Source organism: Bactrocera neohumeralis, chromosome 4, assembly GCF_024586455.1.
Source record: "Bactrocera neohumeralis isolate Rockhampton chromosome 4, APGP_CSIRO_Bneo_wtdbg2-racon-allhic-juicebox.fasta_v2, whole genome shotgun sequence".
In the NCBI taxonomy this organism is placed as follows: domain Eukaryota; kingdom Metazoa; phylum Arthropoda; class Insecta; order Diptera; family Tephritidae; genus Bactrocera; species Bactrocera neohumeralis.
Window position 1 is genome coordinate 83,611,067 of NC_065921.1, and position 119,606 is coordinate 83,730,672.

The following is a 119,606-nucleotide window of genomic DNA, read 5'->3' on the forward strand; positions in this document are numbered from 1 at the left end:
GTGGACCAGCGTTTGCACCGGTTCACCTGTTTCACCATAGCTACTTATAAAGAAAAAGTTGCAGATTTCGAAAATGACTTCCTCAAATTATTTCTTGACGGTTAAAATGTAGGCTACAATGACTCTCAAATGCTTCCCATACAAACAGTTTGAGCGCCTTCGGTGTTAGTGAGTGCATCGATTTACCCATAGATGTCGCCAAAGTATAGGAAGTGTATGTCTGTCTAATATTTGACCACTAGATGGCGCGCTCAGTTACTTTGATTGGCAACACTTCATCACAGCTGTCAAATTCCGCGCTTCAAATAGTTTGTGAAAAAATTATTTCCGCATTCAGTCGTGTTAAATTTCATTAAATTCAAGTGTCTACGAGAATTTTTTTTAAATAATCGTTTTATAAATTAACAGTGTTGCCAGCTTTTGCATATTATTGAGAATATTGTAATTTATGCTCAAAACTGTTCAAATGTTGTGAAGTGTGCGTGGCCCGTGGTCGGTTCATAGACGTATCACGAGCATCCGGGAACGTGCATCCGTCCGAGAGGTCGCTTTACACCATTAGTGGTTTATTAATATTACTACAACAACAATTCTAAGCGACAAGCGCTTAATAATATTACAGCAACACCAAACCCAAACGATAAAACAGTTGGAAGGATCTCGTAAGTGCTGGTAAGTGTACTAAGCCGACATTTTTTACGAGAAAACTAGTTCCTTGAGCCAGTATTAGCACAACCAGGTATTCTTTCTTCAATTCAAGCTCTTTATTTTAAATTAACAGTTCCAATTACTCAATTATAGACAAAGAATTCACTCTTTCATTACTTGTTGTTATTTTTTTTTGGTGGAAACGTAAGCAATGTGTAGTAATTATGTGTTGAAGCAAAACTAAAAATATTGTTAAGAAATCTTTGCAGCAGCCTCTCTGTGTACAGTCTTTTCGTTTCTACTCCAAATCGATACCTTCGCCGTTCACCTGAATCGTGATAGCCACATCGAGCGGCGGCGTTGACTCACGACTACCAGCCGGAGTGCCAGCTTGGCTAGTCAGCGGCGAACGATAGGGCAACTCATGCAGCTGTATGGCTCGTTCGCTGCTGCGTCTTAACGAACGGCGACGCGCATTTGACGCGGCATACTCCAGCTCAGCGTGTGGCAGCGCACAATTGTTCACTTGCTGTTGGCGCTGGCGCGACTCCGCATAAACAGCATCGGTCAAGTCCAAAATAGTGGCATTCGGGCGCAACTTGGCAACTTCATCTGGCTTAACGCACTCTGCTGCTTCCGCGCCGCCACCATAACCGCACTCCAGTTCGCCCTGCAATTGCATGGCCTGCTGACGCGCATAAAAGCTGCTCGAGTAGCGTCCATCGGCGGAGCGTGAACGACGCTTCTTAACCGCCTCCGCGCAGACCGTCAATAAATTCTGAAAATATTTCAAAAGTTTTCATCAAATTTAATTTATCGTACTTGAGTTCAAGCGCAAACCTCATCCATGCCGTCGCGCGCCACACCACGCCGCAAGCGTCGCAGGCCGTGCTGCTCGTCCAGCTTGTTGGTCATCGCGGACATCCAATCCTTGGCATTGGCCAGCGACAGCGAGGACTGTGAGCGCTCCGGCAAACGTGCGGGAAACAAGGATTCGTGTGTGCCGGTGACGGCGCCAGCTTCAAGCACGAAAATGCGCGGAAAGTCAATCACAAAATCGCGGCTGCGCATGAGTTCGCCGAGCGCTCCGTTGCGTTGTGCGCCAGCCGCCAATGTAGCGCTGAGATTTCCGTTACCAGCTGCTGCACCTGCAGCACTGGTGGCGTCTACCGGCGGGCGATCGGGTTCATATTCCAAAATGCTTTCCTCGCTGCCAAGGAACTGATGGAATATAGAAATATATACTCGATTAAATCGTATATACGTGTTCTAAACGATCAGCGCCATGTAGATGTAGTTGTGTTGGCATGACATGTGTTAACCGTTATATACAGTTATATGCTGTAGAGATCGATTTACCGTAAGCGGAGCTTTCCTTTAGTTTTAAAAGCCATTTCTCAAGCATTTTCTTTTATGATAATTTATTTTGTGAAAAGTTGAAGCAGCTATATTCCAAAACTATATTTCGAAAACAGGTTTTGAAATCTGATGTATTTTGAAATGAGTGGTTATGGAAATTGTAATTGATATTTTACATTGAAATCACATTTCTGCAAGCTTTGAAAGCGTTCTGGACACTAGCACCATGAAAGCAGCCAGAAAAGCCCAAAGCAAGCATTTTTAAGCATTCAAAAGCATAGTGGAACTAATAAAAATTCGGCAGCGTTTTTAGAATTCTCCATCTTAGTTTCGTTTATTTCATAAATTTTAGCGATTTTTTATTAACTATTTTCCGTAACTCTTGAATAGCGCACTTAACTAACTTAGCTTAATACATATACATATGGTTCGGTTATACATGTATGCCTGTATGCATGTATGTACAAAATTTCAGTTATAGTTGAGTTTTATGAATTGAAAAACTGCTGTGGATATTGCAACGATATTCAATCAAATGTATTAATTATAGCATTTGAAAGAAAAATTATAGCGTTGAAGAGAAAAATAAAATAAAATTTAAAGGTGAAAAATGGTTCTAGCGATTCTTCTAAATCAGCGAATTTACCTGTATGAACACATATTTATGCATATTTAAAATGAAAATTTATTGACATTGATAATTTCTAACTGTAATTTGAAGGCTTATTATTGTGTTCCCTATACTTTTTTAAGCTTTACTTTTAACAAAAGTGTAAAAATTTTGTACAGATTTAATTATATCTTTTTTCCAATAATAACTGTCTTTTGTTTGAAAAAATTAAACTGAAAATATTTTCGTTTTTTGTGATCAATTAATTTAAGAGTTTTAACTAAATAAAATATGTTCAATAAAACACTAAATTAATTTGAAAATAATTAAATTTTGTTAAAAATAACAATAATTAAAAATAGTTAATAAATAAAAAAAAATTTCAAATAATTTTTAACAAAAAAATATATTTTTTGAGTTATATAACAAATCTAAATTTAATTTAAAACAGAATTTTCAATCATTTTTAACAAAAAATAGTTTCTACTAATTATTTAAAAAAAAATAAATTAAATAAAAATATTAAAAAAATTAATTAAAAAAAATATACAAAAACTCTTAATTTAATTGAAAACAGAATTTGCAATATTTTTTAACAAAAAATAATTCTACCGAATTATTATTAAAAAAAAATTAAATTAATTAAAAATATTAAAAAATTAAATTAATTAAAAAAAATATACAAAAAATCTAAATTTAATTAAAAACAGAATTTGCAATAATTTTTTACAAAAAATAATTTTACCGAATTATTATTAAAAAAAATTAAATTAATTTAAAAAAAATATACAAAAACCCTTAATTTAATTGAAAACAGAATTTGCAATATTTCTTAACAAAGAGTAAAAAAACTAGATAGAGAAAAAAAAAATTTAAAAAATAACTAAAAACATTAAATTAAAAAAAAATTAAATAAATTAAATAAAAAAAATTATTAATATTAAAAATACTATAATTAAAAAAAAATTGTCTAAAATTAAAAAAAAAATTATTTAAATCGAAGTCAAGTTGAAAATAGTACTTTCAATATCTTTTGATAAAAACTAATTTAACTTAAAAAGACAAATAAAAAAATTAATTAATAATCATTAAATGAAAAAATTAATTTGAAACAAAAAAGTTTAATATTTTAAAAATAAAAAATCTGTCAACATTTTTAACATAAATCTGTTTGATCCAATCAATATTATTAAAACAATTAAATTTAATTAGAAAAGCTTTAATTTAATTTATAAAATAATTAAAAATGTTAACAATATTTTCAAAACAATTTCTTCGAGTAGAAATATTTTTATATGTAAAACTGTATTAAATTTAAAAAATTAAAAAAAAATTAATCAAATAATAAATTATATTAAAAATTTAAAATATTATCAGTATTTTTTAAAACAATTTCTTTGAGTTCAATATTTTTTAAAAATTAATTTAAAAAAAATTAAATTAAATTCATAAAATAATTAAATTATATTAAAAATTTAAAAATATTAACAACATTTTTTAAAACAATTTCTTCGAGTTCAATATTTTTTAATGTAAAACTGTATTAAATTTAAAAAAATTAAAAAAAAATTAATTAAATAGTAAATTTAAAATATTATCAATATTTTTGAAAACAGTTTTTTCGTGGTAATATTTTACAAGAAAATTTTACAATATTATCAATATTTTTTTTAACAATTTCTTTGAGTTCAATATTTTTTAAAAATAAATTTAAAAAATTAAATTAAATGCATAAAATAATTAAATTATATTAAAATTTAAAAATATTATTAACATTTTTTTAAACAATTCCTCGAGTTCAATATTTTTTGATGTAAAACGGTATTAAATTTAAAAAAATTAAAAAAAAATTAATTGAATAGTAAATTAAATTAAAAATTTAAAATTTTATCAATATTTTTGAAAACAGTTTTTTCGGGTTAATATTTTACAAGAAAATTTTACAATATTATCAATATTTTTTTAAACAATTTCTTTAAGTTCAACATTTTTTAAAAATTAATTTAAAAAAATTAAATTAAATTCATAAAATAATTAAATTATATTAAAAATTTAAAAATATTATCAACATTTTTTAAAACAATTTCTTTAAGTTCAATACTTTATAATGTAAAGCTGATTTAAATTTAAAAAAATAAAACTTTTAAAATAAATTAAATTAATAAAATATTTAAATTAACATTTTTTACAAAAATTGTTTCGGTTTAATATTTTTCATGTAAATAATACAAACATTGATAACTAATTTATAAATATAAATTGAATTAAAATTTTTAATTTTATAGGAATTTACTTTTCAATTCAAAAATTTAAATAATTTAATTAAAATAATTATATTTTTAATTTTTTTGAGTTGGAATTATAATAATTGAACTAAATTTAATTAAATCTTTAATTTGATAAAAAAATTTATTCAAAAATTTAATTTAATTAATTACCTCATATAAATTATATTAATTTGCACTGTTTTTTTAGAAAAAAAAATTAAGTTATAGAAATTCTCAGGATCATAATTAGGTGGAAAATATATTTCAATTATTACACTTTCTTGTCGCAAGAAGAAATTTGCGCAAGTTTTGATTTAGATGAACATCGAAAAATATGCACTCAATATAATTCCAACGACATTTTCAATATTAAAGTATACACGCCTGATAAGCCAAATATTTTTACATTTCATAACGAGTTTCGATCAAAAAGTTAGGCAATTTGCTAAAAATATTTTGTAAAAGAATCGATTTGTAGCAATAATAATTTTTTCTACTACATGCCGAATAAAATTTCGAAGCATACCTACAGGGACTATTATGAAACTGTTGGTGTTGGGTTAAATGAGTGGCTATCACATGTGTATATTTCATGGAAAAATAAAAAAAAATATTAATTCTAAAAAAATTAAAAAAAGTCAAAATTGCTGAAAAATCCTGAAAAGTTCTAAATATGATTATATGTATGTATATCAAAACCAATGCTTTCGTATTATCAGCCTTCAGCCATCTGTTGTAATGTGAATAATAAAATCGTAGCATACCCTTAGGGGCTGCTATGGAATTGTAAGAGTGACTGCAATATGCATTTATAAACAGAAAAATTAAGAAACTACTACTAAATTTTAACTTTAGCTATTTCGAGAGTAAAAAAATGGCAAATTGTTGAAAATTATATGTGAATGTGATAAAGGTACGAGGAACTTAATATTTTTTCTTGTTTTTGAGAGAATATTTTTAGTAAAACTGGTTCAAAGATATATAAGCTGCGCATACCTCCATAGTGTTGCAAGTAACCTATTACAAAAATAAAATATCAACATTCCTAAAAACCAGCAAATAAATAATAATAATTGTTACTTTGTGTAAAAAAATAATAAAATAAAAAAATGTTTTTTCGTTTTTATGAAAATTATTTGTTTATATTTAATTTTTGAAATACTTTGTTAACTACGCTTACGCTACTACATATGTTTCTTTGTATGTATGTATGTAATTTGAAGAAAAAAGTTTCAAATCTGCACATTATTGTTTTGCGCATAATTGTTTCGCTTTGACTTAATTTCTACGTTTTAACTGCATGTTAAGTAACACATATCTGCTGTTCTATATTTCTTTTAGATATCATATCATATACTCGCGTAATATATACTAGATATATTTTATATATATATGTATATGTATGGTATATATTTTCATTAATATTTAATTATTAAATGACTAGTCAATAGTCACCACGACTTTAGCGTTGTGTGTATCGGAACACCTGATTGCTCTTTTATTTAAGACTAAGAATTAACCGTTATTTTTTAAACACTAAAATTATTAAATTACTATTTTTAGTATTGTTTAAGTGTGTATGTATGTGTTTGTTTTTTTTTTAATTTGGTATGTGGGTTGGATTTTTTAGAATTTTTTGAGCAAAATTTTTGTTTTTGAAAACTTAAAAAAAAAATATGAAAAAATTTTCTTTAAAATATTTTTTAAATACTAAAAAAAACATGAAAAATTTAAGGAAAAGTTTACAGAATTTTTTAAAGAAAAAAATTTTTGGAAAACAAAATTAAAAAAAGAAATTAAAATTTTTTACAGATATTTTTTAAATAAAAACAAAACCTAAAAAATTTAGAAAAAATTAAAAAAAATTAAAATTTTTTATCAAAAAAAATTGATAAAAATATTTGAACCTTCTACAATAAAGTACGGAGATAAAAGCAAAATATTTTTTGTTTAATTTAAAAAAAAAATTTCGTTATAGATAATGATTAGGCCACAGTGAAAAAAAAAAAACTTAATATTGGCTTAGAATTAATTTTCTTCTTTTGCGTAAATATTTAATCATTTTATGACAGATTCTAAAAATTACATATTTTTTTTTCCTTAGGCCTTCACTACATATAAAGAATACGAAGTAAAATTTGCGCATTTTTTATAATTCTTCAAAAATTTTATTTATAATATTTTTAAAATCAAAATTTTGTATAAAACAGAAACTTGAAATTTAAAAACGAAACATTTTTAAATACTTAAAATTGTTCTTAAGCAAAATTTTGTAGAATTTTTTAAGTTTTTTATGATTTTTTTTTACAATTTTTCGGGAAAAAAATCGTTAAAAAATATAATAAAATAAGGGAAGACCAACGTTCTTCACGTAAAAGTTTTTTTACAATTTGTTTGTTTTTAATATTTAATTGTTTTCAGAAAAAAATTAATTTAAAATTTTTTACTTTCAAATTTTTTAGAACTGTTTTTTGATTTTTTAGAACTTAAAAAAAAATTAGAGAAATATTGTATTTAAAAACCAAAAATTAGAAATATTTACATTTCTTTAGAAAATAAATGAAATACTTTAAATAATTTTTTTAAAAATACTTAAAATTTTTTAAATGTAAAATAAAAAAAATTGAAAGTTTTAGAAAATTGTTTAACATTTTTAACAAATTTTTAGAAAAAAATTTAAATAAAAAAAATTTATTTTTTAAACTTCAAAAAGTTTATAATAAACAAGGTAAGACCGACTTCTTCAAATAAAAATTAAAAAAAAAATTTTAATTACTTTAAATTGTTTTTAAGAAAAAATTTTTGGAAAATTTGTTGTAGAACTTTTTTAAGTTTTTTATAAATATTTTTACAATTTTTCGGAAAAAAAAATCATTAAAAATTTATAATAAAATAAGGGAAAACCAATGTTCTTCAAATAAAAATTTTCAGAAAATTTTTTTAATTTAAAAACCACAATTTTTTTTAATATTTAATTATTTTCGGAAAAAAATTAATTTTAAATTTTTTTTTTTTAGTTTTAGATTTTTTAGAATTATTTTTTAAATTTTTTAGAATTAAAAAAATGTTGTTTAAACAGCAAAAAATTAAAAATATTTACATTTTGTTAGGAACAAAATTAAATTTTTAAAATTTTTTAGAAATACTTAAAAAAATTGAAACTTATAAGGAAATCTTTTATAGAAAAAATTTTAAATAAAATGAGTTTCCAATTTTTTAGATTTTTTTTTAAATAAAAAAAGAAATTATTTTTTACAGTTCCCAAAAAAAAGTAAAGAAAAAATATATTTGAAATATTTTTAAATTTTTTAAAATTTGTTCTTCAAAAAACCCGTTTAAAAAAATAAAATAAAAAAAGTAAGACGGACCCTCTCGAAAAAAAAAAAACAAATTAAAAAAAAATAAAATTTAGAAACAGAAAACAAACTTTGATATAAATATTGCTCTCCAACCTACAAATATCTACACACATACACATATACATATATATGTATGTATGTATATTCATATATGTGTCTCATATACAATCATTAATCGTAACCGTTAAGTCTTAAAAAGTCTCAAAATGTTTTTCTCGCTTATACACTTAAGAATTACTTGCGTTCTCTACAAACTACTCTCTATATCATACAGACGATATCGTTTAGCGCTTAGCATAGTAAAGACAACACAAAAATACAAACATACAAGTAAGAACTAAAACTTAAAAATAATTTGAAAAAAATTCACAAAAAAATAGATTTTACTTTTGCACAAAAATAGCAAAAAAATTATTTACAGTTTACTTGTAGTGATGTGAGTAGCATAAGTGCAATAATGTGTGTGTGTGTGTGTGTGGTTTGATGAGTTGCATTGCAGCGTGGCGTCAAAGAAATCCAATTTCTCGCATTCACTCCACTTTGCCGCGCTGCTATTTGGCGTTTAGTGTTGTTATTGTTGTTTTTGTTGCAGTACGCCTAAACGTCGGTCACTTGGTGACTGGCGGTGGATACTTGCAACACCAAAGGCGCCGAGTTGCGGCGCATAATATGGGTGCTGGCGGTGTTGCTGCTGTTGTTGTTGTTGGGCGCGCCACTAGGGTGCGCATAGGCGCAGTTGTGCTGACAGCAGTTGCTGTTGTTGTTGTTGCCGCCGTTGCTGCGCTGTTGGCAGCACGCGCTATCACTTGGCGTGTTGTTGCAACAATTGCAATGACTATGATTACCACTAACGCTACTACCGCTAATGCCACTACTACTACTATTGCTGCTGCTAGCACAATTACAGTTATGTGCGTGTGCTTGCGCATGCGTCACTGCGCTCGCTGGCAGCTGTGTCTGTGTTGCACCAGGCGCACTCGTCGGTGTTTGGTGTGAATGCGATTGATGTGCGAGTTGTTGTTGTTGTGTTTGTGTTTGTGATGTCTGCTGTGCCGCGGAGAAGGGCGGCGCTAGCGCAACTACAATGACCTCCACATCGTTGCTGCCGCCCATTGTTTGTGCGGGGGGCGGCACGTGTTGTGGACTCGGTGTCGTGTGTATTTGATCACCCACCACAAATCCGTAGAATTTCAGCACGTCCAGCTTGCACATGGGGCAGGTGCGGTGCTCGATTAGCCACGGATCGATGCAGTTCTTGTGAAATTCATGCCTGAGTGGAAGAGACAAGTGGCAGATAAGAGCGGTGTTTGGGGTTGTAAATATTAGAAAATTCGGAATTTCTATAGAGTCTCCAACTACTCACTTGCAGGGTAATACGCGTATGCAGTCGGATGGTTTGTAGGCCTCAATGCAGATGGCGCAACAATCGCTGTCCATATCCTTGTCATCGCTGCTCTTGCCCGTCTTTGTGGGTATTTTCATGATGGCCTTCTTAGTGACCGAACACAGTTGGCGCTGTGAGGGAGAGGAGAGAGGGGAAAGAGTGTATAACTGATGCTACTAAAAAATTATTGAAAATTTTGAAAGTTGTAAATTTCGATATAAATTGCTATTGAGATATTTATCGATAATTTATATATATCGATAATTATCACATATAGCTCATGACATTGATCAAAAGAACTACTAGCTATCCATAACTATCAATATTTTATGCGACATTAACGATTATTTGTATATCATTTGTAGATACCGATAATTATCGAAAAGAAAACGTCGTTCAGAAGCTTGCCGCAAAATAACCACAAATTATTGATAATTATCGTCTTCTTAGGAAATGTTATCGATAATTTTTATAATTATCGCTTACCGTTCATGGCATTGATCAAAATAAATACCAGTTATCGATAACTATCGAACGTTTAAGCAATAATTAATGAACTTTTATAGAAACAATTTGAAGATATCGATAATTATCGAAAAGAAAACGTCGTTAACAACTTTGCGCGAAATAACTGCTAATGATCGATATTTATCGACAGCTGTTGAAATATTTATCGATAGTTTCTATATTTCGCTCATTTTCGCATATTGCTCACCGCTGTGCTCCTATAAGTACTAGTTATCGATAATTATCAATTGATTATGCAATAATTAACAAACAGTTTTATATTATTTGTATAATTATAGAAAGTCATTCGAAATTTTGCGCGATTTAACTATAAGTTATCGATAATTATCGACTATTTATGAAACATTTATCGATACATTTGTACATATCGATAATTATCAGATATTTCTCAACGCACTGCTAAAAACAGCTACGAGTTATCGATAATTATCGACTGATGATGCGATAATTATCGATAATTTATTTGAAAATTTTGCGTAAATCAAATATAAATAGTCGATTATTTATAAAAAATTTATCGATAAATTTGTATATATGGATAATTATCACATATTTCTCATCACATTGCTCAAAATAGCTACAAGTTATCGATAATTATCGACTGCTGACGCGATAATTATCGATAATTTATATATATATTTTGAAGATATCGATAATTACAGATAAGTAATAGTTATTTTGAGAAAAGTTTTAGAACGATTTAAAAAGCAAAACCGATTTTCACAAGCTATATGTAAGATCCTATGCTTATGCGACCGTATTTAATCATTAATCTTCGGCACCGCGCGCTCTTAGTGCTTTCTCACTTAATTCATATCGTTTTATTTCGTTTGGTGTGTTTGTTCGTTTAATTATTGATTTACCATAACTAAAAAAACAAATTTTTGCGTTCTTACCGATTGCTGATCCTTCGTCTGCAGATATCTAAAGCGTTGTATGTAGTAGAACAGCAACCACACCAGCGATATCACCATCAGCACAATGAAGGAAACGGACACAAACAGCACGGATGTTCTACGAATATGTAAGAGAGTAGAGAATAATAAAATAATCGATTTTTTTAAGCAGAAATATTTTAGAACTAATTTTTTTAATATTTAAAAATAATTATTTAAAGGAAGTTGAAAGAGAGAAAGTGATTAGAGAGATAAAAACTTGAGAGGTAACATATTTACAGTTATTCAAACGAAAAAGACGAGTATATATCGATAGTATAAAATAATAATCGAGCCACAACGAATACTTCGGTTTTAAATAGATAATATAGTTTTAAATATTTATATATATTTAGATATTTATATACATACATATTTGTATATATATATTTTTTATTTTTAAAATATAAGTAACATTCAAAGCTTAAAACTGTGTTTATTTGTGAAATAAAGGCATAAATTATAAATTTTATGATAAATATATATTTTTGAGTATTTTAATATTGAGGATTATGTTTGTAATATTTTATTATTTATATTAAGTAATTAAAATTTGTAGGTTATGTTGAGTTAACTACGCAATTTTTTTTTTTTAACTTTATTCCATTTTATGAAAAATTTAAACAAAAAGTGCTTCTAAACATATCCATTTAAGTCACTAAAGGATTTGCTCGCTCATATTTCTCCTTCATCAAAAAGCAAAAAAAAGTCACTATTTTCCATTTTAATCCAACTTTTTTTGTGTTTATATTATTTCTAATATTTTTTTAATATGCTATTTCAAATATAATTTTCTTTTGCATTTTTAATATTTAATTTTTTTTTTAATTATATATATATTTTTTTTTTAAATTTAATCTAAAAATTTTTTAATTATTTTTGTTTTTTTATTTCATTTTAATTTTATTATTATACATTTTTTTCTGTTTTTTGTTTAATTTTTTATCCAATTTTTTCCTAATTACATATTTTGTATTTTTTAATATTTAATTTTTTTATATATTTCAATCGATTAATTCATTTTTTATAAATAATTTTTTAAACGAAATAAAAAATTAAATTTAGTTTAGTTTAAAAGCTTAATTATTTTTCTTTTTTATTTTATTTAAATTTTTTTGTTTCATTTTTTATTTAATTTTTCTAATTTTTTCTTAATTACATATTTTGTATTCTTTAATATTTTATATTTTTTTGAATATATTTTAATTATTTAATTTATTAAAAGAAAATGTGTAATTAAATATAAAATAAAATAAATTGATTCATTCATTTATTTTTAAATTTAATTAAAAAAAAATTTAATTAATTTTTTTATTTATTTTTAATTTATTAATTTAAAAAATTAATTTTTTTTATTTTATTTACTCAGGTTTTTTTATTTTTCTAAATCTTTTAATATTTATTAATAATTTAATTTTTTAAATTAATTATTTAATTTAATTTTTTTATGTTATATTATATTAAGATTTTTTTAAATTTTTCTAAATCGTTTTAAAGTTTTTACTTGCGTTTTTTCTAATAGGTATTTTATTTTTTTTTGTATATAATTTAAGATAATTAATCAAAATTAATTGTTTTAAATTAAAATTAAATTATTGTTTTAGTTTTTAATTCAAAGGTAATTTTTTTAATTAAAATTAAATTATTCAAAATTAAAATTAATTTATTTTTTAAATTAGTATTTTTTGATTTAATTTTATTTTTTAAATTTTTTGATTTTTTTTAATTTTAAAAATTTAATTTTTTAAATTATTTTTTATTCTTTTTTTAATTTTAAAATTTAATTTTTTAAATTATTTTTTTTTTAATTTAATTAATTTATTTTTTTATTGAAGTTTTTTCAAATTTTATTTAATTATTATTCTTTATACAATACTCATTTCTGAATTCGATTTTGCTCAAACAATGCATGAACTCGGATATGTTGTAGAACTGTATAAACGCATCGCACTACTACATAACTAATACGTTGTTTTTGTATTAACGAGTATGTATGTACTTTTGTATGTAAATTTGTAAACTTTTTGCAACTCAACAAACGTGAACAATACTACGCACTTACTTTTTTATGATCTACAACATATCCGAATTTCATCCAAAATGTAGTCGGCTACCCTGTACGATTTTCTTGTAGTATCTAAAAATAGCGTAAGGAAAATTCAAATATGTACATACAATTAAATGTTAGATTTTTGTAATTTAATAGGTGCAAAGTGAATTAGAGAAAGAGTTTTTTCATCTTCACATTTTTTTTAGTAAAAGTGAAATAGTTTTTAAGGCCTATAATTTAAGCTTTTATGTGTCATTGTCTCTTTGGTATGTTTTCTGCGTAACCAGCGTGTCGCTATACTCAGTTTTGTAACAGGGAACCAAAAACTTCAGAACCTCCTTAGAAAAGGGTCAAAAAGACACATCCGACGAGCAACTAGAGGTTTAAAGCATTCCACAAAAATGTTCTCTGTTCAATTCTCGAATGTTTTACCAAACACATTGTAGGTCTAAAACATCAGCAACGCTTGTGTTTCGAATCTACACTCCACCGACTGCTAGTAAAGCACTCAAACCACTTAAACCCCGCCACTACAATAATTACCAGAACTAATATTGTAATTGTTGCCATGTAATATAAATGTAATTTAATTCCAATATAAGTATGTATGCACATGTATCTCCACAACAAAGGGCCAACAACAACAAACTACCAGCGCACTCACCTCATATATCATATAAGTATGTATGTATGTTACCTCACCGTGTGTCACTAAATAGCTTAAATGCACAGCTATTTATCTAAGCAAACAACTTGTAATTGTCTTGTAAAGTTTTACGTGGAAATTTGCAAAGACATTAAGTTCCTCTACACACACATCCAAGTATATACACACACATACAAGCGTATACACACATTAGATATGTATGTGGGTAACTGGGCAACTCAGCGTCGTGATTGAACTATGAATTTAGCGGCGGCGCATGATTAGTTCAAGAAACTTCCATTTTTGGCGCAATTTCATGAAAGCAACGAGCAATAATTGCAATAAATTTAGACATGCGAAATTTATGCCTTAGACTGACTTACTGTTTTTGTTATCATCATAATTTTTTATTGTTTTATTATTGCTTTATATGCAACACACATGCTGCAGTGGGTGGGTGGGGCTAATTTTTATTCATTGCCAACGGTAACCTTCCAAAGCAATGAGGCAGCAAATATTTATGACGCACGTGCAGAGTATTTAAAAGTGACGGACAGAAAAATAAATGCAAAAAAAGTAAAAAAAAATTAAAAAAATATATAAAAAAGGAATAAAAGAAAAAAGGAAGAATATATAAAAAAGGAAAAAAGAAAACGAATAAACAATAAAAACAAGTAAAAGCGTTTACTACGTTTGCACGAAACTTATAATACCCTTCACAGGTGAATTTTTTATAGCAGAAAAGGGTATAAAAAGATTTGTAGCTTCATTTTGATCGGCCAGTTTGTATGGCAGCTATATACTATAGTGGTCCAATCTGAACAATTTCTTAGGAGGTTGTAGTGCTGTCTTAGACAATAATCTGTGCCGAATTTCTTGAAGATTTCTTGTCAATTGAAAAAGTTGATTACGATTGTTCAGTTTGTATGGCAGCTATATGCTATAGTGCTCCGATCTGAACAATTTCTTAGGAGGTCGCATAATTACTTTAGACACTAACTGGTGGCGAATGTGGTGAAGATATCTTGTCCATACAAGGACTTGGGTTGAGTCAGTCAGTTTGTATGGTAGTCATATGCTAGAGGTCCGATCAGAACAATTTCTTCAGAATTTATGACAATGGTTTAGATAATAATCCCCGCCAAATTTTATGAAGATACTTTTTGAAGTAAAAAACATTCCCATATAAGGACTTGATTACGATCACTCAGTTTGTATGACAGCTATATGCTGTAGTAATCCAATCAGAACTATTTCTTCGGAGATTGTACAATTGCTACAGGCAATAATTCATGCCAAATTTCGTGAAGATATCTCGTCAACTGAAAAAGTTTTCCATATAAGGCCTTGATTTCGACCGCTCAGTTTGTATGGCAGCAGTATGCTATAGTAGTCCGATCGGCACAATTTCTTTGTAGATTATGGCAATGGCTTAGATAATAATCCCTGCCAAATTTTATGGAGATAGCGCATCAAGTAAAAATGTTGTCCATACAACCACTTGACCCCGATTGTTCATTTAAAAGGCAGCTATACGCTATAGTTGTGCGATATCGACAATTCCGAGAAATAAACAGCTTCTTGGCGAGCAAAGGACGTGTGTGTTATTTCAGAACGATAGCACAAAAAGTGAGGGACTAGTGTGGCCAGTCCCTCTTCCAGTCCCAGACAGCCAGACATGGCTAAATCGACTAAGCTGCTCAGCCTGATCATTTATATGTATATATTTTCTAGGGTCTCCAACGCTTACTGCTTGCTTTTATTACCTCTCGGCATACTATATACCCTCTTTAGGGTATAAAAATTATTTTCCAACAACAATTGAAACACAAAATGGACAAGCCTAAACCACAGTAGCGGAAAATAGACAACAAAAAGCAAATTCCGACGAGAATTTTGCGCATTCTTCAAGTGTTATGCATACAAATGCGTTCGCCGCGCTACGCGAGTGGCTAAAACTGCGCCACGCCACGCTTATACATATATCCATACATACATACATACATGCAATTATCTCCATAGTAGTATGCATGCATGCTTGTATATGTGTGCGTGTGCGACAGGTGTGCCAACACTAAGCTTAAGGTCCATAAAAACTTTTGCGCGCACAATTTGAATTTAGACATGTCTCTTTTCGCAGAGCCAACATGTCTGTATGTAGCCGTGTGTTGGTGTGGCTGTGTGCACGTAAAATATTCCAGATCCCCAACCGTTTGTTAATACAAAACGACTCAATGTTAAGTCTAAACTTAATCTTTATTATGGAGCAGTAAAAATTCAATTTGTTTTTGTTGTGTACACGCTGCGACATGGCTCTTATCACCACAGCAACAATAACAAAAACAATAATAGTAACAACAACAATCAACGTCGAGACAGTTTCGCACGTAGTAAACAATGAAGGAACAAGATAGCACGAAGGGACTACAAAAAATATAAAATAAACAAGGAAGAAGGGCTAAGTTCGGGTGCAGCCGGAGATTTTATAGTCCTTTACTCATTTACTTTCATTTTCATTGGGATAACTCGTATATTGGCCGATATATGCGATATAATGTACCCGGATGTTCGAAAATTTTTGTATTAGGTATATGAGGGCTCAAGGAAGTATTGACCCGATTCAACCTATATTTGATACACAGAGTTACAATTGTCAGGAAAGGATTCTCTCTGAATTTCAACAGCATATCTCATACATTGACCGATAATTTCAGTCAAAAACGAACTATAGATTCTGGAATCCTCTTATTCGGTAGCAAGGGGCTTGAACAGTTTTGGTTGAATTGAAAAGTTTTTCATCAGAATATGGCATACTCGAAGGGCATTATTCGAGAAAAGTTTTATCCCGTTATATTAATTACTTCTTAGTTTGTGGACTGGAAAGTGAAAGAATCTAATGAAATTTAAAATCGTTATATGGGATATTAGGCGTGGTTGTAGTCCGATTGTGGCCATTTTTTTACTATAATTTGCCAAATTACAGTTCTATATCTTAATTTAGTGCTTAAGTATGGCATTTTATAGGTTTTCGGTTAATGACGTTTTGTGGGCGTGGCAGTAGTCCGATTAGCCCTATCTACGTACTTCGTCTTACTTTGCTATGGGGGTGAGGGAGGGGGGTGTGGTCTAAATAATTGAGTTCATATTTCATCGAAATATTTGCTGCTGGGCTCCTAAGTAAATTTTCATGACGTTTTTTCGGCCTTTTATAGCATTCCAAATAAAAAGACCTTGAGTGACCATTGGAGGGTTAACTACTTGAGGAGAAATATTTTTTGAAAGCATTACTAGGACTCTGCCTCGAACAAATTCTCATGTAAAAAACCAGTGGCCCCTTGATTAGATAAGTAAATGAGGATTGGACCTCGATCTAAGGTATATTGTGCCCCTTATTACATATTATTTTAATAGAAAGGTGTTCTCATTGGTTCTCGATATAATATGGTACGATTCCGGGATTATAAATTTGTTACCTGTACTTTTAAGAACGGTTTGATTGTTTGAAAGAATAACTAAGAGTTTCTTCATAAACTCGAGTTTAAGATATTGGGTTTATGGTGTGAGGTTAGTGTTTATTATTTATTTTTCAATGCTTGAGTTTCTATAAATCTAGAAAATTTTTTTTTTTAATTAAAATTTCCCCACAAACTCGAGTTGATGATATAGAGTTTATTGTGCATAGGTAGTGTTTATTGGCGATAATTAAATGATCGAATTTTCATAAAACGAGAAAAACTATTTTCAAAAAATTAATATAAATTTTCCCACAAACTCGAGTTTATGGTAGATGTTGAGTTTATAGTGCATAAGTAGTGTTTACTGTCGATAATTAAAAATTTGAATTTCATGAAACGAAAAAAAAAAAATATAAATTTTCCCACAAACTCGAGTTTATGGTAGATGTTGAGTTTATAGTGTAAAAGTAGTGTTTATTAACGATTTTTCTATGCTAGAATTTTTATAAAACGAGAAAAACCCCTTTTGAAAATTTTCACGTGCTGCCATACACTCAACACACTTAACACTTAACACATTGATAAGTAGTGTTTATAGTAGTGTTAAGAACTGGTAATTTGAAAATATATTTTTGACTCAAAATATTGATAATTTTTCGTGGTAAACACAGTCACAGCATGAAAAGCCCTTCGTCTGTGTTCAATATTCACTACCAATATAACTCTACATTTAAAAGAAACATAATCGCTGTTGGATAATGAATTAATCATATACTTGAGTTTATCCTGTTGATTACCCTAAATTTAATGCAAAGTAGTCATTAAATTTAGGGTCAGCTCTTGAGTGGCTTTACTATATGCTCGCATATCATAAAAATAATTTATGACTTCTTAATTACCAAACTACGCAATTTGTGTTTATATCTGCAAACTTTCGCTGGTTAAGTCTACCACAATGTCTGGTTTTGCGAGATAATGATCGAAGAACATTCTGAAAAGTTAAGACCACATTTCACGTGCCTTCAGTGGATTAAATGATAATCAAGTGTGGTAAGTAGTTAAATTGTTTTATATATAGTTAGGTACTTATATATTTGAAGAAAATAAACGTTTAAGAAATCAAATGATTTCAGGTTTCGTGGTATTAAATTTCTCATGTTTCTAGCTTATTTTAGAATATCAGTTAAATATTCAAAAATGTATCAAATTGTTTATGAAACTCGGATGTTTTAAATGATCTTCTATCAGATTTTTAAAGACGTTCAACCGCACTCAGTCTTTGCAAGGATTCTTTTCTAGATTTTCAAAATAAATACCCTTAAGGAGGGCAATGTTTTACATACGAAATTTAAGCAAACAGAAAAGTAAATAAAAATGTTGCCTACATTTAGGGATATCTGATATTTTTTAGCTAAGTCACCTACCAATTAATTTGTTTACATTCGAAATTCAAAAAAAAAATTAATGAAAATATTGCCTACATTTAGGATTACTTTATATTTTTTAGCTAAGTCACATACCAACTCCATTCGTTTATTTTGCTGACTGATTGTTTAGCTGCTAAAATCACTTGACTCAAGATTTAGTTAACAAAAAAAATGTACAATTAGTCCCTGTAGTGGAAAACGCTAACCAAATCAAATCGGCTGCCCAAAATACAATAAAGTGCTCACAGCTTACTAACTTGAAGACCACCCATTTCAAAAACAAAGCTCAACTGCCGAAATATGGAATTCAATTCTAATTCTCCCCAGGTCATTAGAAAAGGTATTGATCTCTTGGACACCAGTCAACCCAGCTCAGCTATCAGTTAACAAGCGCAAATGCTTGCGCTGCCTATCCATTTCCAAATCTCAAGGCGCTAAGGTGTATACGAGAGAATTTGACTGCTTATTTTAGTTACACATACCAACACATATACACACATACTACAGTTCAGTGGCCCCGCAGAGAGTTGCATATTTATTTTTACAAAGCAAATTTGATCGCCTGAGTATAGGCATGTATGTATATTCAGATTTGCGCATTTTGTTTATATTTTTGTCATACGCTCTCGTTTTAGCCATCGCTCAGCTGTTATATATATACACATATTTATACATATATTTAATACATATTTGCGGGTGTATGTGACCGTCATGTATGCCAATGCACCGCCAGCATCCAGCTCATTACTCGCTGTGTTATTTTTATTATTGGAATGTGCGCCCCGGGCGACTATTACTTAGCCGCTTATCAGTCGACTACGTGAAATCCAAGCGCTAAGCGCAGCGCGTGTGTGTGGGTGTTTCACGTGCTTCATAGCGAGCGACTATTTGTTTAATTTTGTTATTTATTTTGACTTCATTCACTAAATTGCAGTCTAGTACATAAATAAACAGCCAGTCAGTGCTTTGCATAAGTATGGGTTCACTAAAGTCTTAGTGGCAGACAGTTGGCAAGGCGATTGTGTGTCGCTCAAGTGCATTGGCTTTGCAAAATTTGCCAAATTCTTGCAAGTCTAATAAATATGAATATATTATGCGAGTGCATGTCGTCAATGGCGGCATATTTAAATATTTAGTAAATACATATGTATATATTTATATATGTTAATGACAAATATTGTGTTTGAGTTCACACAGCTTCGTGGCCGCGTTTTTGAATTATTTCCAGTAATCTGCAGTAAAGTTCGCTGAACTCGATTATATACTATTTTTATAGGTACATATGTATGTAAGTATGTACAAATATCATTTTTGTATCAAAAAATATTAAACATTAAAAAAAAATTAAATATTAAATTGAAAAAATACAAAAATTATTACAATTTTTTTAAATTAAATATTTTTGTGAAAATTAAATTATAATTTTTAATTTTTTTAAATTATTTTTTTTTAAATAATTAATAAAAAATACTTAATTTTTTTTAAATCATTTAAAATTATTAGCAAATTTTTTTGTTAAACATTGAAAAAGAAAAAAATTGTTAAAAAATTGTTTGATATATACAAAAAACTTAAAATTAAAATAAAAAAGAATTGCATTTTTTTGATAATTATTAAAAATCAAAAAATAGTTTTTCGAAATAGTTATTTTATGAGTATTTAAAAAAGATAATTAGATAGTTTAACATTTTCTTGTTAATAAAAAAAAATGATTTTTTTGAAAATTATTTAAAAGAAAAATTAAATTTTATTAAAAGATATTAATAATTATTTTTGAATATTACACAATTTCTTGATAGTTAGTAAACAAATTTTGAAAATTTTTAAAAAACATTATTTTTTTATAATTATTAAAACATTGAAAATAGCTAAAAAAAAGGTTTGATAATTAATAAAAAAAAAAATATTTAAAAATGTTTGAAAATAGCTAAAAAAGGAAAAATTAGTTTAAATTTTTGGGGAATAATAAGAAGCCAATATTTTTTTTAATTTTTTAAATTTTTTATAAAAAAATAATAATTTTTTTTTGATAACAATAATAAAAAAATATTTAAAAAATTTTGAGAATTAAAAATTTTAAATTTTTTCTTGATTATTTAAATATTTTGTATAAATATTAAAAAGTAAATAAATAATTGCACATTTTCTGATAAATAATAAAAAAATATTAAAAATAAATAATTAACCTTTTTTGATAATTATTCGAAAATATATATATGTAATTGTTTAAGCATTTTTGAAAAAAAAAAAAAAATTCTAATTTTGTTAATTAATTTTTAGTGGTTTTTTGGATAAGTATTAAAAAATAAATAATGATTTTTTTATGATTATAAAAAAAATTTACAAACTTTTTGAAATTTAGTTGTAAACGAAAATAATTTTTTTAATAATTATAAAAAAAATATGGATTATTAGAAAAATATTTAAAAAAAAATTGATAATTATTAAAAAAAAATTAATTAATTGTTTGGATAATTATTAAATTTTAATTTTTTTTTTTTAAATAATCAAAAGACAAAAAATTAGTTAAAAATTGTTTGAGAATTATTAAAAAATAATAAATAAAAAATCTTTTGATAATAAAAAAATTTTAAAAAATTTATTACAATGTTTAAAAAAAATTATTTTACAAATTTTTGACAAATTTTCTTGATAATTATTAAAAAAAATAGTTTAAAAATTTTGAAAATTATGAAAAAAGTTAAATAATTTTTTAAATTAACAAAAACACAAAACTTATTCAATTTTTTTTTTGAAAATTTTTTAGACATAGCATTGGTACTTCATTTATTATGTTATGTTATCGATGAGACATTAGGGCTTTGAGTTTTCAAAGCGCAATCTTTTACATTTCTGACGTCATCTCTACTTTTCTTCTCTTAAAATCGAGTTTTATACTTTATATGAGCCGCTGAGAGTACAAATTATACAGTTCTTGCTGAGTTAGTATTTTCGTCAAGACAAGCATTCAATGAGCTTTGGTTTTATTTTTAAAACAACCTGGTGATCTGAAGATGCATATTTTTAATTCAAAAACTCATATCATATAATTCGTTTTTTATACTCGTCGTTACACAAACTTGGAAAACGTTCGTCTCCTCCCAGATGATAAGCAATGAATTGGGCTTACTTATGTCGAAAAATGGCGTAAAAGCGTAAAAAAAGATCTTTATCTTGATTTTGATCGGTTAGCTTGTAGTATAGCAGTTGTATGTTATGGTGGTCCGATATCGGCCATTGAGACATATCAACAGATTCTTGGGGTGAAAAGAACGTGCGCAAAATTTCATATCAATATCTCAAAAACTAAGGGACTAGTTCGCGTATTTACGACGCAGCTCGTCAGACGGATCATTACATTACTTATTACATATACTATAAAGAGTCTCCGATCCTTCCTTACATCCTTCTGATACCGTGATTAAATACAACTTTCCAGAAAACTCTTCAAGAAATATGAGAAATCCCTCAATACACCGCACCATTCGACATTCATCAAGCACATGCATTATTATTGTTGATAAATATTTAAAAATAAGCACCAACAATTCCACACGGAACTTTTATGAATGAAGATAGCACTTTGTGCAGTGATCGGCTTAAATTTGGACCCGAGTTGAAAAGTACGAATCACTTTCTGCTAGTCATAGTGATCCATACAATTTACGTGTGCTCATGAGTACTTATATAAGTACCTACATATACATATGTATAGTAAAGACATGTTTGCATTTACTAGCACCCGCCATTACTGCTTTCGGTAGTCATCGGGCATTATTAATAAGTGCAATAAATACTTGAGAAAAGTGGTATCATAAAATATTCACACGTACTTGTTTAGCGTATTTAATGGTCGGCTACCGGATCGGCCTTTTATGATGGCGGCATCCATTTGCAATCCTTGATCAACGATTCGTGCTATTTCCAAACCAATCTCAAGATAAGTTATCACAGCTGTTATATCGCCTGAAATGCGCAAGAAAGTAATGAAGTAAAGTCATTTTATTGAGATTAATTGTTGAGTAAGGGTATATAGGCTATTTATGTTATTATTATTTTTGCTTTAATATACATTCATTATTTGAAGCTCTGACCTTGAGTAACTCAACGTAATAATCTGCGCAAATTCCATTATTATTGTTATTATTTGTAATTACTTAATGATTACAATAACTAAAATATCGTTGTTATTGAGTATTTATGTTGTAATGGCAATAAAAAATAAAAATTTTAAGAAAGTGTAATTTTAGTACTGCAAAATATTTTTATAATTACTTTACTCAAGTTTTAATAACTATATAATTACCATTACCAATATCATATAAATACTTTTAGATAAATCTATGGGTTTTAAGAATAACCAATTCCATTTCGGCTAATATAACGTTAAGAGTATATGTAATTGTTATAAAAGTAATGATTACATTTTACATTACATAATAAATTACATAATATTGAGAGTTTAAAGAAATATCTAGTATGTGTAATTGTATCTAAAAGTAATGAAGTCAACAAAGTAATGATTACATTTTAGATTACATAATAAATTACATAATTTTGAGAGTTTAAAGAAATATCTTGCATTTGTAATTGTATATAAAAGTAATGGAGTCAACAAAGTAATGATTACATTTTAGATTACATGCATTTATAGCTAATTATGTATGTTAAAACTGTAAAATGATGAAATACACTGAATTTCTGTTATTTCTATGTATGTATTAAATAATGATTACCATTACTAGTGTTTGCACTAAAACATTTGCTAAATTATAATATCGCAATAGCTGTGTTAATTCAAATAATATTGTCATAACTAGTATTTTTATATAAAAAATCTCAAGCATTAATTTCGTTGATTATAAACTGAGTAATCAATTTAATTGCAAATAATTACTTTCTTACTAACAAGAATTTAATGGTAATTAAATAGTTGACAATTCTGTTTGCTAAGAATCTCATAACAACTCCACTTTCATTTAATTGAAATTGTAGTATATTGAAGCACATGTAATCAATAATTAATTTTGATTACAAATCAGTAATCAGTGTGAAGTTCATGATAACTGTACTTTTATGTTTTAATTTGAAATCGTAAGATACTGAGATAGTTGTAAGCACTTACTTTCAATTTGATTACAAAAGTAATCACTTTTAATTACAACGAATATCTACATATGTAACTATAATTTATAATCGCAAGTTATTGAAATTGATGTAATCATTTATTAATTTTGATTACAAAACAATAATTAGAACTTAATAACAGTTTCACTTTAACTTTTGAATTTCTTTTTATAAATTTTTGATTAATTTTTAATTTGATTACATTTGCTGTAATCATTAATTAATTTTGATTACAAATCATTAATCAGAAGCTCATAACAACTTTAGTTTGACTTTTAAATTTGCTTTTTTTTTTTTCAATTTGATTACATTTAATGTAATCATTATTTTATTTTGATTACAAATCAGTAATCAGAAAGTCATGACAATTTCACTTTAACTTTTTAACGTAATTTTTATTTTTTTATTTATTTTCAGTTTGATTACATTAAATGTAATCATTAATTAATTTTGTTTACAAATCAGTAATCAGCAGCTCATAACAAATGTAATTTAACAGCAATAATAATAATACTATTTTGTAATTAATTGCTTGTTCACATTACTTCCTTAGCTTTTAATTACCCAGTCAGAAGTACAAAAAAAGCTTATCTAAATAGGCTAATAAAAATATCTATAATATAGGGCGAATTCCGTGCAATTTAAATTGATTACTGTGCGTGTAATCGTTGTACTTAGAGTCCAATATAAGCGCTTAAACAACTACAATTACTTTGCATACTTACGCAGTTGATCTCTAATCTGCATTTTCTCCAGATTGTTGACCGCTTTGTCATTGTAGATGATCACACCGATCGCACCACGATCATACACATGTTTCACCTTCTCCTCGAATGTGCAAAAGCCGCGCTTCACCAGCGCAATCCAACCGACACCTTTGGGTGGAAAACTCTCACCATTAGTGCCGGCGATCTTGGACGTACAAGCCGTATCATCGGTTATATTACCGATCGTGCTTATGTGTACGAGTTTACCCTCTCTACTATCCACTTTACCCTCACCGTAACGCGCCTTCTCCTCACTATGCGCCAACTTACGTATTTCACCAAACTCATTCAAGTAGGTGAAATTCAAATAGGCATAATTATAGACATCTATGATGATACGCTCTTCATTGGCGAGCATCTGTGTGGCGTTCGCCGTGCGAAAATAACGATCGAGATCCTGATTCGCTATGGACATGGCCGCCACAAAAGTGGTGGTTGTCGTGGTCGAGGTCAAACGCAGACCGCCGAGCAGGAAGAGGCATGCTAAGAGCAGCAACTCCTTGGAACACATTTTCAGTTGAGTTGCTATGATTGCTTATTTTGGTTGGAGCGACACGAAGCTCCTATTTACACGAAGTGGTTATATGTATATGGGTGTGTAAGTATATATATATATACAAGTATATAGGTTATGTGCACATTCACTTTTGAAACACTTTTTGATTTTTTCTTTTTTTTTGCTAATTTTTCTTGCAACTTTTTTTTACTATTTCTTGTTATTTTTTGCTACGCGGCCAGACGCTGCGCTCTGCTTTCGCACGTCGCCACTTTTCGTTTGCACATTGGATGCGAAATCACTTCTGATATTTAAGCAGACACGTCGCGCTTGTCGCTGGCGTTTCGTACGTTTTCTGCTCGAGTGCTGGGACCGACGTCTTCGACACACCTCTCGTCATCGAGTGCCGCAAGTGTACTGCAATGAAAAAATTAGACACAATTTTAATTTGGGCCGAACACGTATATTGTTTGATGTTGTTAAATAATTTTTGCTTCAATTTTTTTTTTTCGTTTTTTAATTTGTCGTTTTATCATTGAATTCTGTTTACTGTTATGGCAATGTTGCGAACCGTTCGTGCGCAAAGGCGCTGATAAGATTTGAATTTCGCTATATGGCGGTTCGGTTGCGTATCTCAATTGATTCGTAAATGTTTTTGTTGATTAAAGCTCTCAAAACAATGCGAGCGTAATGTGGTGGGAGAGAGAGCGAGCGAGTGTAGGTAGGCAAAGGTGTTCGTATTGATTTAAGTAATTAATTATAAACGTATTTATGTTTTTAAATTTGCGAGAATTTTTGTTTTTAAATAAGAGCTGTTGAATGCCTTATTTTTAAAAGACAAAAATAACAATAACAAAAGTGAGCACTCAAACAAGCAGTCAGCAGAGGCTTGCGGCAAGCGATTGCACTTGTTTTGAAGCCACTATATACATATGTATGTATTAAGATATACATTGTATATAGGATACATATTTCTCTCGCTCAACGTCATCACTTCTCTTATCAATATTTTAAAGATCAGATACTTCATTTAACCGCTGAGTATTGCTTTGCGATTAAGTGTTACGTTATTGTGAGATTTGCATCGATTTCGAATGAGCTAATTTTACACACAAATAAACATATGCACAGCTATATATATGTATGTATGTATATATAGACATACATATGTTCATATGACTCGCGTTTATGGCTTGCATGCCTCGTGCATATTTTTAGAATGATATTGCATATGTTGTAATAAAATCGACAATAAGCTGTCAAGTAATTACAACAAAATGTAAAAATAAGATAATTCTTTGAACACCGCTTAACCACAGCTGTAATACCGCTCACAGTTGCAATTCTTATACCATAAAAGGGTATAAAAAGATACTTATCTTGATTTTAATCGATCAGTTTGTATGGCAGCTATATGCTATGGTCGTTCGATCTGAACAATTTCTTAAGGGATTGTAGCGTTGCTTTGGACAATAATCTGAGGCGAATTTCGTGAAGATATCTTCTTAAACAAAAAAGTTGTTCATACAGGTACTTGAGTTTTATTGTTCAGTTTGTATGACAGCTATGTGCTATGGTGGTCCGATCTGAACAATTTCTTACGAGATTGTAGCTTTGTCTTGAGGAATAATCTGTGCAAAATTTCGTGAAGATATCTTGACATGTAAAAAAGTTGCTCATACAGGGACTTGAGTTTTATCGGTCAGTTTTTATGACAGCTATATGCTATAGTGGTCCGATCTGAACAATTTCTTCGGAGATTATAGATTTTCCATGGAAAATAATTCATGCCAAATTTTGTAAAGATATCTCGTCAAATAAAAAAGTTTTTCATACAAGAACTTGCTTTCGATTGTTCAGCTTGTATGACAGCTTTATGCTATAGTAGACCAATCTGAACAATTTATACGGAGATTATAACTATTTTAAATAATAATCTGTGCCAAATTTCGTGAAGATATCTTGACATGTAAAAAAGTTGCTCATACAGGGACTTGAGTTTTATCGGTCAGTTTAGATGGCAACTTCAACTTAACCAACTATTTTCTGGGAATGATAAATGTAACAACAATTTTTCACAAAATGAGAAATTTGGCCAGACAATTCTTCTTAAAATGAAAAATTTGGAACTGCAGCCTCTGGTAAGATTATTTTTTATATGATACAATCAAGTGAATCATAATTCGGAATTTTTTCAAAGAGCGCACATTATACCGTGTCTTTTATCCATAGAAAGAACTCAACTCAGAATAAATGCTACGTATATGTTCTGCTCTACCTGATCACTTGAGGTTTCTTTGGTGTGAACCTGATCAGACTGACCAATTTTTACAACAAATTACTCTTGTGAGATTTATTCTCAGTCATTTTCTGATTTTTGAAAATTTTCGTTGAATTTAAGAAGTTTCGAAAACAATTCGGTAGCATAAATTGTGCCATCAAATTAGCAACACTGGTGTAAACATTTCGTATTATTTGGGATACCCTTACTTAACCTATATAATATGTCTTAAACAGTGGCGGTTTCAAAATTTATTTGTGGAGGGTTTCTTTCTTTCTAACATATTTTTAGTGTTCATAATACTTCATAAACTTTTCTGAATTTGATTTAAAATTTCTGATTTTTGGTGGCTTTGACTCCCAACAACCCTCTTTGGATCCGCCACTGAATCAAATTCTGGAAGTTGTCTTTCTTTCTAACATATTTTTGCTGAATTTTAATTAAAATCTGCGTTTTTTGGGGTCTTTGACACCCGTACCCCCTTTCGATCCGCCACTGAAATAAATTCTGTGGGATGTCTTTTTTTGTAACATACTTTTTAATGCTAATATTACTTCTTAAATTCTCCTGAATTTCAATTAAAATCTGTGATTTTAGGCGGTGGGGGCTTTGACACCCAAAACCCCTCGAGGATCCGTCACTGCTCTGCACAATTTATTTTTTTTTTTTCATTGGATTTTGAGAGTTATACACATATCCATCAAAATATTATATTTATGTCGTTTATGAAAACATTTTAATCCGAAATCTCAAGGCTTGTCAATCTTTCGAGAGCAAAATGCATAAGCACGCGCTTTTGTGGCGAAGTCATTGTGCTCTTAAATGCTATTGACGTTTTCAAGGCTCTTGACATAATAACATATGAATGCAGGCGAACATACAGCTAAACATATGTTTATAATATATACATATAAAGAATACATACATATATATTATATAATGTGATATATACATATTTACAGCCAGAGGTGACAATGGCTTTGGCTGATGTATTGTATTTTGTGGTAGTATAGTATAAAGGAAAATAATATCTCTTTAGGTAGCTATTTATCCACGGTAAGGCACGTTGCAATAAGCTAATAAGGTTTCATTGTGCCGAATATATATACAAATGAGACCGAAAATGGTTTATTGTCATACAGAAAAATGCATGAATGCAGGCAGAAAATGGCGCGATTTGGCGCTGAACTGAAGTGAGATGTGAAAATCCGAAAAATTGGGTATTATATGTTGCAAAGATAGATTAGTATGTATGTATGTATATAAATATGTGTCATCCTCAATTATATATAACTAAATATGTATATACACATACACTTTATATATATGAAAAATTGCCAAATCCATGTAAAAAGGGCAACAAATCTGCTGAAATATTGACAAAAGCCATTCACACCTGAAACGCCTGAACCTCTGCCAATTCCATGCGCGAGTCACCAAGAGTCACCGCTCACAATTTATGGCACCTCTGTGTGGCTACACGCGTCTATCGATTGCTGCTTCTGCTGCCAAGCAACAAATATCCGTGAGCCTCGTCGCAGGAAGTGCCATTTTGACACTTGGCATGATTGACGTCCTACCCAGGTTGATTGCCGCGAACCCAAGGTGTGGGCAGTTGCGATACAATTAATATAAAAAATGCAAATTTCCACAAAACAAAGTAATCAAACAAAGAATTTCGCATAATTATAAATTGTGCGTCAGCGCAAAGAATTGTTTTTAACGAATATATGCGCAACGGAAGCGATAAAGCATGTTGAGTCGCAATTTGGCGCCAAAAGGCTGAGCTGGCTGGTTTAGCATAACAAAAGGCGGTGTGGACAAGCTGACAACTCCTTGATGGATGCGCTGTGGGCACATCATATATGTACATATACACATACATATACATATAAATATCAGATATGTGTTCATAAAAGCTATATATCTCTCCAGATAAGTCTCATATGTACGTTAAAATCATATATCTGTCAGTGTAAGCCTCATATGTGCGTTGATGGCTCGCGTCTGCTCATTATGCCTGCGAAGCATGTGCCTGCCGCACGAGCTTTGATTGCGCTGAAATTTTAAGACTTCTTCTAATATAGGCGCACAATGCTTGAACCCAGTTGAAAGGCATATATGGCACATCAGCATACAGAGAATGAAGCCCCAAAAAAAGAGTAGGGGCCTGTCGCCATATAGAAAATGAAAAATCTAAATTCCGTGTAAGTAGCGGCATAATAACAGCCGTTTTATATTTTTCGGGCACGTGGCCATAAGCAATGCATGCAAGTGTGTGGGATTTGTGCTTAGCAACATGTGTGCTTGGTGATTATGCTTAAATATTTAAATTCGTTGAACAAAAAATTTAATTAATCAATTTTTGCTAAAAAAAACATATTTTAAAAAATTGACAAATTTTTTTAAATAAAATTTTATAAAAAATATTTTTCATATTTTTTATTTTTTTTAACAAAAAAACTTTTTAGCAAAAAACACTTTCTATAAATATTTTTTTTAAATTAAAAATAAATAATTAAATTTTTCTAAAAAAATTATCTTTAAAAAAATTTCCGTTAATAAAATAGTTTTTAATAAAATTAAAAAAAAAATATTTTTCCAGATAAAATTAATTTCTAAAAAAAAATTTTTTAAATAAAATTAACAAAATTGTTTTTAATAAAAAATACTTTTAATAAATATTTTTTTTAAATAAAATTCATGAATATTTTTATCAATATTTAAATCAAACAAGTTCAGCTATTTTAAATGGATTTTTTTATAATATATAATTAAAATATACAATTTATTTCTTAAAATTTTAATAAAATAAAATTTTTTAAATAAAGTTAAAAATAAATTTTTTTTCTTTCTATTTCTTTGCACAACAACTTTAAACTTAATTTTTAAATAATAGAACATTTTTAAATTTAAATTTTGAATATTAAAAAAAGTAATTTAATTAAAAAAGTTAAATGTTTCAAAACTTTTTTCACAAATTCAAAGAAAATTTCCGTAAAAATATAATTTAATTTCGAAAACTGACAACTTTTTAAATTTTTGAAAATAAAAATTAACTATTTCCGCTAAAATAAATAATTTGCTTAAAATTAATTAAAATTTGAAAAAAAAGTTTAAAAAATTTTTAAAAAAAAAACTATTTGAAAAAATTAATTATTTTTTTTTAAAAATTTTCTTTCATTTTAAAAAATTTTAAAAAGTTTGAAATTTTAAATATTTTTTGTTCAATCGTGCAGAAAATACTTAAACAAAACTAAAATAAAAAATTTTTTAAAAAATTTTTTAAAATTTTCAAAAACAAAAAGAAAAATTTTAAAATAAAAAATTTTTTTTAAAAAACCAAACAATTAAAAAAATCTTTCAAACCGAAAATTTAACTTATTTCTTTGAATATTAAATTCAAGAAAAAATTAATATAAAAAAACTAAAAAATTTTAAAACCGAATATTTTTTAAATTTTTCGAAACTAAAAATTAACTAGTTTTTTTTTAAATTTAACAATCAATGTATTTCTTTTTAAAGCATTTTTGGTTTTTAGTTTACTTTTTTAAAAATTGTCTTATAACTTTAATAACAATTTAAAAAAATATTTTGAACACAGATTTTTCTTTTTAATTTTCAGCTAATAACTAATTTTTTTAAATTAAAAGTAATAATTATTTGAGATTTTTTTTTGAAAACCGAAATTTTTTTAAATATTCGAAATTAAAAATTAAGTAATTTTTTTTAATTAAAAAAATAAATATTCATTTTAAAAAGATTCAAAAATAACTAAAAAAATCAGAAGGATTTTAAAACCGAATTTTTTTAAAATTTTTCGAAACTAAAAATTAATTAGTTTTTTTTAATTCAAAAATCAATGTATTTATTTTTAAAACATTTCTGTTTTTTAATTTAGTTTTTCAAAATTTCTCTAAAGAAGTTTAATAATAATTTGAAAATCAATTTAAAAAATCGAAAATTTAAAAAATTTCGACTTCTAACTAATTTTTTGAAAAATTAAAAAATTATATAAATATTTGAAAACATTCAAAAACAAAAAAGTAATATAAAAAAAATTAGAAGAATTTTAAAATCGAAACATTTTTAAACTTTCAAAACTAAAAATTAACAATTTTTTTTATTTAAAAAATTATATATTTACTTGAAAACAATTTGTTTTTAAATTCTCTAATACATTTTAATAATAATAATTTGCAAACTAATTTTAAAACGCATTTTTTTTTTTTCAAATATATAAAATATGTGAAAAAATAATCTAAATTGCCGGTGGAATTGTACACTAAATTTTGGTTTCTGTTGTTTTGACTTTTTCTGCTGCAGATATGAACCACAACATGTATGTGTTATGTTTCTTTGTACGCATGATTGTATTTATTTATTTATATGCGCAAACCAAAACCAAAAAAGGAAAATAAACAAAAACAAATCGTAGCCATGAGACAAAGCCAACTAAACGACGACACATAAATATGTATGAGCAACTAAAACGTGAATGTAAATTATGGAAAACGTGATTCAAATGCTAAATAGACATTAACACCTTATATGGGAAGATATCGTTTGGGCGGCCGCCACAAACGCGCGAACAAAAATACATCGCACATACGCATGCACATCTGCAAATGTGTGTGTGCGGTTGGGAGAAATCTGATACATGGATTATGTTTATATTCATGTGATAAAGCCGCAGCTCAAGCGGTCTAACAAATTTATGATAGCAAATATGCATTTGTTATTGTTGTTAGATTTATCGAAGAAGGCTAATCGGTTGGCAGTGACGACGGTTGACGGTTTGAGGCGGAAGAAAAGTAGCAATAAGTGAAATAAAAATAATAATGAAAGAGCTGCAACAGGGTTAAGCTGCCTTCTAATTGGAGCCACGTGTTGAAGTGAGCGCATCTGAAAAGTCTAGCCGAAAATATGCTGGCCATATTTACCGTTTGAGTTTTCAAATTTCGAACTTTTGCATAAGGCATTACATATGCATTTAGGTGTGTGTGTACTATTTGACGAAAATATTTTTCTCCATTTAATTACTTTGAAAATTTAACAAACTAAAAAACTACTTTTAAAATTTTTATTTGAAAATTATGCGCAAAAATTTGCTAACGGTTTCCTATATAGAAATGTTGAAGTGTACTTTTTTGCATATTAAATGGTTTTTTTTTATTTTTTGTTTCCTTTTATTTTTATTTTTTGTTTCGCTAAAAATTCAGACATTTAATGAAATTGCATGAAAGCCGCCCATTTATTTTGGCAAAATTAGATTTTTTATGAACGTTGAAACTAATGAATGCACTAAAAAGTAAAATCCGTTAGCAGCGTATGCGAAACGAGATTTTAATTAATTTTAGTATGCAGAAATTTAATTAACACAAAATTTGTTGTCTTGACATAACATCTGTCTTTGGCTTCTGGCTTTCAGCACTTATTCAGCACATTATTTTGATAGCTGAATAAGGCGCTGAATGTCATAGCGCTTTAAAAACTTGAAATGCAGTTGGAGATTAGGATTTTTGTGAGAAAAATATTTCTTTAAATCAATCATTTCCAAAATTTCTAAAAACAATTTTAACTTATTTTTAATATTTTATTAAAAAAATATTTCTAAAAGGTTTAAAAAAATTGTATAATGAAAAATATTTCTAAAATTTATTAAAAAATATTATATAAAAATTAATTTGTGTAAATTAAAAAAAAAAATTATCTAAAAATATTTAAAACTTTTTTTAGAAATTTTAGAAATATTTTTTTTTCAATAAAAAATCACACAAAACCGTTTTAAGTGAAACAAATTCCGTAAGCCACAACCCAGCTCGGAGACGAGAGAATAAAATGGTCAAACGCCTTTTGAAGAGGAGATGGGAACCCAAAGTTCTAGAAGAGCGAAACATAACACCTCTGCAAAGGACTGACTGAATGGGACCAGTTACCGGAGTTACCGGTCTCCGAAATTGATGGTCCAGTAATGAAGCTGAGGAAAAAAGCAGGTCTTACACAGAGGCAAACCGCTTCAACTATGCCATAATCAACACTGGTAGATACGGAGGGAGCATGTTGACGACTTCTGTTTGAGCTGGCGTTCAGCGATGCTTTCATGGACCTAACTCTGTCTTCAATCTCAAACAGGTCGGTGTTTAAAATCGACCTGGCAGTAGGGCTCACCTATTATTGTCCACTGTTCAGTTCAGGGCTTATCACCGCCAGATCGCGACGACAGAGTTGCCTTCCTGAAGTTTCCAATAATGGAAAGGCGAGTGTGAGAAGGCAGTTGGAACCGCCATCGGCCATGACGTCTACCTGAGAACACCAGGGAGCCCAGTCGACAAGTGCGAAGTTGGAGAGATGTAACGATTTTCATCCAACCCAGCTTCCGCGTCGAGACAGGAATTTGAGTCCGACGCCGAAATGGCTGCTGGTTGTGGAGACTCTTTCTATAGCTGAAAGACTCCTGAAAAGTCCAGAATAAAATAAATGTTAATCACACAGATTAACTGCCACCGAAGTAGCGTGGCATCCATAAGTTTACAAGCCAAGGAAAAACGATATAATAGAAACCACTCAAATTGAAACAAAATTTGAGTTTTGGTTATAAAACGGTTAAATATTGGTTATTATATCCGACAGCATTTTTCGATTTTTTTTAGGATACGCTGCAAATACACCATTTAATTGCTTCAGCGGTTGAACACCACCACAGCATAATGAAATGACGAGTTTATTGCTGACTTTTTCAATAAACAAATGAATATTTTACAACAAATTACACACATTCATTATCTCGCTGTGACATTTGACATTGAAAATGCTGCAAAAAGGCGCAAGAAAAGTGCGTTTAAATGGCCGAACGGCCTACATACCGGCGTCAAATTAATATAATATATGCATATACATACATACATATATATATATATATACATGTTGTAAAAATTGCAACTACACCATAACATATTTACACGCACACTCTCATACATTTGCGCATTAAGCACACAAACCGTCGCGCATTGGCGCAGCCTTGTCGCATCGAATTCATTTTTAATGCGCCTATTGTCCAGCTGCAACAAAAAAAATATGAAAACAAGAAAAACGTTAACTTCGGCTGCATCGAAGCTAATATACCCTTCACAGGTGTATTTCTTATTGCCAAAAAATGTACAAAAACCTTTCTTGATTTTGAACGATCAGTTTGTATGGCAGCTATATGCTATAGTACTCCGATCGGAACAATTTCTTCGGAGGTTGCAACGTTGTCTAAAATAATAATCCGTGCCAAATTTGATGAAGATATCTTGCCAAATAAACAAGTCTTTCATAGAAATTCCTGATTTTGATCGTTCAGTTTGTATGACAGCTACATGCTATAGTGATCCGATCTAGACAGTATCTTCGGAGATTTTAGTGCTGTCTTGGTTAATAACCTGTACCAAATTTCGTGATGATGTCTTGCCAAATAAATAAGTTTTCTATAGAAAGACCTGATTTTGATCGTTCAGTTTGTATGACAGCTATGTACTATAATGGTCCGATCTGAATAATTTCTTAGGACATTGCACCGTTGCCCAAAATAATAATACATACCAAATTTCCTGAAGATATCTTGTCAAATAAAAAAGTTTTCCATACAAAAACTTGGTCTTGAACGAGCCGTTTGTATGGCAACTATACCTTAAAGTGGTCCAATATCAACCATTCCTGAACTCCTACTTCACAAAAAAATGAGTATACGAAATTTCAGCTTGATATCTCAAAAACTGGGAACCTAGTATCGTATATTTTGATGGACAGACAGACGTGTCTAAATCCATTTAGCTCCTCACACTGCTCACTTACACCGCGTCAATTCTCCGACGTTTTCTTCTGTCTATTATAAACTTCGTGACAAACTTAATACTCCGTAAAGGGTATAAAACCAACAAACCAAACTACAAGAGGCAGCGTGCACAATCACAAAGCCGCAATAATAATGAAATGAATATAAAAGTGAAAATAAAAATAAATTTTATAATAATAAAGCGAAGTTTACCGGCCGCAAGGCAATGCCTGCTTAAATGTTTAACTGTATGTATGTACTATATATGTTATATATGCATTTTTTAGTCGGTTGGTGCGTTGGCGCGCTCGCTGACCCACCACAAGTCGCCTGCTGGGCAATTTAAGCAGCCTCATAATTCAATAAGTGTCCACAACGCATGAATGCGCACGCAAACACACATACAGACACATGCACAAAAAGCATGCGCTTGTATGCGTATGCATTTAAATACTATAAAAAGCATTTAAAGTTAACTTAAATAACAACGAAAACGAAAATGAAAAAGAAGAAGAAGAAGAGAGGATAAACGTATGCCGCATGCAGTCGTCATAAATTTATGGCCCACACTCGCGAGCGTTGGCGCGTTTTTTAACCTTCTTACAACCACACACACAAACACTTGCATGTAAAAAATGTGCAATAAAGAATGCGAAAAGTGAACATAAAATTGAAATGATTACATTTCATATTCGCTTTGTAATCGCATTGAGCTGTCAACATTTCGGTATATCATCCATGAAACTTTTGTGCGCAGGCATACGCGCCGCGCACCTCTCCCACAACGCGCTGGCTGCGCCGCGCATGGCGCTGTTGGCGCGCGCCAACTCACACCGTTTACTATGGCGCGGCACGTATAGCAACTGCCACGAGGCATTAAAATTGAGAAAAACAGCATTTTGCTTTAAATAAAATAGCTCATAACAATGGTGATGCGCGGCGTGGTTGGTAGAGTCGAGCGCGAGCGCAGCGCTAGTGCGATTAACGTTGCCCGAGCGCAGCGCTAGTATGGCTTGCGTCGCGCGAACGCAGAACCGCCGCGCGCTACACTTTATGCCATGTATTAAGCGCCCGTTAGCCGTGAGTGGCACGCCCGATTAACGCGCTGCCGTCGCCGCCAGCACACGGCCAAGCCAATTGGCTTATTACCCTGCCGCATTGTTGCCGCTCGTCGTTTGACTCACAGCTTGGTTGTCTGTCTAAGTACGCGCCTTAGGCTGCTTGCTTATGCACAACTACCCTGTAGTTCTGCATTTTGGCTGACGGCATTTGGCCACATAAAGCCATCGTCATCGACATCAACGGCAAGCGCTCCGCACCCACTAACCGGACGTTGTGGCGGCTACTTAGTCTGTACGCTTTAGAATTGACTGCGCCTTCAACTAACTGATCCGGTATTATTGTATTTTCTTGTAGCATATTGCTGCATGTGCCGACTCATCGGCCGCATACACGTAAGTTGTAGGTGGGATTATTGGTAGAGTTCATTGAGTTCGCGGCGCGCATATGCAAACAGTGCTAGCGCGTTGCCGTAATGGTGTAATGACCCTGATTGCTTACAGCAGACACTGAGGTGTAAATATATGCACGCGTTTGTGTGTACTAAGCGCTGACTGGTGTAGACTGGTTCTATGTAAGCGCTTTCTGGAACAGTGGTGGTTTTTTTGGCATTAGTTGTAACTTGAAGTTTAGAGGTTAGAGGGTACTCATATATTATTTTCTCATATTCTTAGGTATTTTGGAAAAAATTATAAATTTTTATACATTTCTAGACTCTTATAATGCTAGCTCAGAGATATAACCTTAGTCTAAAGAGACTACCCTGTAACTAGTCTCTTTTGGAAAACTTTATATATATTTTTTACCACTGGGTTCACACATACACTACAACATACTATACAGACATTTGTATTTATTCAGTGTAAATGATTTTAGTTTACATTCGAGTTCACTGCATTTCATTCGCAACAGAACTTAAATTCCATTTAGCGCCTAAATGTTTGTGAGAGCAAAAGCCGTGTAATGATCTTTCGACAAGCTATGCGAAAAATTTTAATCCAATTAAATTTGCGGCAGCGCAAATAAATTCGATAATATTTTTACTCTTTTTTGAATATCTAAACTGAGTGCAGCCGGATGTGCGCGGTGAACTAATCTGACTAGTTTAGCAGAATTTCCGAAATAAAATGAAATTTATGGGCACACAGTACCGTAAGTCAGAATATTTTTATGCAAATTCAGAGCTGTAGTTGAATAAACTTCGCGCTTCACTTCAGTCGATAATATCTAAGCGTTTTTGAAACCAGTTGCAGCCGATTTTTAAACTAATGCAAACTTGTTTTTGAGACGCTGTTGCTTTTATGACTACTCGAAAGCGGGTTTTTATTGAAGCAACTTGTGGAAAATTAATTAGTGCTTAAAAGCAATGCTTTATTTGAAAAAAAAAGCAGTTTTGAGTCATAAAAATTTAAATTATAAACTTATAAAATATTCTTATATGGTAACACTATTTAAAAAAAATTGCAAGAAATTAAAAAAAATGATTACTATGAGTAAATAAAAAAATGGTTTAACTAAATTTATTTAATTTTTTAATTCAATTAATATATAAATAATTAATAATATTTAGTTTAGAAATATTCAAAAAAGTAATTAAATTTAATATATTTAAAAATTAATTAATTAAATTAGTTATTTTTTTAATTTAGTTAATTAAACTATTTTTTATTTTATTTTATATAACTAAGTTTTAATTATTATTAATTATCAATCGATCAATTAAATTAAAAAATCAATAAAAAATAATTAATATTTTTTTTTTGTTTATTAAAATTTAATTATTATTAAATAATTTTAATATAATAAATTAAAAAATTAATTAGAAATAATTAATTATAATTAAAATTTAGTTATACAAAATTAAAAAAAAATTAATTTAATTTAAAAGATTAATTTAATTAATTAAAATAGAAAAAAATTAATTTTAGTTAATGGTTAAAAAAAAAATTTAATACATTAAAAAATGTAGTTAAAATTAATTAATAATAATTGAATTTAGTTATAAAAATTAAAAGGCAAATAATTTATATATTAAATTTAATTAATCTATTAAATTAAATTAATTCTTTTTCATAGTATTAAAAAGATAAAATTTGTCGTTTATTATATAAAAAGAATTTGTAAAAAATATAGTTTTTATTAATTTAGTAAAATATAAATAATTAGAATTTAGTTTAAAAAAAAATATATAAAACTTTTTAGAATTAAATTTAATTATTTGAATAATATGAAAAAAATTAAATATACATATTTAAGAAAAAAATTTGAAAAAATTTTTAATTTAATTTTTTTTCTAATTTTGTTAATAATGTTTTTTTTTTGGTTATTTCCTTTTTATTAAGAGTCTTTTTATGTTTTTGAGCGTTTTCTAATTTAATTATTTTTTAATTTTACTTTTTTTCTGTTTTGCTTGAATATGCACTTGAAAAGTCAAAAACATTCCTTAATTTAAAAAGTCAATTGAAAAAAAACATGTGGCAACTCTAAATATGATTCAGAAAAATGTATTAGAATTCCCAGCTAACAATGTTCAAGAAGTTCGCTAAAACTTAATATTTAATTATTGAAATTTTTATATTTAAAAAATGTCAGTGGCAACCCTATGCAATAAACGTTTCCCAAAAAATTGTAAACACAATTTTGCACTAAAAAGTCAAGTAATTTCTTGAATATAAGCCAAAATAAATTTTTTTATTGTTTAACGAAATTATTAAATATAAAATATATACATATGTATATGTATATGGCAACCACATACAAAAAAACTTTATCCAAAATTTATCGAACACAGTCTTGCGCTTAAAAAGTCAAATGCTTTTATTAATTTGGCAAAAAATCTTAAGAAAAAATAGTTGCCGACTCTGAAAAAAATTACTGAAAGAAAATCAACGTTAAAGTTTATAATATTCAAGGATCCTCCGCAAAAACTACATTAATTATTTAAGCAAAAGAAAATGACTGAGTGAAATAATCAACTTCACAAAGAAATTAAATTATATGTGTATATATACATATATATGTGTACACTGGTTGGATGTAGCGCATACATAGTTTCACATGTAGCATAGTGCCAACAGCAATTTATTTAATTTCACTTTAAGCACTCGTGTCTGCAGACAAAGCGCGTTTTACAATGGAGTTCTGCGAAATTAATGTTGGGCCTGGGGAAAATCGATAAGCGCCGCAAAACGCGCTTATGCTCACATGATATAAGCATATAAGTAGTAAATATGTAGTGCGCTTTTGGGCGCGCAAACGCTGTTGTGTCAATTCGCATAAACTGCTGCCAGGCACGGGACAACGTCAAAAGTAATTAAATGAAAACTTTTGTTCGCCAAATGACAAAAGGGTAAGGACACACACGCGCCGCACTGCATATACTTAATTATAGTTATATAAACATGTATGTATGTATATCCCTACATTATATATGGGCCATATACTATATGAAGAAAAGGCGCTACATCAGAAAAACTAATATAAGTCGTTCACGACTTTGTGAGACTAGTGAAAATGTGAAAATAATTTACTTTTTTAATTTTTTGTTAAAAAATATTAGGTTGAGTTATGTCATTTTACATATTAAGAATAATTTTGAATAAATTTTATTGAAGAAAACGTAATTTGAAAATTTGTTTTCATATATTTTAACTTTTTTCAAGTTTTTGGTAAAAAAATACTAAACTGAGTTATGCCATTTTGCATATTAATAGTCATTTGAAGAAATATTATGAAAGAAAACGTAATTTGAAATTTTTTTTTCAAATATCTTAGCTTTTTTCACATTTTTGGTAAAAAATATTAAGCTGAGTTATGTCACTTTACATATTAGAAGTCATTTTGAAGTAATAATATTAAAGAAAACGTAAATCAAAACAATTTTTCATACAATTTACCATTTTTTCAAAATTTTATTAAAAAATAGTAAGCTGAGTTATGTCATTTTGCATATTAAGAAACACTTAAAAAAATAATATTAAAGAAAATGTTAATTCAAAATCTGCTTCACATAATTCAATTTTTTTTTTACATTTTTTTTATAAAAAATAGCAAGCTGAGTTATGTCATTTTACATATTAAAAATTATTTTGAAGAAATTTTATTGAGTGGAATATAATACATAATAATAATCCATATAATTTAACTCTTTTTTCAAGTTTTTGGTAAAAAACAATAAACTGAGTTATGCCATTTTGTATGTTAAATAGTTTTTATTAAAGAAAATATAATTTAAAAATATGTTTCAATGCTTTTGACAACTTTAAATGAAAAACTTTTATTTTTTCTAGCATTTTTATGCAAAAAAAAAACAATAAAACTCAAAAACTACTTCTATAATAAATTTTTATAATTTTTTATCTAAAATTTTTTTCCAAAAATTGTCACTTGGCAACTAAAAGCAAGCTCAATCTAAGGCAACAGCTCTCTGCTCCAAGTAAAATTCAATTATATTATAAAATTTCATAATATCGACTTGTGCTATTTTCGTATTAAACTACTGTAATTTAACTTTATATAATGTTTTTGTTGTCCACATAACAAAAAAACCGCTAGTAAATGCCTTTGTGCGTACTCTCTCACTGATTATCTCCCGAATATCATTAACAGTTAATTGAGAATTAATTCCCAAGCCATGCACAGCTGAGTGGGTAATATACTGAAATAATCAGTGCCAAAGGCTAACTAAGAAAATTGTAACGCATTTTGGGCGTAGAGACCCTTTTAGCACAGCTACAGGCAAAAGCGAAAACTTTATTATAAACTTTTGTAATTATACCCTAAACTTTGAACCTTTATGCCCCCAACACCTGCCTAAGCGTAACAACAAAAACTTATAGAGCACACTCTAATTCAATATCAGAAAATAAGTAATTAAAGGTAGCTTTGTATGTGTCCACGTATTGTAAAAAGCTTTTACTGATGAAAGCTGCGAATTTGTTCTTAAGTTAATAAATTTTATTGAGAATAGAATTTGGCAAATGAAGACATTTTCTTTTATCAAATTTTTGCTGTTGCGCTCAGCAATTAAATATATTAAAAAATATTCCTCAATATGCCATAATAATAGCAAATTTTTTTTATAAATGGCGCTTATAAAAGCTCGCTGGAACTTACCTATTGACTAAGTTATTAACGAACGTATTAACTAATCTATTAACTAACCTATTAACTAACCAATTACAAAACTCAAATAAAGTTTGGTTATTTTATTTTTGGCCATATGAAAAGTATTTTTCTAAAATCAAAAAAATTTTCTAAAATATTTCTGCTCTTTAAAAAATCCTTTAAAATATATTTTTGTTGTTTTTTTTTTAATGTCTATGTACAAAAACACCTTTTTCAGGGTTCAATGCACGCAAAATTGTTGAAAATTGCTTTCTTCTTTTAGCTAGAGCACTGCTGCCCAAATTGCTAAATAAACTTTCCATCTATTTATACTTATGTCTCAATATTCAGCTCTAATTTCTAAACAAAATATTTATTTTCGCTTAATGCCATTTAACGCTGGAAAGCGTCTATATTAGCATCGAATTCAAGTTCAAGTTCTTCGAAGGTCACTTGTCTATGACAAATTTGTTTTTCCAAACAATAAAAATAAAAGAAATTATCAAATTTCATTTGATTACTAAGTTCATTGCTTTCTTATTTTATTTTTATTTTTATTTTTGCTTTTGGCTTTGCTTTGACATTAGCGTGTGCTAAGAGAGCTGGGAGAGCGCCTAAAGAAATGACTTCGAGCGAAATATGCAAATTGAGTGCACAAATAGAAAAGGCACCGTGTTAGAAAGGTTTATAATATTATTTGCGTGAGTGTGTGTATGTTTTTGAATGAGTCTAGTCTGCTTTTTTTTATTTATTTTTTTTTTTTGGTTTTTTTCTTTTAATTTATATTCATTATTTTTAAACTTAGAAGCAGCTAACATATGTTGAAGTTTTTATAAAAAAAATAAAATTGAAAAAAAAACAACAAAATATTGTGTGCCAAAAAATAGAATGCACTAGTGATAAACAAATCTAAAATTGTCTAAAAGCAAATAAAGTAAATAACACAAAAAGCAATTGAGAGCTGTTTTTATTTATTTTTATTTTTGTGTTTTTGTATCTTTTGGTTTGTTTTTTCTTGTTTTGAGGACAAAAATTTGTTTACAAAATATTGCGAAAATTTAGCTAGAAAGGTGTGGGCCGAATGCATAGAATATGCCATGAAATATGCATGTTATATACATATATGTATATACATACATATATACCATGTATATATGTGTGCCTATATTAGATGTATGTATAATATATATGCTACAATTCTGGTATGATATATCCACATGAACGACAAAATATTGAGGATTGCCAGCATAGATTTTAGATATACCTGTCAGCGACTTATTATATTTTGTAATAATTTTTGGTTGTTTGAAAAAACTTGTTAAAACCATACTTAATAACCATATCTTTAGATTCACTTCTGAAAAAGTTATAGTCAGATACCTGCTTCGCTTCATTAAGTTTACCTGATTTCGAAACCACTCACTCTTTCTCTCTCTTACTCGCTTAAGCTATCACTGATTATCACTAGTCCACTCTCTTGCTCTTCCTCACTAGATCAATTTCTTTCTCTCCCTTACTCGCTCAATCTATCATTGTTTATCACTAGTAAACTCCCTCTTTCACGATCTCACTCGTTCAATCTATCATCTCGGCCAATCTATCATCTCGTGCTAACCGCTTTGAGATATACAAATAACTGCTTAATACCCAACTTGTTTCAAATAATGTCATATACAAAGTAAAAATCCACGAGTTGCGGTTCTTATATTGGAATATTTTATAGGTCTAGAACTGTTTTATTTGATGATCTGCTGCATTGTTGTTAAAAATATCGAAAACCACTTTGAAAGCTAGACTTATTTTGTTCTAATCCCAAAAAACATGTGTACAATTTATAGAAAGCTATTAAGCAGGAAAGAACCGTAACAGCTTTAAAGTAATACAAAAACAAAAAATTATAATAAAAACCTGTAAATTTCATTAACAAAAATACTTGCAACCATAAACATTTCGTTGCTTACAAACATTCTTCTCTGTTTGGTAGTTGAACGCAAAATCGAAACAGGTGACTAACAGTCCTCGATAGTATAGTGGTCAGTATCCCCGCCTGTCACGCGGGAGACCGGGGTTCAATTCCCCGTCGGGGAGTAAATATTAGATGTATTTCTTTTTAAATAATTGTATTTCATTTTTTTTCTAGACATTTTCCATTTTTCATAAACTATGAGTTTAAAAAAAATAATTTACGACAAAAAATTAATTTAATTAATTAAAATTAAATAAATAAAATTTTAATTAGACTAATTATTTTTAATTAATTAAATTTTATTTAACTTAAATCATAATTTTAATTCATCAATTGGTTATAGTTATAATTTTTAATTTAATAAATGTGAAATACAATTTAATAAAATTTTTCTTCTAATTAATTATAACAAATTTAAATTACCATTAATTGTACACATGTTCATTAATTAAGTAGTAATAAATTTAATTAAATACATTTTAATTTTAATTCATGAATTGGTTATACTTATGTATAATTTTAATTCATTTCATTTAAAATAAAATTTAATTAGAATTTTTGGGGTTTAATTCCCTGTGGGGGAGCAAAAATAAAGTCTGTTTTTTAATAATTATAACTAATTTTTGTCTTAAATCATCCATTTCGCATATGATAATAAAAATAATTAACAACTAATAATTAATTAAATTAATTAAAATTACATAAAAATCAATTTCATTTCAAAAGAAATAAATTATAATTTATTTAATTACAATATTGAAAATTTTATAAATTATTATTAATTATTATTATAACTTATAATTTTTACTAATTTAAATAATGTTACATACAATTTAATTAGTTTTTGATGGAGTATATATAAAATCTGATTTTTAATAATTAAATCTAAGTTTTTTATAATAAAAGGAAAATATAATAAAAATAATTAATAACTAATCATTAAATAAATTACTTAAGACTAAAAAAATAGAATTATAATTAGATTAATCAAGTTAAAAATATAAAAATTATCATTAAGTTAATTAATTTTAATTTATATTTATTTTTAATTTTAATTAATCAAAATTAAAACTTTAATTTAATTAATTAGTTAAACTTTAAATTAAAGATTACTTGAAATTCATTAATTATTTAACTTTAATCATTTCAAGTAAATTAAAATTAATTGCATTAATGATAATTTGAATATTTTTATTTTATTTAAACTAATTATAACTTATTTAATTAAAACTTTAATTAATTAATTGGTTATAAATGTAATTTTAATCATCTTAATTAATGTTAATTGCAATTTAATTAAAATTTTTCAAGAAACTACAAATTTTGAAAGCCATGAAGCATACAATTTCATAGGTATTTGTTTATAAGTAATGATTTTTTCCTCCAAAACCATGCTTTTCCAACACCACACCTATTTCTATGACCGCCACTGCACTTGTGCATAACGCGCGTTAGATTGCTTTTGGACCGCGTCCAAGTAAAACACTTTGCATTCAAAATATACTGGCTGTGAGGCAGCAATCTCTACACATCAACGCTATTTTCATACGACAACTATGCCAATGAAAACAAAATACGTATAACGGGAATTCCATAGCAAAATGCCAACGGGCTGTAAATTTAAAAATAACTGAAATTACCGTTAAAACAATTCGCACATAAACAAACACGCACATTTGCACATACATATGTACATTCCTGAGAAAATATGCCATTTTATGAGCAGAGAGGAAAAATTTAAGATTTGCAATTACTTTTCACTTTAAAAACGGTTGAATGACTTGGCGTGTGCCAGAAACATCGGCAGGTGTTTGCTTTCTTGGGTGCTAGGGGTCTATGATTGACAGCGTGAAATAGAAATGAAGAAAATGAAAATATTTGCAGATAATTGGAAAATTTTGTAGTTGGAAATTGTTATTTATTGATTTAAAACTTTTTAAATTAAAAATTAATCAATAAAAAAACAATTAATAAAAAATTATTTTAAAAATGAAATTTAATAAAAAATAATTAAATTTCTTTTAAATTTAAAAACTAATTAAAATAAAAATTAAGTAATCAAAAAATTTAGTTAAAAAATTAATTTTCAATTTAAAATTTTTAATTAAATTAAATAATTAAATAATTAATTTTTTTAATTAATTAATTTTAACTTCAATTTAATTTTTAAGCTTTAAAATATTTTTTAAAATATTTTTTTAGTTGTTTAAATTCAAAATTAGTCAAAAAAAATGTTTTCAATTAATTATTTTTAATTAAACTATATTTAATGTGTATTTATTGATTAAAATTTGTTTTAATTGAAAAATAATCACTAAACAATAGTGGATTATTTTTAAAATTGAAAAATTAATTTAATTAAAAAGTAATTAAAATTTCTTAAAACTTAAAAACTGAATTAAATTAAAAATTAATTAATTAAAGTTTTTTAAATTAAATTAAATAAATAATTTTTTAATTAAATTAATAAATTATTTTTTTAAATTAAATTAAAAAATTAATTTTTTAATTAAACACTATTTTTTAAATTAAAAATTTAATTTAATTAAAAACTAATTAAAATTTCTTAAAACTTAAAAACTAAATTAAATTAAAAATTAAGTAATTAAAATTTTTAATTAAAAAAAAATCATTTTCAATTTTTTAATTTTTAATTAAATTAAATAATTAATTTTTTTAATTTTAATTTAATTTTTTAGCTTTAAAATCATTTTTAGTTGTTTAAGTACAAATTTAATAAAAAAAATTGTTAATTAATTATTTTTAATTAAACTAAAATTAATGCTTATTTATTGATTAAAATTTGTTTTAATTAAAAATTAATGACTAAACAACAGTAAATTAATAATTTTTTTTAAATTGAAAATTTAATTTAATTAAAAACTAATTAAAATTTCTTAAAATTTAAAAACTAAATTAAATTAAAAATTAATTAATTAATTAAATATTTTTATATTAAATTAAATAAATAATTTTTTTTATTAAATTAATTTTTTTTTAATTAAATTAAAAAATTAATTTTTTAAATAAAATTAAAAAATTTAAATTAAAATAAAAAAATTTATTAAAAAATTATTTTTTTTAATAAAATTAAATAATTAATTTTTAATTAAATTATTAAATAATTAATTTAATTTTTAAGTCCTAAACTAATTGTTTTTCTCTTTACTCTTTTAATTTATTTTGATTTATTTTTTGTTTCCACTTCGCCTGAGGAGTCGCCAGCGTATTGCAAAAATTTTCTATTTTGTATTTTCTATTTGTAGGCATAATTCGGCCGTTTAGTTTCGAAACAGTGAAAAGTAAATTTCCATTAATTTTTTAATCTTTTCGAAATTATTATTTTGATTTTTTTTAGTTCCGAAGATTTTATTGGGTCAGCACATTTTTTAAACCAACACAACTGCATATTTAACATTTTGCTTATTTTTGTTTTTTTTTCACAAAACATTCCAAAAAAATTAGTGATATACCGTTTCAAATCATTTTTTATAGTTCTGAGATTTTTCACATTTTATTTATTTGCTTTTTAATTTTTCACACGAAAACCGCACATGTTCAACACTTACACAATGTTTCCATTAGTTACTTCGTTACAAAAAGAAAATCACCCGCCACACACAAACCAACACAAATTTATTAACTTCACCTCATACACACCTCTCACCACACCGCGCCACACCTCTCTCGGCCCACAGGTTAATCGTTAAACTTGCTGCTGGCCATCGATTGCCTCGAGCGCTTGAACGATTGCGCCCAGTGGCGGTAACAACTTTTGATGTAACCAAGCGAACACGCCTGCCGGTGTTGCAGTTGCAACATTAAATCGTAGAAAAATTACAAAATTCAAAATTCACCATAAATCACGTACGAAAATGCGCACGTTTCAAAACCACAACAACACGCACACGCCAGCACCACACGAAACGGCCCTCTGTCTAGGCGTCCAATAACAAAACAACCGGACGACGTCGACAACGATGGATGGATGGACAGGCGAACGAACGGAGCTGCCGGCAGCAAAACACAACGCAACGAGTGCTGCATTTATAAGTTGTGTTTCGGTGTTGCCTTCGCCCTCCCGACGCCCGAAGCAAACATATGTTTTACTTTCCGGGGAAAAACTTGCGAGTTTACAAAATAGCTCATGAAAAGTGTGTGCAGCAAAGTGGAGACAGCAAATAAATTGCGTTGGGGAGCGAAGCGCGGAGTGTGGTGTGCGCTGGTGGCGGTGTGAGGAAAAACTTTGAAAAATATCCGAAGCAGCAAATAATGCAATAAAGCATAAAGCGGAAAGGAATTAAAAGTTAGATGGACTGCTACATGCACAACGCTGGCGGCGACGACGCTGACGGAAGGCGTTGGAGACGACAACGACGGAGAGTCGCAAGTTTTTCTGGACAGTAATGCAGCGCCAAACTTCCGTGCGCTGCGGTTTCGGTTGCACCAAAGCAAAGTAAATTGAGGAAATGTGGATAAGAACGTGATGTTTGCGGCTGCAGCGAAAAGTAACAACCTAACAGCGGAGGTACAAAGCTTGAGGCGAAAACAGAATAAGATTAAGTTATCGACAAAATTAGGCTACATTTGCTAAAACGCTTTTTGTCTGTTGTAAAGGATTGCGGATTTTAAGTCGAAAGCCATAGAGATCATTGCGAATCCACTATCTCATCCGCTACCTCACACGCTGAATCTATCAACCCGTCCTAACTGCTTCGGGAAATACAAATATATTCTTTGTCCTCAATTTCCTTCAAATAACAGATTAAGTTATCGTGAAAATTAGGCTCTATTTGAAAAGACTCTTTATGTCTTTTCAGGAGGATTGTGGATTTTGGGCCGACGGTGATAAAAGCTCAGAGCGTATACTCTTTATTTACTGCCTCCTTAGAAAGATTACACTTGGAAGATCAGCTGAAGGCGATTCTCTGGAATTTTGGATATTGTCTCTAGGAAAATACCATAAAGGTAACTCGATTTTACTGGAGAGTACCAAAGCTATCTACTGCCTTTCCGTATGAGTTTGTTTGGAACCTAATTGTATCGAACGCAGCACGTCCAGTAACTCCAGAACTCACAAGGACTCTTCAATATTTTTCGTATTATTTGGAAGCTCCACGGTAAGAGACGTGCTTGTAATCTGGAGCTCGAAGCTGAATCGTCGCTTCAGCAGGAAATCTTCTTCTATTTCATCTACTCGTCAAAAATTCCAGAATTAGCATACACTACTGCCTTCATAAAGCTTCCTGCATCGTCACAAGCCCTTCACAAACTCAGACTTCCAACACACTACGACACATGCTGACACTTGACCAACCTTTAAGCTCGTCAGTTAGTCCGCTCGTGTGCCTGCCATCCGGTTGTTGTGTGCGGGTAGCATTGCTACTGGCAAAAAACGTGACTTCCGTCAAGGCTGTACTGCACCGCGTCCGGCTCGCGCGCCCAACCAGTCTTTACACACGAGCAGCTCATTTGTTAGTTTTTAGCTCTTGTGTTTACCAACTGGTCCGGCGAGTGATTTAAACTACAAACTTATAAGTCGTCAAGTCGCTAAGTCACTCGACAGCGGCAAGTCATGCTCACTCGTCCGCACACACACAGACACACAACGACTCCCACATGCCACTCAAACTATTCAACCATTGAAGCCGACAGCGCGACTGCTTCATCATCACCATCTTCGTTGGTAGCAGCAACAGCGGTCGCAGCGGTTTGGACGCGATCGTTACGAAGTCGTTGCAAAAATTGCTGAAAATCCTTCCTTATATGTGTGTGCCCCACAGCAACGTACGCGTATGCACATGACGGCCGCTGCGGAGCCAACCGGATTTGCTGTTAGAGGCACGTCTCAGCGGTGCCGGTCTCGGTGGCACGCAAGCCAAAAGCACACAAGCCCATTTACTGCCTTCTACTTTAAAGTTTTTCCTTTCAACTTTTCTTTTCTGCACTTTTTCGCTTTAAGGCATTTAGCAAGTGCGCTTATGGTGGGCGGTGGACCCCGTTCCCCCATCCATATGTATTTCATTAACAACGGAAAGTGTAAAAATGACTTTACTTAAATGGCTTCTCGCCAACTTTGCTGGCACACAAACAGTTGCCGGGTAACTACAGCGCTTGAATGCCAGCCAACAGCTTTGTAGGCGCTGTGGCTTACACGACTCTTTGTTGCCATTTCGCCCGCTTTTGGCCGCAAGCCACCGCGTTGCCACATTGCCAGCAATGAAATGGAATTGATTTTCACTACTTCAGCGGTCGGGGTGCGGCACTAATGCACGGCAGTAACCTAAATATACGAGTTACTTGAGGTTGCAAGCAGCGTGGCGCTTCCGAGCTTTTGACTCCAAAGTTGTGCTTCGTCTATGTATAATCGCTAAGAGATGAATAGGCGATAAGCAAGGAAATGTGCACTAATAATATGGTTAAGTATGGGCATAAGTATAGACTATGTACTGTGAATAGCATGCTGAAGCGAAATCCGCAAAAAGCTCTTTAAAAAGCGGATGGAAAATTTCATTTAAGTGAAAATGATTTTACAAGTCCATTGCGCAATTTTGTGGGTAGTGTACACTGCGAGAAATAATCTTATGAGATATCGTAAACATATTTTTATTTGTTTGTAATTTTACTTATGGTAAGCTTTCTGGAAATATCGCCAAAATTTTTGAAATGAATATCCTTTGAATTTTGCTAGTATTTTGAGAATTATTAATCGGGTAGATATTTGCTCAACACCTGAAACCATCTAAGGAAAGCAAAAATCGCCAATTACTTATAATATTAAATAAGAGTCTTACAAGATCTAGTTGTATAGCTTAAAAGCTTTCATAGAACAACCTCAAGCTTCTTAAAAATATAAAGCGATTATCCTCTTCCTTTTTCTTGGTAAATCTGGTTCTAGTTGTATGTCTTCGAAGCTTTCATAGAAAAACCTCAATTAACTGAAAAAATAAAATGATTATCCTGTTACTTTTTCTTGATAAATCAACATCTAGCTGTATATCTTCAAAACTTTTATAGAACAAATTCAAGCTACGGAAAATGATAAAGCCACTATCCTCTTCTCTGTGAAATTATATTACATTCGGAGTTTTGTCCAAAACCTTGACCATCTAAAGAATGAAAAAACTCCCAAAAAAAGTTACACTACAGTCTTACAAGGTCTAGCTGTATTGCTTCGAAGATATCATAGAACAACCTAAACTTCCGAAAAAGATAAATAAAGATGAATAGGTGGCTTTAACAAAGCTATGTGTGAATTTATCTAAGGTTCAGCGCTTCAGAGATTCCACGATAAATCATAGAAATCATCCGCAGAAAAATGTCTCAAAATACTCAATAGTTTAGGAAATAGAAACCGACTGTCAAGGCTTTGAAAGTTTCAAGGAGGATTTCATACGTAATATAAGAGTTCCACTTCAATTATTAGTATTTTTTTAATTAGACCAGCCATGAGTTGCTTTAAGACCAATTACAGATTGTAAGTAAAAGCTAGGTAGTTGAACCTCGTTGAATGTAGATAAAGGTTTGACTTGGAATTTTGACTGTTCTGAGTTATTTTCAAGATCACTGTTGGTGAGTAATTGAATTGGAATCAATCCTTTCAAACCAATTGCTAAAAGAGATCGTAATAGTAATAAAAGGTTTGAAAAAATTATAAAGTATATATATTGTATAAGTGTCGATTGATAACTGTATCTAGTATAAACCATAACAAGCCAGGTCCTCTCGATCTAACAAAGTCCAAGTCCTTTCTACCAAGTCATTCATCATCCTCGTCCTACTATATGGTGGAGAGGCATGGACGATGACAATATTTGATGACTCGGAGTTACGAGCTTTCGAGAGAAAGGTTCTACGAAAGATTTATGGTCCATTCCGCACTGACAACGGCGAATACCGCAGTCGATGGAATGATGAGCTGCGCGAGACATTTGACGATATTGTTACAGTTTAGCGAATTGAAAGACAGCGGCGACGCTGGCTAAGTCATGTCGTCCGAATGGATGAAAACACTCCAGCTCTGAGAGTATTCAACGGAGTATCCGTCAGAAGGTGAAAAAGAACCTGGCTTCGGTTGGAATCGTCGCCAAACTGCGAAAAGGAAGAACGATTTCTACGCCAATAAAGAAGAAGAAGTTTGTCTATCTGTATGTAGTATACCCGAACTAGTTCCTCTGAAATTTTGCGCTCGTCTTTCTTCCACCAAGAAGCTGATCATTTGTCGGAACGGCCGATATCGAACCATCACAGGATATTGCCATACTGACTTCAGGGCAACCGAAATTAATGACTTTTTAATTTATTTTAAAAGATTTTGCTCAGTGAGTATACTTTTAGAGAGGTTAAGGTTATCAGCTGTTCGAAAAAAAGGGTGCTCAAGTTAAATGGGGCTTTCGCTATGCAACAAAATTGGGTTATTGCGGTGGTGCTGGAAAAAGTCTGGCACTAAACCATTTCCTACTTACAAAACTCATATTCTGATAAAAATTTATACATATACAGCAGTACATAAGGGTATGTACATACATACATATGCAAGTGTACTTTATGGTTGCCCTTTATGCGACAGCAGCGACCGGGAATGCTGTAACATTTGGCAACCAGCCAAAATACCACAATGATTTATTGCCATCCAGACTAAGTGTGGCGGAAAAATAGAAGCAACAACAGAGAGACAAGCACAAGAACATCATGAAAAATGATATGTTTAAAAAGATAAAGCGTGTAACTAGCCCAAATAGAATTGAAGCTGTGACAGAGCAACCGAAAGGAAGTGATAAAACATGTTGCACAATCCACACGAATGGGCGAACAACAGCAAGAACAGCGCACGATTAAACTTGAAGTGTGCTTTTTTACCCCTTTTTCTCATTTTTCATTATTATTTTTTTATTCTTTTTATACTTTTTTATCTTTTTTATGTTTGCTTATTTTATTTATATTTTTTGATATTTTTTGTTCGTTTTTTTAATGTTTTGTTTTTGTTTTTTTTTTTATGTTTGCGCAACTCTGCTACTGCTTAATGCGGCGTGTTGTTTAGCGCGACGGCACAGGCGAGCAAAAAATATATGACAACAAAGCGTGTTTTTTATAGAAAAAATTAGATTACATGCAGCTTGTGATTATCGCCGTTGCCAAAGCTGCTGTCAGTGCAATTTAATATATAAAAATCGATGGCGATTTATTATGCTTGCTTTGTTGTTGCTGCTGTGCGCAACAATGCCACTATTTATGGCATTATTTTTTTCGGAAAAACATTGTGTTTTTTTTTAAGTATATATTTTATTCATAAATTTTCTTATACTTATTTATCTCTGTTTTTATTAATTTTTTGCAAATGAGTTTTAATTTTTTTTTAGTTTCTTTATTATAGATATAAAATATTCCTTAAAATTTTTTAATTTTAATTTTTTGGTGAATTTTATTTTTTTTTATAAGTATATTTCATACATTTTCTTATTATTTTTATATTTTTTTTTTAATTTTTGCATTTAAGTTTTAAATTTTTTTTGTATTTGTTTTTTTTTTGTATGTTTTTATTTTTTTTGAATTCTGAATTTTTTTTTATTATATAAAAATTTAACTTTAAAAAATTTTATTTTTAATTATTTAGAGAATTTTTTTTTATATATTTTATTCATTCATTTTCTTATTTTATTTTATATTTTTTTTTTTTTGCATTTTAGTTATAAATTTTTATTTTTATTTTTTAGTTTTTATTTTTTATATAAAATATTATATTTCAAAATTTTTTTTAATATTTTTTGGAGAATTTTAATTTTTTTAGATAGTTTTTTGCCATACATTTTTTTATTTTGTTTTTAAATATTTTTTTTAAGTTTTTGCATTTTAGTTTTAATTTTTTTTATAAATTTTTATATCTTAAAATTTGTTTTTATTTTTTTTTTAGTAATTTTTCATTGTTTTTATTATATATTTTATATTAAAAATTTTATTTTTTTTTAAATAATTTTTTTTTTTTTATTTTTTTATATTTTTATTTTTTTTATTTTTTTTTTTTTTTTTTTTAATTTTTTTTATTTTATTTTTTTTTTTTTTTAATTTTCTGCTATAATTTTTTATTTTTTAATTTTTAATTGTTTTTGGGACTTTTTATTTTTTTTTAATTGTTTATTTCTATTTGTTTTTTTGTATTTTTTTAAATATTTTTATTATTAATTATTACTTTTTTTTAACTTTTATTCATATTTTGTTTTTTTTTAATATTAACTTATTTACCTTAAAATTTAAAAATTTTTGTATTATACTTTTTATTTTTATTTTTTTTTTAAGTTTCTTATTTCTATTGAATTTGTTTTATGTTTTACTTACTGATATCAATATATGTTTTTTGTATCTATAAATATTTTTGTTATTAATTGTTTTCTATTTTTAATTTTTTTTTTTATATTAATCTTTTTATTTCAATTTAAGTATATATATATATATATCTATATTTAACAGTATGCTTACTATTTTTTTACTTTATTTTTTTCGTTTTTAATACTTACTTCAAGTAATTGTTTTTATATTTTTTTTATTAAAAATTTTTCTACATTTTTATATTTTTTAACTAAAAACTTATTTTATATTTTTTACTGATTTTTTATTTTTATTTTTAATTTTTAATTTAACTACCTTGTTTTTAAATTTATTTTACAATCTTTTTTTATATTCTATATTATTTTCCATTTTTATAGTGTTTTTACAATTATATTATATTTGTATATCTTTTCTTACTAAACATATTTTCCCTTATTCAATTTCGCTTTCATGCACGTATCACTCCTTCGCCGCATTGTTTGCTAAAAAACAGTTGCAGAAATATAAATGTGAGCACATAAACCCCCACTTCTGTATGCCATTATTTATATTGCCGACTTTTACGAGCTGCATTGGTAATTGTTGGCCTTCAGCCAAATGCTGATAAAGCCGCAGCAAAATACGAAACCTCTTTTCAGCAAATAAAATTGAAAACGAATGAACAAAAAATCCGCATAAAGTAAAATGTACGCGAATTCAGTCGCGAAAAGTACGGCTAAAGGGCAAAACGTGTAAACAAAAGTCAGTGAAAACAAAAGTTCGCCATTGATTTTTCCACCGTCGCTCGCGCGCCTCTTCACTGCACTTTTCACTCAGTAATTTTCCTTTTTCATTTTGCTTTCTTTTCAGCAAAGTGCTTTGGCTTTAAAATAGCATTACGGTTTGACCGAGCGAGCACCTGGTTAAGCGTTTGACGTACATAATTTCGCAGCTGCTCTGGCGGAAGAAAGTGTAAATACCAAGTCTGGCATGGTGAGTACACAAGACACAAGTAAAATTATGCATTAGTTGGCTGTGCAGTAAGTATGCACTGAGAAAAAATACATTTTGCTGCAAATATTCCTACGAACTCGAGTTTAGCATTAAACACTAAACATAAGTGCTGTAATCTCGCAATAAACTTTTCTTAACTCGTCTCAACCATTTTTTGTTCAGATATTTGTAGAAATATAATTTTAAAAATTTTCTTCATTCTTCGAAAAATTTTAAACACCAAATTTTTTATTGGAGTTCCAACGATAAACTCAGAGTTTATTAAACAACTCAATAAGTACACTTTAAATATACTTAGAAACACTAAATAACGCTGTTGTATACCTAAGATTTTCGTAAACACCTCAAAGAATCCTCTTTCTGACATATATCCTTAAACTCGAATGACAAAATTAAGCCCAGTTCTTAACAAAGAGCTGAATATGTATAGTTGACAGTTATTTATAAACACATAATCTTTAAAACGAGTTATACAATTAAACTCTAAACGATCTCTTAAACACAAAACCTTCAAAATTAAACTCAAAACTCAATTAGTGCACTTAGCATAAATTTATAAATACAAAATACTAAACTCGAGTTATGAGATAAACTCAGAGCTTCTCAAATCCAAAATAGTGTTGTTTGAAACTCAGAATTTCTTAAATAAACGCAAATAGCACTGTTTTGAAAATCTAAATTACTTAATCAACTCCAAACTATCTCTTAAAAAGTATTCTTAAACCCAAAACCTTAAACTCGAGTTACAAAATTAAACTCAAAATATTAAACGCGAGTTATAAAATAAACTCAGAGCTTCTCAAACACGAAATAGTGCGGTTTTAAAATCAAAGTTTCTTAAACACCGCGAGAAGTACACTTGGCAAGTATTTTCAAACAGAAAACCTTAAACTCGAGTTAAAAAATTAAATTTAGAATCCATTAAAGACCTCAATATGTACACTTGACGAACATTTATAAACACAAAACCTTAAACTCAAGTTATAAAATAAACTCAGAACTCTTCAAACACGAAATAGCATGGTTTTAAATTCAGAGTTTCTTAAACACCGCTTTAAGTATAAAAAACACAAAACCTTATACTCGAGTTAAAGTTAAGTTAAATTAAAGTTTAAGAAACTCTGAAACCCGAAATAACACTGCTTTAAACTCAGCGTTTCTTAAACCCTTTAATGTCTTAAACTCGAATTATAAACACAGAACTCATTAAAGACCGACAGATGACAGATGTTTCTAAACAAATATCCTTAAGCTCAAGTTTACATATTATAACTCTTTTATACCCATATTATACCTACAATATTAACGCATATTAATCGCAGTATTTCAACTATTTTTATTTTTTTTTTCAATTCACAACCCAGCAGCTCTCAATAACCAACCTCTATTTCTATTTTATTTCTATTTGCATAATAATATTATTTCGTAACCCAAATAAATTCGTTTTCGCACACCAGCATTGGCATTTCGAAAATGTTTTAACAATTTCATTTGAATTTGAAAGAATTCTTCAGCAATTTAAATGCTGTAATTTGTTTACTTAAGCAATGACTTACATGCTTGCGCTAAGAGCGCCGCTAACTCAATAAAACGCTTGTGCAAGTGTGAATAGAATTATAAGCGTTTTTCAAATAAACTCACACACTTGCGCCACTGTAAAAGCATATACATACATATGTAAGTACATATACATGTACATATGCATGAATGTGCATATGTAAGCAAGTAATTAAGCATAACTTTTGAAATTTGTTTTCGTTGTTTTCACAATATTTCAAGCAGCAAATGTAATTCTCCGGCCGCTGTTTGTTTGGTTTCCCGGTTCGAGCGCTCTTCGACTTATTTGGATAAACAAATCCAAAAAACCTTAATATTTGGTGTTGCATGGAACACGAGCGGGTTGTTGTTTGTTGTGCTTGCAATTAAACATACTGAGTAATTGCTTTCCGAGTATTTTCGTTATTTTATTGCGTATGCTTTGATTACTCAATCAGTTGATTGCACTTCCTGGTGCTTAACTCAAACTTGAGTGGCGCATGCTGAGAGGAAATCAATAAAAGGTGATACTCTTAGAAATATAACGGCTTATTAATGGATTATTTGGATACAAGTATTATGTAAATTCCTGCTGATTGCAAATGTATCTACAAGTATTTGGTTATTTCAGAAATTAAGGCCACATGTGGTGGATTTCACAAAGCAATATAATGACTCTAATCACAGCAATAATGTCTCAATCACAAAAATAATGTCTCTCAATCACAAAAAAATGTTTCAATAACGAAAACTAATGTCTCAATCACAAAAATAATCTCTCAAATCACAAAAAATAATGTTTCAGAAAAATAATCTCTCAAACACAAAAAATAATATTTTAATCACAAGATATAATGTCTCAATCACAAAAATTCTGTCTCAACCACAAAAAATAATGTCTCAATCACAAAAAATAATGCCTCAATCTGAATTATTAATATCTCAATCACTTAAATAATGTCTCAATCCCAAAAAACATTGTCTCAATCACAAACAATAAAGTCTCAATCCCAAAAAGTAAAGTCTCAATCAACAAAATAATGTCTCAATTAAAAAAAATAATGTGTCAATCACCAAAAATAATGACTCAATCACAGAAATAAGATCTCAATCACCAAAAATATTGTCTCAATCATAAATAATAATGTGCCAATCACAAAAGAATAATTTTTCAATCACAAAAATAATATTGTCCCCACAGCAATAATGTCACAATCACAAAAAATAATGCCTCAACCACAGCAATAAGATCTCAATCCCAAAATATATTGTCTCAATCACAAACAATAAAGTCTCAATCCCAAAAAGCAAAGTCTCAATCAACAAAATAATGTCTCAATCACCAAAAATAATGACTCAATCACAGAAATAAGATCTCAATCACTCAAAATATTGTCTCAATCACAAAAAATAATGACTCAATCACAAAAAATAATGCATCAATCACAAAAATAATAATGTCTCAAGCACAGCAATAATGTCACAGTCTTGAAAATGTCTACAGTTTGATTATTTTCTTAAACTTAGTCTAAAATAAAGCGAAAAAGTTAAGTGAGTAACTCACATGTCATAGCAATTCAAGCATAAGGTTTTATGCATTTGAAGACACCCATGTAGCTCGTTAAACTATGGTTAAGAGCTTCCAGTAGATAATTTTTCTTAAAGAAAACTTCGCTCTAGCACATGCGATCTCAAGTCTCTCTATTGTTCTTAAATGTTTGACAACACTATATAGTCTTTTAAACTGACCAACCATCAGTTTTCGGTTGAAGTTTTGGTTGTATTTTAACCTCAGTGTTTATTAAACACCTGAGTGAGACTAATTAAGAATTAGTGGAAGTTTAGGAGCAGTTTTGAGCCCTGAGGATCGTTCTGATGATAAAAGAGCCATTGTTTTTAATAGAGTGAAACAAGTCGTACAAACATTATTGACATATTTCAGGCACAAACTCGCGTTTAATAACCAGTTTGGCATTAAACATTTTTCTCAAACATTGAGTTTGTTATACAAAAACTTTTCGTTAAGCTTTTAAAAGTTCACCGTTGTATAGTATGTACTAGTGAGTAGACTTCGAGTTTCCTAAACACCATAATGAGAATACTTGGGAGTTAGTGGCTGTTTATAGGTCATGTTGATCCGTACAGGTCAATATGTTTAAAATAAGACCACAACATTAATACAGTGAAGTTCGTTAGATTCTTAACAAGTTTCTTGTTGTTCTTTCATGAGAGAGGAAGAACAATCGAGTTAATGACTTTTTCGGCACGAACTTTTATGCACTTAGATTCACCCTACAGTACAGAGTGCTAACGCAATATATTTTCAACTGACAACGCAATAATCTTTAATATATTTTTTTTATTCTGACTACCGATAAAAATTGATTGCTTCAAGGATAATAAAGCTGTAATCGTAGCAATTTATTGCTATCTTTATGATCCAGCAATACATTGTAAGCAATCTGGTATCTCATATGTATTAAACACTCAAGGTTGGGTAAAGTGTCAAATACAGCTGTCAATTGTATGAGTAATTACTGTTTCGCACTTGATAAGTAAGAGTGTGGCCGATTTAATATAGCAGATATTTCGTAAAAATGAGTCAATCAAATGTAGTTAATTAAATGAGCTGCGACTAAATATGATTGATATGATTGTATATGACTATTTATGTTTGTATTAATCTACAGAATTTTCGAGAACCATCTTCAAAATCAAAAATGCATATTATCTCGCAAAAAAAACATGAAATTGCTTCTGTAGCCATCGTACTTTCGAGATCTGGCCCTCAGCAGCTATTTACTGCTCTCAGATCTCAACAGATTACCCGCTAGCAAGAAATTTTCGTCGAATGGAGATGTGCTCACTGAAACTGAGGCCTATTTTGAAGCAAAGGACAAATGATACTATACAAATGGTATCGAAAAATGTCAGGGTCTCCATAATCAGTGTAAAAAAACCAATTTTGCCGAGGACTTTTCAACTGACCTCTTAGTATACTCTAATTTAAGAAACTTCTTTGAAAAAGTCATCGAAAAGTCAAATAATACTTAGCCTAATTTGCGAAACAATGTCATGTCCATTGTGAGAACAAACGAAGCGTTAAAATTTATATATACATAAGTATGTATGTATATAATTAATGAACACATATTCACAATACGAAGAACATGTCACTCGGCACCAACCAATAAAGCTACGGAAATACAAAACTACAAACAAAAGTACGAATTTGCTGAAGCAAAAGGACATTAATTAGGGGCAATTATACGAGGTGGTCATGGAAATCGGAAGATCGGAAGTTACAGCCACTTGAAATTACAGAGAACTACGCAAGACGAGGCCAATTAAAAAACTGGCAGCATTTGGTGCAAATAAATGAAGGCAAACGGAAGAACAAAAGAAATCAATAGCAAAAAAACAAAGAAAACAAGAAAAAAATCAAGAAAAGAAGCAAAAAAAAAAACGAAGAAAAAAAATCGAAGATGAATACAAAAAGAAAATAAATAAGAAAACAAGAAAAAAAGAAGAAAGAAAAACAAAGTAAATCGAAGAAAAAATCAAGAACAAATATCGAAGACAAACAAAAACAAAACAGAAATGCAAATAAAACAAACGAAATCGTGTAAGCCGTCTCAAGTGATCAAAAAAGTGTTGAAGTGTGAAAAAGAGTCTCTTCTGACAGTTGAGTTTTAGCAAAAAGTCGACAAACGACAAAAGCAAAAACAACATAAGCGTCTAACGAATAACTCTCGTCCAAGGAATAATTACACACAGATGTTGCGAACAGCTTGCGTCCATAATAAACAAGTACCAAAGTGCTTAAAGACAACAAAAGCAAGAACTACAAAGACCATAAGAGGAGCATAAAATGTGTAGTGCCTCCAATGGCATACGCTTGCCGGCCAAGTGGTAGCTGGAAAGCGAAGGCGAAAATTGCTTTGAAATTCTATTTTTATTTTTTTTATTATTTTTCATTTTTCTGCTTTATTTAATTTGCTTTAACAGTACTTTTTCGTATTTGTTTTTCCTTTCTTTAAGCGCACAAAATTCACAACAATCGCCGCAAGCTGTCCAGCGGCTGTGTGTTGTTGCTGCTTGATTATTGTAATGAAATGGAAATTACGAAATAGTGTACTAAATTATTACATAAGCAAATGTCGACGCTTGATAATTTTTGTTCTTGCACATTCCCCTCCATACTTTTTAAGTATTTTAATTTTGTTTTGTTTTCACTAAGCGGCTCGTTTTGGCGGAATTTGCATAATTCTTTGTGGAAAATTGTGAAAATTTGAGAGAGGAAGTGGCGAATTTGGACAAAGTGACTTACAAATTTTAAGTGATTTAAGTAGTGTGAAGTATTTTAAGATGTCTGTAAAAAACAAATATTAAATTTCAGAATTTGTATTCCGAAGCTCAATATTTTTTTGGAAGAATCCGGTTTCTTAGAATGGATCGGCTTTTACATTTCATGAGAGAAAATTTGCTATCAGAAGCAGTTACTTCCTGACTGTTGAACTCGCATTCAATCAGACGAGTAACTCAAAACACCTTTATATTATATAAGATTTGTAGCAGATGAAATTATGGTATGCTTTCATCTATACCTATAGGACATTACACCAATCACACCCACCATATTTTACTGAATTTTGACTAGGGATTTGGAAGATGTGAATATTTTTTCTGCTTTCCAATACCCTTAGAGGTTATGGAAAATGTAAATATTTTACTGAAACTTTGAATTCTATTTTCTGATTCTTGTGTAGATTCGAAAATTAGGAAAAATACTGTGAGAATGTTAGCTGGACGTTGCTGAGATCGGATTTAACTTTGAACTATTTTCTGTTGTAATCGGAATTTTATAACTCTGTGAAAAATATTAACATATTTGACGTTTTGAAAATGTTTTTAATATTTATAATAATAAAATTTTTTATGTTTAAAACAGCTGGCAATCCTAACCATAAACAATTACTATCAAAACCTTTTTATTATTATTTTTATTATTACAGCTTAAAATCTTAAGTCCTTATTCAACAGAATGCTCTTTGAAATATTCTTTTAAATTTTTATAACAGTTGGCAACGCTAATCCTAAATATTATATTTATCAATGAAAACATGATGACGCAACTTAGAGTATTAAAATAGATTTTGGAGTATTCATTCTACATATATTTTTAGTTAAACCAGTTGGCAACTCTAATACAAAAAATTTTACATCCAAAATTTATGTTCACATTTCCGAAGATAACCGAAAACTTTATTCATTACAATATATTTTCAAATAGTCTTTTAACATTGTTTTTGTTAAAACGGTTGGCAACTCTAATTCGAAAAATGTTTCAGTAAATACTTTTATTAATATTGCGCCAGTTAACACACAATTTTATTCAATAAAATATATTTTCAATATTCTTTTAATATTTTTTTGTTAAAACGGTTGGCAACGCTAATATTTAATATTTGACATTCAAAACTATTGTTGCACATAATAAAAAATTTTAGTAAAAAATAAGATTTGAATATAATACTCTACTATTTTTTTTGTTAAGGTTAGTTGGCAACACTGATCGGAAACACTTTATATGTCATTAAAACATTAGTATTACTACACATAAAAATATTGTATTCTACAGAATAGATTTTGAAACATCTTTTAAATTTCTGTTGTAAAAACGGTTGGCAACTCCGATCCGAAAAAAATATTTGTATCATTAAAAAGTTTTGTACGTTTTATTCAACAGCTCAGATTTTTAAATACTATCTCAAAGTATTTTTTGAAAGAAACATTTGGCAACTACAACCCTATAAATTAAATTTAACATTAAAAAAATATTTATTATGTATAAACACACATAACCTAAAGTTTTATTCAACAGAAAAGATTTCCCTTTATAATTTTTTGTTGAAATAGTTGGCAATTCTAATATTAAAAATTTTGCATTTTAAAATATTTTTTAAGATTATCACAAAACCCCTCAAATTGTATAAAACAACAATAATTTTTGTTAAAGTAGTTGGCAATTCAATAATTTTTAATATGTAAACAGTTGGCAACTCTAATCTAAAAAATTATATTAAACATAAAAGCATATTTAGTATTTCAAATATTTATAACCTAAAATCTTTATTCAACATTGATGAAATATTTCTAAAATATATTTTTTTTGTAAAGCCAGTTGGCAACCCTAGTCTCAAATATTTGGCATTAAAGGCAGTTTTTAATTTTAGCACACACATAAAACTTAATTCACCAAAAAGACTTTGAAATATTTCTGAATTTTTAAACGGTTGGCAACTCTAATCGCAAAAATTAGAACAGTTGGCAACTCTTAACCTATCTCCTAAAGCTATTAAACCTTGAGCACATCTTTTGTTGTAAAATATTTATATCATGACTGCTTACACCGCTCTTTGTGCACTTCAAAAGCAATACGAATATGTGGCAACACTGGCGTACATAAAACAAATACATACGTATTTATATGTATTTGTGTTAATGCATATGTGCACACGCACATGCTGAGTGCAATCAAACACATATTGACGCTAACAAATTGATGACACTTTAATTATGTCGGTGACGCTGAGCTACTGCTGTTGCTGCCGTTCATGCTTAGTGGAGTAGTCCACTGGGCGTTGCCATTCGGAGATAATGATGTTGCAGCAACATCCGTTACTCAGCCAGTCAGTCAGTCAGTCAGACTTCGATAGACAGCGCCAGACAGGCAATCAGTTTTGTGATATCAAACGAGTACAAATGCATTCACATGGTTGTTGTTGTATGTGTATACAACGGTTATGTCTCTCATGGGTGTAAATTATGTGGAGATATCACAACGGTTACAATTGCCAGTGCAATAACAGAGTAGCAAGCAGATAAACACTCGAGTCGCGCAGCTTTAATATTTGCTGAAGTTCAACGCACACACATACGCATACATACATATTTATGTACATATACATACATATACATATATTATATATGCATTTATAAACAAATCGCTCGCTGACGACAGGCGAAGTGTTGAAGTGCCAACTGTGGAAATATTGCCGTTCGGTGTGAATTTTTATTCAACTCTTGCAATCTATACGCTGTTTGCTTCTTCAGCCGGTAGTCTGCCTGTTTGTCTCTGTGTGTGTATGTATCTGCAGTCTGTACAGTTGCCACAATGGATGACTTTGCGCGTCAATTTTCACTCTAAAACTCTTGTAATTGAAGTTTAATTGAATTGTGTGCCACAAATTGCAAACACACACACGTATATAAATAAATGTTGCTACACACATTTACATACACATAGATATGTACATACATATGTATGTTGGTATTTATTTCGCATTGCAGCGAACTTTCATTGTGCGTCGGTGTGGTGGCACGCAGCTTGCGGTCGCAATGTTATCGCCGCTTCGTGACAACAACAACTACCATTTACGTTTATCATATTTTCACTCAATTACCGTTAGTTTGTATTGTAATGTAGCTGTTGTTTCTAATAAAAAAAATTAATTGCTGGTGAAAAACCATTGCTGTTGGTCTCTGTGGTGCTGTCGCTGCGGCTGTCACTGTTGGCTCTTCTGTTTATTTATTATTGACGATAATTGCAATTTAGCGTTGGCTATGGAAAAGTGAAAGAGCGCAAGAAATAGTCATTGCATGCGAGTGTTTTAATTAGATGCTATTTTTGGAATTGGAATGGAATGATCTTTAATTGTCCTGAGGAGACTGGAAATTATATATGTACATATGTATGTATGTATTTATGAGTATGTATGTATGTACATATATACATAAGTAATATGATACGACGTAAGGAAGAGGTATACATACATACATACATATGTATATATTTATGTATGAGACTTGGAACGTTGACGCTTTTTAGAAAGAGAACTTTTGGTAAGGAATATGTACATACATAAGTACATATGTACATGTATGTATGTAACTCCACAAAAATTAAAAAAATAATAAACCAGAAAAAGGATTATTTCGCATGTAAACCATATAGAGGGACAGACATGATTAACCAAAACTTAAAAAAATAAAATAATAAATAAAAGTCGTTAGAAGCCTCGAAATTTTTATTTTTTGTGTATAGAGAGACAGTTATGGCAAACAAACTTTTTTTCAATATAAAAAAAATAAAAGTTGTTCGAAGCCTCAAATTTTTTTAGTATATGGCAAACAATTTTTTTTTTTGGTATAGAGAGAGACGAATATGACTTAAAACAATTTTTAAAACATCAAAAACAAATTTAAGTTGTTTGAAGTTTCAAAAAATTTTTTTAATAGAGAAACAGATAATGCTAAGAAAACAACATTTTTAAATATAAAAAAGAATTAAATTAAATTGTTTGAAGCGTGAAAAAAATTTTCAGTATATAGGAAGACAGACATGGCTAAAAAATAATTTTTAAATTAAAAAAATTTAAAAAATGTTTGTAGCCTCAAAGAAATTGTTTAGGGTATACTGACGGACATGAATATGGATAAAAAAATATTTTTTAAATATCAAGAAACAAAATTAAAAATTGCTTGAAGCCTTATAAATTTTTTTTTTTTTAGTATTGTTTATAGAGGTACGGATATGGCTAAAACAAAAATGAAGTATCAAAACAAATTAAAAAAAAAATTTAAGTATCAAAAAAAATTAAAAGTTCTTTGAAGCTTCAAAAGAGTTTTATTTTTGTTTAGAAAATGGAACAAATTTTAAATATAACAAAAAAAAATAAAAATTTTTGAAGCCTCGAAAAAAAAAATGATATACATACATACATAAGTACATATGTATGTAGCTAAGATTTTTTTTTAATATCAAAAACAAATAAAAAACTACTAGAAGTTGGTTGAAGCCTCGAAAACTAATTTTGTCTATATTTTCTCTTTCTATTCTATTTTGTATAGTATGTACATACATACATATACATACATATAGTAGAAAGACGGATATGGGGAAAATTTTTTGTATATAAAAAACTATTAGAAGTTTTTGAAGCCTTGAAAATCAAATCGTGTTATAAGAGAGAGGGATTTTGCTAGAAAAAATTATTAAATATGAAAAAAAAAAAATAAAATTCACTTGAAGCCTCAAAAAAGTTAGCCTTGAAATGTGCTTAGTACGAAAAAAAAATTATTTTATTAATAAATTTTATATTAGCTTTTCACCCGAAATGTGCGTCTTAATCTATTCACGCGTATTACCGCAATACTTTTTTATCATAGATACTTACATACATAGTACATATATGTATCATGTATTTATCTACATAACAGTTGTTTCACAACTAAATAAGTTCAGCACACAAGATAAACAGAAAAAGAAGCACAAAAAACAATTGACGCAATTTAACAAATTATTTTTTTTTTTATAAAAAATAGAGATTACAAGTGTTACATATTTATCTGTGGATAAACCAGAACAATCTCGGTCACATTGTTTATATAATAAGTGTAATTATTGTAGTTTACAGTTGTTAATTGTGTCGCTAACGACAGCGTGTAATCAGCGGACAAGTGTTGGCAACTCATACCATAATATAACTATGTAAGTATGTACATATGTACATACATACATACATATACATACACTTATTTATATTAGCAAACACGCGCGTTCTCATTTTTAAGCTATGTTAGTTTGTTTGTTTAATTTGTGTGATAAAAGTAGTTGAAATAGTGGTAAAAAAATATTATTTATTTACTCTAAAAAAAAAAATAGCTCAACTATTAATTTTTTATGCCCAGTGCAAATTTTAAGTTTGCCACAATATTTGTAACACCCAGAAAGAAACGCCGCTGTCCCATGCCTGTCTGTATATACGCGAACTAGTCCTTCAGTTTTTGAGTTATCAAACTGAAATTTTGCACAAATCCTTTTCTCTTCAAAAAGCTGATAATTTGTCGCAATGGCCTAAATCGGATTACTATAGCATATGGCTGTCATACAAGCTGTGCGTTAGGAATCAAATGCTTGTATGGAAAACTTTTTTATTTGAGAAGATAGCTTCACTATATTTAGCATGGATTATGCTTTAAGAAAATATTATAATCTCCAAAGAAATTAATCAGATCGGATTGCTATAGCATATAGCTGCCATACAAACTCACTGATCAAAATGAAATCTTTGTATGGAAAACTTTTTTATTTGACGAGATATCTTCACGAAATTTGGCACAGCTTATTAAAAAAGACAATGCCACAATCCCTGAAAAAAATGTATCAGATCAGACTACTATAGCATATACCTGTCATACAAACTGAACGACCAAATTCAAGTCCATATATGGAAAACTTTTTTATTTGACGAGATATCTTGACAAAATTTGTTACAGATTATTGTCTAAAGCAACCTTAAAATCTGCGAAAATATTGTTCAGATTGGACCACTATAGCATATACCTCCCATACAAATTGATCGCTAATAAAAATCAAAATTCAAGATAAAGACTTTTATATACGCTTTTTTGCTATATGAAATGCTTCCATGTTTGTTGTTATTGCCAATGTTTTACTGTTGTGCATTATTTTTGAAACATCGTAAACTTGCCTGATCAGATATAACCCACACTTAGCGCACTTTCAATACAAAAAGCCCAGTCAGGCTTTTGTGTGTCTCAGCAATTACACAGACGTACTGTTGGCGCGCTTTTTTTCATAAAAATTAACAAGATAAAGTAATTATAAATGAAATGTGCAGCGAAAAACAAGCTAATAACGCCAGCTCATATTACATAAAAATTGCAGCAGGAAGGCGCGCAGCTAATGCGCTGAATAAAATAACAACAAATAACGCTGGCAATAATTGCCTACGACAAACTAATTTTTTCCAACCGCCAACAATGACTATAAATGCCTAAATGCCTTCACTAAGTCGCCTAACACTCTGGGGCTTATACAAGTATTGTGTGTGCGGTGAATATGTGTGGTTACACACATAGTATATGTATATACATATGTATGCATAAGTATGCAGGCGCTGTGGGCTGCGCGTGTGTGTGTTAATTCATGCATAGCAAACGCCCGGAAATTGCGGTTACCTGCTGTGCAGACCGATCGGTGCAAATGTCCCCACACACGACTTTGAGCACTTACTCTGCTCGCTATGTATGTTGCAGTATGGCTTGTTTGCCGCCGCCGGTGCTTGTGGTTGCGGCGATGCCAGATTGAACATGCGCCAAACACAAAGCGCGTTAATGTCAACTAGAATATCATTCAAGCGTAAATTGCGATAGCGGCAGTAAACGCACGTAGATAACTTTGTAGCTATTCTAAACATAAGGGTGGTACTTAAAAAATTTAAATTCTTGACTTTTTAAAATTCTGTTGACAATTTCATGCTCGCAACTGTCACTGCTTAAATCTAAGCTAACACCCTTAAGATTTAATAATGATTATTTTGGGAAAAGTTTCAAAATGTTTGAAATTACCACCCTAATGCACCGGTACAGTATCATTTCGGTAAACATACAGACTCTCATACACATGCTTATAACTGTATATAAATCATTAGGCAAACCAAATTTTTTTGTTAAGCTGCGATAAGCTCGTGTTACCCAGTAAAGCGAAAGTGCAATGTTGCAAAGCATGGCTTCTTTTTTTTATGACAAATCACAATTCTGAGACGTTAAAAAGAATTTTAAATGAATTTCCGTTAAGCTTAGTTCTCAATTTCATTACACAGAGTAGAGGATGAAATTTCCAAATTCCAAAAGAACATTTTTCAAAATATAACACCTTTTAAAAAGCTCGGATATTTATATTTTTGAACTTCAAAGTAACATTTGAAACGAAAAGAGACCTTTCTATTTATAAGGTCCACCTGTTTTCACTTTTACTCCCCACTACTCTTCAATATAGAGGATATATGTTCTCTCTTTCGTTCTCACATCTCCACTCCTCTCCAATATTGGCGATATTCTAATTTTCTCATTCCCTACCACTCTCAAATATTAACGCTATTTCTACCGTTTTCTTCCCTCCCATTACTCTACTACTTTCCAATATTGTCGATACTTATTGTTATTATATTCTCTCTTTCCTTCCGACTTCTCCACTCCTCTTAAATATAGGTGATATTTCTACTCTTTCTTTCCCTCCTTATTCTCCAATATGGTTGATACTTCCACTCTCTCTCTCCTTCCTTCTTCTCCACTCTTCTCCAATATAGTCGATATTCCTATCTTCTCGTTCTACACCACTCTCCAATATAAACTTAATTTCCGCTCTTTCTTTCCCTCGAAATTATACACTATTCTCCAATATTGTCGATATTTCTACCCTCTCTTTCCTTCCTACTTCTTCAATATTCTCCAATATAATCTATATTCCTGCATAAATACATATCTATAAGCATTATATCACTCTTCTTTTATTTTCGATCTTTCTATATAAACTGAATGATCGCCATAAAGTACTTGTATGGAAAACTTTTTCATTTGACGAGCTATTTTCACGAAATTTGGCACAAATTATTCCATGAGAGCAAGATGTAATCTCAGAAGAAATTGGTAAGATTGGTTCACTATAGCATATAGCTGTCATACAAACTGATCGATCGGCATAAAGTACTTGTACTGAAAACTTTTTTATTTGATGAGGTATCTTCATGAAATTTGACATGGTTTGTTGCCTAGTTCAATAATGCAATCTCCAAAGAAATTGTTCGGATTGAGTCACTATAGCATATAGCTGCCATACAAACTGTACAACCGGAATTAAGTTTCTGTATAGAATATTTTTATGGTGTAACCGAAGCTAACATTTTTTTTTGTTCCTGACTACAGTCTTTACTAGCTTCTTAGAAGGTTACATGAAACTCTACAGTCTCTTATGTTGCCTTGGTGGTCGAAATTCAATTTAAGTTTAAGTTCAAGAAAATGTATTAATTCTACCTTGAGTCAGCGCCACCTGCCATGCCACAAAGAAGGCGGTTTCAGCTCTGCGCGTGATTAATTATTTACATATTTGCTTTGGAAATATAAACTCTGCATGCCTTAAGTACAATGGCTAAAATTAAAGTAAGTCAAGCGTTAGCGAATTGTTGCATATTAAATGGCGTAATACATCATGCATGCGCTGACGCCCACCTGGAGGCAGGCGTTTGATACAAATTGTATATAACAGCAGGATATGCGGGCACTTATTATGCCATGATATCGACTTACATACATTTCTTAACGCCGCTAAGCATAAACAGAAGTCAGCAAGTAACCGCTTGACAGTAGCTGACAGTGAGGCATGACAGCTGTGACAGTATGCTTAAGTGCAATTGACAACTCTGTGATAATGACCAAATAATACATGAGGCAAAGCAAATTTTTGTCAATAAAATATTTATATGGTTAAATATAAATATATATATATTCATTAATCACGGCACGTGAAGAGCTAAATTCGAAAATCACGCACACGCACACACACACAAGCGCGAAACCACAAGCCACATGCTGAAACAATAAACCCACTTCCAAGTCAACAACAAATGAGTACAACAAACAAATGTATGCATATTAGATGCAAGGTAATATGAGTCATTGTTGTTGTTGTAAATTTTAAATAGACAACGTGCAGTTGGCACGTGTTGTCGACATTTGAGCGATTTGCAGAGCAATGACTGGCAATTGTGTACATGCCAGCGCATATATACCTGTGGGCAAGAAATAGTAAGACTTCTTAATTTAAACTTCGCGCGAGAACGATTTCGTCGATAGAGTTTTTTTTGGAGCTGGTATGACTCTCAGTGATCCCTATGGCAACTGACATTGTTCGGAATGCTGAAATGATCAATTAAAACTATTTTTAAAGATTATTTGGGGAAAGTGAAAGCACGATTTGGTCCAAAATCACTAATTTTTTCGAAAATCCTCAACAATTGTTTCGGGAATTGAAAAAAAACGTTGACGCAAGTGTATTGAAACCAAAATTTTAGGGGATGGACATAGTTTTTGAGAAATAAATTAAGAATTTTAAAAATATGAACAGAATCTTACTATTTTCTGCCCATATAGGTACATATGTACATATGTATGTATATATGTATGTATATAAATACACTACAATATGTAAACAACAAAACATTAGTATACATTAAATACTTATTTAAACAGTTGCATGAGTTCATTGCGTTGTCAATTGCGGTACTTTTTCATTTATATTTATATGCGGCTATTTGCTTTGGCGGGTGCGCATGTCGTATGAGTAACTAGAAACAAGCGCAGCACAAACAATTTTGTATGTGCGTGTGTGTAATAGACAGCAAATGCAATGTGCAATGTGTAAGGAAACAAAATAGAAATGCTGATAATGACGTAGGCAAGAAAGTGCTTTCATGTCCTCGTTCCCATTAGCTGCAGGTGTATTCCAACGCATACATACATACATATGTAAATATATGTATATGTATATGTATGCAAGTGTATAGATAGCACAATAGATGTGTGTGTGTGACAGCGCTTATTTGTTATTTTTAACCGTAATTCCACGTTAAATAGCACACATTTCCCAGCGCCTACAATTATTTACACTTGCTGCTGTATTTATAGAGCGTTTTAGCTACGCTTACAGTTTAAGCACATACACATGCGCAAAATGTTGCAGGTAAAAAGCTAAGCTCTGCTATTTTCTAAAAATAAAAACCGTTGTACTTTCCGCAAGAGGGGTGCAAAACACTGCATAACATAGAAAGATATATTTGTATTTTGGCTTGCATATATATGTACATACATACATATGTACATATATATATGTTGTTGAATGTATATGTTTTTGCATTTTATAAAGTTTTAGCAGAGAAATTTGTAATAAAATCTCCCTTTTATGTAAAAGATTTTCTTTTTCGAAAAATGTTTAGAATTTTTATATAAAAAAACAATTTACTATTTAATTTTATTCGAAATAAATTCGAAGGACACAATTTTATTAAAAATTATTTTTGGAAAAATTTAAAAAACAAAAAAAAATTTTAATTATTCAAAATTAATTTCAAAAACATATTTTCATTTCAATACACTTCTAAAAATATTTTTTATTGAATAATCTTCGAAATACATTTAAAAAAAATATGAAATTTTTTTTAAATAAAAATAGTTATAATAGTTATTCGAAAAAATGTGGCAAAAATTATTACGAATTCTTCAAAATAAGTTTCAAAATTTTATGTATTCTAACTTTTTGAAAAAATTTTTTAAATTTTAATAAACCAAAATTTGACAAAAATTTTGGAAATAAAAAATCGCATTAAAATGTTTCCTTAGAAAACCTTATGCGTAATTTATTGAAAAAATAATATTTATTCAAAAAAATTAAAAGCAAATTTTTAAAAATTATTTGAAATAAAATTTCGAAAATATTTTTGCTTGAAAAATTATTAAAAAAAAAAATATTGAATGAAAATTAAAAAAAAAATTATTAAAAATCATTCGAAATAAATTTAAAAACATTTTTTAAAAAAATGTTATTTGAAAAAAATTTTAAAAAATTTTCGAAATAAAATAAAAACCTTTTACTGTACTAAGAGAACAATTATCTGTGCTAAATCTAAAATAAAGTTATTAAAAATTATTTGAATTAAATAGCAAAAGCATTTTTTCTCGAAAAATTATTTTAAAAAATAATTTATTAAAATAAAAATTTTTCAAAAATTTTCGAAATAAATTTAAAAAAGTTTTCGATAAAAATTTAAAAAATGTAAAAAGCTTTTCATAAGAGAACATTTATTGATCAAAAACAAGTTATTAAATTTATTTGAATTGAATATCAAAAACATTTTCTCTTGAAAAATTAGTAAAATAAACATTGTTTTAAAATTAAAAAAACTGTATTAAAAATTATTCGAAATAAATTTCAAAAAAATTACAATTTTTTGCTAAGAGAACATTTATCTGTAGTTTATTAAAAATCGAAATTATTAAAAAAATTTCGAAATAAATTTCAAAAACATTTTTGAAAAAATATTTTAAGAGATATTGCTATTCGAAAAAATTAAATGGGGATTTTTAAAATTTTTTCGAAATAAATTTCAAAACTTTCTTTAAGTTTTATAAAAAAATTGAAAAATATCAAAGCACAAAATTATTGGAAATAAACAAAACACTGTTTTTTAAAATACTATTTGAGGAAATTGTTTTATTAAAAAAAAAATGTTTTCTTTAAATTTAAAAGGCCGCAACAAAAATGTTTCTTAAAAAAAAATTATTTGAAGTTTATTAAAAAGTAGACAAATAAATATTCGAAAAAAAATGTTACAAATTATGCGATGTACATATATATAGGTACATAAATTGCAAAAACCTGTTTTCATTAAAAATTATTTGAAGAACTCTTAATTTGAAAAAAATTTCGAATTAAATTTAAAAAATATTTATTTATTTTAAATATTGTAAAAAAAATCAATAAAAGCGAAAAAGGATATTCGAAATAAATATCAAAAACATTTTTCAATTAAAGATTTTTAAAAAATTATGCGATATACCTGCAAAGCCATTTTTCATTCAAAATTATTTTAAAAATTGTTCATATTAAAAATTTTCGAAATAAATCTAAAAAATACTATGTACTTTAAAATTTGATAAAAAAAAATTTATTCGAAATAAATTTTAAAAACATTTTGCAATTCAAAATTATTAAAACAAAACGTTTTTATTAAAAAATTGTCGAAATAAATGAAAAAACTCAGAAAAAATGTCTTTAAAAGGTTTCTTTTATGAAAAAATAAATATATATTCGAAAATTTAAAAAAAAGTTTGACGATATAAAATTCAAAAACGGTTTTTCATTAATAATTGAAAAAAAGTTTATGAAAATATATTTCAATCCTTAACAATAAATTTTCTAAAAATTAAAAAAAAATTTCGAAAACTATTGATTTGTTATGTATTGTTTGAAAAATAAGAAATGTTAAAAACTTACCACGAACTAAGTTCCCGTTCCCAGTAATGTAGTAGCAAAGTGAAAATTAGCACCTGAAAAGAGAGCAAATAAAAGCTTTTATAATAAAGTTTAAACAGTTTGTCGCTGCTAACCAAATAATCTAATAAATAAATATATATACATATATGTATGTATAGCAAGTAACAGCCTTACACAGCTAATTAACGCAATTAATTATGTCCACAACAAGTGCTGCTAATGTCAATTTTTAAGTGTAAACTAGTTTATCTCTCACACAGTTCATGCGCGCACATTTTGCTTTCGGAATTAAGAGAAGTTTGTGAGATTTAGGGTGTGTAAGCTAATTAACAGTAAGAAAACTGAGAAAATAATAATAAAACATAATACAAAATATAATAATAATGGGATATGGTATAAAAAAAAACTAATAAAAATGTTGACACAAAAAATTTAAACAAATTTTAATAAAAAAAAATAATAAAAATTTAGTAAAAAAAAAAAAAAATAAAATAAAAAAATACAAAATATGTACAAAAAATGTAACAAAAACTACAAACACAACATTGCTGAAATAATTATAACTATTTTTAATTACTTAGCAGAGCAACCCTGGTCTTAAGCTTCACTTTTATTTTATATCTTTCAAGCATAAAAATAATAATAATTATTATATTTAAATGTGTATTTAAAGGCATTTTTAATTTTGCTATAACTTTTCCAAGGTTTTTAAAGTCAACGCTTGAATTTTTAAGGAGCTTGGCTGTTTATATCCAAGCAATTATATATGTACCTTATGCGTTCAAATAAAACACGACATGGCTCAAGCAATCATTAAACGCGCAGGTTGGGCAGCTCGCAATATATATTTAAATATTTTGGTATATGCATGCTCTTTTATTTACTTAAAACATATTTTCTTAATTCTGCTTTGTTGCCTCAAGCAGTTTTTGGTGAGCTCCACGGTTAATAATTGCACGCTTGCCCCTCAATTAGCTTAGGGCTATAATTTACTCAGTAATTATTTCAGAAAATCAAGAAGGTCAGCGACAACATTTGGTTTTTAAATATACGTAAATATGGTAACACTATGCAGCAATGTAAAACAACATTACTTTTTGGATGAAAAAATATTTGAAATAAATTTTAAAAATATTTTTTCATGAAAAAAAAAATTTTGAAAAAAATATTTAATCAATATTAAAAAAAAAATATTTTAAATAAATTTTAAAAACATTTTTTCATGAAAAATTATTTAATCATATGTTAGAAAAATGTTTTTATAAAAAGATGTTTCGAAAAAAATTTAAAAAACTTTATACTTGGAAAAACAAATTAAGAAACATTTTATTTATGTAAAAATTTATTGCAAAAAAAAGTATTTCAAAAATGAAAAAATCGAAAATTTAAAAAAAAATCACAAAAAGTTTTTCATGAAATTTATTTGCAAAATGTCTTTACTAAAAATGTGTTTAAAAAGTTTAAAAATTTATTTTTATTTCGAAAAAGTTTTAAAGTACCTTTAATTAAATTTATTTGAAACATGTCTTTATTAAAAGTTTTTTTTTTAAGTTTAAAAATTTCTTTTTATTTCGAAAAAGTTTTAAAATAACGTTCTTTATTTAAAATGTATTGGAAATATATTATTTAAAAATAAAAGGGATACTAAAAATGTTCTAAAAAATTTCAAAAATTGTTTTTCAAATTTTTAATGAAATTTTATCATGAAACATTATTTGAAAATATGTTTGAAAAATGTTTTTATTAAAAAGTTTTGGAAATACATTTAAAAAACTTTTTATTTCGAAAAACATTTTAAAATAACTTTTTTATTTAAAATTTATTGGAAAATTATTATTTAAAAATAAAATAGATATTAAAAAATTTCTAAAATATTGTCTAAAATAGTTTTTCAAATTTTTAATGAAATTTTTTTATGAAAAATTATTTGAAAATATTTTTGTAAAATGTTTTTATTAAAAAAATTTGAAAATAATTTGAAAAATCTTTTATTTCGAAAACAAATTTAAAAACCTTTTATTTATTTAAAATTTCTTAGAAAAAATATTATTCAAAAAATAAAAGAGAAATTGAAAATTATCAAAAACAAATTCAGAAAAAGTTTTTAATATTTTTAAAGAAGTTTTTTCATGAAATTTATTTGAAAATAGTTTGAAAAATGTCTTTAATAAAATTTTTGGAAAAAAATTTAAAATCTTTTTATCGGGAAAAAAGTTTTAAAATAGCTTTTTTTATTTAAAATGTATTGAAAAAATATTATTCAAAAATAAAAATGGTATTGAAAATTTTCTAAAAAAGTTTCAAAAAGAGTTTTTAAAATTTTTAATGAAATTTTATCAAGAAAAAATATTTGAAAAATATATGTTGAAAAATGCCTTAATTAAAAAATGTTTGAAAAAATTTAAAAAACTTTTTATTTCGAAAATAATTTGAAAATACCTTCCATTTATTTAATATTTATTGGAAAAAATATTATTTGAAAAATAAAAAAATTTGAAATTATTCGAAAAAAAATTTCAAGAATATTTGTTCATTAAAAATTTCTTTCTTTCTAATTTATGTCCATTTCGAAACCAATTACTCTTACTACCCGCACTCATTGAGTGAAAATGACATAAATTCTGCGCGCGCCTGCAATTAACTCAAATACATTTCATTAATGAATTTTGTTCTGCTTGGCCTTTTGGTTAATAGTTTTCTCCGCAATAATTAGCATGAATTTGTGCCATTTTAATTATTGTATTTTTACAAATTGAAACTCGCAATTAAAGTCATCAATCATTTTGCTCTGAGAAATAAATTAATGGCAAAAAATTTAAATTAAATAAATCTAAATAATTGAGTGCTCATAATGTTTGGCCTTTTAACTCTAACATATTTATGCTCCGTTCAGACAGTGAGGCGACGCAGTAACAGTTATTAATTGCTTTTATCTCCTCTAAATGGGCGGTTTTGCTCGTAAATTTTTATAAATTTTTAACAACAGCGATTTATTTTTTATTACCCCAGTATATGTATGTTTGTATATCGAATAAGTAACAAACCAGCTGTTAATACATATATACATATTGTCATATATCATGTGCTCATGGTCGATCGTGCTTATAAATTTGTGCATTGTTTAACCCGTTTGACAAATAAGCAATAAAGCCAGTTCGTAAGTCCACTTATTGATAAGCTACTACTACCGAAAATGATTTATCGTTAATATAGCGAAATTTTTAAGGCAGACTGTGCGCAGTAAATTACTTCATAAATAAAATAATGTGAATAATGACTTTGCATATATGTACATATGTATGTATATTATCAGTCATTAACACTGATTTCTCGGTGGACTTTAAGCTTTTGAACACTTCTGATTTATTTTTGAATTGCACCTTTAACTTAGATATTTCTTTGGCTTGAAGCTAATCTTGTGTTATTATATAAATCTGAAAAAGTGATTTCTAGTACTAGGTTATAGGTAATATTATCTTAATGCCATTTAATTCTCGATGCGTTTGGTTATAAAATATAAATCTTTATCTCAGGCGCCCGTATAATGAGAAAATTTGGATACTTCTTAAAAATCTTCAAAAATATATATGTACATACATTTTTTGGGACAATTTTCGTCAACTAAATTTTCACTTTTTATACATAGGGATAATTTGGTTAGCTTTTAAAAGCGTGCAAAACTATGTACATAAATTTTATGTTACAAAATATTTTTATGACAATTTTCGTCAACTAAATTTTATTTTTTTATACTTTGGGACAATTTTATTTTGTACAAAATATTTTCGGTAAAACTTTTTAATATTATTTTAATATATACATATTATTTTTTTTTTACTTTTTGGGACAAATTTAATTTTTTGGGACATATCTATTTTTAAAATTTGAAGTTTTTAAACTTATTTAAAACAATTGATAACATGTTTGAGAGGAATCTTTAACTTTGGGTCACATAAAACTTTTGGGACAAATTAAAAAAAGATATTATCTAGACTTATTTAACTAAATACTTTTAGATTTTCACTTAACTTCTACATATGTATGTAGGTAAGAATTTTATTTGTTTTTAAGCATTTGAATTTTTCGCCATAAAAATATTTTTGAAATTTCGAGTTTAAAATTTTGTATGTATTTTTAAAACAGATGACAACATTTTTGAAAGAAATTTTAATATTTTTGCCATAAAAAATTCTTGAAATATAAAATATTGTATTGTTTCACTTTACTTCTAAGTAAATACTTTTTCTTAATTTTTGAAAAAATTTTAATTTCTTGGGACCCATTTATTTCTAAATTTTATAGTTTAAAAAATATACTTAAAACAAATTATGGCATTTTTTAAAAAAATTGTACAATTTTGGCACACATAAAACTTTTGGAACAAATTAAAGAATAATTTAGAACAGTTTACATAAATATTTTACTATTTTAACATTATTTCTTTGTAAAAATTTGCATCTTTATTTTTTGGGACAATTTTCATTTTTGGGATACATTTACTTTTAAATTTTAAAGTTCAAAAAATATACTTATAACAAATTGTGGCATTTTTGAATGAATTTTTAAAATTTTTCTTACATAAAACTTTTGGGACAAATGAAAAGAAACCATCTTGACGACTTTTAGTGAATATTGTTTTTTATTTCCACTTTGTTTCTATGTAAATAATGTTTTCCTTATTTTTGGGACAATTTCTAATTTTTTGAATAATTTTATTTGAAATTTAAAAAATATGTTTTAACTAAATAATCACGTTTTTTTTAAAAATTTTGACATTTTGGGAAACTTTAAAGTTTTGGGACAACTTAAAAAGAATATTTAATAACTTTTACTAAATTTTTTAAAATTTTTACTTCACTTCGATTTAAAAAAATTGTTCTTAAATTTTTGGGACAATTGATAATTTTTGGTACAATTTTAAATTTTTGGGACACATTTATTTTTGAACTTTTAACTATAAAAAATATGTTTTAACCAAATAATCAATACTTTTTATTAAAAATTTTAACATTTTGGGACAAATTTAAGTAAAAATATCTAGACTACTTTACAAATATTCTCACTTTATTTCGTTGTAAAATTATTTTTGGGACAATTTTGCACTTTTGGGACACATTTTATTTTGAAAGTTTAGAAAATATGTTTCAACCAAATTATCACATGTTCTGCAGAAATTTCCACATTTTGGGACTCTATAAAAATTTGACACAGATTTATTTGCACGTATCTAGCCCCCTTTTGCGATTTTAAGATTTTCACTTTACGTCTAAGCCTTCTTCCTTTACTATTTGAAGATTTTCGCTTTACGTCTAAGTGAATTCTTCTTCTTATGCTCCACTTACAAAGCTTAAAAGCGCATAAATAGCAAATTCTTGCAAAGTTTTACCCGAACTAATGCCATTGAAATGTATTAAATGCAAAAATATGCACGAAAACAAGTCAAAGAAAGCGCTTTTCGGCGCCGCACACATACACATACACACATTACGCTTATCACTCACTTTGCTTGCCTTGCTGAGTAAAAGTATTTTAATGCATATGTAATGTGGGATAAGCAGGCAAACTTATTGCATAACTTCACGCTTTTTCACTTACCGGCATATACTGATACATGCATACATTCATATATGTATATGTACATCGTATGTGTGTATGGTAAGAGCAAATACTAAACGTGAACATCATTTTTTATTGTTATTTATGAACACGGAAACGTTGTTAAATCGCTTGAGTAATAAGTCAACTGAACACACATACATGCATAAATATTTGTGTATACTGTATGTGTATGCATATATGTATGTATAATATAGTATGTATGTTTGTATGCTCATAAGTGCCTCATTCAGCCACACATCAGTCTTAATTCATTAGCGAAAGCCATTACAAGGAAGTAAAGCTTTTTACAACTACAACAACACAAATAATTAGAATACAAAACAAGATTTTAAGATTTAGTAAAAATTAAAGAAAAACAACAACAACTTTCCAAACAAAACATTTGCTATTTGTCATTTTGTTGCCTGACTGCGCAACTCTACATAATGATTAGCAAAAGCTGAATTCAACCAACAAATAAACGGCGCATGAATTAAGCAAATATTATTCCGTAAGTTTGTAAATGAAAAAACAATAATAATAAACACAACAAGAATAACAATGACTGAAAACCTGCTGTCGGTAGTATTTATTATTCAGCACAGCGAAATGCCGGACTGAAATGAGAAAGCTAATAAAATTATGTACAAACATACGGACATACATATGTATAGTATATCGAACGGTTGATTCTAAAATTTTTAAAATCTATATATATATATGTACCTATGTGTGTATATATATGTATATAAAAATTTATGTTAATCTAGAAATCACGTTGCACAATGCGTATGCAGACCTGATAAACGCCAAATCAATCAAGCTGCAACCTGGTTTGTTTGCGCACAACAACAAAAGTAAAGTAAAAACGAGAATGAACGTTAACTTCGGCTATAACGAGGCTATAACACCCTTCACAGCTGCAATTCTTATAGCTTAAAAGGGTATAAAAGACCTTTAGTTTGATTTTGAACGATCAGTTTGTATGGCAGCTATATGCTATAGTGGTCCGATCTGAACAATTTCTTCAGTGATTGTGGCACTTCTTTGGACAATAATTTATTTCAACTTTTGTGCAGATATCTCTTCAAATAAAAAAGTTTTTCATACAAGAACTTGACGTTGATTGGTCAGTTTCTATGGCAGCTATATGATATAGTAGTCCGATTTGCACGCAATCTCCAAAGATTGTACCGTTATTTTGGGTAAAAATATATACCCAATTCCGTGAAGATATCTTGTTAAATAAAAAAGTTTTTCATACAAGAACTTAGTGCTGATTGGTCACTTTGTATGGCAGCTATATGCTATAGTGGTCCGATCTGAACAAATTTTTCAGAGAATATCTCGTTTTCTTGGGGAATAATTTATGTTCAATTTTGTGAAAATATCATGTTAAATAAAAAACGTTTCCAAACAAGAACCTAATTTTGACTAGTTAGTTTGTATGACAGCTATATGCTATAGAAGTCCGATCTGAAAACTTCTTTTGAGGATTACAGCGTTCCTTTCCATAAAAGTATATGCCAAATTTCATGTAGATATCTATTGAAATGAAAAAGTTTTCCATACAAGAACTTGATTCGAAGGGTCACTTTGTATGGCAGCTATATGCTATAGTAGTCCGATATCGACGGTTCCGACAAATGAGTAGCATCTTGGGGAAAAAACAACATGTGCAAACTTGCAAAACGATAACTCAAAAACTTAGGTATTAATTCGCGCATATTCGAACAGTCACTTGTATTTGCCCTGTTCAGGGTATAAATATAGGAAAAAATCTGAGAACTAAAACCGGTTGTTTCTGTTGCGAAAATAGCATTGCAATTTGCAAATCAAATCAAATAGAAATAACCAATACTCGTCTAAGCGAATACCAAATATTGCAAAAAGCAATTAGCTGAAAAGCGCTTGTGCGCTGTTGGGCCCACAACACCACCTCTGTATACCTGCCAACATATATAACATGTGTATGTTTGTGTGTGTGCAGCAATAATGCGCGACTAAGTTGATTTGACGGTGGGCAGTTGGCAGCAGCCGTCGCAGCAACAGTGTCACATTACGTCACACGACAAACTGGATTTAATTGCTGACAGACCGAGCGGCATGGCGGGCGCGGGAGGCAAGCTAGCGCTGCATAGGTGCATAGGAGTGTGTGCTGCATGCCAAAACAGCGGCCAGTCGCCGGTGGCACGCAACCATATTCGCTGCGACACTTTCAACTGCCACTAATTGGATTCGTTCAACGCTTTGCTATGCTTTAATTTATTTTTACGACATCTGGCCATTTAACCAGAATAGAAAATCAATGTTGTGCGCTTTGGCAAATCTTAACTGAAAGCATATTCCACTGGCGAGCAGGAGAATACTGTCGCGATTTTGCTAGTAAGATATTTTGTTGCTAAGTATTTAGATAAATTTTTGTTTGGCAAATATTGGTGAGGGCATATAATTGCGACAGTTTTAATTGTTGCCGAGATACTTTGAGAACAGTTGGGATGCTTCAGTATATTGAAAGGCGCAAGAATGACAGTTGAATGTGACAGCTAAAACGATTAGAACAAAAAGTTTTTCATTTAAGCTTGAGAGAATTAAAAACAAACAAAATTTTCAATTTTAAAGACTGGGGCATGTGGAATTTCTTATTTGTTATTCTAATTAAAAAGCTTCTCAATATCTAGAGACAACAGATTTTAAATAGAAACAGCTTTCCCTAGTTTCGTTCATGACGTCACGCACTAATATATTTCCCTGTCAAACGCAATCCAAAAAAGTTATGGAATGAAACTGTCGTCAATTGCATAACTGTCTTCTTTGTTATTATCCAACAAAAGTAGGGAGGTACCTTAATAGTTATTATACAATTATATATTTTATAAATTATAGCTAAAATACGCTCAAAGGTTTGTAATACAAATGTAAGAAAAGACTGCATGATATTAGTCGGTCCAGGAATCGAAAACAATCTAAACTAAAAATTTGTTTGAAAAAATGTTCAAAATTTCATAACCAAATATGCAAAGCTTTTAAAGAAAAACAGAAAATATTTTAAAGAAAAAAATTTCAAAATATTTTGAAGAAATTTTTACAAAAATTTTCATTAAAATAAATTTCTTTAAGTTTTTTAAGAAAACTTCCAAGTTTTGTAAAGAATTTGTCAAAAAAATATAAAAAATGTTTACAACTTCAGTACAAAACATTGAAAAATTATTGACAAAATTCACAAATTTTCATTAAAAAAAGTTATCAATGTTTTGAAAAAAATTTTTGAAGAAATGTTTAAATTTTCATTAAAAAAAGTTATCAATGTTTTGAAAAAATTTGTTTGAAGAAATGTTTAAAAAATTTTAACGAAACTTATCAACCTTTTTTGAAAGAAAATTTTCAAAATTAACTTTTTTTTAAATTTTCAAACTTTCATTCAAATGTTCAATATTTTAAATTAAAATGAAGCAAATCACTTAAAAAATTGTCAAGCATTTTTGAAAGCAGCTTTTAAAAAAATTTTCAAACTTTCATTAAAAGTTTTCAAAATTAAAATTTTTGGTTAAATTTTCAATCTTTTATTATTGAAATTTCAAAATTTCTCATTTTTTTGAAAAAAATTTAAAAGGTTTAGCGAAATTTAAAAGGTTTAGCGAAATTTAAAAAAAATTAAGAATTTTTAAGGAATTTAAAAATTTTTTTTTTTGATTTTCACATTATTTTTCGTTGCGAAAACTTTTAAAGGCTTTAAACACATGTTATTCTGTTTGGTCTCAAATGTATATGTATATTAACAAAAGGAAATGAAAAAATGTATTTTGCAGCGGTGTGTGTAAAAACTGTGCTACATTTTACCCAAAAATTTTGTATGAACTACGAATTCTTGAAATTCTCCATAGCTACTGCCCAAACTAAATAAAAGTTGTCTTTACATTTTTACAAAAACTCTGAAATTTTTAAATTTAAGAAATTTTAAACTTTTTTTCAAAATATGAGAACTTTTTTAATGTTTGAGAATTGTTTTTCCAAAATTTCAAAGTTTTTCCAAAAGTTTAGAATTTTTTTTCAAAATGTAAGAATTTTTTTTTTAAATTTTTGTTATTTTCCAATATTTTAGAACTTTTTTTCAATTTTTTTTTTTAAATTTGAATATTTTTTTATTTCAAAACTTTTTTTTCGAAATTTGGAAATTGTTTTTTCCACAATTTTAGATTTTTTTTTCAATTTTAGATTTCTTTTCAAAATTGTAGAATTTTTTTTTGGAAATTTGAGAATAGAATTTTCTAAATTGTAGAATTGTTTTTCAATTTAAAATTTTTTCAAAAGTTTTAGAACTTCTTTTTCAGAATCTGAGAATTTTCTCAAAATTATGTATTTTTTTTCAATTTAGATATTTTCGAAAATTTTAAAATTTATTTTAATTTTAATTAAAAAAAAAATTTAATTTGAAAAAATTTTTAATTTGAACATTTTTTTTTCAAATTTGAGAATTTCTCCCATTTTTATATACATATATCTTTTTTCAATTTTAAATTTTTAGGAAAATTTTAGATTTTTTTCGAAATTTGAGAATTATTTTTTCCAAATACTAGAATTATTTTTTAATTTTAGATTTTTTCAAAAACTTTTTTATCAAAATTTGAGAATTTTTGCAAAAATTATTGATTTCTTTTTTCAATTTCAATATTTCTTCAAAATTTTACACTTTTTTTCATTTGAGAGTTTTTTTTTTTAATTGTAGATTATTTTTCTTTCGAAAATTTACTTTTCTTTTTAAAAGTGTTAGAAAATAGTTTTCAAAATTTTAAATTTTCTTTTAAATTTAATTCATTTTGTTTCAAAATTTAGGATTTTTTATGGATTTTTCGCACTTCTCGTGATATCACACGCGCTCCATGACAGTAAAAAGGCAGGAGAGAACCACAACCCGTTATAGTTTTGCAAATACGTTTCGCCATAATTAGCAACTAGTTAAGTAAACATTATTGATGATTAGTAAATATGGTAAATTCATCGCGTTAATGCCATTATATAAAGTGCTTTAGCGCACAGGATGTGCAGTGCAAATACTACAATTCATTAAAGTATCAAAGTTCATATTTTTTATAGCTTATTATCAGCGTGCTATAAGTGCAAACATATTTACATGCAGCAAAGTGCTGCTATAAATAAATGAGCAGAATAATTGCGGTGGCAAACAAACAGTGGGCATTTTCATTTTATCAGAACACGATTATTGTATTTGCTGAAGTGCAAAGGCTCAGCGCTGATGACTGATGCCTGTAAATACATCTGTATGCATGTATGTACTTACGAGTGTGGAATTTATTAAGCGCCATTGTTATTAATATGTTTTCCTGATTTGCTTATTATTATTACCATTTTTTGTTGTTTTGCTTGTGTGCATTTATTTGCAAGCGTTTTTATGGCGCGTCATCGATGCGTGCGCTTCGCACTGATTGTGCATCAATTATGCAAAATAATGTTGGAAAATAATTGTGGCTTTTGCGGTTTGATAAATGATGCTCTGGTAAACATTTATTAATTTAACGCTATTTGTTATTATTACTTTTTTAGTTTTCCGGTTTTTCGCTTTTTTCTATGTTTTCTTTTGCCAACAGCTGGCGCTAACGTTGCGCAAATTGAAGCAAATTGAATTAATTAGCTTTTTTTGGTAAAAAAATTTTTAAAATGAGTTTGGCAAAAACAGAAATTACATGAAATGCTTATGTAAAGCTGCATAATTAATTGAAAAGGACAACATCGCAATACAAATGAGTAAATATAGAAGTAAAAACCAAAAAGCAATGAATATTGATTTAATTTATGTAACATATTTTTTTTTTAAATGTCAATATATATGTAATATATATAAACAAAAACAATATTACCTTTAGCTGCACAACAACAATACACAACTACAATATATAAAAAGGTATAAAAGGATATTCAACTTCATTTTGATCGGTCATTTCGTAAGGCAGCTATATGCTATAGTGTTCTGATCTGATCAATTTCTTCAGAGATTATACCTTTGGCTTGGCTAATAATCTATGCCAAATTTCAGGAAAATATTTTGTCAAACAAAATAGTTGTTCATACAAGGACTTGTTTTTAATCGTTCAGTTTGTATGATCTGCACAATTTACAGAGAGATTAAAGTGTTTCTTAAGATAGTACTCTGCATCAAATTTTATGAGGAAAGCATTTCAAATAAAAAAGTTTCCCATAGAAGGACTTGATTCCAATCACTCAGTTTGTATGACAGCTATATGGTATAGTGGTCCGATCTGAACAATTTCTTCGGGGATTGTATCTTTTTCTTGGATAATAGCCCACGCTAAATTTCGTGAAGATATCTTGTAAAATAAAAAAGTTTCCCATACAAGAGCTTTATTTATATCGGTCAGTTTGTATGAAAACAATATGCTATAGTAACTCGATATCGGCGGTTCCAACATATAAGCAGTTTTTTGAAGAGAAAAGAATGTGTGCACAATTTTATATCGATATCTCAAAAAGTGAGAGTCAATTTCGTATATAAACAGATATAATTTAGGTAGTTTTCGGTTAAATTATTATTTTTTCAATAAACTGGCAACGCCTTAAGAAAATTTTGACACTCAAGAAAGTCCTTACAATATTGGTTGAATTTTTCAAATTTGTATCAAATATTAAAGAAATATTCAACAAAAGACCGTTAGCGACTACAGACTCAATTTTCAATTCAAGAAGAAAAGCTCTAAAAGCACAAAAGCTCAGAATTTCATACAATATGGATTAAATTTGTAAAAACATTTCAAGAAATATGTTACAAAAAAACTGTTAGCGACTACAGACTCTAATTTCAATTCAAGAAGAAAAGCTCGAAAAGCGCAAAAGCTCAGAATTTTATACAAAACACCATATTAGGGATTAAATTTGTATCAAAATTTTAAGAAACATTCTAGAAAAAAGCTTTTTGCGACTACAGACTCAATTTTTAGTTCAAGAAGAAAAGCTCAAACAGCTTAAAAGCTCAGAATTTTATACAAAACACCACATTAAGCCTTAGAAATGACAAAGCAGCCAAATTTTAACATTTTTAATTCAAAATATTTTTTTCCAAAATTTTTTTGAAATAATATTTTTAAAAAATTTTTTGTCTTCCAAAACTTTTTTCGAAACAATTTTTTTCCAAAAATTTTTCTTTTTAAATTTTCTCTATTAATACAAACAAACAGTTACTTTTCGAAAATTTTCAAAAATCAACAAATCTCTCCTTGTTAAATTATGTAATTTCACTTTCACTTTGTACAAAGTGTGTAAACATACAGTTATTTTGTATTTACCCACTTCAGCAACAAATATTTTTGACTACAAAATTTTAACGACTACATAGTTTGGCAGTTATGCACGAAAACTCTTTACAGCCAATTTCATAGTTTTGTTGCGCTTAGTTTTCCGTCAGTACACACACACACACACACAACAAAGTTCGTGCCACTCACCGTTAAACCCACTTGAAAACAAGAAAATACAGTTTCACTTTCAACGCATCCCACGCGGCTTCATCAATAGCTGCCGCACGCGTAGCCACTTGCCGATAGCTGCAACACCCACACAACAACAACAGCAGCAACACGGCAACAACAACAATAGTGATTGATTGTTTGGTGTGATTTTGAAGTAAGACACGTCTCGACGTTGGATATCTCATGGCATTATTATGCCATCACTCAACTTCAGCGGCAGATCGCCGCAGTTAAGTGAAGATAGCGGTAATAGCAACGCCAACAGCAGCACCAAACACCGACAGCAGTGCCACCAACAACAGCACCAACGGCAACACCATCGCCAAACAGCAATAGCCGACAGCGACAACAACCAACAGCGAAATCTGCCAAACCACGTTTTGTCGGCAAGTGGATCAAGTGTCCAACACTATGTCCAACACTGCGCTCATCTATGTGCGCTGGGTAATCCCAACGCCCAGCACCGAACCAAAAATGGTTCACAATTATGTCACGAAAAGCAACGACGCCGCGGCTGACAGTGCCGGCTCTTTTGTTATCTTTTTGGTCCAAATCTCGTTTTGAAAAAGCGCCAGCCGTAACAATGGTATCACCAGCAGCAGCTTGCTGTCAACAATGATCACAACAACTGGAGCTAGGCGCTGAAGTAACTGCCGTAGCAACGTCAGTTTTATTTAGTGCCCACAACAACAACAACCGCAGCTGCAATAAATTAAATATTTTCGCTTTTTTGATGTGTCAACAGCATAATATCACAGGCTGTGCACTAAACGCAGTTTTCGTCGGCAGAAAAATGTACAAAAAGGGTGTCCTTAAAGTTTGAGGTAGTGCTTGGAAGAATTTTTAAGTCATAAGAGTGAATTTGGAAAGTCTGTCGCAGGTATTTTGAAACTGTAAATTAGGTTTAAAAATAAGACTTTTGAAGACCTTGTTTGATAAGTGGAAAATATTTATATATTTTGTAGATCTTAAAGACTTTAAGACACTGTCTTTGTTATCCTAAAACTGCTTTGAGAGTAGCCAGTTGTAATACTGAAAAAATGCTCTACACAATTTTGAACCATATTTTCAAAAGTTCAGCAAGACATCCTTTCATATAAGATGGACCGAAGTAAAATTCAAAGATAACACATTTCCGACTAAGTTCTAAGCCATACTTTCAAAAATACTTCCACTCTAATACGATGGACCAAGGTAGAATTTTATAATAAGGTCCTAAGATAAGCATCCTCTCATATATGATCGACCGAAGTAAAATTTTAGATAAGATTGAAAGATAAGACGTTTCCGACAAAGTTCTGATGCTTATAAAATGAACCGAAGTAGAATTTTAGTTAAGATTGAAAGATGTTTTCGATTGTAACCCCTACTCTCAAAAACACTTCCTCTCATACACAATGATCCAAAGTAGAATTTTAGAATCAGGTCCTAAGGTCCCAAGGTCCAAAGTCAAATAATCTTCACGTAAATAGTCTCATATGCGACTACCGACCAACACATATCGATTCCTTGGTCTACCGTGAGATCGCCTCAGCGATAATTAGCCTGCCTTTCGAAACAGATTTTCAATCAGAGATGTCCAAGCCGTAGCTGGTTGGTTTCGTTTGGCTCGCATCAACATCACTTCAACAGAGAATTTTTGTCGTGTGGCTTCGGAGTTACATTTTTTGGTCACCCCTGGTCCTTGGAATATAATATTTACGAAACAAGCTGTCGGCTTCTAGGTCCTAAGGCGCGGAAAAGAAAAAATATAAGAAGATAGAAAAATCTGGAAAAAATGTTGAGTTCATCTTTGGAAATATTATGCATAGATCGACGTTGGAAGCAAAAGCAGTCGGCTTTAATAGAACATTAGGTTGTAGGAACTTTAGAGCTTATGTTCTCACTCAAGCGTCCGTAGGTCACTAGTGACTGTTTCGGTTTCCTACTCAGCATCCTAAGTGTTCACAAAATTCATCAACCTTTCATAGGTAGCTTAAAACTTACATGATCTCTTATAATTTGAATGAATAGAGGATCCTTCAAGGGTTGCTTAAAGTAATGGAGGAAAATCTCAAGTCTGCTATGAAGCACAAAACTTAGAAATTTGATCAAATTTGAATAATGGAGTTGGATCTCTCTTTTAAATAGATGCGAAGAAACTTGCAGAACCTTTAAGCAGTTATACTCATTAAATTGTAAAAATTAATCTGCATGCAGTAGAATTATACCAAAAATGCACTCCTGTTCGTACGAATTCACTCAAATGCCTGCGGAAGATTTCCTTTGGTATTAGAAATTTGTATGCTTTATCTTCCCACAAGTCAAGTCATTACCTTTGTGACTATCCACCCCTGCAGCGCACAAAAACCCGGCATTACAAAGCAATGCAATTGCTGAATCAGCAGCCAAAGAAAGCACCAACATGTTGCAATATTGTAGTTAAAGCTGGCAAACGAAACGGTTGAACCGGTTTAGCCCGGTGCGCCAGCTACGACCCACTTTCAAAGAAACTCTCTATTTGCCAAATGCAAACGTTTACATAATTCCTTTTTTAAATTTTCTTATTTTTTGCCTTTTTTGCTTTTATACCCTGCATGAGGTAATATTAAGTTTGCTAGGAAGATTCCAAAACACAGAAGTAAACGTCGGAGATCCTACAAAGTTATATGTAAGTGATTGGCGGACGAGCTGAGTTGACTTAGCTGCACATATATAGCATGCCAACTTGTCACTCAATTTTTGAGATATCGGTCTGAAATTTTGTACAAGTCCTTTTCCTCCTAATCAGCTGCTCATTTGACGGAATCGATGATATCGGGCCATTAGAGTGTAGTATAGCTGCCATACAATCTGAACTACCAAAACCAAGTCCTTATATGGAAAACTTTGTTATTTGACGAGTTATTTTCACGAAATTTGACACGAATTGTTTTTAAAGACAGTGCTATAATTTTCGATGAAATTATTCAGATCGGACTATTATAGGATATAGCTGCCATACAAACTGATCTATTAAAACCAAGTCCTTATATGAAAAACTTTTTTATGAGAAAACTTTTTTTATTCTTCAAGAGAGCAATACAATCACGAGTAAATTATTATACTATAGCATATAGCTTCAAACTGAAATTTGAAAAACTTTTTTTAGTTGAGAAGATATCTTCATGAAATTTGACGCTAATTATTTTTGAAGACAGTGCTATAATTTTCAAAGAAATTATTCAGATCGCACTACTATAGCATATAGCTGCCATACAAACTTATAAATTAAAACCAAGTTCTTATATGAAAAACTTTTTTATTTGACGAGTTATCTTCACGACTTTTTGCACAGATAACTTTCCAAAGCAGCGTTATAATCTCCGTAGAAATTATTTAGATCGGACGACTTTAGCATATAGCTGCCATACAAACTGAACGCTAAAAATCAAGTTCTTGTAAGAAAATTTGAAATTCTAAAGGGTATTTTAGCTTCCAAGCAACCGAAGTTAACGGCTTTTCTTATTTTTATCACATTTTTGTTTGTTTTTTTGTTTTATGCGTGCTTTTTCTCGTTTTGCCACACAACTCCTGCTGGCGGTGCAAACAAAGAGGAAAATGCATTATTGTATCACTTACAGCGCTTGCGGCGAATATCCATAGAATTAGTAATTTTATATTTTCTCTCTCGATTTTCAGTTAAAATGTTTTATTTTCACATTTTCTATTCTATTTCATTTTTTTTTTTGCATTTCATGCCGCAGAGCAGCGTTTTTGCGAAGGCAAGCCAACAATGCGCACCAATGGCTCCATTACATTTATGCATATGTATGTATTTGCTTGGGCGTATGTGTAGGTGTATATACATACATATGTAAATGGGTGGTTGTGTGTGTGTGCCAAAGGGTTTTGACTACAAATATAGCAAATGGAAGGAATAAAAATATTAAAATAATACAAGCACACGCACACATGCACACATAAGTACAATAATTTCATAAAAATCATGCAGCAAATAAATTTTGATTTTCGCAATATCCAAGCAATAACAACAAGAACTACGCCACTCGCATTTGCCACCGAGCGCAATGATAGAATGAAAACTTTATGTTTGTAGGTCAAATGACGCATTGCGCCCGGCTGCAGTCGAAACTTTTGCCTTTGCCCAGCGCCAGGATCACAGGAAGGAAGCGGCGCGCTGTCGACGCAGCAAGACTGTAAGCTCACATGTGTCGGTGTGTTTGCGTATGAGTGTGTGGCTGTTGTTGCTGGCTGCTGTTGCATGAATTTCTCATCGATTGCTGTAAGTGTGTGTCTATGTGCTTGTGCGTGTGCCTGTGTGTTAGTGCTTCGCTATCATGATATGAATTTTATAGTTTTATTGCGCTTGTTTAAATTGAAATTTATTTGAAAGGAATTCTCTTCGCATTTTTTCCACTCGCACTTTTCCTCATGCAGCCATATTCGTAATTCCAGTTTTTGCCTCAAATTCAGTCTAATTAAATGCAACATAAACATTTACTTTGCTGCGAAAGTTTGATATGGAATTAATGTTGCAATTAATAGTTGCGCATTGTTGCCGAGTCCACTTTCAGTTTTCAAGCTCTAAAGCTGCGGGCGCACAGCTTTGGCAGTGGTTATTGGAAAATAGTAATAATTTAGCATTATGCGTTGGTAGTAAGGGGACTGCAGCGAAAATAAAGAAGAAGAAGAGTAGAAATGGAAATACTGCCAACAGCAATAAAAATGTAATCTTTTTTAGAGCGAACGAAAAATCTGAATATATGTATATGTACTAGGGTGGTTAAAATTTTTTTTTTTTTTCGTTTGGTACTCTAAAAATAGGTTCCTAGACACCTCTAAGAAAGCATCTCCAAAAACCTATGAGTTTCATCATTCATAATGATTTTTTTTCGTTGAGTTATAAAATTCATAAGAAATAAAAAATGTTCACAAAAATAATCGAACTTCAATCGTTAATATCTTTTAAACGGTTGGGTTTACGAAAAAATCATAAGAGGCCTTTTTATAGAGCATTCAATTTCCTACAAAATCTAAGGAACAAGATATTTTTTCAAGTAGTTGAAAGCGAGATATAAATTTTTCTATCTGATAATAAGAAAAAAATAAAAACTGTAAAAAGGAGGACCTTCCCGTTACAATTAAGAATTCATGCTTGGAGAGACTTTCTTAGAGGTGTCTAGAAACCTATTTTCGAGAGTAACAAACGAAAAAAAAATATTTTTTTTTGATCCACCCTAATATGTACCATTTAGAATATATTAAAATTACTGAATATGGTATAAAAGGACGAGATTATTTACTGCAGAAGCGAGCTTTTTAAACTCTGTTTCATGCTCTATATACTCTTTCGCTCTCATTCTCTCATGATTTCACTCTCCATTGCCCACTCACTGTCTATCTTTCTCTAACTATCTCTCTTTCTCTTCCATCATTACTACTACCAAGTCCTTAAGTTGAAAGTGAAAGCTCTTCTATAATTTAAATACCCTTAACATTTGGAAATTCATTCCAAAGGATTTAAGTATGTAAGTATGTTAAAAAGTGCCTCGCCTACTATAGTAGAACAATTTTTTTTGCAAAACTCGTTTTTTTAAACTTAGCTACATTCAAGGGTGATACACGGATTATAGCGACCCACCAACTTTTCAATACCATTTTTGTAGTATGATTTGTTCATCCTTTGCTTCAAAATAGGCATAATTTTCGGCAATCACCGATGAAAGTTTCTTCCTAGCGAGCATTCTTTTGAGATCTGAGAGCAGGAAATAGTCGCTGGAAACCAGTGCTCGAGAATACGGTTTTCATTTGCTTGTTAAACGGTGCATTGTCTTGGTGACCAGCACTTTTTTTCTTCAATAGCGGCCGTTTTTCGGCGATATCGTCCTTCCAGGCGCAATAATGCTTTATAATAGTAGCTGTTGATAGTTCTTCATTTTTCAGGGTAGTCAGTAAAAATACAGATGCTATAACCATACCAGTCGACTGTTTCCGCGATTTGGAACGTGTTTATCGTGTACAGTCCATGAAATGATGGATCGTTTCATCCATTGCCACATTTCGATGCAAAAATTCGGATTTTCGCTTGAATATCTCCAAATACTACTCCGACTTATGAAGTCGTCGTTGAATTTGGTCAAAAGTGAGCTCGCGCTGTAACCACTTTGCACAGAGCTTTCTCATACACAAATATTTGTGAAATATATGTTGTATTTGACCAGCTGATATCATTAGAGTAGGTACCTGCTATCTCGAACAACTTCACTTTACAGTCTTCCAAAAATATTTTGTGGACTTTTTTAAGTTTTCGTCGGTAACAAAATCTTTTAAGCGTCCTCTGCATTCACCGAAGATAGTGCTCATTTCACCACGTCTAGACCTAGCATACCAATCCTGGATGGTTGATTTTACTGGGGCACTGTCCGGAAACTTGTCATCAAGCTTATGGTCAGCATAATCGGCCTACTGATTTGGGAGAAAGAGCAACCTGAAGAGATTTAAGAAATGCTATTTCTTCCAGAAAAAACAACGGTTTGGTGTGGTTTATGCGTCAGTGGAATTATCAGTCAGTCAGGATTTATTGAGATAGCACGGTGAGTAGATAATTTCACGTTTTGGATCGATCGAATGGCCACCAAGATCGCTTGGTATCACATCGTTAGACGTTTTCCTGTGGGGATATGTAAAGTCTGAAGTCTAAGTGAGATTCGATTCAGGCCTTGGAGCAAAACATCACTCGTGTCATTCGCCAGTTACCAGTCGAAATTTTCGAACGAGTCATCGAAAATTGGACTTCACGGATGAACCATCTGAGACGTAGCCGCGGTCAACATTTGAAGGAGATAATATTCAAAAATAAATACGAAAGAATGTTCTTTCGAATGATAATAGATATTGTCCATTGAATTTGAAGTTTCTGTGTTTTTTCTTTAAAAAAGTAGAGAACCTCAAAATGGATCACTGTGAATATATATTCTCCTTTTACACTTCCTTCTCACTCGTTCTCTATTTTTCTCTCTCAAACTTTCTTTTCTTTCGAATTAAATTCAACTATTAGGTCATAACCTAGGCATTTTTGCCAGGCATTCGAGGTCTATTGCAGCTACCAAATATTAATTACTAAGTAGTTGAATGTTGCCATACTAGTTATGTTTGATTTTGAAAATTTTTTATGTCTAGGAAGCCCACACTTGTCATTCATGACACGAATCAAATAACGGTTTATATGTGGCTCAAAAGGCTTACATATTTATATATATACAAAATTCCAGAAACATTTACAAAACCAACTCCAGAAATTTCTCTAAGTTCTTTGTCACGTGAGCTTTTCTACAAATATTTATAAAAATGTTATTTGGTAATAAACAAAGTAAGAGAGAAATATTCTGGCTGACATTTGCTGTTGCGACAAAATTCGTGTGTCCCGGAAAACTTCAGATAATTTGCAAAAACTAATATTTGCTGACATTCATATGTGAATCGTGCGTCATACATACATGCAATACATACAACATTTATGCAGATAAACGACTACAGCTGGCAATCAACAAAATTTTCGACCGACCGACACGTTATAACGGTACAATAAATACATACACATATACACATACATCTATCATACAGAGCTCGGTGCTAAAGTTCGCGTAGGTGGATAGAAAGTCGAGCTCTGCCGTCCGACAACAATAACAATTAAACAGCATGCATATAACTGTTGTTGGCGCGGTAAGTTGTTAATTACTTCATTACACAGCAGGCAGCAAATATTGGCATTTTACATGCGAAAATGGAAATTGTGTTGCCATGTTCATACACTCGATTACAGATGGACTGATATGCGCCATGTCACGTGTGCGTTTATACCGTTAAATGCAGTCAGTTAACAACTTCGGTGATACTGTTATTGTGCCAATTGTTGTCATAAATGTCTATGAGTCAATGAGCCATGAATTGTTTAATTAAATATTGCAAGGAAATTAAATATTTAAAGAGAGAAATTTGCATTGCGGTCATTTCAATGATTGGAGCAAAAAAATTAAAAGCAAATATTAAAATTGTAAAATTACTAATGCTTAAATACAGTCTAACGCTCTTTACATATATGTATGTATGTGACCTGGTCTACGGAAAGGTGGCTTAGGTGTCAAAAAGTCAATTTTCACTTTTTAGTTGATTATTTATTATTATTTTTAACAGCTGTTTCCCAGAAAACTAGTTTTCGCACGTTAGCTCCCTTTTCGTAGACAAGGTCACATATGTTTTGAATACCTTTCAGCTGAAGTATTAGTAATACGACTAAGGCTAAATTTTTTGCTTGTTAAAGAGAGCATAATTTTCTCAAAGAAACACCTATACAAGCCTCACACATTCATCTTAATTGACTTAATTAAATTTTGAACGAGTATAGAAATTTTTCAAACTTATGTTTGAGCATTCGTTAAAGAAACTCTTATTTTACTCTCAAAATTTTTTTTAATTGACTCAATTTAATTTTAAATCAAGTGTTTAAAAACTTTCTGATAACTTTCTCAGATCAAATTTAGTTTTAACCATGCTTTCTTCAAAGAAACTTTTACATAAACTTCACAAACTTTTTCTATTTGACTCAATTAATTTTTTTAACGAAATTTGTTAATTGAGTGTATAAAAAAATTCAGATATCTTTCTCAGATTAGACTTAATTTCATTATGAAGACTCTTCTATAACTCTCAAATGTTTAAAATATTTCTTTAATTAGATTTAATTAAATTTTAAATCGAGTGTTTAAAAATTTTCTGATAACTTTCGCTGATCATTTTTATTTTTGACCATACTTTCGTCAACGAGGCTCTTCTACGGCTGTTAAAAATGATTTTTAATTGACTCAATTAAGTTTTAAATTGAATAAAAAAAAATAACATAAAATAGACATTTTTCTCAGCTCAAACTTATTTTTGATCATACTTTCTTCAAAGAAACTCCTATTTAAACTTCAAATATTTCTTCTAGTTGACTCAATTAAATTTTTTAAATTGAGTGCACAAGTATAAAAGATTCAGATATCTTTCTCAGTTTAAACTTGGTTTCGATAGAGACTCTTCCATAACTCTCAAATAATCAAAATATTTCGTTTAATTGACTCAATTCAAATTTTGATAGTGTTTAGAAATTTCTGATAACTTTCTCAGATTATACTTATTTTCAACCTTAAATTCATCAAAGAAACTCGTATACGACTCGTAAAATTTTTTGACTTGGCTCAATTTAATTTTTAATTGTCAAAAATTATTTTCAATTAACTCAATTAAGTTTTTAATCGAAGATTTAAAAAAATTTAGATATTTTTCTCAGATCAGATATTTTCTTTAAATAAACACTTTTTAATTGAGTGTGTAAAAAAAATCAGATATCTTTCTCAGTTTAGACTTAATTTCGTTAGTGAGACTCTTCTAAAACTCTCAAATACTTAAAGTATTTTTTTTAATTGACTCAATTAAATTTTTAATCTAGTATTTAAAATTGTCTGATGATTTTTTTACTCAGATCAGACTTATTTTTGACCATATTTACGTCAAAGAAACTTTTGTACAACTCTCCAATTTTTTTTTAATGCGCTTAATTAAAGTTTTAATTGAGTGTTTTTAATTTTTTTGATATCTTTGTCGGATGAGACTTATTTTTGACCATAAATTCGGCAGAAAACTCTTATTCAATTGTCCAAAGAATTTTTTTAATTGACTAAATTTAGTTTTTAATTGTCACAATTTAGTTTTTAATTGAGCGTTGAAATTTTTTTTGATAATTTTCTCAGTTCAGTCTTATTTTGACCATACCTTCGTACTTTTGTTCAAACATTTTTTTTAATTGACTCAATTAAATTTTTAATCGAGTGCATACAAATTTTCAGATATCATTCTCAGTTGAAATTAACTTTTGATCACATTTTCCTCAAATAAATTTTCATGCAACTTAAAAATTTCTCTTAATTGACTCAATTAAATTTTAATCGACTTATAATTACTGAAATTTATTAGTTCTGCCTTAATTGCATTTTTTTATTATAGATAATTTTTATTTGTTCTGATTAAATATATCCAAGTAAGTTAGATAGGATAAATGAATAAGTTAGCAGCCTTAATTAAGCATTAAAATCTTTATTTTCTATAGAAATTGTAATCAGTAAAGAACTTAATCGCGCTAGACGAGAAAATTCAATAATTATATGCTTCAGAGACGTTCCAAAGCTCTGAAGTGCTAAGAAAGATGAAGTTCTAAGCAACTGAACCATAGCTTTTGGAAAATCAATTAAACGGCAGTCAATCAAACTAGCACCACTGAATTTATGTTGAGTCTACGAGTTTATGCTAATTTTTAAACAAATAATCAAACCAGACCGCACTATTACCCGTCCCTTTATTACGCCGGCAAAACTTTTATTTACATTTACACTCAATCAAAAGTTGTTTAGTTAACATTCAATAATTGAAGGTGCGAAACGAACACACACACTAAACACAATAAGAAAAGCAACAACACTGGCTACCACTTTAACAGCTAAGTAATTGCTTATTCATATCTAACTATTTACAAATATAGTTACGCATATGTAAATTTGTTTCGAACTACAAGTGTATTCCATTCCATATACGGTTATCTAAAATTCGTTTCGACGCTAACCAAAGCTTGCACGACGCTTGTGGCTAACACCAGTTAATGCCGCCGCAAACGTCTTCTAATCAGACCGGGCCGGTAAGAACCGAAAATCCAACTCACTGCTCGTTGAGCAGCAACACTTGGCGCACTCTGCTGTTTGTTGTGAAGTGGCAAGTGAATAAGACGAAAACAAACAACTTCAATGGACAAATGGACGGCTTAATGAAAAATTGATTAAATTCTGTTTGAGGCGAATGCCAAATAGATATTGCGGAAGAACATGCGAAAAAGCAATTCGGCTGAAGGCAGGGGAAAGTGTGTGGGAGAGCAAACAAAAAGTGTGAGTGCCTCCATTGTGATTGGCGTGGTCGTAGTCGTAGTCGTTTATTGGAGAAGAGGAAATGACATTGTCAGTTGAAATGCATGAATTGCGTATTTGATTTGAGTGACATTGTTCGACAAGGACATTCGGAGCGTCTTGGGTGCGTAAGGCGCGCATGAATGTGTATGGGTATATGGATGCTGTTGTTGGGTAGGGAAATTCTCTTTGTTTTGTATATTTAAGTAGATTATCTATATATGTATGTCTTACTTAATACTTTTTATTTAAATATTTTTGGTATATAATATTTTTTTACTTTTAATCCTTTTTTTTTTGATATTTTTTAAATTATATATCAGCTCATTTTTCCAGGCGAAAAAATATAAAAAATTTTGCGAAAGCGTGGATATTAGTTGATATTAAAATTTGACTTTGACCTTAACATCAAATTTTTTGAAAATTTTTTATATTAATTTTTCATTCTTTACAACTTATTTTCACTATATTTTTAACTTTCTACATATTTTAAAATTATTTATTTTTATTTTTTTTAATTGTTAAATATTTAAAATTTTTATATTTTATTTCGATTTTTTTACTATTTATTTCGCTTTTTTTAATTTTTTATATAAAATAATATATATTTTTTTAAATTTAATTTTTAAACTTTTTAAAATAAAATTTTTTATAACTTATTTTTACTAATTTTTTCACTTTTTTATAAACAATATTACAATTTTTTTTAATTTTTAAATTTTTGAAATTTTCGTACTTATTTTTGACAACTTGTTTTCACAATTTTTCAACTTTTTTATTTACAAATTTTTTTTTATTTTATTTTTTATTTTTAATTTTATTTACTTACATATTTTTTTAAATTTATTTATATGTATTTTGTTCATTTTCTACTATCTCTTATATATTTTTGTATTTATATTCATTTAAATTTATTTTATTTATAACTCTTTAATTTTTTTACACATTTTGACAATTTTTTTAAATCTTATTTCTAACTTAAACTTAATTTTTATTTTTACAAACTTATTTTACTTTAAGTTTTGTCTAATTTTTAAATTCTGTTACAATTTATATTTATTTACTAATTTTTTATAATTTAAACTTAATTTATATTCATTTTCTTAATTATGTATGTATATCCATATTCTTAATTATATATATAAATAATATGTCTATTTTTCATTTTTTTTCAAATTATATTTATAAAAGTTTTTTATTTATATGTATATATTTAAAAATTTTTACACTTTTTGTTAACATTTTTCATTTTTTTTTAAATTTTTTTACATATTTCAATAGTTTTTTATCAACATTTTATTTTTCTCTATTTTTCTATTTTTCATTTTTTTTTTTCAAATTATATTTATAAAAGTTTTTTATTTATATATTTAAAATTTTTTACTTTTTGTTAACATTTTTTTTTTTTAATTTTTTTTATTTCAATAGTTTTTTTTAACATTTTATTTTTTTTATTTTTTTTATCCTTACTTTTAATTTTTTACTAAAAACATTTTTTTTTACTTTATGTAAGTATTTTATTTGAAAATTTCTTCTAACTTTGAAATATATATTTTTTTACAGTTTATATTTATTTACTAATTTATTTTTTAATAAATTTATTTGATTTTTTTATTTTCATATATATTTTTAACTTTTTTTCGAATTATTTTTATTAAAATTTTGTTATTTATATTTTAAATATTTTTTACATCTTTTGATACATTTTTAAAAAAAATTTTACATACCATTTAAATAAAATTTTTTTATGGTTTCATTAATTTTTATTTTTTTTATTTTATTATTTTTATTTTTATTTTAAATAATTTTTTTATTACAAAATTGATAAATTTATATAAAAACTGCAATAAAATATCAACACATATATTTATATGAGCTATTTCTAATTTGGATCATAAATGCTTACTCCTTCCAATGGATACATATGTAGGTAGCAGAGAGTCACAAACGATGAGAAAAAAATTCTATCATTACAACAATCGTGATTACTCCCATTATAACCCACTGTATTGTGTGGTCGACCACCATGTTGGCATATTTGCTTGCTAACAACAATGCAAGCTAGGCTTGGCATATGCTCAGCTATGTATTGGCAGTGCCAATAGCCATGATTGTGATACGATCCAAAGCAATTGGTAGGCAACACATTAAATTTATGCTATTAAAATGCATTATGAGCGACATTCCAATACATATGCACAAATATACGCTGAAGCTCTCAGCCATTATACGTTTATGTGAAGCTATGCGTACCAAGTAGTGTAGACACGTAAGTTGAGTGTGGGACTGACAGTTGATGGCTCGCGGGTTCAAACACTAATGGCAATAAAATTGAAAAAATTTTCAAACAGCATTCGGATTTACTCGGCCAGTTCAGAGAATATTCGTGATAAGGTAAAAGTTTAATGCAAAATATATTTTTTGACTGGGAGAATTTTTCTGCGCTGAAAATCCAACAGCTGTTTGGTGGCATAATACGAAAATTGTTGCCACGAAACACAGCATAAAGCGCGGCCTACCATGTAAGGCATGTAAATCTGTAAATATTTTTTCAGACATATTTCTGCCTGTATGTAACGCCATCGTAGTTCATTCGCTTCGAGATTCGTTGCTATTGATTTCAATGACAATGCCATTGCACGCGCGTGTCGTTGAACGCTATGGATATTGCTTACTGCATTTACTATATGCAGATATATATGTATAGTAAATATGTATGTATATTTACAAACATATGCAGCTCTGAGGCAACAACAAATGCGTTAACAAAGTGTTTAATGCTGTAAAATATCAAACATATTAAATCAGCTTTAACGGCTGCGAGCAAAGTGCATAATTTCGCAATTATCTACAATTAATGAACATTTCACCGGAAGTAAGTAAAAGTAATAATAATAATGACAACAATAATAACAAAAAAAGGCTATTTCGCTTAAATACCCCTCACAAATGCGAAAGTTTGCCAAACAAAAATTTACTTTTAAACAATCAGTTTGTATGGCAGCTATATGCTATAGTGATCCGATCTGAACAAATTTTTCCAAGATTGCACCGTTATCTTAAATAGTAATTCATGCGGAATTTCGTTAAGATATCTTGTCAATTAAGAAAGATTTCCATACAAACACTTGATTCCGACGATACAGCTTGTATGACAGCTTTATGCTATAGTGGTCTGATTGTAACAATTTTTTCGAAGATTATTCCGTTACCTTGAATAATAATTCATATAAAATTTGGTGAAGATAACTTGACAAATAAAAAAGTTTTCCATAGAAAAACTTTATTTAGGTCGCTCAATTTGTATAGCAGCTATGTGATATAGTAGCCCGATCTGAACGAATTCTACTGAGATTGTACCGTTACTTATAGTAATAATCTATACCAAATTTTGTGAAAATATCTTGACAAATAAAAAAGTTTTCCATACAAAAAATGTATTTAGATCGATCAGTTTGTATGGCAGCTATAGGATATAGTAGTCCGATATCGACGGTTTCGACAAATAAGTAGCTCCTTAGTGAGAAAAGAGCATTTACAAAATTTTAGATCCATATCTCAAGAACTGAGACTATATACAGACGGTCATGCTTAAATCGGCTCAGCGTGTCTCGTGAACATTTATGGGTATAAGATATACCTCTGACGTTTACTTTTGACTTTTTGACTATCACAAACTTATTATATACCTTGTTCAGTGTATAAAAACAAAAACTTCTTCATATTGTCATTAACGTTGGCGACAATTATGTTGATAACGCTGCGTTCAGCGCCTGAATTGGCAGGCATCCCCTTTGCTGCTCTGCCATTGTTGCTGTTCGTGTTCTTACACTCGTTGGCAATACAACGCTTAAAGTTTAATTAAATATTTTCGTAACTGTTGTTATGAATATAATGACTTTTTACGTTGCTGAGCGTGCAAGCGAGCTACGAGATCCACTGATTGCCTGCCGCCTGCTGCCTTCCGCCTTTCTTCGTCCTGCCGCTTACCTGCCTTTAAAGTGGATGTGGCAAGAAGTGCTTATAGTGTCTTTGTGACACCGGCGCCGTCTTCATTTGCATGTGTAAATACAGACTACTGTGTTCCAACATACATATATATGTATGTACATGTATATATCTTACGTTCATATATGTATGCACATGTGACTGTGTTTGCTTTGTAGAACAAGAACTGTAAATATAAAATGTGTATGGCTTTGGAAATTGACATTTCACTTGAATTCTCTACTATCTGCTCCGCTATGCGTCGTTGTAAAGCTTCAGCCATGAGTATGCCTCACAAACACACATACACGCACACTTATGTATGGTAAGTGTGTGCTTTTTCTATGCTACAAGTGCCTTCATATGTAGTCACTGCCAACTGGCAGCATATGTTCGTTACGGCCCATTCACAAATATTTATTTAGTCTCATTCTAAGTTTTTTTTTGCCTCCACGCCCAATGGGGTTTGGTCCCAACAGACCACTATGTCAGCACTCGTCGACAATTTTTTGAAAAGCAATTGGTAATAGTATTACATTACGAGTATCTGCGAGTAATTGTCAATTAATACCGACAAAGTTCAATGACTGCTAAGAGTACAACGCTATTGGTCGTTGTTACTTTTTTAGCGACAGAAAACATGCCTCAAGTAATTTGGAGGCATACTGCGGAGTTAACTGTTCTAGACTGGATACAAATCCGGCTCTGTTCCGATTACGGAGAGCCGACTTCTAACAAAAGTCCGATCAATTGATTCGGAATGGAACCGCGGTTTTGCCCAATGTTGGTTGGAGATCGCCTAAAACTAATTGGGGATTATATTATCGAGCTCAAACAAACAGATAGCAACAATAAAAGCATGTTTCGACACCGGTTCCCAACTTTTGGAAACCATTATCTCAAAATAGGCAAAAATATGAGGATTGTTTTATAGAACATTATATTTCCAGCAACATGAAATTGCTGGCTCTGAGATGTAGACGACGAAAAATGAACATGACTAGGAACCACTTCTTTACCGGAAAAAACGGTCGATAGTATGAATCCCATCAAAAGCATATACCAAGGCGATCTCTCTATACATGTTTGCACGATAAATGTGGAACAAGAAGGTTATCTAAAGTAAAATTTTGGCAATTTTGAGATACATATATACATATACATACATATATATATATGCATCCCAACCTTCGGCACCAACGAAAAAATTTGTACTTTTCTATATCACCTTAATACTTCTGCATGCTTAGCCCCCATCCACAGTCAAAGGGTTCTCATTGGCAACAAATGTATATAAGTACATTTGTATGGCGTAAATGCCAATCAATGTCACCCAGCAGTCGTCTCTTTTGTGCCGGCCTACTGTTGCCAACAAAAATTTTCCATTCCATTTCATTAAGGCAAAGTCTCGGTTGCAATTTAGCGACAGCATCGAAATGAAAATCGATAACAGGCATCATATTGACAGCGGAATGTCACTAATGAGCAATTTTGGTCACAAATTAGTTTGGCAATTTATGCAAGAGCGGCGCTGGCAATAGGTATTAGAGAACGCCTACGGTCCTCCGATGTGTACTTGTAACACAATGCAGTGGTAGAAACTACGCAAAAAATGTGCGCAGGTAAACAAGTTGGCAGGCTCGTATTTCGACGAAAATAGATGCGTATTAGGGTGGGCGCGTATTTTTCAGGCCAGAATTTTGAGGTTATGTATTAGAGGTGGGATGTCGGGTTGCTGAAATTTTTGAGGTTTCGAATAAATGGATTTGTTTTAGTTATTCTTCAGTTATTAAATATATAGTTTCGAATTAAATCCAGAAAAAATAAAAAAGTTTAAAAATTTGTTTATTATTAAAATTTGTTTTAATAAATTTTTTAAATTTAATTTTTTAATGAAGATACAGCCCAACTTAAGCACATAATTTTGTATTTTAGAATTAAATTTTTAAATCCAGAAAAAATTTTTTTTTTGTTTTTGAATTTTGAAAAAAAATTTAATTTTTGTTTTTTAATATAGATTTTTTTATAAATTTTTTATTAAGAAAACAGCTCAAATTTCTAAAAAAAAAATGTCGATTATTAAAAACATATTTTTTTATTTTCGAATTAAATTTTTAAATCTAGAAAAAAATAAAAAAGATTTTCTTTGTTTTCTATTACAGATTTATTTTTATAAATTTTTTATTAAGAGAATAGCCCAAATTTCTAAAAATAAATGTCAGTTATTAAGAACATTATTTTTATTTTCGAAATAAATTTTTAAATCCAAAAAAAAAATAAATAAGTTTGAATTTTTGTGTTTTATTATAGATTTTTTTATAGTTTATTTAATAAGAAAACAAAAAAGAAATTTCAGTTATTAAGAACATAATTTTTCATTTTCGAATTTTCGAATCAAATTTTTAAATCCAGAAAAAAATAAAACTGCCCAAATTTCTAAAAAAAATTTTAGTTATTAAGAATATAATTTTTTATTTTTATTTCGAATTTTCAAATTAATTTTTCTTAAATTCAAAGTAAAATAAAAAGGTTTGAATATTGGATTTTTTATAGAATTTTTTAATGAAAAAACAGCCCAAATTTCTTTAAAAAAAAGTCAGTTATTAAAAACATATTTTTTATCTTCAAATTTTTTATTTCGAATTAAATTTTTAAGTCCAGAAAAAAATAAAAAAGTGTGAATTTGTGTTTATTAATATATTTCTTTAATAAAAAACAGCAAAAACGTCTAAAAAAAGTTTTAGTTATTTAGAACATATTTTTTTATTTTGGAATTGCATTTTTGAATCTCGAAAAAAGTTTTAGGTTTATTTAATGATTATTAATTTTTAAAAATTTACTGTTTAATAAAAAAAACACCCGAAATATCTTACAAAAAATTCATCTTGACGGCAATAAAATTTCTCTTTTTTTATTTACCCCTCATTCCTTACACTCACTTTGTGGTCCCACCTTAATAACCAATTACCTAAATTTGTAAATACCTAACTGCAGCTCCTTCATGACTCACACCAATCGGCTTACGAAGGTCATTGATGCGTCACAGTGTTACAACTCACTCAGCAGCCACCATTGAGTGGCGCGCCAGACACGGCCGCACTCTTCCTTCCACACGCGGCGACATCTAAATTGCCAAGAATATGTCCAAATGGCTTAAATGTCAGCGGCGACGACCGAAAACAGCTAGAGAATTCATTTACGACAAATTCACACTTAAATGCGTTTGACTTCATTGAGGCGCGTCTTTTTTTTTTAAAAATTGTTTGATTTGCTTTCCGATTTGTTAGCACTGCTCTCGATTTTTACATTACTTCAATATGTTTATATAATAATTATATATGTTTTTATTTTTTTTTTAATTTCAGTCTTCACATAACGGCCTTTTTAGCCGTTTATTTGCAAAGTGTTGGAGCGTAACTTATAGGTATACTTTCGTTTATATATTCAGGTAGGTGTGAGTTATGCCGCTCCGCCTGCACGTAACGGTTGGTCACGCTCCGCGACTGCAATATTTTTTGCTCATTTGTTGCTTTATTTCCCTTTGACACACAAAATTAGGTGAGCAATAAATCTAAATGGGTTTAGTATATCACATCAAACACAAATAGGTTAATTGACCTAACTTTTTGTGACCATTACTTTTGCATTGCTTCTTAGTTTTTCAACACAAACGCCATTATTAAGTCTGGCTTTTTATTATTTGGAATTATGTGACTTTGAACGCTGATGATCCAAGTGATGAGTAACTTTAAAGTTCTTAGAAAATAGCAGATGATCAATGGAAAACTCAAAAATGCTTAACCTAGACTTTAGCCTTACTCTTTTCTACATTAGTCTATACTTCTGTTATACTAACTGTAACGATAACAATAAGTATAACTTTAACTATAACCGTTACTATAACTAATTGCGCTAACTAATTGCATTGCTTCGCTTGCGTCAATTTGAAATTTGTTATGCATTATTCCACTTCAGTAACTGTTTTATAATTGTGGTAATGTTATATGAACTAAATACTTGTATTGATTACAATTTACAATACCTATGACTTTTATCTTATCACGTGGTCAACTGAACAATGTAACATTTACATTGTCAGCGCTTCGTGGAGATATTATGTGCTCAATTAACAATCACTTTACACCATTCAGAAACATGGATCTATAAGTTCAAGGTAAATATATGAGGATAAAATAATAAGAGTTGATAATTAATTAATTGTTTTCTTACTTATTGATTGCCCAGTGGCCATTGTGAGTAATAGTGTAAGCAAAATACTAGATAACCTAGGTCAATATTTAGCAAAATTTATTTTTGTTTGAAGTGGAAGAAATTTATAGCAAATATGGCATATCGTCACCTAAAATGCAAAATAACGTATCTTCAAAAAAATTGAAATTGAGTTTTTTATTGCTAACGGTTCGCTCATCATATTACATTTAGTATACTATGTAGCATAAAATTTTCAGCTTCCGTTGTCAAATATAACCAATTTATAACAATTTATAACCAATATATAACCAATTTATAACCAATACATAACCATTTTATAACCGAAACTAAATTTTTTTCAAAATGAGTGATTTTATTTAAATCTTTTTCCTGCGCCTGTCTACTTATGAAAAGTTATGTTAGGTTATTTTGCAATTAAAGTGACGATATATGGTATTTACTGACAGAATTTTCTGCTATTTAATGAGTGAAAATTATAAAAATATCAACAGCTTTGCTGACGTCACACTAGTGGAGCTTTATTTAATACTTTATCTTTAATATTTTCATATTACATATATATATTTCTTTTAATTATCTACCACTACTCTCACATAAAATTAATCTTTTACCCAGTTATTGTTTGTCTGCCTGTTCCAAGTCACGCAATCTCAAGCAAGTACGCCTATCTAAGCTTCAAATGTCATTACTCAATAGCGCTTTAATTACGAAATTTCCAGCTAAAATTGTGAATTTCTTCACAAAGATTACTTAATAGCTAGTATATCTAAGCATTTCTTATCCACAAGTCAACAAGTCAGTACATTGACTGACTGGGCTTTCCATACACTTCTTATATCATCTAAGCAATTAAGTTGCACGAGTTGGGCGACGACTCTGCGAATTCTACAAAGTTTTAGAATTTAAATAATCCAAATGCAATTACTCAATTTACATATTTGAGTAGCAGCGATTAGATAATGACTGCTTGTGCGAGCTGTGAGTACATACATACCTATGTAACTACATAAGTGGCATAGAAAATAGAAAAATTGTCAGCAACTATGCCGTTATTGTGTAGCAGAACTTGTTGTCTGGCTGCGAATAAATTTAAAAATAAGAAAAATTTAATATATATACCCTTTACAGGTGCATTTCGTATATCATAGAGAATAAAAATATTTTTTTTTTGATTTTGACCGGTCAGTTTGTATGGCAGCTATATGCTACAGTGTTTCGATCTAAACAATTTCTTCGGAAATGACAGCGTTGTCTTAGACAATGATGCATACGAAATTTTGTGTAGATATCTTGCAAATTAAACAAGTTTTCCATACAAGAAATGTAATTTAATCGGTCGGTTTGTATGGCAGCTATACGCTATAGTGTTCCGATCTGAACGATATATGCGGAGATTATAACATTAGTTTTAGTAATAATCTATGCCGGGTTTTGTGAAGATAGCTCGACAAATAAATACGCTTTCCATACAAAGGTCGGATTTTGATCGTTCGGTTTGTATGACAGCTATACGTTATAGTGGTCCGATCTGAACAATTTCTTCGGAAATTGCACCGTTACCTCAAAGAATAATTCCTGTCAAATTTCATAAATATATCTTGACATATAAACAAATTTTCCTTACAAGAGCCTGATTTTGGTCGTTCAGTTTGTTTGACAGCTATATGCTATAGTGGTCCAATATCGACGATTCCTACAAATGAGCAGCTACTTGAGGACAAAAGCACATGGGCAAAATTTGAGATCGATATATCGATACTAAGGGACTAGTTCGCGTATATACACACAGTAGACGGTGCTAAATCGACTCAGCTCATCAGGCTCGGTCATGTATGTACATATGTACATACGAGTACATCGTCAAAAATTTAAATTGAGTTTTTTATTGCTTATTTTCAGCTTCCGCTGTCAGTTATAACCAATATATAACCAATGTATAACCATCTATATAACCATTTTATAACCAAAACTCAAATTTTGTTTCCATATGAGTGGTTTCTATTACATCGTTTTCCATCGTCTTTAAACTTATGAAAAGTGTTTGCGTTAGTTTGCATTTTAGGCGACGATATGTACTATTTTGGGTCTCACATCCTTCTGGGTGTTACAAACTAGGTGACACTTGTTCAGGGTTTACAAATAAAGTTGATAATACATATACGTATATATAATATACATATACATATATAATATCTGGATATCAATTTTAAACGACTGGAAAACACGCATTTAATTAAATGGCGGTGAGAAAGCATTCTGTGAAATATGGAAATTTTACATATAAATTTACTATTTTATTTGAAAGCTTTTCGCACGTGAAAGTATGTAAATAAGGCACTCGCTGCACCGAGTGTTGCTATTTTTAGCCATTTATTGTTAATTAAACACTTTATTTTGTTATTTTATTGACAGGCTTGGACAAGTGATTTGATGCCTATTTTTACAAGCGACACAGATTTTCACTCAATTAATTGATTAAACGCCGCAATCGTAGCTAAATAAAAATATATATTTGCTATTTTAAGAGACCGCAATCGCTAACCGGTTATAATAACATTTTTTATTTATTTTTCGTTTTATATTTGCAGATTTGATTCGTGTTGATATTCTGCGAGTAATCACTTGCTAAAATCAGCACTGACTGACTGGTCATTTGTCAAAGCATGAATATACATACGCACACATGCTCCGCACACATATGTATGTACTTATGTGTATACATTCACACATTTGTCTATCGATAGCCGTCACACACACAATTCGTCTAGTACTGACCAGTTTATTGACTTTCTAGTTGACTAGCTTGATGGTGATTGACCGGCCTGGCCCGGCTAATCAATTGATAGCGCCGCAGAGCGCATCGCATACGCTGAAACGTATGGCTGAACTGGCAATTACTGCACATGTGTTTGTATGTGTGTAAGTAGGTCTGTCAATAGCAGCAGAAGCCCAGCTCAAGCGCATACATTTTTACAAAGCCAAGAAAAAAAGCAATAATACCCTTCTAAAGAGCATATTTTATAACATAAAAGGGTATAAAAAGTGCTTTATTTTGATTTTCAGCAGTCAGCTTGTATGGCAGCTATATGCTATAGTTGTGCGATCTAAACAATTTCTTCAGAGATCACACCTTTTTTTCAGACAATAATCCGTGCCAAATTTTGAGACTATATCTCGCCAAATACAAAAGTTTTCCATGCAAGTACTTTATGCGGGTCGTTCAGTTTGTATGGCAGCTATATGCTACAGTGATCCGATCTAATCAATTTATTTGGAGATTATAATATTGCCTTAGAAAAAACCTCTTGCCTAATTTCGTGAATATATCTCATCAAATGCAAAAGTTTTCCATACAAGTACTTTATGCGGATCGTTCAGTTTGTATGGCAGCTATATGCTATAGTTAACCAATGTGAACGATTCGGACAAATAAGCAATTTATTTATAGGAAAAGCTTGTCTGCAAAATTTCAAGTCGATATCTCAAAAATTGATGGACTAATTTGCGTATATATGTATGTACATACAGGTATAGACGAACAGAGATACAGACATGGTTAAATCGGCTCGTCAAGCTGATCCCTTACATACTTATGTACATACATATGTACTTATATACACTTTATATAGCATCCGATGTTTCCTTTTGGGTTTTACAAACATTGCAGCGAACTTAATATATCCTGATCAGGGTATAAAAAGCATATACATTTGTATGTGTATGTAAAAAGCAGCTGATCAAATTTGACCCGGACTGGTCCAATTGTTTATTCATTAAAAATTTTTTACTAGATTGATAAATTTTTTCTCAGTCCGGTTCAATTTTGATCAGTTTATTCATTAAAGATTTTTTACTAGATTGATCGATTTTTTTTTCTTAGTCCGGTTCAATTTTGATCAGTTTATTCATTAAAGATTTTTTACTAGATTGATACATTTTTTCTCAGTCCGGTTCAATTTTGATCAGTTTATTCATTAAAGATTTTTTTCCTAGATTGATAGATTTTGTTTCTCAGTCTGGTTCAATTTTGATCAGTTTATTCATTAAAGATTTTTTTCCTAGATTGATAAATTTTTTCTCAGTCCGGTTCAATTTTGATCAGTTTATTCAATAAAGATTTTTTACTAGATTGATACATTTTTTCTCAGTCCGGTTCAATTTTGATCAGTTTATTCATTAAAGATTTTTTTTCCTAGATTGATAGATTTTTTTCTCAGTCCGGTTCAATTTTGATCAGTTTATTCATTAAAGATTTTTTACTAGATTGATAGATTTTTTTTCTTAGTCCGGTTCAATTTTGATCAGTTTATTCAATAAAGATTTTTTTCCTAGATTGATAAATTTTTTCTCAGTCCGGTTCAATTTTGATCAGATTTATTAAAGATTTTTTACTAGATTGATAGATTTTTTTCTTAGTCCGGTTCAATTTTGATCAGTTTATTCATTAAACATTTTTTTACTAGATTGATAGATTTTTTTCTCAGTACGGTTCAAATTTGATCACTTAGTATGTATGTAAAACCATATCAGCTCATATTCTAGCAGCGCATCTATCAGCAGCTTGTTTTAAACCATATAATTATCAGTAGCTAAGCTTTTGCTGATTTGCAATAAATACGCGAAAATTGTTTTTTTTTTTTATTTTTCATGCCTGCAAATTGCTTTTTTCACTCGCACATACCAGTGTACTACAGTGTGTGTGTGTTTATTATTTATGCATGACGATATTTAGAATAGTGTCAAAGTGTCGTTAATATAATTTGATTATTATTAATTTGCTAATTAATTTTTCATGATTTGTTTGCCATAATGTGACTAATTGACGTGCTTGTGACTTTGCGAGATTAAATTTTGCATAAATAGTTGGCACATAGTAAATATGTATACGTTCAGTCAAAGCTTTGATAGGTGTGGGGAAAATTGTTAATTTTTAATAAGCTTCAAATTGCGTGTGCTAATTTATTTAGTAGCTAAGGCATGCTATAAATTACTTTTATTTGATTATACATATATTTAAGAGGAGGTGTATACTTGATGGGTAGTGCTTTGGGCAAAAAATAGTAAGACTTTTTGATTTAAATTTTGCGTGAAAACACATTCCTCGAAAAAATTGTTTTTGCCTGGTTTAAATCTTAATCTTAAATTCAAAATAAATTTCATATATTTGCCACTATTTTCAAAACCACCAAGGACCTTCTTCAAGCTACGTAAGCAAGAACCTTTCAACGACACACAATTTTATCTCCAAGGTGTTTTTCCACCCACATATGCACAAAAATAACAAAAATAGCAACAAGTAGTAAGTGTTGTAGAAAATTAAGCACTCATAACGGTGCCACAAGTAAACACACAAAATAATCATAGCGCGCCGCAACGGTAATTAAAAGCAAATTAAAGCCGGTTTTTACGTTTGACGAGCAGCTCAAGCAGAAAATGTCGTTACGAGCAGAAATAAATTTCAAGCTGAGCAACGCTGAGCAATGATAAGCTGATGAGCAGAAATTATATATTATTATCACACGCACACATATATATATATACATATGTACATACATTGGCTATAAACTAACGAACCGATATCTGTGTCTAGGCAAGTCCAACGCCTTGCAAAAACAAACTTGCGGCTGAGTTATTTGTGGCACGACGACGGCCGCACGTCGCTGCTAGGCAGTGCAGTGGGTTTGGTTGTCGTGGGTGTGGGTGTGTGTATGTGCGGTTGTAGGCGCAAAGCATTTTTGCATTAAATATTTATGTAAGATAAATGCTTAGCAAATACCAGCCATTTGCACATTTACATTTTGCTTCACTTTGTTAGTTGCCAACGCGCTGCTTGTTGTCATAATTTTGCTACGCTGTGTGCGTATGTATGTGTTATGCATGTAAATATTTCATAGTTGATTGCATGCTTATAAATGTTGGACGAAAAATGGCAGTAGCTGCTTGAAAACATTAAATATCGCATGCCAACTAGATATTCTAACGAACAGAGGGTTCAATGCACTCACACGGTTAGAAACATATAAATTTAAATACATACATATGTACATAGAAACATATATACATATGTATGTAAATAGAAACAAGGAAAAGTGTTAATTCGGCTGCTCGACAGCTATAATACCCTTGACAGTTCGATGTCTTATAGCATAAAAGAGTTAAAAGGATATTTAACTTGATTTTGATAGGTCACTTTGTATGGCGGCTATATGCTATAGTGAACCGACCTGAACAATTTTGACAGATATTATAGCGTTTCTTAAGACAATAAACGGTGCCGATTTTCTTGAAGATATCTCATCAAATGAAAAAGTTTTCCATATAACCACCTGATTGCAATCATTCAGTTTGTATGGCAGCTATATGCTATAGTGATCCGATCTGAACAATTTCTACAGATATTGTAACATTTGTTTTAAAAATAGGTTATGCCAAATATCGTGTAAATATCTTGTCAAATAAAAAAGTTACCTATAGAAGACTTGACTCAAATCATTAGGTTTGCATGGCAGCTATATGCTATAGTGCACCGATCTAAGCAATTTGTACGGAGATTACACTATTGCCTAACAAAATATCTCAAACCAAATTTCGTGAAGATATCTCATCTAATGTAAAAGTTTTCTATATAAACACTTGATTCTAATCACCTAGCTTGTACGGCAGCTATATGCTTTAGTGATCCGATCTGCACAATTTCCTCGGAGTTTCTAGCGTTGCTTTGAGAAATAATATGTGTGAAATTTCATGAAGATATCTTTTCAAACAAAAAAGTTTTTCATACAACAACTTTCTTATCATCGATAATACATACATACATATCTATAAGTATATGACCTGTTCAAGGTGGAATCCCTCTCTTTAGTAAAATATCACTGCACAATAACATACAATTGCTGAAGAAAATATAATTTTTTATTTACCCAAAAGCAATTTTTTTAATTAAAAAAATTTTAATGCCAAAAATATAAAAAAATGTCTTAAACAGCTTTTTCCATTCACAGTCATATTTTCCTTAATAAATTAACTCACAGCGTCGCTCACAAGCTTATAAAAATTCGTACATTTCAACTACTGCATTTTTCCTACAGGGCTGGCATATAAACAACAGCTGTATGTTAGGTTTCTATGTAAGACAGGGTTCCTCTAGAAAAATCGCAGATAATAGCACTTCACACCAACAACAATAGCAACAACAAACCAAATTTGCTGTGCTATTTCGAATACATATATTATAAGTAATATATGTTAATCACAGCTTGCAACCACTTACGCACATATCCATGTAAATAAATAATCACAGCCGCTTTGTTTATTGCTTTAGCCCACTTTTCGGCGTTTCAGCAGCCGCCACCACACCGTTTAATGTGTTTTCATGCATTTATTACAGCATTTTGTATATTTTCTTATTTCACTAGCGTCACAAAGTACTTTGTTCTTCAATGAGTTTTCAAAATATTATCAATACTTAAACATATTGTAGGCGAATTTGTTTGTTGGAAAACCCGTGAGCACTTTTCGGTATTTGGCGGAAGAGCGCGTCAGCGCATTGTTGCGAGCGGTTGCTTGTGGCGCTCTTCTCATATTTTTGGTAATTACAAGAATAATTCGAAATACTTTTAGAAAAAAAAAATAATGATAAATAATAATTGTTATAAAAAAAATAATTTAAAAAAATGTTTGAAATTTTTTCATTTTAAATAAAAATTTTGAAAATATTAATGTTCAACTATGCAAAGTGGGATTAAAGAGCAGACACTAAAATGAAGTGTTGCCAACTGTTTTAATTATAGTAATTATAGCTGACGAGTCTATGTGGAATACTCAAATATGAAATACCTAAAACAAAGGTATTTTTTCTGATCAACGAATAATTATTATTACCGGGTTGAGGGGTTATACCCGTGCCTTTTTGATTTTTTAAGATGCATTTTTTTAATAAATTAAAGTGAATTTAGATTTTTATTTAGAGAATTTCTTCTTCTATGTCACTACAACCATGGGTCGAACTGAACCGAGAACACAAAACTTTGCTAGATGCATCTACCCTTTGCGACAGGTAATTCACCCAACGGAAGCCAATAGAAAGGGTTCGGGAGCGCTGTGCATAACGGGAGCTTTAAGAACAACACCAACGGCTGGTCTTGATCTGGTACTAAACCTCCCGTCTATAGACACCTTCGCAGAAAACTTCCGCATTGGCAAGAGTACGTTGTAAGCGTCTGTTGTCCCCACGGTATGATATACTGGAGGAGGTATCCATAGTGCGGCCGCAGAGTCTGTTAAAATTCGCATCAAGCGCAGGCATCCTAAAGGATGACTACTTCTGTTGAACCCAAGAACTAAACTCCATCTGGTATCGCAAAAGATCAAAACTAGTCTATGCTTGGCTTATTGGCCTACCAGTTTAACCAAACCTATCCATTGAGAGCTCACACCAGTTGTGCATTCCAAGTGCAGACGGTCGCTGTACACTTGGTCTTGCCATTGGTCGTGTGGTTGCTCTCACTTTTAACAGAATTTAATATACTTCATTATTCGAACATACATTTTGAAAAAAATAAAATTGGATTCCCTTGATTCCGTAGTCGGTCAGCAGGAGTACCTCTGAAAATAGGTGTCTGGCGTAAGCAAGATTTTTCTGCTCAAAATCATTTCTACTCCAAAAACCCAAAAATGTATTTCTACTATAGATAAATACAGGTAATGTTCGAAGAACTTGATTAGATTTTTAACAAAATTTTGGCTTCTCGAAAAAAACCGTTTTTTGTGAAAAAATTTACACTTACATACATATGTAAAATTTCAAGGAGATCGATCCAGCCATCTTCGTAGAAGATTTTCTTATCGTCTCTGAAAGCAGGGTTTCTAGAAAAACGCGTTTGAAGTTTAGGTAGGCGATAGACTAAATTTTCTTTCAACAAAATTCAAAAAAACTTTTTTTTCGATTTCTATGGTTCAACTTCAGATTTTCGAATAATTTTCTCAAATTCAATACATATCCAAAAAAAAATAGTTTTCGAAATTTGTAGAAATGAATTTTAATCGTTCACTTTCTCATTAGCATATGCTTTTCAAACAACTGGCAACACTGTTAAGTAGAAATCACCAATAGACAGCCGCAAAATCAACGCATGCGCCAAACCACAAAACCAACATCAATAAACGCTAAGTAGAGCAAGCCATTTATTGGCAAAACTGAGAGTAAAATAGAATAGAGAAGAGAGCAATAGAGAGAGCATGCTAATCATGTAATCAAAAGTATTTTTGGGGGCAAACGAACAACTAGCCAGAGCACAGGTACACACATGTACACATATATACATACATACCTATGTATGTATGTATGTACGTATTGGCACGCGAGAGGCACGTGAGCGTTCAAACAAGCGCTGAGTTGGTCATTATATGCAAATACAGTTACACACACATACATACGCACATGCATAGAGCAATCTTATGGCCAAATAGTAGCAACACCACTGCCATTGTTGCAACTTAATATTTGTTGTTGTCGAGAACATATTTGCAGCTTGCGACAAGTATTTTTGTTGAGCAAAATCTTGTAAGAGCAGGCCATCAAGTGTAAGAAAATGGCTACAGGAAAGGACAGCGCAAAGGAAGAGAACGAAATTGAGCAATGTTGGGGATAATGGTTGGCGGCAAACAACAGCAATGTGGGGTTTACACATACAAACACACACATATGTATATAAAATACACCCACATATGTATATGTAAATACAAGCATACATACAAACGTTTCATTGATTGTGCCAAATTGCGAATTGTTGTTGCTTTTCTAAGCTTGTTGTTGTTGCTGTTGTTTTTGCTATGATAATCGTGAATGTTATTGCTCGGTAACCGTTAGAGGCACACTTGCGTGCATACAAGCATTGGTGTCAAGGAATTCTACGCTCACAACTTCCTGTTCTAACTCAATACATACATACATATACACACACATACACACATTGAGACACATTTATGCACCTTTCACTTTGCTCTCACCTTCTAAATGTTATAAAATCACTTGATTTACTCTTCTATCAATTTTTTTCTTGTTTTTGTTTTTGTATTTTTAGCATCGCTCAGTAAGCGCTTAACTCACCTTGAATACAGCAGCCGCAAGTTGTTAGGCCATTTACAGTTGTTCTTAGCACAAATTTTATTATTGATTTTTTTAGTATTTTCAGAATTTTTTTTGTATTTCCTTAGTAATTTTTCTGAATTTTTTTTTTAATTTTTTTTATTATTTTTACAGAATTTTTTTTTTTATTTTTTCAGTATTTTTTTTGTATTTTCTTTTATTTGCTTGCACTTTCGACTGCAAACAGCATGCACTAAATTGTTGGAATTGATTTAATTGGTTCTATCTTGTTATTATTGATTTTTCCGAAAGCAACAAAATAAATTTTGGTTAACAGCTTTGAAATGGCACAGTGTGTGTTTTTCGTTTTGGCGCACGCAGTTGCTTTTTCGCACTAAAAAAAAAACAATAAAAATTAATTATTTTTTTTCGGCAATTTTTGTTATGTTTTTGCTTTGGCACTTGTTTCAAGTGCTGTGGTTGGTTTTTGTTGTTTTTTTTATTATTTATTTGTCGCTGTTTCGCCTGTAACAGCTGCGTAATCAAGTGATACGGCGATGTTTATTTATTATCTGTTAGATGCTTGTACAACACAAGTGACAAGCAATTTATTGCTTTTTTTTTTGTAATTGTTGTATAAAACAGCAGAAGAAAAAGTGGTTTGAATAAAATGAAATAAAAAATTTTTAGTGCGCCAATTTTAGTCTTATTTATTTGACCTGTTTTAATGTACTAAATCGAAAATGTCGACCTCAAAATTATATTTTTTTTCTAGTGAATTTAGTGCGCTTTTGGCGTTAGAAAAAAATTAAAAAAAATGATTAAGGTAGATAGAATTTTTTATTCTATAAAAGCATTTTTAGGAACTGATAATTTTTATACTCTCTACAGGGTATATTAAATTTGCCACGAAGTTTGTAATGCCCAAAAAAATCCTCGGAGAATATATAAAATATACTGCCATATAACTGCCATGTAAACTGAACGAGAAAACGGTCTTTGATGCTATAAAAAATGTATTTGTGAAGGATTTTTTCTTATTTTTATTTAATTTTACATAAAAATGACAGCCAAGCTATACTTTAGAAATTTTTTAGTACTTAATATTTTTAAATATGTTATTAGCTCTTTTTTATATTATGTAATATACTAAACAAATTACTCTTTAATTAGGTTTTTATCACATTTAATATTTTTTTCGTTGAAATAAGATTTATATTTTTATTTATGTATTAATTTTATTTACTGTTTATTAATTAATTATATAATAATTAATTTTAATTAATTAATTTAATTTTTTTATTATTTTAAGTATTAATTTGAAGTCATTCAAAATATGATTTTTAGTTATTTTTTCCCAATGTGAAATATCAATATTCAAAAAAACAATTTAACCTTAAGTTTTTAGTAACATAAAAACTTTTAATTTTTGGAAAAAATTTTATATGATTTAATTTTTTTATTTAATTTACTACTAATTATTTTTCTTAAATTTTTATTACTTTAACAATTAATTTTTTAGTCACCAAAAAATGTCATTTCTTTTATTATTTATTTATTTTTTTGCCAATCAGAAATATTTTAAAAAATTTGGTTTACAAAAACATGCTTTTTTTTATATTAACTTTCAGAATTTATATTTCATTTATCATCATTTTTATATTTATGAACATTGTCATTGCCATATGAATTAAAAAAGGTTAAAAGTTACAAAATTATATAATTAAATATTGTTAAAGTATTAAAATTATCATCAAAAAGTATTTATGTCATTTAAATTTAAATTGAAAATTTTTTTCAATAAAAAAATTACTTTAAATTTTAAATAATATTATAAGAAAAGTTTTAAAATTTAAAAATATTTTATTTAAAATTGAAATATTGTTTAATTGAAAATTTAAATCGTCAATATTTTTAAATTTTAAATTTTAATTTTAAATATCTTTTAATCGAAAATTCAAATTGTAAATATTTTTTTTTTAAATTTAAATGTAAATATTTTGTTTTAATAGAAAATTGAAACTTAAAAATTTTTAAATATTTTTTTATTGAAAATTAAAATTTTAAATTAAAAAATATTCGAATTTAGTAATTTAATTTAAATGTTTTTCAATCTAAAATTCAAATTGTAAATATTTTTAATTTAATTATTTTTTTACATGAAATTAAAGTTTCAAAAATATTGAAATTTTAAATTTTTAAAAACTTTTTTTATTCAAAATTCAAATTTTGAATTAACAAACATTGAAATTTCATGTTCTAAATAATTTTAAATTTTAAACTTGAATCTTTTTTAATTGAAAATTCAGTTTTAAATATTTTTAATTGAAATTTCAAATTATAAATAATTTTATATTTAAAAATTAAAATATGTTTTATTGAAAATTCAAATTTTAAAAACTTTTATATATATTTTTTGTTATTATTTACATTATCAAAAATTCCACACAACCCAAACAAATATTTTTCGAAACAACAAAAAACTAAAAATACAATTTTCGCAATCTATTTTAATTTTAATAAACACCAACAACACTTTTTGGCACACAAATCGAATATATATTTTTTTCAATCAAACAATTTACAAATATTTCAATAACTCAATGAATGCCTCTTCAAATGCACACGATTCGTTTTTAGCATAATTTACATTTGCCAAACAAATACTTCAAAACAGCATTCACTCGTTAGTTTTGTTTTTGTTTTTATATTAGAATAATAGCGCACTATTTTGCTTTACCTTTCCACTCGCACTTCTCCCCAAAATTCGCGCACGTAAATTAATTCAATTTTTTATTTCGAATTGTTTTCTTTTTTCGCCTTTTCGTATTTATTTAATTTGTATTAATTCTAATGTGCTATGTGCCTCACACACACACACATACGCGCGTGCACATCCAATTAGAATCACAACAAAAATACACAATAAATTACAACACACAAATTTTTTTTTTGTGTAAAAACGTCCGCGACCACGTTAAGTGTGAACCACCAACTCGTTGTAGATACGAAAAGCAACTGATTGTAGTGACTTGGTGCCTGGCTCGGCGCTACTTCACTGCCTGGCTAGCTGGCTAACTGACGGTCTTCCACCGTACATTCATTCATTCGCATGAGCGTTAGCACTCTCAACAACTCAACAGCCAAACAGCAAAATCAACACTCGTTGGTGAATATAGTACTGGCATTTCGCGGCGACGACCGAACAGCTGAACAACCGAAGTGCTGAGTAACAGCTGCTTTGCGCTGCGCCGCGCTGAGCCTTCCCCAACTACGTGGGGCTAGCGTGTATTACAAGCAACGCGCAGTTGCATGGCGCTGTGATTGCATGTTGCGCGGCGGCAGCGCAGTCACTCTCACTGGCTCTGCCGACGTCACTGCCGCTGTCGCCGGTGCCAATATGCTGTTGGTGTATTGTTGAAACTGCTTCCCAACGCGTTGGCCCCAATTGATATGCTGCTGTCGTTGTTTCTGTCTTTGGGGTGCAGTCGGCGCACAGTGTGATCGAGAGTGTCCAAAATGTTAAAGAAACAATAAAAATCTTAACGTCGGTTGCACCGGCCAACATGCTCTACACAAATACAAAAGTTTCCTTACAAGAATTGGTTCAGTTAGCCAGTTCAGTCAGTTTGTATGACAGCTATATGCTATAATGATCCTATCTCAACAATTTCTTCGGAGAATACAACATTGCCTCACACAACACGACATTTCGTGAAGTTATCCCTTTAAATGAAAAAGCCATCCAAGCACTTGATTCCGATCGTTTAGTTTATACGGCAGCTATATGCTTAGTGATCCGGTCTGAAAAAAAAACCGAGAATATACCGTTACTCTGGAAAATAACATGTGTGATTCCGATCTTTCAAGTCGTTTGAAGACCCATATCGGCGGTTCCAACAAATGAGCAGCTTCTTGGGAAGAAAAGCGCAACTACAAAATTTCAGATCGATATCTCAAAAAGACTAGGGACTAGTTCACGTATATACAGACAGACGGGCTTGGCTAAATCGACTCAGGGTCTTGTAGGGTGTCTGACGTTTCCTTCCGGGGGTGTTAAAAAACTCGTGTCAAACTTAATATACCGTGTGAAATCAGTGATTAAACATACATATGGAATCTTACCTTCGGCTTGAGGTTTTTATTGAGTATCACGGGGGTATATGCGGCAAAAACTCA

The 119,606-nt window shown here is 29.6% G+C and overlaps 1 protein-coding gene and 1 non-coding gene across 2 annotated transcripts; one reads left to right on the forward strand and one right to left on the reverse strand.

Annotated features, from left to right (window-relative positions):
- Positions 1 to 742: 742 nt before the first annotated feature.
- On the reverse strand, positions 743 to 118,514 carry LOC126755139 (E3 ubiquitin-protein ligase goliath). Its single transcript, XM_050467502.1, has 10 exons — positions 118,168 to 118,514; positions 115,449 to 115,821; positions 73,054 to 73,106; positions 24,521 to 25,475; positions 22,502 to 22,634; positions 11,052 to 11,169; positions 9,607 to 9,758; positions 9,417 to 9,513; positions 1,489 to 1,869; positions 743 to 1,426 (listed from the first exon to the last, which is right to left on the reverse strand). Exons 4-10 carry the CDS (start codon positions 25,071 to 25,073, stop codon positions 947 to 949), a joined length of 1,914 nt encoding a protein of 637 aa, XP_050323459.1. The 5' UTR covers positions 25,074 to 25,475; positions 73,054 to 73,106; positions 115,449 to 115,821; positions 118,168 to 118,514; the 3' UTR covers positions 743 to 946.
- On the forward strand, positions 43,337 to 43,408 carry Trnad-guc (transfer RNA aspartic acid (anticodon GUC)). Its single transcript has one exon. It is a non-coding gene; the product is annotated as a tRNA-Asp (tRNA).
- Positions 118,515 to 119,606: the final 1,092 nt, after the last annotated feature.

Coding starts and splice junctions, on each gene's coding strand:
- LOC126755139 (XM_050467502.1), bottom strand. CDS start 25,073: ATGTGTTCCAAGGAGTTGCTGCTCTTAGCATGCCTCTTCCTGCTCGGC. Junction 22,635..24,520: donor GCAGATTAGAGATCAACTGC/GTAAGTATGCAA, acceptor TGCGCATTTCAG/GCGATATAACAGCTGTGATA. Junction 9,514..9,606: donor ATACGCGTATTACCCTGCAA/GTGAGTAGTTGG, acceptor TCTTCCACTCAG/GCATGAATTTCACAAGAACT.